Genomic DNA, 131872 nt, shown 5'->3' with positions numbered 1-131872 from the left:
AAAAACTGGCAAAATCGCCTAATTTCTATTGCGTTGCTAATAAAATGTTCCTAAACCCCTCTAAAGTGCGGTCGAAGCTACTGGAGTAATTCCCTAGATCGTTATGGATGCTACTATGGAAAAATCTAAGAAAATTCAACCCGGACCCCTGGCACCTAAAAATCTGTGGGCTAACACACACGAAAAAGTGGATAAATCGACTAATTCATATTTCATTGCCAATAAAATGCTCCTAGACCCCTCTAAAGCGCCTCTGCGGATACTAGAGTCGTTCCCCAGGTTGTTAAGGACGCTACTATGGAAGAATCCAAGAAAATTCGACCTAGACCCCCGGCACCTAAAAAATATGTGGGATAACACACACGAAAAACTGGCAAAATCACCTAATTCCTATTATGTAGCCAATAAAATGCTCCTAAACCGCTCTAAGGCGCCGTCGGGGCTACTGAAGTCGTTCCCTAGGTCGTTACGGATGCTACAATGGAAGAATCCAAGAAAATTCAAACCGGACCCCCGACACCTAAAAAATCTGTGGGCTAACACACACGAAAAACTGGCAAAATCACCTAATTTCTATTGTGTTGCCAATAAAATGTTCCTAAACCCCTCTAAAGTGCGGTCGGAGATACTGGAGTCATTCCCTAGGTCGTTACGAATGCTACTATGGAAAAATCCAAGAAAATTCAACCCGGACCCTTGGCACCTAAAAACTTTGTGGGCTAACACACACAAACAATTGGCAAAATCGACTAATTCATATTTCATTGTCAATAAAATGCTCCTAGACCCCTCTAAAGCGCCTCCAGGGCTACTAGAGTCATTCCCCAGGTTGTTACGGACACTACTATGGAAGAATCCAAGAAAATTCGACCCGTACCGTGACACCTAAAAAATCTATGAGCTAACACATACAAAAAATTGGCAAAATTGCCTAATTCCTATTGCATCACCAATAAAATGCTCCTAAACCCCTCTAAAGCGCCACCGGGGCTACTAAAGTCATTTCCTAGGTCTTTACGGATATTACTATGGAATAATCTAAGAAAATACGACCTGCACACTCGGCACCTAAAAAATCTGTGGGTTAACACACACGAAAAAGTGGCAAAATCAGCTAATTCCTATTACGTTGCCAATAAAATGCTCCTAAACCCCTCTAAAGCACCGTCAAGGCTACTGGAGTGGTTCCCTAGTTCATTACAGACGCTACTATGGAAGAATTCAAGAAACTTTGACCCGGACCCCCGGCTCCTAAAAAATCTGTAGGCTAACACACATAAAAAACTGGCAAAATCACATAATTTCTATTCCGTCGCCAATAAAATGTTCCTAATCTATTCTAAAGCGCTGCTGGGGCTACTGGAGTCGTTCCCTAGATCGTTACGGATGCTACTATGGCAGATTGCAAGAAAATTCAACCCGGACCCTTGACATCTAAAAATTTTGTGCGCTAACACTCACGAAAAAGTGGCAAAATTACCTAATTCCTATTGCATCGCCAATAAAATGCTTTTAAACCCCTCTAAAGCACCGCCGGAGCTACTGAAGTCGTTTCTAGGTCGTTATAGATGCTACTATTAAAGAATCCAAGAAAATTTAACACGGACCCCCGACACCTAAAATATTTGTGGGTTAACACACACGAAAAACTGGAGAAATCGCCTAATTTCTATTGCGTCGCCAATAAAATTCTCCTTAACCGCTCTAAGGCGCCGCCAGGGCTACTAGAGTCGTTCCCTAGGTCGTTACGGATGCTAAAATGGAAGAATCCAAGAAAATTAAACTCGAACCCCTGGCACCTAAAAAATCTGTGGGCTAACACACACAAAAAATTGGCAAAATCGCCTAATTCCTATTGCGTTGCCAATAAAAGGCTCCTAAACCCCTCTAAAGCGCCTCCGGGGCTACAAGAGTCGTTCCCCAGATCGTTACGGACGCTTCTATTGAAGAATCTAAGAAAATTTGACCCAGACCCCGGCACCTAAAAAATCTGTGGGCTAACACACACGAAAAAGTGGTAAAATCGCCTAATTCCGTAGGTCGTTATTGATGCTACTATAGAAGAATCCAAGAAAATTCAACCCGGACCCCCGGCTCCTAAAAAATCTGTGGGCTAACACACATGAAAAATTGGCAAAATCGCCTAATTTCTATTTCGTTGCCAATAAAATGCTTCTAAACCCCTCTAAAGCACCTCCAGGGCTACTAGAGCCATCCCTAGGTCATTACGGATGCTACTATGGAAGAATCCAAAAATATTCGCCCGGGACCTCCGGCACCTATAAAATTTGTGAGCTAACACACATGAAAAACTAAAAAATCGCCTAATTCCTGTTGTATCGCCAATAAAATGCTCCTAAACCATTCTAAAGCGCCGTCGGGGCTACTGAGGTCGTTCCCTAGGTCGTTACAGACGCTACTATGGAAGAATCCAAGAAAATTCGACCCTTACCCCTGGCACCTAAAACATCTATGGGCTAACACACATGAAAAATTGGCAAAATTACCTAATTCCTATTGTGTTCCCAATAAAATGCTCCTAAACCCTTCTAAAGCATCGCCGGGCTACTAGAGTCATTCCCTAGGTCGTTACGGATCATACTACAGAAGAATCAAAGAAAATTCGACCCAGACCCCAGCACCTAAAAAATCTGTGGGCTAACACACATGAAAAACGGGCAAAATTATCCAATTCCTATTGCATCGATAATAAAATGCTCCTAAATCCCTCTAAAGCGCCGCTAGGCTACTAAAGTCATTCCCTAGGTCTATATGGACGTTACTATGAAATAATCTAAGAAAATACGACCTGGACCCCCGGAACCTAAAAAATCTGTGGGCTAACACACACGAAAAACTCACAAAATCGCCTAATTCCTATTACATTGCCAATAAAATGCTCCTAAACCCCTCTAAAGCGTCATCGGGGCTACTGCAGTGGTTCCCTAGGTCATTACGGATGCTACTATGGAAGAATTCAAGAAAATTTGACCCGGACCCACGGCACCTAAAAAATCTGTAGACTAACACACATGAAAAAATGGCAAAATTGTCTAATTCCTATTTTGTTGCCAATAAAATGCTCCTAAACCCCTCTAAAGCACCTCCGGGGCTACTAGAATCAGTCCCATGTCATTATGGATGCTACTATTGAAGAATCCCAGAAAATTTGACCCGGACCTCCGGCACCTATAAAATTTGTAGGCTAACACACACCAAAAACTAAAAAATCGCCTAATTCCTATTGTATCGCCAATAAAATGTTCCTAAACCCTTCTAAAGCGCCGTTGGGGCTACTGAGGACGTTCCCTATGTCCTTACAGATGCTACTATGGAAGAATTCAAGAAAATTCGACTCATACCCCCGGCACCTAAAAAGTCTGTGGGCTAAAACACACGAAAAACTGGCAAAATTGCCTAATTCCTATTGCGTCGCCAATAAAATGCTCATAATCTATTCTAAAGCGCTGCTGGGGATATTGGAGTCGTTACCTAGGTCATTACGGATGCTACTATATAAAAATCCAAGAAAATTCGACCCGGACCCCCGGTATCTAAAAAATCTGTGGGCTAACACACACAAAAAAGTGGCAAAATTGCCTAATTCCTATTGCGTCGCCAATAAATTGCTCTTATACCCCTCTAAAGCACCGCCGAGGATACTGAAGTCATTCCTAGGTCGTTATGGATGCTACAATTAAAGAATCCAAGAAACTTTGACACGGACCCTCGGCACCTAAAAAATTCGTGGGCTAACACACAAAAAATTGGCAAAATCGCCTAATTCCTATTACGTAGCCAATAAAATGCTCCTAAACCGCTCTAAGGCGCCGCCGGGGCTACTGAAGTCGTTCCCTAGATCGTTATGGATGCTACAATGGAAGAATCCAAGAAAATTCAACCCGTACCCCCGGCACCTAAAAAATCTGTGGGCAACACACATTAAAAATTGACAAAATCGTCTAATTTCTATTGCGTTGCCAATAAAATATTCCTAAACCCCTCTAAAGTGTCTTCGGAGCTACTGGAGTCATTTCCTAGGTCTTTACGGATGCTACTATATAAAAATCTAAGAAAATTCAACCCGAACCCCTGGCACCTAAAAAATTCGTGGGCTAACACAAACAAAAAACTGGCAAAATCGACTAACTCATATTTCATTGCCAATAAAATGCTCCTAGCCCCTCTAAAGCTCCTCCGGGGCTACTAGAGTTGTTCCCCAGGTTGTTACAGATGCTACTATTGAAGAATCCAAGAAAATTCAACCCGTACCCCTGGCACCTAAAAAATCTATGGGCTAACACACACGAAAAAGTGGCAAAATTGCCTAATTTCTATTGTGTTGCCAATAAAATGCTCCTAAACCCTTCTAAAGCGTCGCCGGGTTACTGGAGTCATTCCCTAGGTCGTTATGGATGCTAATATCGAAGAATCAAAGAAAATTCGATCCAGACCCCCAGCACCTAAAATATCTGTGCGCTAACACACACGAAAAACTGACAAAATTACCCAATTCCTATTGCGTCGCCAATAAAATGCTCTTAAACCCCTCTAAAGCATTGTCGGGACTACTAAAGTCATTCCCTAGGTCTTTATGGACGTTACTATGGAATTATCTAAGAAAATACGACCTGGACCCCCGGCACCTAAAAAATCTATAGGCTAACACACATGAAAAACAGACAAAATCGCCTAATTCCTATTACGTTGCCAATAAAATGCTCTTAAACCCCTCTAAAGCACTGTCGGGGCTATTGGAGTGGTTCCCAAGGTCGTTACGGACGCTACTATGGAAGAATTCAAGAAAATTTGACCCGAACCCACGACACCTAAAAAATCTGTGGGCTAACACAAACAAAAAACTGGCAAAATCACATAATTTCAATTGCGTCCTCAATAAAATATTCCTAATCCATTCTAAAGCGTTGTTGGGGTTACTGGAGTCGTTCCCTAGGTCGTTACTGATGCTACTATGGAATACTGCAAGAAAATTCAACCCGTACCCCCGACATCTAAAAAATCTGTGGGCTAACACACACGAAAAAGTGGCAAAATTGCCTAATTCCTATTGCATCGCCAATAAAATGCTCTTAAACCCCTCTAAAGCAGTGTCGGGGCTACTGAAGTCGTTTCTCGGCCGTTATGGACGCTACTATTAAAGAATCCAAGAAAATTTGACACGGACCCCCGGCATCTAAAAAATAACACACACGCAAAAACTGGCAAAATCGCCTAATTTCTATTGCGTCGCCAATAAAATGCTCCTAAACCACTCAAAGGCGTCGTCGGGGCTACTGGAGTCATTCCCTAGGTCGTTATGGATTCTAAAATGGAAGAATCCAAGAAAATTCAACCCATACCCCTAGCACCTAAAAAATCTGTGGGCTAACACACACGAAAAACTGGTAAAATCGCCTAATTCCTATTGTGTTGTCAATAAAATGTTCCTAATCACTTCTAACGCGTCGTCGGGCTACTGCAGTCGTTCCCTAGGTCGTTACGAATGCTACTATTGAAGAATCGAAGAAAATTTGACCCAGACCCCCAGCACCTAAAAAATCTGTGGTCTAACACACATGAAAAACTGGCAAATTTACCCAATTCCTATTGCGTCACCAATAAAATGCTCCTAAACCCCTCTAAAGCGCCGCCAGGTCTACTAAAGTCATTCCCTAGGTCTTTATGACGTTACTATGGAATAATCTAAGAAAATACGACCTGGACCCTCGGCACCTAAAAAATCTGTGGGTTAACACACAAAAAAAACTGGCAAAATCGCCTAATTCCTATTACGTTGCCAATAAAATGCTACTAAACCCCTCTAAACCACCGACGGAGCTACTGGAGTGGTTCTGTAGGTCGTTACGGATGCTACTATAGAAGAAGCCAAGAAAATTCAACCCGGACCCCTGGCTCCTAAAAAATCTGTGCGCTAACACACACGAAAAATTGGCAAAATCGCCTAATTCCTATTTTATTGCCAATAAAATGCTCCTAAACCCCTCTAAAGCGCCTCTAGGGCTAGTAGAGTCATTCCCAGGTCATTACGGATGCTACTATAGAAGAATCCAAGAAAATTCGCCCCGGACCTCCAGCACCTATAAAATTTGTGGGCTAACACACACGAAAAACTAAAAAATTGCCTAATTCCTATTGTATCGCCAATAAAATGCTCCTAAACCATTCTAAAGTGCCGTCGGGGCTACTGAGGTCGTTCCCTAGGTTGTTACAGATGTTACTATGGAAGAATTCAAGAAAATTCGACACGGACCCCCGACACCTAAAAAGTCTGTGGGCTAACACACATGAAAAACTGGCAAAATTGCCTAATTCCTATTGCGTCATCAATAAAATGCTCCTAAGCCATTCTAAAGCGCTATTAGGGCTATTGGAGTCGTTCCCTAGGTCATTACGGATGCTACTATAGAAAAATCCAAGAAAATTCAACTTGTACCTCGGCATCTAAAAAATCTGTGGGCTAACATACACGAAAAAGTGGCAAAATTGTCTAATTCTTATTGCATCGCTAATAAAATACTCTTATAAACCTCTAAACCACCGCCGGGGCAACTAAAGTTATTCCGAGGTCATTACGGACGCTACTATTAAAGAATCCAAGAAAATTTGACACGGACCCACGGCACCTAAAAAATCTGTGGGTTAACGCATACGAAAAACTGGCAAAATCGCCTAATTCCTATTACGTAGAAAATAAAATGCTCCTAAACCGCTCTAAGGCGCCGCCGGGGCTACTGGAGTCGTTACGTAGGTCGTTACGGATGCTACAATGGAAGAATCCAAGAAAATTCAGCCCGTACCTCCGGCACCTAAAAAATATGTGGGCTAACACACACGAAAAACTGGCAAAATCGCCTAATTTCTATTGCGTTGCCAATAAAATATTCCTAAACCCCTCTAAAGTGCCGTCGGAGATACTAGAGTCATTCCCTAGGTCGTTACGGATGCTACTATGGCAAAATACAAGAAAATTCAACCCAGACCCCTTGCTCCTAAAAAATCTGTGGCTAACACACACGAAAAATTGGCAAAATCGACTAATTCATATTTTATTGCCAATAAAATACTCCTAGACTCCTCTAAAGCGCCTCCAAGGCTACTAGAGTCGTTACCCAGGTTGTTGCGGACGCTATTATGGAAGAAACCAAGAAAATTCAGCCCGTACCCCTGGCACCTAAAAAATCTGAGGGCTAACACACACGAAAAACTGGCAAAATTGCCTAATTCCTATTTTGTTGCCAATAAAATGCTCCTAAACCCCTCTAAAGCGCCTTCGAGGCTACTAGAGTCAGTCCCAGTTCATTACGGATGCTACTATAGAAGAATCCAAGAAAATTCGACCCGGACCTCCGGCACCTATAAAATTTGTGGGCTAACACACACGAAAAACTAAAAAATCGCCTAATTCCTATTGTATCGCCAATAAAATGCTCCTAAACCATTCGAAAGCGCCACCGGGGCTACTAAGGTCGTTCCCTAGGTCTTTACAGATGCTACTATGGAGGAATTCAAGAAAATGCGACCCGGACCCCCGGCACCTAAAAAGTCTGTGGGCTAACACACACGAAAAACTGGCAAAATTGCCTAATTCCTATTGCGTCACTAATAAAATGCTCCTAAACCGCTCTAAGGCATCGCCGGGGCTACAAGAGTCGCTACCCAGGTCGTTACGGATGCTACTATGGAAAAATCCAAAAAACATTCGACCTAGACCCGCACCACCTAAAAAATCTGTGGGCTAACACACACGAAAGCAAAATCGCCTAATTTCTATTGCGTTGCCAATAAAATGTTCCTAAACCCCTCTAAAGTGTCCTCGGAGCTATTGGAGTCATTCCCTAGGTCGTTACGGATGCTACTATGGAAAAATCCAAGAAAATTCAACCCGGACCCCTGGCACCTAAAAATCTGTGGGCTAACACACACGAAAAATTGGCAAAATCGACTAATTTATATTTCATTGCCAATAAAATCCTCCTAGACCCCTCTAAAGCGCCTCCGGGGCTACTAGAGTCGTTCCCCAGGTTGTTACGGACGCTACTATTGAAGAATCCAAGAAAATTCGACCCGTACCCCTGGCACCTAAAAAATTTGTGGGCTAACACACATGAAAAAGTGGCAAAATTGCCTAATTCCTATTGTGTTGCCAATAAAATGCTCCTAAACCCTTCTAAAGCGTCACTGGGCTACTAGAGTCGTTTCCTAGGTCGTTACGGATGCTACTATGGAAGAATCGAAGAAAATTCGACCCAGACCCCAGCACCTAAAAAATCCATGGTCTAACACACGAAAAACTGGCAAAATTACCCAACTCCTATTGCGTCGCCAATAAAATGCTCTTAAATCCCTCTAAAGCGCCGCTGGGGCTACTAAAGTCATTCCCTAGGTCTTTACGGATGTTACTATAGAATAATCTAAGAAACTACGACCTGAAGCCCTGGCACCTAAAAAATCTGTGGGTTAACACACACGAAAAACTGGCAAAATCACCTAATTCCTATTACATTGCCAATAAAATGCTCCAAAACCCCTCTAAAGCGCCGTCGGGGCTACTAGAGTGGATGCTACTATAGAAGAATTCAAAAAAATTCAACTCGAACTCCTGACTCGTAAAATATTTGTGGGCTAACACACACGAAAAATTGGCAAAATCGCCTAATTCATATTTTGTTGCCAATAAAATGCTCCTAAACCCCTCTAAAGCGCCTCTGCGGCTACTAGAGTCATTCCTAGGTCATTACGGATGCTACAATGGAAGAATCCAAGAAAATTCGACCCGAACCTCGGGCACCTATAAAATTTGTGGGCTAACACACACCAAAAATTAGTAAAATCTGCTAATTCTTGTTACGTCGCCGATAAAATATTTCTAAAGCCCTCTAAAGCACTGCCAGGGCTACTGGAGTTGTTCCTCAAGTCGTTACAGACTCTACTATGTAAAAATTCAAGAAAATTTGACCCGAACCCCTGGCACCAAAAAATTATATGGGCTAACACACGAAAAACTAGAAAAATCAAATAATTCTCGTTACGTCGCTAATAAAATGCTCTTAAATCCCTCTAAAGTGTCGTTCGGGCTTCTAGAGTTATTACCCAAGTCGTTACGGATGTTACTATGGAAGAATTCAAGAACATTTGACCTGGACCCCCGGCACCTAAAAAATCCAAGTGCTAACACACAAAAAACTTGTAAAATCGCCTAATTCTTGTTGCGTCGCCAATAAAATACTCCTAAAGACCTCTAAAGCACAGTTGGGCTATTGGAGAAGTTTCCCAAGTCGTTACGTACAATATAATCGAAGAATCTAAGAAAATTCGCCCCAGACCCCCAACACCTAAAATGTCTATAGGCGTTAACACATGAAAATCTAGCAAAATCGCATAATTCCTATTACGTTGTAAATAAAATGCTCCTAAACCCCTTTAACGCACTGTCGGGACTACTGGAGTCATTCTCAGTTAGTTACGGAGCCTACTATGCAAGAATCTAAAAAATTCAACCCAGACCCCCCAGTACCTAAAAAATCTGTAGGCTAACATACGAAAAATTGGGTAAATCGCCTAATTTTTGTTGCGTCGCCAATAAAATGCTCCTAAACTCCTCTAAGGCATAGTCGATGCAACAGAGTCATTACCCAGGTCGTGACAGATGCTACTATGAAAGAATCCAAGAAAATTCAACTTGGACCCTGGCACCTAAAAAATCTATGGGTTAACACATATGAAAAACTGGCAAAATCGCCTAATTCGTGTTGTGTCACCAATAAAATGCTCCTAAACACCTCTAAAGCGACGTCAGGGCTACTGGAGTCATTCCCCAGTTCATTACGGATGCTACTATAGAAGAATTCAAGAAACGTTTACCCGAACACCGGGCTTCTAAAAAATCTGTGGGATAACATACACAAAAAACTAGCAAAATCGCCTAATTCCTATTATGTAATTAATAAAATACTCCTAAACCCCTCTAAAGCACCATCGGGGCTACAGGCCAGCTCCTTACGGATGATACTAACAAAAAATCTAAGAAGATTTGTCCCAGACCCCCGGCACCTAAAAAATTGTGGCTAACACACACGAAAAACAGGAAAAATAGCCTAATTACTATTGCATCTCCAGTAAAATGCTCCTTAAATCTTTTAAAGCACTGTTGGGCTACTGGAGTCGTTCCCAGGTCGTTACGAATGCTACTATATAAAAATCTAAGAAAATTAGACCCGGACCTCCGACACCTAAAAAATTCATGTGCTAACACACACGAAAATGGGCAAAATCACCTAATTACTATTGCGTCGCCAATAAAATGCTCCTAAACCCCTCTAAAGCACTATTAGCCTACTGGATCATTTCTAAGGTCGTTACGGATGTTACTATTAAAGAATCCAAGAAAATTTGATTCAAACACCATGCACCTAAAAAATCTGTGGGCTAACACACACGAAAAACTGGCAAAATTGCCTAATTTCTGTTGTGTCGCTAATAAAATGCTCATAAAGTCCTCTAAAGCACCGCCGGGGCTACAGCAGTCTTTCCCTAGGTCGTTACAGATGCTACTATGGAAGAATCCAAGAAATTTTGACCCAGACCTCCGGCACCTAAAAATTCTGTGGTCTAACACACACGAAAAACTGACAAAATCGCCTAATTCCTGTTGCATCGCAAATAAAATACTCTTAAACCCCTCTAAAGTGTTGTCAGGGCTACTGGAGTCATTTCCCATATCGTTATAGACGCTTTATGGAAGAATTTAAGAAAAATTCAACCCGTACACCGGCATCTAAAAATTTCATGGGCTAACACACAAAAAACTAAAAAAATCGCCTAATTCTTGTTGCATCGCCAACAAAATGCTACTAAACCCCTCTAAAGTGCCACCAGAGCTACTAGTGTCATTCCCCAGGTAGTTATAGATGCTATTATTGAATAATCAAAGAAAATTTGACTCAGACCCCGGCACTAAAAAGATCTGTGAGCTAACACACACAAAAAATTAGAATAATCGGTCAATTACTGTTGCGTCGCCGCTAAAATACCCTAAACCCCTCTATAGTGTCGTCGGGGCTACTGGAGTCGTTTCCCAGGTCTTTACGGACGCTACTATTGAATAATCCAACAAAATTCGACCCGGACTCCAGCACCTAAAAATCTGTGGGATAAGACACACAAAAAACTGGCAAAAATCATTTAATTCTTGTTGCTTTGCCAATAAAATGCTTCTAAACCCCTCTAAAGCGCCTTCGGAGCTACTAGAGTCGTTCCCCAGGTCGTTACGGATACTACTATGAAAGAATCCAAAAAGATACAATCGGATCCCCCGGCACCTAAAACATTTGTGGGCTAACACACACGAAAAACTGGCAAACTTGCCTAATTCATATTGTGTCGCCAATAAAATGCTCCTAAACCCCTCTAAAGTGTCACCAAGAATACTGGAGTCGTTTCCAGGTCATTAAAGATGCTACTATGGAAGAATCCAAGAAAATTCGACCGGACTCCCGGCACTGAAAAAATTCGTGGGCTAACACGCACAAAAAACTGGCAAAATTGCATAATTCTTGTTGCATCGCCAAAAAAATGCTCCTAAACCCCTCTAAAGTGACGCCGAAGCTACTGCAGTCATTCTCCAGGTCGTTACGGATGCTACAATGGAAGAATTCAAGAGAATTCGACTCGTACTCCCAGCACCTAAAAAATCTGTGCGTTAAGACAAACGAAAAACTGGCAAAATCTCCTAATTCCTGTTGCATCGCCAATAAAATGCTCCTAAACCCCTGTAAAGCGTCGTCGGGGCGATTGGAGTCGTTCCCCGGATCGTTACAAATACTACTATGGAAAAATCCAAAAATATTTGATCCGGACCCCGTGCACCTAAAAAATCTATGCGCTAACATACACGAAAAACTAGCAAACTTGTCTAATTCCTATTGTATTGCCAATAAAATGCTCCTAAACCTTATTTAAGCACCACCAAGAATTCTGGAGTCGTTTCCCAGGTCGTTAAGGATGCTACTATGGAAGAATCCAAAAAATTCGACACGGACTCCCGGCACCTAAAAAATCTGTGGGTTAACACATATGAAAAACTAGCAAAATCACTTAATTCATATTCCGTCGCCAATAAAATGCTCTTAAACCCCTCTAAAGAGGCTCTGAGACTACTATAGTCGTTCTCTAGGTCGTTACGGATGCTACAGTGGAGGAATTCAAGAGAATTCGACCGGCACTCCCGACACCTAAAAAAATCTGTGGACTAACGCACACGAAAAACTAGCAAAATTGGTTAATTCAAGTTGCATCGCCAATAAAATGCTCCTAAACCCCTCTAAACTATCGTCGAGGCTACTGGAGTCGTTCCCCAAGTAGTTATAGATGCTACTATGGAAGATTCCAAAAATATTCGACCCAGACCCCTGGCACCTAAAAATTTTGTGGGCTAACATACACAAAAAACTGGCAAACTTGCCTAATTTCTATTGTGTTGCTAATAAAATGCTCCTAAACCCCTCTAAAGCGCCACCAAGAATATTGGAGTCCTTCCCTAGGTCGTTAAGGATGCTACTATAGACGAATCCAACAAAATTTGACTCGAACCCTCAGCACCTAAAAAATTTGTGGCTAGCACACACGAAAAACTGACAAAATTGCCTAATTCCTGTTGCGTCGCCAATAAAATGCTCTTAAACCCTTCTAAAGCACCATCGGAGCTACTAGAGTCATTTCCTAGGTCATTATGGATGCTACTATTGAAGAATCCAAAAAAATTCAACCCCAACCCAAGGCACCTAAAAAAACTCGTGGATTAATACACAGAAAATTGGCAAAATCGCCTGATTCATGTTGCGTTTCCAATAAAATGCTCATAATCCCCTCTAAAACGTCATCGGGGCTACTGGAGTCGTTTCCAAAGTCGTTACTGACGCCACTATAGAAGAATCCTAAAAAATTCAACCTGCACTGCCGGCACCTAAAAATATCTGTGGGCTAACACACACGAAAAACTAGCAAAATCGCCTAATTTCTGTTGTGTCACGAATAAAATGCTCCTTAACCCCTCTAATGCGCCGTCGGGGCTACTGGAGTCGTTACAGATGCTACTATGAGAGAATCCAAGAAACTTTGACCTGGACCCCCTGCACCTAAACAATATGTGGCTAACACAAACTAAAAACTAGCAAAATCGTCTAATTCTTGTTATGTAGCAAATAACATGCTCCTTAACCCCACTAAAGCACCACCGGGCCTACTGGAGTCGTTTCTCAGATCGTTATGGATGCTACTATCAAAAAATCAAAAAATATTTAACTCGGACCACCAGCACCTAAAAAGTCTGAGGGCTAACACACACGATAAACTGACAAAATCATCGAATTCCTGTTGCGTCGCCAATAAAATGCTCTTAAACCCCTCTAAAGCACCGCTGAGGATACTGCAGTCGCTCCCCGGGTCATTACGGACGCTACTACAAAAGAATCTAAGAATATTCGACTCGAACCCCCAGCACCAAAAAATCTGTGGGCTAACACACATGAAAAACAAGCAAAATCACCTAATTTCTATTGCGTCGCCAATAAAATTCTCCTAAACCCTTTTAAAGCACTGTTGGAGCTGCTGGATTCATTCCCCAAGTCGTTACAGATGCTACGATTAAAGAATCCAAGAAAATTTGCTCCGGACCCCCGGCACCTAAAAATTCCATGGGCAAACACACAAAAAAAATTGGCAAAATCGCTTAATTTCTGTTGCGTTGCCTATAAAATGCTTCTAAACCCATTTAAAGCACCGCTGGGCTACTGGAGTCGTTCCCCAAGTCGTTTTGGACGCTACTATTAAAGTATCCAAGAGAACTAAATTCGGCCCCCGACAGTAAAATATCTGTGAGCTAACACACATGAAAAACTGGCAAAATCGCCTAATTCTTGTTGCCGCCGGGCTACTAGAGTCGTTCCCCAAGTCGTTTTGGACGCTACTATTAAAGTATCCAAAAGAACTAAATTCGACCCCCGGTAACTAAAATATACATTGGCTAACACACACGAAAAACTGGCAAAATCGCCTAATTATGTTCCTTTGCTTATAAAATGCTCATAAACCCCTCTAAAGCACCGTTGGAGCTACTGGAGTCGTTTCCAAGTTGTTGCGTATGCTACTATTAAAGTATCCAAGAAAGTTCAACTCGAACCCTTGATACTCAAAATATTTGTGGGCTAACACACACGAAAATCCAACAAAATCGACTAATTCCTGTTGCATCACCAATAAAATACTCTTAAACCCCTCTAATGCACCGTCGGAGCTACCGGAGTCGTTCCCAAGTCATTACGGACGTTAATATGTAGGATTCAAAAAAATTCAACCCGGACCCCTGGCACCTAAAAAACTTATGGATTAATACACACGAAAAACTGATAAAATCATCTAATTCCTGTAGCGTCTCCAATAAAATGCTCATAGGCCCCTCTAAGGTGTCGTTTGGGCTACTGGAGTCATTTCCCAGGTCGTTACGGACGCTACTATTGAAGAATCCAAGAAAATTTGACCCGGACTCCCTGTACTTAAAAAGTTTGTGAGCTAATACACATGAAAAACATGCAAAAATTGCCTAATACCTTTTGCGTCGCCAATAAAATGCTCTTAAACCCCTCTAAAGAGTCGTCGGAGCTATTAGAGTCGTTCCCAGGTCATTACGAACACTACTGTGGAAGAATCCAAGAAAATTCAACCCAGACCCCAGGAACCAAAGAAATTCGTGAACTAACACACAAAACAAATTGACAATATCGCCTAATTACTATTACATCGCTAATAAAATGCTCAAAAACTCTTCTGAAAATAGTCGGAGCTACTGGAGGCATTCCTTAGGTCGTTATGGACGCCACTGTAGAATAATCCACAAAAATTCAACCCGCACTCCCGACACCTAAAAATATTTGTGGACTAATGCACATTAAAAACTGGCAAAATCGAATAATTCCTGTTGCGTCGCCAATAAAATGCTCCTAAACCCTTCTAAACTATCGTCGAGGCTACTGGAGTCATTTCCCAAGTCGTTATAGATGCTACTATGGAAGATTCCAAAAATATTTGACCCGGACCCCCGGCACCTAAACAATCTGTGGGCTAACATACACGAAAAACTGGCAAACTTGCCTAATTTCTATTATGCTGCTAATAAAATGCTCCTAAACCCCTCTAAAGCGCCACCAAGAATACTGGAGTCGTTCCCTAGGTCGTTAAGAATGCTACTATAGACGAATCCAACAAAATTTGACTCGAAACCCCAGCACCTAAAAAATTCGTGGCTAGCACACACGAAAAACTGGCAAAATTGCTTAATTCCTGTTGCGTCGCCAATAAAATGCTCTTAAACCCTTCTAAAGCGCAATCGGAGCTACTAGAGTCGTTTCTTAGGTCATTATGGATGCTACTATTGAATAATCCAAAAATATTCAACCCCAACCCAAGGCACCTAAAAAACTCGTGGATTAATACACACAAAATTGGCAAAATCGCCTGATTCATGTTGCGTTTCTAATAAAATGCTCATAATCCCCTCTAAAACGTCGCCGGGGCTACTGGAGTCGTTCCCAAGATCGTTACTAATGCCACTATAGACGAATCCTAGAAAATTCAACCCGCACTCCCGGCAGCTAAAAATATCTGTGGGCTAACACACACGAAAAACTAGTAAAATCGCTTAATTTCTGTTGTGTCACGAATAAAATGCTCCTTAACCCCTCTAATGCGCCGTCGGGGCTACTGGAGTCGTTACAGATGCTACTATGGGAGAATCCAAGAAACTTTGACTTGAATCCCCTGCACCTAAACAATATGTGGCTAACACAAACTAAAAACTGGCAAAATCGTCTAATTCTTGTTATGTAGCAAATAACATGCTCTTTAACCCCACTAAAGCACCGTCAGGCCTACTAGAGTCGTTTCTCAGATCGTTATGGATGCTACTACTAAAAAATCAAAAAATATTTAACTCGGACCACCATCACCTAAAAAGTCTGAGGGCTAACACACACGATAAATTGGCAAAATCACCAAATTCCTGTTGCGTCGCCAATAAAATGCTCTTAAACCCCTCTAAAGCACCGCTGAGGATACTGCAGTCACTCCCCGGGTCATTACGGACGCTACTACAAAAGAACCTAAGAATATTCGACTCGAACCCCCAGCACCAAAAAATCTGTGGGCTAACACACATGAAAAATAAGCAAAATCACCTAATTTCTATTGCGTCGCCAATAAAATTCTCCTAAACCCTTTTAAATCACTGTTGGAGCTGCTGGATTCATTCCCCAAGTCGTTACAGATGCTACAATTAAAGAATCCAAGAAAATTTGCTCCGAACCCCCGGCACCTAAAAATTTCATGGGCAAACACACACAAAAAATTGGCAAAATCGCTTAATTTCTGTTGCGTTGCCTATAAAATGCTTCTAAACCCATTTAAAGCACCGCTGGGCTACTAGAGTCGTTCCCCAAGTCGTTTTGGACGCTACTATTAAAGTATCCAAGAGAACTAAATTCGGCCCCCGACAGTAAAATATCTGTGAGCTAACACACATGAAAAAATGGCAAAATCGCCTAATTCTTGTTGCCGCTGGGCTACTGGAGTCGTTCCCCAAGTCGTTTTGGACGCTACTATTAAAGTATCCAAAAGAACTAAATTCGACCCCCGGTAACTAAAATATCCATGGGCTAACACGCACGAAAAACTGGCAAAATTGCCTAATTATGTTCCTTCGCTTATAAAATGCTCATAAACCCCTCTAAAGCACCGTTGGAGCTACTGAAGTCGTTTCCAAGTTGTTGCATATGCTACTATTGAAGTATCCAAGAAATTTCAACTGAACCCTTGATACCCAAAATATTTGTGGGCTAACACACACGAAAACCCGGCAAAATCAACTAATTCATGTTGCATCACTAATAAAATGCTTTTAAACCCCTCTAATGCACCGTCGGAGCTACCGGAGTCGTTCCCAAGTCATTACGGACGTTAATATGTAGGATTCAAAAAAATTCAACCCAGACCCCTAGCACCTAAAAAACTTATGGATTAATACACACGAAAAACTGATAAAATCGTCTAATTCCTGTAGCGTCTCCAATAAAATGCTCATAGGCCCCTCTAAAGTGCTGTCGGGGCTACTGGAGTCATTTCTCAGGTCGTTACGGACGCTATTATTGAAGAATCCAAGAAAATTTGACTCGGACCCCCTGTACTTAAAAATTTCGTGAGCTAATACATACGAAAAACTGACAAAAATTGCCTAATACCTTTTGCGTCGCCAATAAAATGCTCTTAAACCCCTCTAAAGAGTCATCGGAGCTACTAGAGTCGTTCCCAGGTCATTACGTACACTACTATGGAAGAATCCAAGAAAATTCAACCCAGACCCCAGGAACCAAAGAAATTCATGAACTAACACACATAAAAAACTGACAATATCGCCTAATTACTATTATGTCGCCAATAAAATGCTCCAAAACTCTTCTGAAAACAGTCGAAGCTACTGGAGGCATTCCTTAAGTTGTTACGGACGCCACTATGAAAGAATCCACAAAAATTCGACTTGCACTCCCGACACCTAAAAAAATTTGTGGACTAATGCACATAAAAAACTGGCAAAATTGAATAATTCCTGTTCCGTCGCCAATAAAATGCTCCTAAACCCCTCTAAACTGTCGTCGAGGCTACTGGAGTCGTTCCCCAAGTCGTTATAGATGCTACTATGGAAGATTCCAAAAATATTCGACCCGGACCCCCGGCACCTAAAAAATCTGTGGGCTAACATACACGAAAAACTAGCAAACTTGCCTAATTTCTATTGTGTTGCTAATAAAATGCTCCTAAACCCCTCTAAAGCACTGTCAGATCTACTAGAGTCATTCATCAAGTTGTTACAGACGCCACTATGGAAGAATCTAAGAAAATTCGACTCATACCCTCGGCACCTAAAAAAATCTGTGTGCTAAGACAAAGGAAATAACTAGCAAAATCGCCTAATTTCTGTTATGTCGCTAATAAAATGATCCTAAACCCAACTAAAGAACCGTCGGGGCTACTGAAGTTGTTTCCCAAGTCATTTAGGATGCCACTATGAAAGAATCTAAGAAAATGCAACCTGCACCCCCGGCACCTAACATAATCTGTGGGCTAACACACGTAAAACTGGCAAAATCGCCTAATTTCCCAAGAAAATTTGACCCAGACCTCCAGCACCAAAAAGGTTTGTGTGCTAACACAAACAAAAAACTTGCAAAATTGTTTAATTCCTGTTGCGTCGCCAATAAAATACTCTTAAACCCCTTTAATGCGCTATCGGGGCTACTGGAGTCGTTCCCTAGGTCGTTACGGAAGTTACTATGAAAGAATCAAAGAAAATTCAACTCGGACCCCCGGCACCTAAAAAACCTATGGGCTAACATATATGAAAAACTAGAAAAATCATTTAATTCCAGTTGGTCGCTATTAAAGTGCTCATAAACCCTTCTAATGCATCATCGGGCTACTAGAGTCGTTCCCTAGGTCGTTATGGATGCTACTATGGAAAAATAAAAGAAAATTAGACCCGGACCCCCGACACCTAAAAATTCTGTGGCTAACACACATGAAAATCTGTCAAAATCACTTAGTTCCTATTGCGTTGCCAATAAAATGCTTCTAAACCCCTCTAAAGCACCGTCGAGGCTACTGAAGTCGTTCTCAGGTCATTACAGACGCTACTATGAAATAATCCATGAAAAATCGATTCAAACTCCCTGCACCTAATAATCCGTGGGTTAACACACACGAAAAACTGGCAAAATTGTCTACTTCCTCTTGCGTGTCCAATAAATTGCTCCTAAACTCCTCTAAATAATCGTCAGGCTACTGCAGTCGTTTACTAGGTCGTTACAAATGCTACAATGAAAGAATTCAAGAAAATTCAACCCAGACCCCCAGCCCCTAAAAAAACTGTGGGCTAACATACAGAAAAAACTGGCAAAATCTCATAATTCCTGTTAAGTCGCCGATAAAATTCCCCTAAACCTCTCTAAAACATCTCCAAGGCTATTGGAGTCATTTACCATGTCGTTACGGATGCTACTATGGAAGAATCCAAGAAAAATCGACTGGAACCCCGACACATAAAAATCCATTGGCTAACACCCACGAAAAACTGGCAAAATCGCCTAATTCCTGTTGAGTCGCCAATAAAATGCTCATAAGCCCCTCTAAATCACTGACGTGGCTACATGAGTCGTTCCCCAGGTCGTTACGGATGCTACTATTGAAGAATCCAAGAAAATTCAACCCGAACCCCTGGCACCTAAAAAATCCATGGGTTAACACACACGAAAAACTGGTAAAATCGCTTAATTCTTGTTGCATCTCCAAGAAAATGCTCCTAAATCCTTCTAAAGCACCGCCAGGGCTACTGGAGTCGTTCCCCAGATCGTTACGGACACTACTATAGAAGAATCCAACAAAATTCAACACGGACACTAGGCACCTAAAAAATCCATGGACTAACACACATGAAAAATTGCCAAAAAACCTTAATTCATGTTGCATCACAAATAAATTGTCCCTAAACCCCTCTAAAGCGTCTCCATGGCTACTGGAATCATTTTCCAAGTCGTTACGGACACTAACATGGAAAAATCAAAGAAATTTTAACCCGAACCCTCGATACCTAAAAAATTCATGGGCTAACACACACGAAAAACAGGCAAAATTACCTAATTACTCTTGCATCTACAATAAAATACTCCTAAACCCCTCTAAAGCGCTGCCGGGCTACTAGAATTATTCCCCATGTCGTTACAGACGTTACTATAGAAGAATCCAAGAAAATATGACCTGAACCCCTGGTACCTAAAAAATATGTAGGCTAACAAACACAAAAAACTGCAAAATCGCCTAATTCCTGTTGTGTCGCCAATAAAATATTCCTATACCCCTCTAAAGCGCCGCCCAAGCTGCTAGAGTTCTTTACCAGGTCGTTACGGATGCTACTATGGAAGAATCCAAGAAAATTCAACCGGAACCCCGACACATAAAAATCCATTGGCTAACACCCAAGAAAAACTAGCAAAATCGCCTAATTCCTGTTGAGTCGCCAATAAAATACCCCTAGACCCCTCTAAAGCATAGCCAGGGCTACTGGAGTCGTTTCCCAGGTCGTTATGGAGGCTAATATGGAAGAATCAAAGAAAATTTCACCCAAACCCCTAGCACCTAAAAAGTCTGTGAGCTAACACACACAAAAACCGATAAAATTGCCTAATTTCTCTTGCGTTTACAATAAAATGCTCTTAAACTCCTCTAATGCGCCGCTGGGCTACTGGAGCTGTTACCCAAGTTGTTACCGATGCTACTACGGAAGAATCTAAGAATATATGACCTGGACCCCCGGTACCTAAAAAATCTGTAGGCTAACACACACAAAAAACTGGCAAAATCGCCTAATTCCTATTGTGTTGCCTATAAAATGATCCTAAACTCCTCTTAAGCGCCGCCGGGGCTACTAAAATCATTCCCCAGGTCGTTACAGACGCTACTATGGAAGAATCCAAGAAAATTCAATCCAGACTCCCGGCACCTAAATAGTTAGTGAGCTAACACATCCGAAAAACTGACAAAATCGCTTAATTCCTATTGTTTCGACAATAAATGCTCCTAAACCCCTCTAAAGCGCCGCTGGGGCTACTGGAGTCATTTCCCAAGTCATTACGGATGCTACTATGGATGAATCCAAGAAAATTTGACACAAACCTTCGGCACCTAAAAAATCTGTGGGCTAACACACATAAAAAAACTAGCAAAATCGCATAATTCATGTTGCGTCACCAATAAAATTCTCTTAAATCCCTCTAAAGCGCCACCGGGCCTACTAGAGTCGTTCTCCAAGTCGTTGCGGACGCTATTATGAAAGAATCCAAGAAAAATTGACCCAGACCAGGCATCTAAAAAATTGGTGGACTAACACACACGAAAAACTCATAAAATCGCTTAATTCTTGTTGCGTCGGCAATAAAATACCCCTAAATCCCTCTAAAGCACTGTCGGGGCTATTGAAGTCGTTTCCCAGGTCGTTACGGATGCTACTATGAAAGAATCAAAGAAAATTCGACCTAGAACCCCGGCACCTAAAAAATCTGTGGGCTAACACACACGAAAAACTGGCAAAATTGCTTAATTCCTATTGCGTCTCCAATAAAATGCTCCTAAACCCCTCTAAAGCGCCACCGGGCTACTGAAGTCGTTTCTCAGGTCGTTACGAACGCTACTATGAAATAATTCAAGAAAATATGACCCGAACCCCCGATACCTAAAAAATCTGTGGCTAACACACACGAAAAATTGGTAAAATCGCCTAATTCCTTATGCGTCGCAAATAAATATTCTTAAACCCCTCTAAAGCGTTGCCGGGGCTAATGGAGTCGTTCTCCAGATCATTACGAATGCTACTATGGAAGAATCCAAGAAAATTCGACCTGGCACCCAAAAAATTCGTGGGCTAACACACAAAAAAAACTGGCAAAATCGCCTAATTTCTGTTGCGTCACCAATAAAATGCTCCTAAAACCCTCTAAAACACCGCCGGGGCTACTTGATTTGTTCCCCAGATCGTTACGAACGCTATTATGGATGAATTCAAGACAATATGACCCGGACCCCCGATACCTAAAAAATCTGTGGGCTAACATTCTCCTGATGCAAATTCTCAAAAATGTAAGTAGAGCAAATTCCTGTCTTCATTATTTCTTTGAGCATATTTTTCTCCGCTATTAGCATTTTCTTTTTCAACATAGGCTTTTCATGTTCTTTTTTGGCCTCAAGAATTCTAAGGATCGTAAAAATTTCACAAGACTATAGATAAATAACAATTTATATGTTACATACACAAAAAAGAAATTATTCTAATTCTATTAATTGACGGATAATCAAAAAGTCCTTGTTAGCTAAGATCTTTTTACTGAAAGATTGACGATGAATTTCAGATCTAATTTCTACTTTTTTGTTGTGTGAGGAAATAAAAGAAATGAAAAAAAAAAAACTCACCCATTAAGGATTTGATCCAAAGAAGCCATTGACAAAGACATTTGGAGCATAATAAGGATAAAGAAGCTTGATTTATTTTAATTTTCTATATCACTTGTTTCTCATCTCAAGAGGGGAAAACCCCTTTGAATAGATCGTTCTCATAATGTTGTTACCAAGTGTAATATATTTACTGTCCATATTATTATAATCATATGTTAGAAAATGATAAAAAAATAATTGATTTTATTGCTAAATTTCATGAGGTAATAAGTGAGGGTTTTTTTGGTAAATAAACAGCGGTAAATATAGCACATAAAAAAAATAAGTCCATATTATTATAATCATATATATGTTAGAAAATGGTAAAATAATAATTTCGTTACTAAATTTCATGAGGTAAGTGAGTGTTTTTTTCTTTTTTGATAAATAAACAGTGGTATACATTATAGCACATAAAAAAGAGAAGATAAGAGATTATTTGGATTGGCTTTTACTTTTTGATATATAAATCATATTTTTGATTTATTTTTATCATTTTAACTTAAAAATAAATACTTATAAAACTATTTTAATTTTCTAAATGCTCCAAAATTATTTAAAAAATTATTTAAACTTTAAAACACTTCAAATAAATAAATTCAAACTAATCTTAAACCAACACCACACCCAACTTTAACAAGCAACAACAACAATAGTTAACATTGAGATTGCCTCTTTGACAACCCCTTTTATTCCGTTCTTTGTTCGTAGTGCACTGAACACGCTTAGCCTATCCTTATCTCTTCGACATGATTATTCAAACTATTCTTAAACCAACACCACACCCAACGTTAACAAGCAACAACAACAATAGTTAACATTGAGATTGCCTCTTTGATAACCCCTTCTATTCCGTTCTTTGTTCGTAGTGCACTGAACACGCTTAGCCTATCCTTATCTCTTCGACATGATTATTCAAACTAATCTTAAACCAACACCACACCCAACTTTAACAAGCAACAACAACAATATTTAACATTGAGATTGCCTCTTTGACAAACTTCTTTCTATATAGCCTGTACAGTGCTACTACACTGCATCACTAATTAGTTAAAATCGAGAAGTAAGATAATCCATGTTAATTTTATTTGTCATGTTTTGTTTTTTTACAGTAAAATTATATGAATTTTAATTAAAATTTAAAAAACAATACGAGAAAATTTGGATTTTTTCATCACATTTTGTAATATTGTTTGTACAATTTTAAATATTTAAATATTAAATTAATCTAATTTAAATTAACTTCAGAAATTAGCAGTCATAATGACTCTTGAAAAGCAAAAACGTGACAAGTAAAAGCGAATAATGAAACGCTAAATACCATACACAAAGAGCACCCAAGAAGAAGCCATCAACATAAGTAGACAAGCAAAACTTGAATTATTATTATTTTTCGCGAGTTTCACACCTAATTGTGAGATGTCCCATTTTTTTACATGAATTATTACCATATATGCATGGATAGAGCCACCTTAGGGAAGGTTGATCCGGTGAATACTTTGTAGTGTATATTAAAACACACATACTTGAGTAGATTAAAAGGTGATAGTTCAAATAGAAAAATTTAAAAAGTAAACAACCGTTAATTGATCTTATCAACTTCGAGGTGTATTTCAATACATCTATGAAAATAATTCAAAAAAAAATACAATAACTAATCATTAGAGTATGAAACTCGCGAAATGATAAGGGAAAAGAACACTTATATTCCAAAAAGAGAAATTATTTACCCTTAAATGCCCACTACTTTCATACCTCCATTTTATTTTAAAATAACATAAATTTATTTTAAAATTCGCGCGCTAACGTCATGTTGATATCATCGCTCACTCTATATGATACTGATAGGATATCGATATACTGACGGAGTATCATAGAAGATTAAACTCAGTCTTATATGATACCAATATGGTATCAATATACCGACAAAGTATCACAAAAAATATATTTTCTCTAATTTAGAGTTTAATAAATAAGATTGTAACTTTAATAATTTTCTCTTAATTATTTCATTTTTATTTTTTTTAAAAAGAACTCAATCCTATATGATACCGATTGGTTATCAATACAACGACGGAGTATCACAGAAAATTAAACTGAGTCCTATATGATACCAATATGATATCAACATACCGATGTAGTATTACAGAGGATTAATTCATAATAGTGATGCTGATGTCATGTGTGAAATAAGAAAAGAGAAAATGGAGTAAGAAGTTAAATAATTTGGATCATAAATCCATTAAAGATAAATAATTTGAATTGGAATCAATTTGACTAAATAGTTTCATAATTGGTGAATTTTGCCTAGTTTTCCCAACTAATATTAGTACAATTAAAAACTTAAGAGTCCAATAAAATATTATTTTGGAGAGTGGAGTGTTCACTATTTACTATTTAGCACTTTGTGGCGGGAGGTGAGCAGATCGTCGGTTGACAGAAGCGGCGGCCAGCTACATCGGAAATGGGTTGTTTGGGGCAGCTTCCGATTTGGGCATCGAAGCCTTGTATCATGGGTATTGACGAAGCTGGTCGCGGTCCTGTTTTAGGTACCATTTTTCCCTCCCCTTTCTTGCTATTCAATTCGTTGAGGGGGATTCAGGATTTTAGTTTGTGTTCAATCTTATAAGGTTTTGTTGTTAAAAGTTCATTTCTACTATTTATTGTAATTTTAGTGGATTTTTACACATTATTCTATACTCTTTCAATCCCAATTTAAGCTAGGAATAACTATGAAGATGTTCTTCATGCCTAGCTTGGATACCAAATAGGTATGCTGCCCCACACCAAGACTTTTGCTAAGGATATCAGCCTGTTTTTCAGTAGTAGAGATGTGCATCAATTTCACCAAGCTAAGTTGCACCTTTTCTCTGATGAAATGACAATCTATGTCAATTTGTTTCATACGTTCATGGAAGACTGGGTTAGTGGCAATCTGAATGGAAGACTTTCTGTCACAAAACATAGAAGCAGGACGAGTAAGCAAGCAAACCTAACCACCAAATAACTTCTGCTACTCTAGAAGCAAGGCTTCTAGACTCAGCCTCAGCTGAGCTTCTAGGGATAGTTGGTTGCTTCTTTGACCTCCAGGAGATAATAGAATCTCCAAGCTTGAGTAAAAAACCAGTGACTGATCGTCTTGTATTAACACAACATGCCCAGTCAGCATCACAATATGCTGTAAGACAAGGAGATGCAGAGGCTGACATAAACACACCAAGACCAGGTGACTGTTTGACATATTTGATCACTCTGGCTGCTGCAACCATATGGGGAACTTTAAGAGAGTGCATAAACTGAATGAGACATTGGACTGCAAATGCAATGTCAGGTCGAGTAATGGTCAAGTACAAGAGTCTCCCTATCAACCTCTGATATTCACCTGGATCACTTAATAGCTGATCAGTGTGATCCTGCATATGTTGATCAAATTCAAGTGAAGTGAGTTTTTTATTTACCTTCATGGTGCTTGAAAAGGCTTAGCACTAGTGTGTCCCAAGTCAGAAATAAGTTCAACAACATATTTCCTCTGATGCATCAGAATGCCCTATTTACTTCTAGCAAACTCAATCCCAAGGAAATATTTCAAATCCCTCAAATCCTTGATCTAGAAACAAAGCTGCAAATTATCTTTGGTTTCCTGGATCAATGCAGCATCATTGCCAGTGATCAAGAGATCAACTACATAGACTAAAACCACAACAAGTTTCTGACCATCTTTCTTAGTGAACAAAGAATAGTCCAGATGACTTTGAATAAATCCTGAACTCAACAGGGCAGTGGTAAGTTTGATATTCCACTATCTAGATGTCTGTTTAAGGCCATATAGGATTTTGACAGCTTGCACACTTGATGTCCCTTGATTCCAGCAAAACCTAGTGGTAATCCATATAAACTTCCTCATGTAAATCCCCTTGTAAAAATGCATTATATACATCCATTTGATGTATGTCCCATCTTTGCATAGCTGCTATGGACACAACTGTTCTTACTGTTCCCATTTTCACCACTGGTGAAAAAGTCTCTTGGTAATCAAGCCCTTCCTTCTGGTTGTATCCTTTGGCAACCAATTTGGCTTTGAACCTTTCCACCTCTCCTTTAGCTTTGTATTTGATCTTGTAGACCCATTTACACCCAATAGCCTTCTTGCTGATGGCAGATCAACAATAGACCAAGTAGAATTGTCCTCCCATGCCTTAATTTCTGATTGCATGGTCTCTATCCACCTAGGATCTTTGACAGCCTCCTTGAAGTTCCTAGGTCCACATGCAGTGGAAAGTTGAGCAATTAGGCTTGATATTTAGGACTCAAGTTGTTGTATCCCAGCACATCTGATAGAGGATAAACACAAACATGTTTCCCTGATGGTTTGCTCACATAATCCTGTAACCATGTAGGAGGTTTAGGAGTTCTGGTGGATTTCCTTGTTGGTCCTGGAGGAGGTGGTGGCAAAACAGTTTCTTCAACCTCTCCTCTGATCACTGAGTGCTCAGCCTCAAGTCCAGCTACATCATCATCAACCTCATTGTTAGATTCAACCTGCTGATCTGCAAGAGGTAAGGTAGATGCTCCTGTTGGAGTGATGTTGTTAGGAATGAACTGACAGTTAGTAGTGTGATCAATAACAGCTGGAGGAGTAGGATCATCAATATGAAAAGGGCTGAGTGGTGAAGAAGCAGTATTAGGTAGGGGAACAGGAGGGGAGAAATCAAAAACAGAAAGATCAATAACTGGAGATTTCTGTTTAAATGGAAAACCGTCCTCATAGAACACCACATCTCTACTAATGAAACAAGACTTTGTATCCAAGTTATATAGCTTATATCCCTTTTGATGAACACCATAACCTAACAGTACGGATTTGATGGCCCTTGGAGCAAACTTGTCTTTTTTAGACAATGTGGTGGCATAGCAAAGACATCCTATCACCCTCATGTGAGCTAAGGGAGGAACATGACCATACAACATCTCAAAAGATGATTTGTTCTTCAAAACTGAGGAGAGAATCCTATTTATGATATAGACTGCTGCCTCAACACAATGACCCCAAAAACTGAGTGGCAAGCAACCTTGAAATCTAATGGCTCTAGCAGTCTCTAGGACGTGTTCATGCTTTTTCTCTACTACTCGATTCTGCTGAGGAGTATAGGGACATGAGCTTTGATGTATGATCCCATGTTGCTGAAACAGGATAGCACAAGATCTATTAAAAAACTCTGAACCATTATCTGATCTAAAAGTCTTGATCCTTTTCCCAAACTGAGTAAATACCATGGTTATGAAATTTTTAAGTATGTCAGTCACATCAGACTTCAATCTTAGCAAGGACAAACTTAAATGCTGTAATTGAAATACATTGTTGTTATTGAAAACGGAAATTCTTCTAAGAATGCCATAGGGACATGACCTAGCCTTTTATGCCATAGTTCAGGATGAGGTGGTCCATATACTGCCATAGACTTCTCCTCATTTATTAAATTGCCATTGTGGTGTGTATTCAGTATGTATAATCCTCCTTGTTCTCTAGCAGTCACCTTCACTTTCCCAGTGCAAAGATCCTGGAATACACAGTGTTCAGGATAGAACTTAGCACAATAGTTCATATCTTTTGTCACCTTTGAAGCTGACAAAAGACTGAACTTAAAGGTTGGCACACATAGTACATTCCTAAGTAAATCACCTCGTGATAGTGGATAGTTCCCAATGTAACTGATCTGAGCAGAATTTCCAGTAGGCAATTGAACATTCCCTGCACTACCTACTTTGCCATCATGTAATAATAAATTCTTATTCCCAGTCATATGGTTAGTTGCTCCAGAGCCCTTTATCCAACTAATGTGAGTATTTGATTCTGTGAAACACTTTCCTGCCATATTTGCACTAGCCTCAGAGAGTGAAGCTTCGTCCCTCATCTGGTTCCATATGATATACTCCTTGTATTGATCCTCAGGAACTGTCAGTATGCCTTCCTGCTGAGTGTGATTAGTCTGTGGATCAACAAAGTTAGCTTGAGCATTCTTCCCTTTAAACTTGAAATCTTCTGGGTATCCTATCAGTTGGTAAAATTTTCCAATCAAGTGCCCTGTCTTCCCACAATGATCACATTCTCAGCAATTTGTAGCAGTCTTCCCTCACTTGCCCTTTCACATGACAGAAGTCACTTACAGAATTCCAAGTCTTCCTCTTATATCCTGTATTCTTTGCAGTGAAGAAAACAGCAGATCCTCCTTCATGATTTGTGTAGTTGCTATCTGCTGCTAATTTTTGACTTTCATCTTGCACGATCAAGGCATATGCTTGATTAACACTTAACATCTTTGACTTCATGAGAATTTGACTTCGAGCTTGGCTATAGCTATCGTGCAGCCCATCATAAATTGCAACACCCTCTGGTATTGAAGTTGAGCAAGATACTCCTTCGATTTCTCACAATTACACGAAGGAGGAGGCATCATCGAGTCATATTCATCCGTCATATTCATCCCATAAGTCCTTGAGTTTTGAATAGAATACAGATACTGGATTTGTCCCCTGTGTCAACGTGAAGATCTCCTTATGCAACACATACAACCTTGAACCATTCAGTTTGTGGAATCTCTCCTCAAGTTCCTTCCAAACCAGATGCGCATCTGAACGAAATAGAAGTCCAGTCAATAAGCCTCGACTGACATTCCCTGTCAACCACGAAACAACTATTGCATTGCAGCGATCCCAGAGGTGTCCTAACGCAGATCCATACGTTTCTCTAGTGATCGAGCCATCCAAAAATCCTAATTTGTTTCTCCCTAAGAGTGCGATCCTCATTGCACAACTCCACAACATGTAGTTCTCCATCCCTACAAGTTGAATTCCTACCGGCAATGATCCTGGTCCATCAGATGCATTCAAGTATAAAGGATGATTGTAATAGAGTACAGTCGCAGATCCCTCCTAGCTGCTGGAGCTGCTGAGTTAAATTCACCCGCCATTGATGAATACAATTTCCAGAATCGAAGCTATGTTGGCGTTCTCTCTCGTTCTCCCCCAAATCAAAAGCAAATTCCTAGATCACATCAACAAAAATAGCTCTGATACCATGTTAAAATGTGATTAATTGGAGAAGAAAGCTACCAAGTAGAGAATATATTTGTGAAAGCTTTTCTCCATATTCATGTTATTCCTCAGAACTGTACAAGGCACTGATTATATCGAGCTAATGTGCTAAGAGCCAGCTCATTCTAACTAACTAACTGAACTGCATTCTAACTAACTGCTTAATTAGTAAATTGCGTGGGCTGAAGTGTAACAGAGAACTTCAGGGGACTGCTGTGCAATTAGCCAGCTCCTGAACAGACTGGACATGAAATTTAACAAATAAAAGGAGACTTTTGAATGTTGTGGTTTAAAATTGAAAATGTGTGTAGTCCTTTAAATCTTGTGGTATTAAACTTGTCTAGTTGGGTGTTGTAATTGGAAAACTTACTAAATATAGAAAGATACGGTCTTTTTGGGACAAACCAAAATGTAAAGTGGGACATTTAAATTGGGGCGGAGGGAGTGTTCCACATGGAAAGTAGTGGGTACTGGTTCAAATCCCAGCTAAGACAAAAACAAAGTGATTTTGTTTCAAATGTCCCAGCCTTGGTGGATGGATTTACTTAGTATTTGTTGCTAGTGAGAGTAACAGATATCCCGTGTAATTAGTTAAGGTGTGCCCAAACTGGCCGGACACCATGGTTATCAAAAGAAAAAATAAGTAGTTCATCTGCATTCACTTTGCATCTGTTTTAACTCTCTGTATGCATGTTTTCATATGATTTACAGGGCCAATGGTCTATGGATGCCTGTATTGTGCACGCTCATACCAGAAGACTCTTTCCACTTTACAGTTTGCAGGTAATTAATTCAAGACTTGTACTTCTTTTGAATTATTTTAGTTTTATTTTGTTATCTTAGCTCACACTATCAGTCCGACTACCCAACTAAAGGAGGATAGATAATTGTGCTAGATTGGAAGCAGAGTAAAATTAGTCAATGTATGATGAATCCTCTCATGTTGAATATGTTGTGTCAGGATGTACTCTCCTAGGCATGCTCTATTATCGGTGCCGGGATTTGATGTTAGATAGGAAAGGATTCAAGTCCAAATAGTGCAGATTGGATATTTAAGATTTTCATAGTCTACGTCAATTACTTTGGATTGAGGTGTAATTGTTGTTGTTGTTGTTGTGTTTGTTCCGCCTTCACTCTTTGATTTTCGTTGGATTTGGATTCGAGTATCTTCTCTAAGGATGCATTCAAAGTTTTAGTTGTTTATATTTGTTTTTTTGGCATGTTGGAGTTGCCTACTATCATTCTTGGTGATGGAGGGTCTGATTTTCTAATCTTTTCTATAATATGGAAAGTAGTCAACTTATGATCTGCTTGGGGATTGGCTTGTGCGGGAAAAAAAAAGAAATGTTAAAGAATGGAAGTGAATAGTAGTCAGCCAACTAAATTCATTGTTTCATTTCGATGACCAATGAAGATCATTTCTAAAATGCTGTCTCTTTCTTTCTGAATTACCTAATTCGCATCTCTTCATTCCCATATTTTGTGCCTGTTTTACATAAGCAACTCAACCTTTCTCATTGCTTCTTGAGACTTCTGAGGTTTGTTTAACTTTCTCTTGACTTTAGAGAAAGTGAGAAACTGAAACCACATGTTGCATGAAGAATTATGTGACTGCCTTTCCTTGAAATGTAAAGTTGATTATTGTAGTTTTTACGGAAAATCCTCAGCTGGGTGAATTTAACAAAAAGAAGCTATGTATCCTGATTAAAATATGTTAGAAAAAAATATTGTAGGACTGGCATAAGCTATCATGTTGTTTTCTCTACATATAACAAATAACTATTTTACCTGCAAATCTCTTTTCATTCATGCATACTCAATTTTTTTTAATGATAAATAATACAGACTCGAAGACTTTGAAAGAAGAGAAGAGGGAAGAACTATTCGAGGAATTAAAGACAAATGAATCCATCGGATGGGCTGTTGATGTGATAGATCCTAGAGATCTCTCAGCCAAAATGTTAAAGAAGTTTGTATAAAACTCTCTTTGGTTTACCATACTCCAATATTATCAATTCCTCTCACATGAGTACTCTTTTCTACTTTTTGACAGAAACAAAATAAATCTTAATGAAATATCACATAATTCTGCCATTGGCCTCGTGAGGAAGACACTGGATCTTGGTGTTCTTTTAACTGAGGTAAGACTATCTTATTTTGAGTTCAATAGACTTGCTTCCCTTCAAGATGGGTGTGCTGCACTGGCATATGTTTTCTTTTAGCAAAAGAGGAAACTTAATATGTTTTCGTGGAATATGTGTACGTCTAACTTAGTTTGTCCCAGTTTTTACCGAAAATGTGTATGTGGCTACTACTACTCCCTACCCCACCCAGTAGGGGAACAAAATAAGGAAGGAAGAAGAGAAGAATGAGTAAATCTGATTTCTGGTTCTTGTTCCTTGTTCTCTAGTTGGCATACATCGGGCTTTCTCTTGTATCACAGGATAGACCCCTTTCTGTGACTATTAAGAGAAGAATCACTGAAATAAATCAGCTACAGGAACTATACTTCAATCATCCTTGCTATTTTAACCAAAATATCAATCAATCAGCTAGATGAACAATCCCAAACTAGTGGAGTTCGGCTGTAGCATAGCCTATTTAGAGGATTCATCATAATTGGACTATTTTTATGTTGTTCATTATCTGGGTTCAAGACTGACTATACTATGCATAGCTCACATTGGCGAAGTTATTCTAACCAAAATATGTATTACATAAATCTGCCTCCTTCAACTCCAGATATCTACAGTATCTTTTTCTTAATTGACGAACGAACATGCCAACTTCTGAAATTCAACCTTTAGTCAGTTTGCTGTACCTGATAGATGAGGCTCTGATGTACATAACATACCGCTGCAATGGAACTCTTTTGGGTCAAATTTAAGACCAGACCAAAGTTTTTGCAGCTTACCTAGCTCTCAGCAGCTCCAAGCTTAACCTAGAGTCCTATATCTTTTGTCCAGGTATACTTGTCAGACCTCAATTTCTAAATATACTATTCAGAACTCAACATTCTCCTCTATAGGTATGTGCTTGTCGTGTCCTCTCTTCCACAGACCACTACTTTGATTTTGGTTATCACATTTCTAGGAAAAGAATAGACTTGATGGCTTAAAATACTGAACCTGATAACATTCACTCCCTCCGTCCCAATTCAAGTGTCTTAGTTTGACTGGCATGGAGTTTAAGAAACGAAATGAGACTTTTGAATCTTGTGATCTTAAATTAAATATGTGTCTAGTTCTTTAAATCTTGTAGTCCTAAACTTGTCATGTAGATTGCTGGAATTGGAAAACTTATTAAGTATTGAAAGAAGCACTCCTTTTGGGACAAACCAAAAAGGAAAGTAAGACACTTAAGTTGGGATGAAGGGAGTACAAGTCAATTATATATTTTATTCCACAAGTTATTTAGACATTGTCAGAAGCAATGCACTAATGAGGGCATAGAGAATGATGTGCAGAAGATTAAGCTAAATTTTATCGTACTGCTTTGTTTTTGGTGTAATCAGTTCTGTTCTAATGACACTATTTCTATCATTGATGTCCTTGATTTATTATAGATAAAAAAAGGAGCATTCTGGAGTTCCAATTGTAAATATGGTTTCAGTACTACCTAAGTAGGGGTGGGCATGGTATGGTATATACCGAATTACCATACCATACCGAAATTTTTCATACCGTGGTTTTGGTATTATGGTATACTTTTTAATTTTTTTTGGTATTTGGTACGGTATTTGGTATTAGAATTAATATACCGAATACCAGACCGAAGTATATAGTTATATAAATACATATATATATATATATATATATATATATATATATTATTAAAATACTAACAAATATGCAACCTCATATTAATATAAACTATATGTTTAAAAGTTGAAACTTTGATTACTCTATTTTGTTGAAATGTATATTAAATGTAATTGATTAAGAAAATGAGTTGTTTGTACTTTCTTTTGAATATATATATTTCTACATGTCTAATGTGTTAGTATGATGCAATTGAATTTTTTTTTTTGAATTGTCGAACTCTTAATACTCTATTATACGAGTATATATTAGTCAAAGTTGAACTAACTATGGTTATCGATTTACCATACTGCAAAATGCCGAAATCGAACTTCAAAATACCGAACCATACCGAATTAAATTGGTATGGTAATGGTATAATAGTTTTAAAAATCGAATACCGAAATTAACGTACCGAAGTTTCAAATACCATACTGAACCATACCCACCCTTATACCTAAGTATTGTTTTGTATATAATACATTACTATTCTCGAAAAAAAAATGCACTAATGAATCCCTTTCAGGTTTATGTGGATACTGTTGGTGATCCTGAAAAGTATAGAGTGAAGCTATCAGAATTATTTCCAGCAATCAAATTTGTTGTTGCAAAAAAAGCTGACAGTCTTTACCCTGTCGTAAGTGGAGCCAGTATTGTTGCAAAGGTGACTTGGCATCTGCCACTTTGTTTCGCACTATTATCTCCCTTTGTAAGATTAGATTCTGAATTCATAATTCTTGATGTCATTTTGAACCATCTTTCAGGTTACTAGGGACCGAGCCTTGCGGGATTGGGTACTTGATGAAACTGCTGAGAACATGCAAAGGAACTTCGGATCTGGATATCCTGGAGGTAGTGTTTAACTTCCATTCAGTTAAAGTTTGGGATGATATGTTGCTAGATTCTAATATCTTACTCAAAATGGGCGGGGCAATTTGACATCCATTGTTGCCCGTAGATCCTGAGACAAAAGCTTGGCTGGATCATCACAAACACACAGTTTTTGGGTTCCCAACCTTGGTCCGTTTCAGCTGGGGAACGTGTAATGCATACTTCAAGGATAGTGTCGAAGTAGTATGGTGAGTCCATTACTAACCTCCATTAAACATTTGACTGTACTAAATTTTGCTGGATCCTTGTATTCAAAATCTTGTTGTTTTACTTTCACCTCAAATCACTTTGGTTGGCGTGTTTTAATAGAGAGTTGGAACATGGAAGTGAGTGAGAGCTTAATAAATTTTTTCCAACCGCAACAGAAGCAAGTTCAAAACTTCAATCATATTGCTATTAATGTTTAATATGGATCTTTTTTATGTGATTTCCATAGGGAATCTGATGCCAATGACGAAGATGAATCCAACGGAAGAGCAAGTAAGCGGCAGGTGAAGCTAACTAGTATTGGTTTCACAGGTGTAAAGAGGAAAAGTGAAGATATTGAGTCAAATGGGAAAGGCCGTTGCAAATTCTTCCAAGCTCGTAAACTTGAGCTTCTCTCACAGTTCTGAAGGAACCAATCCACATTTACTGATAGAATGAGAAATGTTGCTTCAAAACGAATTCATGACATTAGCTAGAATAGTGGAATTGGTTCCCTTAGACCATCCTTTCAGGATGGTGATTAGATTAGTTAGTTATATACCTGCTAGCTGATTGAAAAAATGTTTACCAGATTTGTAATGCGATTAATGTGATCTTTTAAGGTTTATCCATACATGTTCTCCCTGGCTCCCACAGTTTTTGTACTTGTAGCAACTGGATAAAAGGGACTAGGGACGTCTCGTTTTCATGCAATCAATTAAATTATGAGTTATTTCATGTGTGCCAATTATCGGTGTCTAATGCATCTTCCTACATTGCCTTTAGATTAATAGCTCCTCATATGCAGAAGATAGTTCCACCTCATTGAAGAATTCTGCACTCTGCTTAAGTTTATGTTGTGCATTTAAATTGAAGTTTTGAGTAGATGTGGAGAAATGTATAGATATCTCTTCTGGCTGCAAGAAGAAAGGAAAGTAAAAAGGGGTTACGTTGGAAAGCACTTGTGACACCTGGCTTTTGCAACAAAACTTAACTTATCGTGGTTAAGTAATAACATGAGGTAAGAGTGCGTTCTAATTAAACTATAGTTACGTGATAAACGTATATGCGTAGACAAACACATATTGTGCATTTATTGGATCATGTCACGAGCATCCTGGATGAGCGGTAGAACCAATATGTGCAGCACAGATGCATGACAAGCAAGTTAAAGCGCCAAAAACATGCATCTGAGGCTACCAATGTGTGCAGCACAGAGGCATGGCAAGGAAGTTAAACGCGCCAGAAACATGCATGTGAGGCTCGTCAACAGCCGGTCCAGTTTCTCTATTCTGAATTTGATTTCGCGCGCGAAGTCTCCTGCATACTCCAGGTTATATTTAAAACCCAAGAAATGCATTCTCAAGGTAACACACCACTTTGGAGGCAAGAATACCCTAGGAGCAAGAGGGAAGATTGACGACAAATTTTTCCCTTATTCTTTCTATTTTTCATGGTAGGTTATGAATTTTAATATTGGAATTCCTCATTGCAACTTGGCTAATTTTCTGTCAAATGGGGCTCGAACCCCTCAATCCTATCTCGCATACATTGGCCATTTCTTACACTCTCTCCATAATCTTCGCTGTCCAAAAAGATTTACAAAATACGGACAACTCTCTTGTTTATTCAAAAACTCAAAAACAAAAGAGAGAAGTATTGAAACACTCCTAAATTTGGCGCAAATTATTAGTTTCGTCCATGAATTATTGGCCGACTTAAAAACACCCCTCAAGTTGACTAACTAAACTTAGATGCACACCTGATCTACGACATGACATAGCAGATGGTCTCAAACTCTTGTAGAAGAGAATTTATGTATTAGCCAATTAAATGAGTGTTTTTAACTCTTATTGTTTTTAATAATGTTTTCAATACTTCTGTCGGCCCAAAAACTTTCTAGGGATTACATTAAAAAAAAAAGTGAAATTAAACTTTTCAATATCTATGAGATCCAGGTAGATCTATTTATTTGAGGAAGATTACATAATACAAATATAAACACCAAGAACAATAAGAGAAGTACCAAAAAGAGCAAGACGAACACGAGTTTCTTCACCAAGAATCAATCCAAAAACAGCAGTAGCAGCAAAAGTTGTGGCATTCGTAACAGGAACAGCTAAAGAAATTGGTGTATCACTTAGAATCGCAAAGAAAGTAGCTGATGCTGACAGATTTATAAGAAATGGCAATGAATATTGCCAAATCAATAGAAGTTTGAGCCAATTTCGTAGATTGGTTATTACTGGATGTTGTGGTGTGTTTGGTTGAGGTAAAGATTTGATGGTTTCGTCCCATTTGATTGCTCCTTTTCGCATTAGAGCATTTGTTGCTCCCCAAACAAGGCCTACTGTTACCATCTTCTCCACTTCTCCGATCATCTTTTCCCCTTTTGGATTTTGGTTCTGAAAGTATTTGGGAGTAGCCTTTTGTCTATCGGGACAGCTCTTTTTTAATTTTGGGCTCAATTTCTATCGGAGGCCCATTATAATTATTTTGGGCTTCTTACGTAAATGTATAGTCGGTCAAAACTCTTTTCAGTTAAAAATGATCGTATGTATATCTAATGTATTGATATTGTATAAATAGTATACCTATATATATATATATATTAATATGATTATAGTTATATATTAGCTATGTATATATATTGTTATACATACAATATTTATATATACATTGCAAAAGTTCATCTTCCTCAATGAGCTGAATATTTTTCAACTCAAATTCTAGATACAAGTTCTTTTTGATGTTTTGAATCTTTTGATATATTATTTAATTAAAACAATTTATGTTTACGATAGGTCGAATTTCAAAATTTGAACTTTGAAGCTCTTCGATGTCTCGATTCCTTTAATGTATTATTCCTCTTGAACTCCTATCAATATCTCGATTCCTTTAGTGTATTATTCACTCAAAACGATCCACCTTTGAAAATTGGTCGAATTTTAAAATTTGAGTTTTAAAGCTCTTCAACACCAATTAAAAGCGCCCAACAAAATGAAAAGAGTCGAAGGGCTAATTAAGGTAATAAATGATAATTGAGTTATTTTGAGAAGGGAATTATGACTGAATCATCAATTTGTTTAATTATCCCAATTATTTCTGACCCCTTTATTCTGTTTCTGCCTAGTACTTAAAGTAACAAGGCTTAAATCATCGACAATCTCATTAAAGCTATCCACAAAATTAATTTGACACCTTTACTTAGTCTCATACCCGTTGAACACTTGACAATTTCTCCATTGTCCAACTACCATACCTATTTATTTATTTTTAGTATGAAATTTATCCCTCAACTTTTAAGTATGATTTGAAATTTCCCTAGTTTGGAGCTCCATTAGGGGTTAAGAGTAAAACAAGATTTGTTATTACATCAAAAAGTCAAATGAAATACTATAAAGCTACTCAAATTTTGAACAGTACAAAAGTAAATTTGACCCTTTTCCCTCTAGAAACATATCAAATGCTGATGAAGTTGCCCACTTAACTTTAAAGGTTCCTAGGAGAAATGATTGGAAAATCTCTACCCTTTCTAATGAAATTCATGATTTAATCTCTCTTCTCGCACATTTGATGTGACAAATCTATATTACTATAACATCAATAGAGACAAGTTACCCCCTTGTGTGTTAAATTTTCTTATATTCTTTATTTTGAAAATTTAACCTCATAAGGGCATCTCCAACCCAAACATCAAATTTAACACAAAATTTAGTATAAATCAACTCCAACCCACTACACCAAATTTTACATCAAAAACGAAGTTTTTTCACTCTCTTCATTATTATATTATTATTTCTTATTTCATTTATATTTTCTTATTTCATAAAAACAAAATTCTTTCTAAAACATTCACTATATATAATTTTCATGTTTCAAATTAAAGTCGTTTAATATAAAATAATTTTATATCATAATTTTTTAAATAATATAAATTGCTAGCAAAGATTACATATTATACATAATAATGGATAACACAAATAAAAGTGAAATCATTAACGAAATATAATTAAATAAACATTACACAATTGAAAATTTTATTTTAATTTCTATATGAATATTCAACTTTCAAAATCACTACGGTACTCCCATAAATTCTAAAGTACATTGTATTATTTGTCCACCAATTTAATTTTTTGCATATTTATTTTTTGTGAAGGTTAATTGTACTTATATCTAATTCAAATTCTTAGTAGAATTAACATAAATTTAATTTTAAAAAAATTCAAGTAAAGGAAAACATACAATTTATATAATATTTAATTAAACGTATTTATAATAAAATATTGAAAGTTGTAGTGGTGTAAAAGTTGTAGTGGGTTGGAGATGGTCTTAGTATAAAACTCAAAACACAAACTTAAAAAATTTGTTTCCAAGTGAAGTTGAAAAAATCCAACAAACAAGAGCCACCTTAAGATCATCCAAATAAATCCCGATTCTCAAAATCTTCATTAAGTATTTAACCAAAATGTGCATTGGAACACCAGTCAACCAGTGCCCTCACAAAATTGAATGCAAGTGCATTCTGCTACACGCGAGCAGCAATCTTTGCACATAATGGAGCATAAGGTAAAAGATAGGAAGTGAGTTCGCTCCAGTATGAATCCTTCTAAATCCAGCACTCTTACGTCTACGCCAACACTGAATGTATTAAGTCTTCATGCATCAGTCTGATACTTGGCTCAGTAATCTAAAATCAGAAAAGCTTGCAAAAATTGCATTGATAAAGGGAACTTACAGCACCATCTCCGTTGAATCCGATGAATGTAAGAATCCTCTTTAGTCAGTCAAAAGACATTTGGAGTTACACCAGAGTTACACTAATAATCAAGAAGCCCTCTTAGGAGGTGCCATATTTTTAATAAGAGAAACGGTTGTACCAATTACAAATAATTGTACCACAAATCCTGCAGAACAAAAGCACAGTCAATACATCAACTGTATACAGCATATGATGAGAACAGGCTTTGCAACAGGAAGCTTACCTAGTAGGACAGCTGCAATCTTTAGAGTCTCCAAACTCGTAAAATTTTGGAAAGCCTACACAATAACAGTAGATTATTTTTAGTCGTGCCAAAATGATATCGAGAAATCAAAGAAAGAAGCAAATACACAATAACGCCATTAGATTGCTTCTAATCAAGCCCGAATGATAGCAAGAAATCAAAGAAAGAAGCAAATACACAATAACGTCATTAGATTGCTTTTAATCAAGCCCGAATGATAGCAAGAAATCAAAGAAAGAAGAAAATTCACAAAAAATCAAAAGAAAGACCAACTTCTCGCAACTGAGGAAGGAAGACCCCAGATGGTTGACTGGTTGTGAAGGAAGGAAAAAGTGGATACACTGTAAAGATAGTGCTTTGTGTACTCCAATTAAGTATCATACTTACTACTTGCTTGCGTTCGTTTATTTCCATCTTAATCAATCAAGCCTTTTGAAACCTATTTGGAACTGTCAAAGACACTTTCCAACCAAATGGACAATAGATAGAACTATCAAGTGGTCACACTTTGATGCTTAAAAGAGGGACCGAAGAGACAGGTGAACATAAAGCAGGGGATCTTCGACAAAGGAGGGAATACCAGGTGGTGAGGGTGATAGCAAGAAGGGACAAATAGTGATATAAGGGAGAGGAAGAGACAAGTGGAACCTTTTTTCTATTTCCTTTTTTTGGGCATTAATAGAGAAAAGTTGAACCATAACAAGATATTTTCCTTCAAACAAGAATCGTCACCAACCAGGATATATGGATGTTGGGAGATTTCGGTCTCTCTGTGCATCAATGAGTTGGGGTATACTCTCCTTTTATCCTTTCTTGGAAAAGGGTTGCGGAGGAAGAACTAGTGATATCAACTTATCTATTTTAGACTGCAAATTAATGAGCAACTTCCAGAAAAACCATACTAGAGCAGTAAAATTATCCACGATGTAAATGGAGAAATTAATTCTGCCAATCAGAACATTACTTACAAAGTTAAGAAATATAAGTACTGCTTCTTTAGATTCTAAAAACTATTTGAAGTCGAGATTGGAAAAAGTTGGTGGAACTTGAGAAGTTGTGAGCAGTGAGCGCAAGTTGAAGATTTGAAAATTTTCACTTCAAATACACCTTGAAACCACAATTTAAAATCTTGAAATTGAAGATTGCTACTCGGTTATCATATTATTTTGTTGTTGCTAGTGCTCTCTTCAACATTATTTCAAACATGAATTACTTAATTACTGTATTTCCTTTCCATACTTGTTTTTGATACATTTTACTTGAGTCGAGGGTCAATCGGAAAAAGACTCTCTACCTCCACGAGGCAGGGGTAAGGCTGCCCACATAAACACCCTCCGCAGACCCCACTTGTGGGGTACATTAGATATATTGTTATTGTTGAACTTGGAGATTGTTTTCCCTAAGTTTTGCATTCAATTATTTGTCCAAGTGAAGTTAAAGAATTACACACAAGTGCCACCTAAAGATCATCCAAGTAAATCAAGTTTCTCTTAACTCAATCATGCCAAAGAATTGAGAGGTCCTTATTCAGCATACTTAAAAATAAAGCAACAAGGTTGTAGGTACATTTCTGTCTATTAAAATAGCTAAGGATCATTTTTCTCCTCGGAATGAATAACCACATAACCATACCTCCAATTGGAGATTGCTCATAGCAAGATATGCCACAGACAGCATGATTGCCATTGATGACCCAAAGACATAAAACTTCAGAAAGTTGGATCGGCTTTTCTTTCGACCTAATTATAACAAGAGAGAATGTCCCATTAAAAGGTGAACAATTAAATTGATTAAATCACAAATGAGATCCAGTAGAAAACCTAATTCTCCTGCCACAATAGACACGAAGCCAATCACAAGGGAAGAAACCGAAACTCTATCAGGAGACTCGTTCTTTGATAATGAAACAAATACATTAGCTGCTATCATCAATTGAGTTACAACCTGAAGTGCACGATGCAAATTTATCAACAGATAGATCTCACACTGCTACGTTTACAAGTTATTATTCCAAAACATGTTGCTCATAATACTGGAAATGAGATAACTAGTTAAGCCTCCATTCGTCTTTCTTTCCTTTAGCTTTAATAAACAACATTCCAGTAAGAATGAAATGATGCAGTTACCAACAAATCTAAAATAGGGGACTCAAGAGCATACTATCCTATTGGACCCTAAACAAAAATGTCAATTAGTTAATGGAAGTACAATTCAAGTTCAGATGCCTTAGTTGTATATTAAAAAAAAACAACTTCATGAATTTTTGATGACAAGGCAAGCCTCCTGCAATAAGCTCAACCGAGAAACAACTAACCACATAACTTGTTTAAGCCCTACCACAAAATCTGGAAAATATCCGTAAAATAACCAATTCTGATTAAACCAGAGATTACGTAATAATAAAAATTTCAGTAGCTCATTGACTACGTGAAATTTCACTTGTTCGTGAGGGTTCTATTCCCCACCTTGTAATTCCCTCCCCCATTTCCGGTTCTCCTCCCCCAAATTAACTTAAATCAATCTACAAACCTGAGCGAAGATCAATTTGGCCAGAAGAGACTTTGCTTTTGCAACTTTCGTGTATCCTGCCGAACAAAAATTGAAAAAAGAAAGGTTAAGGATATTAAAGCAATTGGAGGGAAAATGAAAGTGAGAGATTGGGGAAAATGGAAACGGAGAAACAGTACTGGAATCAACGACCATGCGGTAGGAGAAATCAGAGCCATCAGTTCCGGACGGCCTCCCTCTAATGGCTGCCCGCTGATTCATCTTTCTCAGTTTAATTTTCTTTCAACACTCAGATTGACGACTTCCTTGAACTACTAGGTCTCTGTTGAACAATGGCACTAAGCATGTTAAACGGGTCGGGTCGACCCGAACCGAAATGAAAAATATTTGAACCGGCCCAGCCAGAAGAAATGGGCTGGATCGATCCGCACGGCTTAAATTTGGAAAAATTACACTTAACATTACTAATGTATTATTTCATATAGCTATAATTTCACATAATTATGAATCGTAGCTACAGTTTAATAAAATCTGTTATATATAAATCTGAAGGCTCATATACAAATTTGGAAGCGTTTAGAGGCTCATATATAAATTTCTAAATTAAATTTATATTTTTTTTGATATTTGTATATTTCGGGGCTCATATAAACATCTCTAAAGATTTGTATTATACAAAACGAAGAAAAATAAAATTTGAAATAAGAATTGAGTTGGTTCGGCTGTGACCTATCTTGGCCAACCCAAATTAATAACTGAACATGTTAATAACCCGACCATTTATTTATTTAACACATTTTGACTTATACATTTTCAACTCAATCCGCATATTTCACACTTATAATCTTCCATATCAATTTATTTATTTAACACATTTTGACTTATACATTTTCAACTCAATCTGCATATTTCACACTTATAATCTTCCATATCATACATTTGTGTGTGGGGGGTGGGGGTGGGGGGGTTACTTTGAACAATGAAAGCCATTACCTTTGACTGCTGAGCAAGAAAAGATAGAGACTGCTGCATATGCAACTACTAGAAGAAAAGAATCTTAATTTACATGCATTTTCTTGATGAATTATAATAATTAAGTACACATCTTTAAGCTTCTCATTATTTCATACACAAATCTGTGGCTTGGAAACACAGATACCATTTATTACCTTTATTCCTTTCACTATATAATATTCACCCCAAGGAAATTATAAATTAAAGTTCACTACTTTTAATAAAAGGAAAAGGGATGAGATAGTTGCTTTTAGAACAAACTAGTTAGCATCGTAGCGGAGCAAAAATTTTCACTAAGGCGATTTAGAATATGAAAAAGTTAAGGAGATCCAACATCTATAATATGTACATAAAAATTAATTCAAATCTTGTATATATAACGTAATTTTTAATTAACAAAAGGAGGTTCGGATGAACTCCTTGTACCCTGGCTCCACCCATGGCGCGTAAGGGCGAAAATAGCATGTTGGTTCGTCAAAACTCAATAGTTTTAGCGTAGATCCAATATTTATGTTTAAAAATTCATTTGGTATGTATATTTATCAATAATTCAATAACTATTCTTCTAGAATCTAAAATATATAAACTTAAAATTCTAGCTCCATTTTAATGTGACACGTCTATATATATATATATATTAGGAAAATACATGCACTTGACTATGAGTTAGGTTTAATACTTTAAAGAGAAAAGTTAGTTTACATAGAAAATGCCTTAGAATACAAAACAGGATAATAAGAAAGGTTGGAAAAGGTATAATCTGATGTGTATTTTCTTATAAACAATTTATGAAAGCAATGGACTATATATATGTTAAAGATTAAAGATTATGTAATAGTTTGGTGAAAAGCATTCAACTGGGGCTTCTTGATTTTAACCTATGGTATGGGTTTCTATTATACTCTTGAAATGTAGCAAATGCTTGATGGGGCTGTCCACTTGACTATAACTTTAAAGATTCCTAGGATATAAAGTGCTTGGGAAATATTTGTCCTTTGTGGTAAAATTCAAGATATCCAGAATTTTTATTCCCTTTTTACTTCGTGGGAGGGCAACGTAGAGTCCATTGGCTGATGTCAGAGAGGCGGAGCTAGAGGCGCAAAGAGTTTACTCGAATTTTTCTTTGTTAAAAAAATTATATTTCATATAAAAACAGTCTGGTGTAGAATGCATTCTTGCTCACACAATGTTTGGGGAAGAATTAAATCTTGGGGATGTAATGTAGATAGCATATCCTAATACAAGTATTTGCTTTCATTAATTACAATTTAGGAAAAAGGGCCCAAATATACTTATGAACTATTCAAAATGGGACAGTTTTACTCTTCATTAGGTTTTTGGTTCAAAATATCCCAACCGTTACCTTTTTGCTCAAAAATACCTTGGTACTATCAAAATAGGTCAAAAATACTCCTAAAAAGGGGAGGGGGAGCCACATGGCGAATGAGAGACGTGTTTACAACTTACAAGTTCAAAATCTCATGGGAGGTTTGTGTAATTCTTGCACAATTGTTTGGTTAATATGCCATGAACAATTTTTCAGATCATTGTATATAACGACAAATTCGGTATAATTCCACGGTTTGAGTTATATTTGTATGTTTAGTTTTTTATATATTGAATTTCTTTAATGAAAAATATAGCTCCGCCATTGATATCCATTTAACTAGCTTTCACAAAGTTATTCTATTTTTCCATTTTGATCAGTGTGATTTTCTGATTATTTCAGTCCAGATGTATATGAAGAGGCACAGAGAAAAAAGAAAAAAAGAAAAACAATAGATGAAAGACAAGATAAACTTATGAATACTGAACTAAAAAACTTATCAAATCAACTTCTTATACAGGGGAATTTAAGGAGGAAAAAAAAGAGGGAAATCAAACAGACATAATATACATTCTAATAATGCATCTCCACAGCCTAATCAAAGTCTAACAAAAAACAAAGTACACAGATCAACATAACTTTCAACCTTTTTCATGTACAACAAAAACACAATTGTAACCTAAGTAGATCAAAAGACAAGGGATGATGCTCAATGTCAAAATGAGACGAGTCAGGGATCCAGAATGACAACCTAATTGTACTGTTTAAGTACAAAGGTACGCGAAGAACATTGTAGCGAATAAGTCTAGATATCCATTATGATTTTTGTGGCTGCTTGCAGCACCACGATGGCGATCATGGTGAGCATTTGCAGCGTAAATTGGTATGAAATTCGATGATCCTGGATTCGAAGGAGATCGAGATCCATCACCATTTACTTCCCCTGCACTTCCTCTGCCACCACCAACATGAACCTCTGCAGCATGACCATATTTGCTGTTAGTTGCTACTGCATCTTTCTGATCTGCAATGGAAGGTTTATGACATTCAGAGACTATGCAATACACAAGCAAATATCAGTGGATCAGGCGAAATCAAAATTTAAACTTGATCAATTCCAATCTTTATGTTCTCACCACTAAGCTCGATGCAATTTTGAGTTCAAAATTCCACCCCTATATAGAAAAATTAACCTAAATAACGGCTTACACGTATATATATTTATGGTTCGCGTAGAAAGTAAGTTACACGGTGCATCAAATCCCCAAATGTTATCATATTGAGCAAAAACTTAAAACTTATGACGACAAAGAAACTAAGGCACCTCAATATAAGAAACAAAAAGAAAAAGCCCCTTTCTCTGAGTAAGTTAGGCTCGATTATACGAATCTTCAACGACTATATCACTCTATTTAAGCTCATCTTAAATTAGTATCATACAAGATAAAATTAAAATAAAAGGTACTAAAAGTTCACTATATACAAATTATTTGGAAAATAATTTTTGCATCATATTGATAAATTTTAACACATTTGGGCAGTCTTTGAAGTAATTTTAAACACTAAAATGGTGTCCGGATCAGCTTGTATACCTCAACTTATTTTACAAGATATCTGATACCTTCCATCAGCAGAGATAATCCGATAATTAACTATGCCCACCAAATATTGGACGGATGGGAAAAATTTAACTCAAAGAGTAAAGTAGACAAAGGGATAATTAAGGGATGAAGAAAATAAAATTACCAGAGGGAAAAATCTTGGCTTGATAAAAACCACATGAAAAGTAGAAGGCCAAAAATAATAGTAGTATTATTTTCTTGGTTCCCATTTTTGTTGTCTAATTCAACTCCCATGCAAAGAACTTTAATTTGATCTTATTCTAGATATTTCCCACTTTTTATAGCCTTTGTTTGTTGTTCTTGAATTGATCTTTTCACTAAAAAAGGAAAACTGATAGGTATTGGATGTTTTTCAAGTGGGCTCCACTTGTAAGTGGGCAACTTGTCCACTGGTACTTAATCAATATATTGTGGCTTGGACAGTGGAAAGAAAGAAAAATATAAAAAATCAATATATATCCGGCAATAAGTTTTTCTCTGCTCTGTTTCTTCTTTGTTCTTCATTATCTCTCCGTTCCATTTTGTTAAATTGAGTTTATTTTCATAACAAAAACACTTTATTAAAGTTAAAAAAGATAATAATTTATTTGCCTGTTTTAAGTTATCTTATCAAAGATATATTAAAAAGAATTGATAAGTGGGGGCTGAATATAAGTGATATGAATCTTAGGACACGCTTTCTTGTCTCTATAATTATTGAATTGCCCAAACCTACGACGCGTAACCAAGCGATATCCGTCGTTTTGATCTAGAAATTAGATAAATTATCTACATCATCTTTTAAGTGCGATTCTTATTTAGAATTTGTTAATATGAAATATTTTGTGCACAAAGTTGTTTGGTTTTACTTCTTAACCCTTATTCATATTTATTTTGGTTTTTCTCTGTTTTAATTTATATGTTATATATTTTTAAATTTATAAGAAAAGAATATTCAATTTTTTTGTGTGTGTATTAACTTGATTTCTCAAATCATCACTTAACTAGTTATTCGAAAATTTATTTTTCTTATTATTTTCTTTAGGATAACATAGATGAAAATTGAAGAACCCTTTTCTTTAAAAACAGAGAAAAGACTATCAGTTTACGAATATATACTGTTTGGCTAGTATAAATTTAGCTAATTAATTATTTATTAAACTAAATATAATATTTGGGAAAGTTATAAATATATATCGTTCAGTCAATTAGTTTATCAACTTAGGCGAATATGCACAATATATACATTATTAATGTATATGTTGTGTGTATAGATATGCGTGTATATATATATATTTGGTATAAAATATACATGATCTATACACTTTGTACATATTTTATAAATTAGATGGTCGAATGATTCAAACGCATAGTTATCCATATAGTATAGGGAAACTTACATAAATATACAATATTAAGAAAATATTTACCATCTATAGCAATAAAAAAAAATTCACTGAACACTTATAATACATTTATAATACAGTTTTAATACATATTGCAGAGAACTATTTATAAAACATATATAATACAAGTTTTATAGATGGATAATACATTTTTCACATACTTTAATAAACTTATAATACATTATGTCAGTTTCTTACTACACAAACATAATATATATTTTAAAACACTTATAATACATTTATATTATATGCATAATTCACTTTTAATACAAATGTATATTTATCATAATATTGCTATGTATTGCTATAAATTATAATAAATAAAAAATATCGCTAAAATCAATAATTAATTTTTAAAAAGCACTTAGGCTAGGCTAGTGGGCCAAAATCTTACAATGACTCTTTTCCTTTTTCACTTCGGTTTTTTTGTTTCATTTTAGCCAAACCTAAGTAATCTAAAGTTATCACTTTCTATAAAAGTTGAACACCATTTATCCAATCTTGGTCCCTTTGTGTTGGAGTTGGATCATTTTTATATCAGCTAATTGTAGGGAGGGGGGAGGGGGGCGAGTGGAGCTTGATGGAAGGGAATTTATTCAACCTTTTTCCGTTGAAAAATTACATTATTTTATAAAGTTAAAATTATTATTTTATATATATTATACCACAAAGTTCTCATATGTGTGGTAAAAACATTTGTTTCTAGTAAGTAGTAAATACACACAACATATGTATGCACTATTAGTTTGTGTATTTGTTGTGTATTGCGTATAGGTATGTATAGTATATGTATAACATGTATATTTAGTATAAGTATGTATTTCAAATTTTCTCCGGTAAACTAGTTATTGGCCAAAGTATTTAGGATCAAAATTTTTCCTACTTTTTTCGTATATATTGGATCTATCCAAAATGAATTAAGAGTTGGACTGTAGGTCGTCATAGATTTGAATTATGGAAATAATTCCTTACGGAAATACATGATATGAGACTGCGTACAATAGATTTTTATAATCTATCCAACTCTTTTCATAAATTTACACATAATGAGAAATTAGTGTATCGAGATGTCTTTTTGTATGTTTTGTTATATCTTGCGGGAATAATGACAAATTTTATACTTTGTTATATGGAAGGCACATCACGTGTGTTCCCCTTTCATTTTGTTTTGTTTTAAAATACCCATAAAGTTTGTTATATATTCTGATAGACAAAATTTAAACCATTTTATAATGTTTGGATTGCTTAGATGCCAGAAATTTGATGCACAAGGAACCATATATGACAAATTTCTGTCCAAAATACAAGCTTATAACACCTTAACTATTGGATTTATTGCATTTTTAAAATTATGAGTTACATATTTAATATTTATTGAAGTTTAGTAGAGTAATTTCCTACATAGATATCAATACTTTGTTTCATAAATGCTAATTTCAGTTGAACTTAGTAGGGGATCCACCTTGCTCAATTAGGGGAAGAGGATCGATTGACATTTCTTTGCTGAAAAATTATACAGTATAGATAAATAGCTTTTAGCAGTAATAAATATACACATTAATAAAGAGTGCTAAAACATTTATTGATGTTAGTTGATTGTCATTGGATCCGATGTCGCTATAAGCTTTAGGGACATTTACAAAGTGTGTTAATTGCCACTAAAAAAATTATTTAGCATTAATTAAGCTATTGTCATTAATTAATTAGCGATAAAGATTATTTTTGGTGTAGTGATATGTATGCGTGTGTGTGTATATATACTCCTCAACTTTGCGATTAAGAGCTGATATACCCCTCATTATAAAAATGGTTCAACATATCCTTTCGTTGCACAAATGACTCAGTTATACTCTTACTGTTATATATGACTCAAATATATCCTTTTGTCTAATGAAAGTGGAGAAAAATAATTATTATTATTTTTATAAAAACTCTATATAGAGGTATATTAGATCTTTTTAGTAAAGTTCAGGAGTATATTTGATCATTCTCATATATGAATTTTTTTGGCTTTTTTGATTCAACAATTAATTTGAGTTTTAAAAATCTCCCTTGTGGATCTATTTGCATTATCATTATTTGAGCTTCTTAATATTATTTTATTTTTTTGGTGTGGAAATATGAAAAATAAAAAGAAAGAAGTGTGAATGAAAAAAAAAGGTAAGAAAAATTTAAGACTGATTTTTTTGTGATTATATTATAATTTATTTCTTATATTTGCAAATAAAAAAAATTAGAGCATTTATGATTAATTTTATGAGAAGATGAGTGAAAAAATAAGTTGATCATCAAGATAAGAAATCCAAGTTAGTCGTTGAATTAAAGAACGCCAAAAAATATACTTAGTGAGAAGAATATATCCTTTTAACTTTGCGAAATGATCAAATATTTACAAGTGGATTCTATTTCCTATTCTTGCATTTGTGGTCATATGTCCTTCATAAATCATATGCACTACACCTAACAGTCATTATTTATCATGATTTTCTTCTCTTCATAATTAAGAAGACATGAATTAAAAGAGTGATTTAACTAAATGTAATGATCTGCTCTTGTCGTTATGGATAAGTCAATGGAAAAGAAAATTGGATCAAAAAATTTATGAGTAATAACTTGAAAAATTTGAGCCTCAGCCAGGCTTGAATGAAATTTAAGTAAAGTGAGATCTGGATAATACAATAATAGATGGGTGATGATTGTGTCAGTGTGATAGTTAAATTAATAGCGAAGACATTAAGGAGTTTGTATGGCTTTAAGAAATCGAATTCGGGCTAGTAGAAGTGTGGAACACCCATAATTGATCTTGACATGAAGGGTTAATTTCAAGACGTCATGTTTTGAGGGCACGTTGCAAAGTGGGGGCTTGGGTGTCACGACCCCAACCCCGTCGTGACTGCACCCACTCTAACTCTCTAGTGGGAGAACCATTCTAACAGACCAACAATAAAAATAAAAATATGTACACAAGCTTAGATATGCGGAAGCAGGATATAAACTAGAATAATAACTGAGTCCCCATAAACTAAGCAAAAAAAAGATCAAATATCAAGAAGTGCGGAAACACCCTAGGAAACTGAAAGTCGTCCGTACCAAAACTCTAACAATGTCTAAAAAGAAAAGGAAAACACTCCCACAAGAAAACATAATAATAAAACAGTGATTAAAATTTTAGTCCTGGAAAAGGGACTAGAACATGGAAGAGTCCATGGCAGCTTGAAACAAACAGCTCACCCTTGAACTCGAACAAGCTTAATCTTCTAACCGAGGTCTCTCCGCAGTCGGCTGAATATACCTTATACATAATAAAAAGGCAGAGCAAGAGCAGTATCAGTACACAAATACAATGGTGTACTGGTAGGATCACGCAGTTAGCCAATAAGCGGATCATAGACAAGTAAATTCAACATAATAGACATATACATATACAGAATAAGTCAACAACATCTCAATATCACAACTCAATGTCTTCCGCGTGCTATAATTTCACACAAGGGTCCTCTCAAGGGACCTACAAACAATCAACCTTGTGTCGAAACGTGACACCCGATCCAAGTATGTGTCAGAACGTGACACCTGATCCAAATACGTGTCAGAACGTGACACCCGATCCATTAATATCATGTGGGAACATGACACCTGATCCCAAGATATCACAATCACAAGAACATTCAATGTTTACAATATTTATACCACCAAGAACAGGTTCATCACAATAACAGGCCAGCAAGTGATCATTTCACACATACTCTAGCATGTTTCGCTATTCATAAACACGCATGCATATCATGAAGCAATTTAACAAGTATATGAAACACATACGGGAAACTACACCATCAGTTACCTCAAATTCAAGCTTTCACAACCTTACAATGCAAGAGCCTTCCCTTTCCGAGTTCGTTCTTCTCGTTCTTGGTCTAGAAAATATTAAATACATATCAAGAATCAATACAATAGCCTAACTATCAGGAAATATAACACAATTTCACTCCCTAGACCAAACCCATGATCCTAACCTTACCCTAGGGTTATTTTCCATCATAGATTTTTAGTTCAAACCCTCCCCCAATGATTATCACCCATACTTCTAGTTTCTAAGAATCAAAGTATGAATATAGAGAGAAAAACCTTACCTTAAGCGTGGAAATCAATGGAAATTGCCCTAGGTCGCCTCTTAGGATTTTAGAAACTGATTGTTGCAGAAAAGACCATTTCTGATCTTTTTCACGACTTAAGTCGCAACTGTCCCGCTCTGGCGAGATATATCCCGCTCTGGCGGGATATGCAGAAATAGTGAGCTCGGAAATTATGTTTCAAGCCCATATTTCTCAACACGCCCCTTCCAAAGATGTATTAAAATTATACCCTTCATGCCAAATTTGATTTAGAGAGTTTTACTCGCCCGAATGCGATTTCGCAAAGCCGTAAATGCTCTGTATCGTCTTGTCTATTAGCCTATCCAATAAAATTATATATTTGACCTTCCACATTCACGTGATAACCCTAAAATTCACCTGACTCAAAATTAGTCCAAATCTGGCCTAAACTCAAATTTTTTGAAGTTACTACCCAAAGTTTTCTAGCCCGAAATCTTTTCCTATTGGCCTATCCCTAACGACGAGAACAAGTCGTTACATTGGAGCACAACTTTCGATCTTTTATTTTTTTGCAATCCTCCACGACGGGATTATTCCAGGTATGGCGGGGTAGATATTTTCTGTACTTTTTCATTTTTAGAGAGCAAAGGAACAAACTAGGGTTATTTCTTTTAGTTTTTCATCCCTTGTTGCACCAAAGGTAAGTTAAATACTCCCCTACTTCGTAAATTGATTTCTGGAAACTAGGTTTCATGGTAAATATCTTATGCCAGGGTTCTTGGCCTGAATTTAAGGGTGAAAATTAGCCCTAGATGGGTGATAGCATCATGAAATTGGCCAATAGTTAGGATTTTGATGTAACCTGGATATTAAAGGCCAATAACTCATTGATTTGTGTAATTTTTAGACCAAGAACAAGTCGAAAGACTTCTAAAGGGAAAGCTTCAGCTGTTTAGAGTTTTCAAGGCTTGATTTCGAGGTAGGTGATGGTTTTTACATTCTTGTCTATGTTACATGTACTTCTTACTGTAATTAATAGTATTGTCTGCATGTGTGAGACTACGAAAGATGTAACAAACTTTATAAAACGAATTTACTTGACTGTGAAAGCACGTGAAATATTCATTATGGTTTTGTGAATGTGATTATGGTTGTGGTTCATATAAATATGTACCTAGGGATCGGGTGTCACGTTCCAACACATATACATATAGGGATCGGGTGTAATGTTTCGATGCATATACATATACTTGTAAGGATCGAATGTGATATTTCGACTCATATACATGTACTTATAGGGATCGGGTGTCACATTCTGATACCTATACATATATATAGGGATTGGGAGCAACATTCAAACACAACTATTGTTTGGGTATGAGTCCAATGAGAGGACTACTGTTGGTTGTTGTTGAGAATGACATTGTGAACTGAATCATGCTTATGAACTTGCTAATTGGTAATGTATTTCATACATGCCTGTTTTTACTACTTTATAGTTTCTTGCATATGTTTCATTGACTGGATTGGCCGCGTGATCCTTGCAGTACACCGTTGATAATGTGTACTCATACTACACTTGTTCTTTACTTGTTGAGTACAGGACATCTTCAGGCGGCTGCTGACAGACTTCAGTTAGGAGACCACTGACTGCATCAGAATTCAGGGGTGAGCCGGCTTTTTCAGGATACCATGGGTTCTTCTAGGATCGCAGTTCATTCTTTTCGTACTTGGACCTTTAGGACTTAACTTTGCATTATTGTTTTGGGGTTGCATCCTTGTACTCTTAGACTTGTTCTTTAGAAGCATTTTGGTATAATGACTTTCAGGTTTTGGGAGGTTGACTTCCGCATGATTCGTTCACTATTATGCTTGTGTTGAATTAAATTTTTGAGTCTATGGGGACTCGGCTTAAAATTTATATAAAAGTTGTTGCCACATCTTTCATGCTTACTTTTGTGTTAGGATACTAGTTTGGGGTGTAATTTTGATTCTGTCACCGGAGAGTTAGTGCAGATGCCACTCACGACCTGTTTTGGATCGTGACACTAAATTATTTTTATATATTTTCTTATGCCAATTTAATATTACTGTCATTTTCATCATGTTAATCTCTCTTCATATTTTGTGAAATAAATTAAAGGTGAAAATTAATAATAATTAATTATATTTTAATTTTTTAAATTAAAATAATAAATTAAAAACTATTGTGAATCATCTATTTTTAATAAGTATGATGGACAACTATAATAATATATATCGACCACTGCTAATGATGCAACTTTGGTCTCAGATTAGTGGATCTTTAGTACGAAAAGCCATCAAGGATATTTTCTTGTTTCCCCTTGATATTCCGTGGTATTTGTATTAAAGCTTGATTAATTCATATTTGCTTTAGGTAAAATTCATTTGAGAATAACGCTATTTATTAAGATTTTTTTTTTCATATTTAAAGTTTGAAATCAAAAATTTTAATTAAGTGAACAATAACTTTGTCTACTAGCTCATTTACTGTATCATATCCTTTAATAATGCAAACATGGATTTGATAGGTAGAGTTCTACTAAAGTTTTTTCAAGTGAATTTTTTTTTCTATAAAACCTCAATCATTTTTTTAGTAAATTATATGTCTAAATATAACTTTACTTCTAAATACTATTTTTTTAATTTTAATTTTAATTTCAAATATTTTCTTCAAATATCACTCAAGTTAGGTTCAAACTCCTACTAACAGCAACAAAAAGTTTAGCCTGCAGCAAATTCCCTATGTCTTTTGCATTAAACCGGTAAATTCATAAATTATATACTTACTCGGTTTCGATTTACGTATCTTATATTTTTTGTAACATATTTCTAAAAGAACATTAAATTCTATATTTAGTAACTCTATAATGCATATATTTCACATAGCTTATTTAAGACCACAATTTTGAATGACACTTTGATATAATATATCTATCTTTTAATTTAAGATCACAAACATTCAAAAGTCTTCATTATTTTTTTAACCGGTCAAATTATGACATAAATTAAACTGAAAAAGTAATATGTATTTGCACATAATTTTTTATCATTTAATTCTAATTAATTAGTATCTCCCCCCCCCCCTCTATTTTAACTTAAACTATAATATATAATTAGTATGATTTGATGAAAATATCGAGTATGGAAATTTGCTGATGACAGACTGTTGAGATGAAAAAAGAAGTTAGAAGTATTAGTTAGAATCAAGGGTAGTGTGGTCATTTTACCTACTATATGGTTAGAAATAACTAACCAAATTAGTTAGTCAGTTAGACAACTAATTTGGTATATGTAAACATTAGTTAAGGCATTTTGCGGATGCTGAAAAATGTGAACTCTCTTTCTCTCTCTATTCTAATCTTCTCTTCCTTCTCTCTAGTTTCTTCTTCCTTTCTTCTTCCTTCTCAGATTCAAGAAGGAAGTGAGCTCAAACAAGCTCATGGTATCAGAGCAGTGATCACTGCAACAAAGGCTCGAACAGCTGATTCAAAGACTCAAAGCTCAGAGTCAAAGAGTCAGTCAAGTGTCGATCTTGTGTTTACAGATCTAAGCTTCGTCGAAGCACAAACTGTAATCAACACTAATTTCCGCAACAAAAAGCTCAAAACTTGAAGAAATGACAGGCGAAGCTACTGGTTCAACTCAACGAGTGGGCATACCAAGTTCAGCAAGCTCAGCAGGGAACAATGGACAAGGTATTGACTATAATCATCCCTTATTCCTTAGCCCTACGGATGTGAGTGGTATTAGCATCATATCGTTCCAGTTGCAAGGTATTGAAAACTATACTCTGTGGAATCGGTCAATCAAATTAGCCCTACTAGGTCGAAATAAATTAGGGCTTGTGGATGGAACGTGCAGAAAAGAAATGTATGGTGAAGAACTATGGGGCCAGTGGGAAAGAGTAAATGCAATTGTGCTGTCATGGCTTATGAATTCAGTTTCGAAGAGTTTGCTGAGTGGAATTGCATTTGCTTCAAATGCATCGAGTGTGTGGACTGACCTGCAAGAGAGATTTGACAGAGTTGATGGGTCAAGAACTTATAGTCTACATAAGGAGATAGCCACTTTGCAACAAGGAACAGTTTCTGTATCAACATATTATACTAAGCTGAAAGCATTGTGGGATGAGTTTGAAGTGTTGGTGCCCTCACCGTGTTGCAATTGTGAGAAATCCAGAGGTTTTGTAGCTCACATGAACAGACAAAAGCTATATCAGTTTCTAATGGGACTGAATGACACATATCATCAAGCTAGGAGTCAAATTCTCATGATAGATCCTTTGCCTAATATCAATCAAGCATATGCTATGATAGTAGGAGATGAGAGTCAAAAGGCTGTGGTTACAGGCATCAATAATTTGGGACTATATGCATCAAATTCAGAGTCAGTAGCTATGTACTCCAGAGCTGGAAATAGTTCAGGCATTGGCAATAGGTTCAAGAAGAATACCTCCTTAATCTGTGATTTCTGTAAATGTAGAGGCCACACAAAAGAGTCCTGCTACAAGGTGGTGGGATATCCCCCAGATTTCAAGTCAAAAAGGAGAGTTCAGAATGCAAACATGGTTCATACTGATACTAATAGTCTCACTAGTCAATCTCAGCAGTCAGGTCAGGCTAACTTTTCTTATGGTCTAAACACAAATGTGGCTGATGAACCACTGTGGGGCAGAAGTAGTACAGTACAACACACTGCAGACAAACTAACAACAACTACTCCCAACAAGACAGCTGAGAGAGAGGTCAAACAACTACTTCAAGGGTGTACATTCACAAAGGATCAGTATGAGCAAATTCTTATGATGATGAACCAACAATCTTGTCCAAGAGCCAATGCACCTGAGTGCAATAAGGCAAATAATGCAGGTAAGGCCTTATTTGTGACTGAAAATAGTGATGTGTGGATTGTGGATACAGGTGCCACAAATCATATGGTGTCTAAGCTGGAGATGCTGCTAAAGAAGTCTGTACATAAGCTTGACACTCCTAAGGATGTGTGTTTACCAAATGGTGGTACCACTCAAGTAACTCATGTTGGTTCTTGTAGTTTACCATCTAAAAGTCTGATCACAAATGTGTTTCATATTCCAGAGTTCAAGTATAACTTAATGTCTGTTAGCCAAATAACCAAGGAATTAGGCTGTTCAGTCTCCTTCTTCCCTGATTTCTGTGTTTTCCAGGAGCTTTACACTGGGAAGGTGAAGGAAGTTGGTAGAGAAGAGGGAGGCTTGTATTTGCTATGGAGTCAATTAACTCAAGGTGATACCAGTCAGACTACGAATTCTGCACACTATGTTGATGCTGCTCATCCAACAGACAAGGAGTTAGATATGGAGCTATGGCATAAAAGGCTAGGACATGCATCTTCAATTGTACTGTCAAAGATGTTTACTATGAATAAAGTTAGTAAGTGTAAGGTGTCAGACTGCTTGGTGTGTCCCTTTGCAAAACAAACTAGACCTGTATTTCCTTCTAGCATCATCAAAAGTAGTAGCTGTTTTGAGTTGATACATGTTGACCTTTGGGGACCTTATAATACTGCTACCTTTGATGGAAACAAGTACTTTCTTACAATTGTTGATGATTTTTCACGAATGACTTGGCTATTTTTACTCAAACACAAATCAGATGTATGTGTGTCTCTTAAATTGTTCCTGCAGTATACAAAAAATCAGTTTGGCAAGGTGGTCAAAGTCCTAAGGTCTGATAATGGTACTGAGTTTGTTAACTCAGTATGTGATGGTATGTTCAAAGCATTGGGTATTATACATCAAAGATCTTGTCCATACACACCTCAACAAAATGGTGTGGCTGAGAGGAAACATAGACACCTACTAGAAGTCACCAGAGCCCTCAGATTTCAAGCAAAAATACCTATCAGGTATTGGGGTCACTGTGTGCTAGCTGTTGCCTACCTCATTAACAGACTTCCTAGTAGTGTCCTTAACTTTCACACTCCTTATGAAAGATTGTATGGCAGCAAACCAGACATATCTCATTTGAGAACAATTGGCTGTTTAGCTCTTGCAAAGAACCTCACTGAACATGACAAACTCAACCCCAGATCAAGATCAACTGTGCACATGGGTTACTCAGAAGTGCAGAAAGGCTATATTCTGTTTGACCTGCATAATAGCACATTCTTTGTTAGCAGGGATGTTTCCTTTAGAGAAAATATATTTCCTTTTACCAAGGCTGATGATTGTGCAACTCAGCAGCTGTTTGTGGATAACCTGCAAGACATAGGTGAGACAGCTACACAGCTTTCTCTGTCTCCCTTCATACTCTCAGGTGCTTCTCCTTCTGTATTATCAGAAGAGGCTTCATGTGTGCATCCAGGTGGTGATAAGCAAAGCTATGTGCCTATACAAACACTTACAGATGTGATTGAGACTGATATGCCTGATCCTCCTCTCACTAGAAAATCTGCCAGGTCTAAACATCCTCCCACATGGATGAAGGATTTTGTCTCCTTGAATGTTAATCAGGATGTCCAATATCCTCTGTCCAACTATGTAAGCTACTCTCACCTCTCACCTTCTCATCAACATTTTATTGCAGCAGCTTCCTCTGTGATAGAACCTTCCAGCTATGCTGAAGCTATCAAAGATCCCAAATGGATTGAAGCCATGAAGGCAGAGATTCAAGCATTGGAATGCAACAATACCTGGGTAATTACTTCCTTACCTGCAGGGAAGAAGCCCATTGGTTGCAGATGGATCTACAAAGTTAAATACAAATCAACAGGTGAAATTGAGAGGTACAAAGCAAGACTAGTAGCTAAAGGATACAGTCAACAAGAGGGAATTGATTACAAAGAAACCTTTTCCCCTGTTGTGAAGATGGTGACTGTCAGGGCCATTCTTTCCACTGCAGCATCCAAAAATTGGCCCATTCATCAATTAGATGTCTTCAATGCATTCCTACATGGAGACCTAGAGGATGAAATATATATGCAGCTACCCCAGGGATTTGTCAGTCAAGGGGAGAAGGTATGTAGACTAACAAAGTCCCTTTATGGGCTCAAACAAGCTCCAAGGCAGTGGAACCACAAACTTACTGAAGCTCTTACATCCCTCAAGTTCAAACAAAGCCAATATGATTACTCCTTGTTCATCAACAAGTCAGCAGAAGGTATTGTAATTGTGCTTGTGTATGTAGATGACATGTTGGTCACAGGTAGCAGCCTAAAGTTGATAGAAGAGACAAAGAAAGCTCTACAAAGTGCATTCAAGATGAAGGACTTAGGGGAGCTCAAATACTTCTTGGGGATTGAATTTTCAAGATCCAAAGCAGGAATACTTATGCATCAGAGGAAGTATACACTTGATCTGATAGCAGAAGTAGGGATGACTGCAGCCAAGCCAGCAGGAACACCTATAGATGCCAACATTAAGCTTACATCAAAGCTTTATGATGAGCATGTAAACCAAAAGCAGGAAGAGTCACAAGATCCTCTAATAGAACAGGCAGCCTATCAAAAACTTATAGGTAAACTTCTATACCTCAACATGACAAGGCCAGATATAGCCTTCAGCACCCAAACATTAAGTCAGTTCCTAAATCAGCCAAAGAAATCTCACATGGATGCAGCTCTAAGAGTAGTTAAGTATCTGAAAAGACAACCTGGACAAGGTATACTACTGTCAAGTAAATCAAATAATCAAATCACAGCATTCTGTGATGCAGACTGGGCAGCCTATGCACTCACCAGGAAATCAGTCACAGGCTACTTAATCAAGATGGGAAAATCTCTTATTTCATGGAAAGCCAAGAAACAAACCACAGTGTCCAGAAGTTCAGCTGAAGCTGAATATAGAAGTATGGCCTCTACTGTTTCAGAACTTGTGTGGCTGCTGGGAATGTTGAAAGAAGTTGATGCTGAAATGAAGGTACCAGTGCAGATATATAGTGACAGCAAAGCAGCTATCCAAATTGCTGCCAATCCTGTGTATCACGAAAGAACAAAACATATCGAGATAGATTGCCACTTCATTAGAGAGAGGTTGCAGCAAGGCATGATCAAAATCGACTACCTGTCAACCCAAGAACAACCAGCTGATCTGTTGACAAAGGGACTGCCCAGGGCTCAACATGAGTACCTTTTATCCAAGCTAGGAGTTTTAAACATTTTTGCACCTCCTAGCTTGAAGGGGAGTGTTGAGATGAAAAAAGAAGTTAGAAGTATTAGTTAGAATCAAGGGTAGTGTAGTCATTTTACCTACTATATGGTTAGAAATAACTAACCAAATTAGTTAGTCAGTTAGACAACTAATTTGGTATATGTAAACATTAGTTAAGGCATTTTGCAGATGCTGAAAAATGTGAACTCTCTTTCTCTCTCTATTCTAATCTTCTCTTCCTTCTCTCTAGTTTCTTCTTCCTTTCTTCTTCCTTCTCAGATTCAAGAAGGAAGTGAGCTCAAACAAGCTCACAGACCTTTGAATTTAGCAACTTTTTATGTTTACATTTTGGGAAAAGGACATACCGCTCACTACGATCATCGAATATACGACAAGCTGTTCTTCCTATACTTATATTTAGTTCACAATCTTTGATTTCTTTAAATTTTAATGCCTCTATATATATTTCATCAAGAGACGAAATCAAAATTTAAAACTTATGATTTCTGAATTCCAATTATTTGAATTTAAGATATATAAAGTCTTAATTTAATAATTTATACATATACAACAGATTTTTAAGATATATATAAAATTTGGACTAAATCTACTGCGTTCGACTGAATTTAGTTTTATCTTTTGTAAAAATAAGTAGCCAACTTACATATTCACGTATAACTACTATATGCATGGTAACAAATATGTCACTTTCGACAAAAAAAAAATAATATTAAAAAGATTAATTACGGGAGGGAAAATATTTACAAGTGCTGCCAAAATACAATTTGGTCTTGCAACGTGATTCGTTTGTCATTTACAAAACAATTGTTTCAATTATTGACACTATATATCATGTGGGAAAACATGACCCATATGCCCTTGATCTTCTTCTCTTTTAACACATTCACATTTTTCTTCTTTTTATTCTTCTTCTCTGACTATATTCATCAAATTCAAATTGAAATTTGAAACAAACTATGTCTCAACAATCTCATCTAGATGAGGTCCGTGCAGGTATTGATCATCAAATCCTATTTCCCGACAATGAACATGTTAGAAAATCTCCGGAGACCTTCCTAGATCTACCTCCGGAGTCTTTTTGGATCCCTAAGGACTCGGAACAAGATTGGTTCGATGAAAATGCAACCATACAACGTAAGAGATCGATGAAGCTAGGTTTTTTTGGAAAGTCAAATGATCATCATTCGAAATCATTCACTCATCGTCCTTTCGCCTCGACGTTAAACCATCATCATAAAAATCATAAATCTTCTTCTCTTTTTGCTCTTCCTAAGTCTCATAAAACTAGCTTGGCCGATGGAAATCTCCGGCAGAATAAGGTACCGACACGTTTATTCCGAAGCCGGTCTGAACCGGGTAGAAAGGGAGCAACAAATGTGAGTGAGCCGGGTTCACCTAAAGTTTCTTGTACTGGAAGAGTTAGGTCAAAGAAAGACAGAGGTGTTAGAACCGGGTTTTGGAAAAAGTTAAGGGCTATTTTTAAGATCCGGCCGAGAGCAAAAAGTGTGGCCAATGTAAATGTTGAACCGGACGGTTCGGTTGGCGTGAAGCGGTTGGAGACTAGTAGCCGGTCAAAGTCATAGAGCGGCAACTTATTGGGCTTTACACGTAAGCTTAGTGGGCTCAATTTGTTGTCTCGTTAGGCCGTGATTTGAGGCCTATAAAGCCCAATAGGTCCACTACAAATACTAGAAAAAAGTTATACGGGTCCCACCATTTTGATATTTTCTCAATTCTTTAAATTTTATGAAATATATATATATATATATATTCAATTTACAGTCGTTTTGCATATTGAATTTTAGGGTTAATTTGGACATCCAATATGAAATTATGATTTAAAATTAAAATAATATGAAATTGAAGTGTTTTTTGAACATGTAATTTGAATTTTTAAGTTGTATTTTTTTCATAAACATAAAAACCCCACCCACAAGTAGTGGCGGAGCCACCTTATGGTCAAGGTTCATTCGAACCTCTTTAGGTAGAAAATTATACTATTTACATATGGTTAAAATAATATTTATGTATATATAGTATGTGTCAAACCCCTTTCAATTAGTTCATGTGTCTACTTCTTCAAATTTAAAACCCTTTTAAAATCAAAATACTGCTGCGCCATTGCCCATAAGTTATGAAAACTATCAAACTTTCTCCAATACAATTTTAGCATTTTACCAAATGAGCAAATCATATAGTAGTTCATAAACAAGATATCAGAGTATCATAAGTTGCCGCATTGATAAATCACATATTTTCATAATTCATTTTATAAATAAATGTTTGTGATTACAAACATTTAAATACACATAATTTTATAAAATTTACTAGTCAATAATAGTAGTAACTAGTTAATTATTCCATAATATAATCTTTTTACATGGTACATGCAATCTCTTCACGCCGAGTACAAGCTTTTTTCTTTCAAAATTTAAAATAATATTATTTATAAAATATAAATTTATGGGTCAAATTTTATAGTTTCAAAAATGGGAAAATTATGCAAATTGGCAAACATTACTAGTATATTATTTAATATAGCTATAAGATTAAAAAAATTATGCAAATTGACTACAGTTTAATAAAATTTACTATTATACAAATCTGGAGGTGAATATACAAATCTCTAAAGTAGATTTATATTTTCTTTGGTATTTATATATTTTGGAGCTCATATAAAAATCTATGGAGGCACATATACTAATCTCTTAAGGTTTAATACATACAAAGCGAATTTAGGGGCTCATATACTAATCTTTAAAACAAATTTGTATTTGTATATACAATTTTTCTAAAAATCCAATTTGTATAATGCAGCGAGATATACCAATAGAAATGTGCATAACAACTAAAACTATAGTATAATATGTAATTAAGCAAACTATAGCTAAGAAACTTAATTACCTTTCAAATTTTTGATATTTTTAAAGGTCCTCTTAAAAAATTTAAAGTAATGCTTGGTATTCATTAGATTGAGAAAGAGGATAATCCACTTGTTTATACTAATTATTCGATACATGAATTTTCTACAATTTAATAAATTTAATATTAAAAAAACAGTATTATATATGTCTAGGTGGTTGATAAGAAAGATGAAATATACCCCTATTTAGTTACAGTCGTATCAGTGAGATCAAATTATTTTTCAATAGTGGAAAATAATCGGTGGCATGTCCCTATCTTATTTTTCATTTTTTTATTACATATTATTTCATATGTCTTGATTATCGTATTATTTACGATTGCTAATAAATTCTTTTCATTATTTTTGGCATGATTTTTAATTTTACTTTGTATTTTTTTCACATTATTTTTGATTTATATTACTTGAGCCGAAGGTCCTACTAAATTAATTTATTACATACGTATCAATTTCTTTAAATTTTAATTGTGGGATTATATTGTTATCGCCGTCGTAAGTGGCATAGATACATAAAAGATGACAACGAGGCCTCTTATGATCAGATAGATAAACAAAAGCCATGTATATATAAGACACATTGTAAATTCAAGCTATTTTGAATTTTGTGAATAATATATTTCAAATTCAAGCTGTTTGAATTTTGAATTTTAAATTTAGAATTTAGAATTTACTATTCATCATTTTGAGATAGAGGATAATCCACTTCTTTAATACGAATTGTTTTATAATGACTTTTCCACTTCCCGCCCTCTTAATATTAAAAACAATATTATATTTGTATAGGTTGTTAGTGCAAAAATAGCCAATGTTGAATATGAGAAACGATAATAATGTTAGGTTTGACTATAATTAAAATAGTATGATTGTAAAACTAAACGTGTAAATATAAATGATTGTAAAAATAAACCTGGAAAGCTTCTAGAAAAATAGAAATGATCCTACAAGAATAACAGAAGTTGCTTGTACTCATTAATCATTCTGCTCCCTCGATTTCATATCATTTGTCATATTTCATTTTCAAAAATTAATTTGAACTAATTTTTATTAAATTAAATTAAAATCAATCTAATATTATATATATCTCACCATAAATTTTTGAAAAGAAGAAAAAAAAAATTAAAATTTTGTGTTACTATTTATCCTTCAAAATCATCATTGAAAAATCAATTCCTAAACATTTTGGAAAACAAGTTACCAATATTATTAAAAGAAGCACATCTCAATTTCATCATTCAACTACAATTTGAATGCATATTGACTAAGCCACCCTTTGATTAGAGAATTTTTCAGTTTTTTGACAACCAAAAAGGGATTAGAATTTGGACTTTTCCCATGTCAAAATAAATTTATGAAGTTTAAAACCTCAAAATATCATTGACCAATCCCATGTCACCTTAAAAGCAAGGACCAAAATTTTAATATTATCACCAGAAATCAAGCTCAAAATCCTTACTTTTCTTCTTTTCCTTCCAGCTTGCTTTTTTATAGAAAAAAAAAATGATGGGCCACATAGAGCCCAAAATTTCTTTGGTTTCAACTCATAAGTAAAAAAGAACAACTTTTCCTATATCAAATATGCACAATTCTCTCTATCTGCTGCCAACGGTCTTTCTTCGGAATTATCTGAACGAGATATATCCCGTAAATTTGTATATATCAATTTCACCTGATGTATCCATTATCAGTTTCATATATCCATCGTAAAAATGAATTGATGTATACAGTGTATTCGTGCACAGGTACATATTGGTTCCAAGCGGGTACTGATGTATATATCTAGTGTATTTGTGCATAAATACATCTATCTGGTATGAAATTTGTGGTGTATTCAGTGTATTTATGCATAGATACATGCTTAAAAAAGACGTAAATAAATATATTATTTTCCGGATTCATGTATTTGTGCATAGATACATATGTCTAGTGTAATTATGCTTTAACTAGTTGTCCTTCAATGACTATTTGATATCATTACATAACAGAAAGAGGAGAGAGTTTGAGAGGGAAAGGGAGAGAGTGAGAGAAAGAGGGAGAGAGGGAGAGAGCGAGTGAGAAAAAGGGGAGGAGAAAGAAAAAGAAATTATGTAATTATTTTAAAGTATTGTCGAATTTAGTAGATATAATAGGGATGTTTGTCTAATTAAATATTTTTTTCATGAAAACATGACCAATATATCTTCAGTTCTTGAAGTTCATTTCACATTATAACATATGAAATTTTTGGTAACATTGAATAGAATTTGTGCATTCTTTTCAACCTCTATTTTGACAAGTTATCAGGAAAATCTTTTAAGTTAAAATATCCATATTCATTCTTGGTCTGGATGCTGATCTAGCGAGCCTTCCTAGCCTCCTAGAGTGCAGCCTCCCTGTCGAAGACCATAACGTTTTGAAAAGGTTCCAATCAATCAAGGGGAGCTTACCAAAAAATTTCGCGTCAAGAACTAAAAAATATTATAAAAAATGCAGTATTTCATTCAAATATAGTGAATATTACAATTTTTATAATTTATTTGATTCTTTTATTAGAAATGCACTAGTTTACGTACCCGCGCGTTGCACGGATATTTTAAAATGTAATAATTTATTAATTTAAAAATATCTAATATGAATTATTATTGAGTAATAGAAATGCATGTGTAAAATCATATATAATATTTTAATTTTATATAAACACTTGATGTTAATAAAAGTTTGCCCTAATCTATGTGCAACAGGATATGTTCTTCTAAGACACCAAATATTATTCAATAAATTTCTTTTTCTCCGTATAATGAACATTAATAGCATATGTGGCGAATGCTAGATTGATATTTGTTCTAATTAATTAAATTTTAAATTCATAGACCAAATTTGAACCTACTATTAAAAATAATGACTCTACTTTGAACTAAAATGCAAACATAATTTGCAAAGCATATTGCAACCTCTTTATCTGTTGTTCAATCCTGAAAAATAAGACGATATTCATTTAATCAAATATAATTTGATAAAATAAAAATGCATAAAAATAAATTTCAATGACCAATTTTAAAAAAAAAACATAATTATATTAATATATACCACATAAAGATAAACTATTTTTAGTGCAGGAAAAAGTATGAAAGATGAAAAAAAAGTTCATCTTCTATTCTTTTGATTTACTATAAGTCTCTTCTTTTATTTTATGAATTTTTTTTGTTCGATTAGCCCTTTTTAACAATATGTTGTTGATTTTATTCTTTTGTAATTTGTATAACTTAACAATGGTAGATAATATTAGGATTTAGTTTTAAAAATATTAAATTAATTTTATATAAATAATTAATACATTAATTCTAACATTGATAGAATAACATTGAAAAGTTATAAGCATCATCAGCATGCTATTATGAGTGAAACATAAAAATATAAATGACAAATTCATTTCAAGTAAATTCTACTCAAATTTTTTAAAGTAATAATATCAATTATTATCTTAGATTTAAATACACGTGGATAGATTTTATATGGTCAAATAAGTTTGTTCTTCGTTCTTGAGCTTGAAATTAGATGTTTGATCTTGAACGTGAATTTAATTATTTTAGTGCTTGAATATTTATAGCTTATATAAAATTTAATGTTGTTTGAGCCACGAGCTCGCTTTCGCTTCTTGTAATGAATTTTGGTCTCCTTTTTAAGTTATAAAGACCTTATTTTGGTCTCCTTTTCAAGTTATAAAGACTTTTATTCATGTCATGAGAGCAAAAAATTGTGAGGAGAACAAACTCTTCCTTTTTAAAAAAAAAATAAAAAAATTGATTAGTTGACTTGAATTATCAACTAATCGTATTAAAGCAATAACAGTATCATATTTGATTGGTCAAAACATGTCAAACACTTACAATACATTTTCTTTGGCCTTTAGTTTTAAAAAGTATGTCACGTCATGGTTCCCATTGGGTTTACCTTGTTCACAGGTCGACCCATGGCAGCAAGAAAAGGCGATATTGTGCTATACTCCGGTGATATCTTTCCTACTGAGACACGCAAACTCCCCTCGTATCTCAGATCACATTCCATAAATCGAAAGAGGAAGTCTACTCGTCTGATCCTGTTGCCTTCTTTATTTGACGTAGCCTTGTCACATAGCACAAATTTGAATCTCTAGGATAAAATAATATTCAATGAATCTTAGGCTTATAAAACGAGTTCATCATTTGAAGCTCAATCGAATGGACAAGCATGATTAAATTGAACTCTTTAGTAAATCTATATTTACTGAACTTAAATAATTTGAAATATCATCCAAATTATTTTATGAATTTGAATTCATTAAAGTAATGACACATTTTCAAGAAAGCAATACTAGTGGACAGTACAGAACAACTCTGTTTCTTATTTTCCTATTTCCCTTTTCTGGGACAAGTTTTTCTAACACTCTTCAATTGCCTTAAAAAACAACACAGAATGAGTTAACACATTAAACAAAAACTCAATGAACTTCTTCCTCCTTGTGTGTGTAAATCACAGAGTCTGATTTCGGGTACGAAATGCAGGTCAGTAAGTAACCTTTCTGCATCTGATCATCGTCAAGGAATGCACCTTCAGATTGATCAACTGAACCAGAAACTAACTGTCCTGCACAAGTGCAACACGAACCAGCCCTGCACGAGTAAGGCAGCTCCAAACCAGCTTCCTCTGCTGCATCGAGGATGTATTGATCATCGGACACTTCAATTTCGTTCTCTTTACCATCAGGGCCTATTAGTTTCACCTTGTATGCTGCCATTGCACTGACTTTGAACGAGGACGAAGACTTTAAGCCAAATGCTTTCGAAATTCCCTTAATAGAACACAATGAGGATCGCGGTTTGGTAAAGGCGGATGATCTTATTGATGGTGCAACCTTGATCAAGGAAGACGAAGAGATACTTATACTCGACATGTTTATACCTGAGAGATACATAACACGATCAATCAAAACCTAATTCGCGCTAAAACAAACATGAGATGTTCCCATCTTTCTTCTCAGAAGACATTGATTTGACCCTATAAGCGGAACCAAACATGTTGCTACCAGAAGCAAAACCCTGTATTTTTTTCCAGAGAGACTCCTAATTGTTACAGAGCAACTTAAAAGCAGATTCTTTAACCAGAAAGAATACAGTTCAAATGTAGGATACCTATACAAAAATTTTCACAACTCAATCATAATGATGGAATTTGTCATTAGCTAGAAATTGCTCCTTTGTTGCGTCTTATTCTATTACTTCAGGATTCATAAACTTCAAATTTTCGCATCAACATGTGCATCGGAAATATATAAGTAAATCCACCTTTTGCATTCTTTGGAAGTACTTAGATCAATATGCTACTAAATTTGCTCTACTCTCATGCATACTCAAAGTGACACACATATACAAAGCATTCCATTATGCCATTATTCTTTCTCTAGGAATCTTCATTTGGACTCTTGTTTTTATCAAAAAACAACAACGACATAGTGCTCCAGTGACTATGTATTACTCGGACTCATCAAAAATGTTGTCCCACTATGACTAATCGTTGAAAAATATAGTATTTTTGAAGAATTCAAATTTGACACATATTTTTAAGAGTTCGAGCCAGACTCACCAACGAACTCATTTTGCACCGAGTATAACGTTCTTTGTACTGAAAATGTAAGTATGTTCAAAGAACAATACTGAAAATATAAGTATGTTCAAAGAACAAACCTTTGCTAGTAGGAATCTGACCAATTTCAATTTAATGACTATTCTACTTTTCACCAACAACAATCACTATGTCTCAGTACTAAATAAGTTGGAATCAACTACATAAATCTTAGAGCCCATTTGGATGGGCTTAAAAAAAGTAAATTTTATATATGAAATACTTTTAGAACTTTGAAGTGCTGAAAGTTATTTTTATAAATAAGCAGTTGAGTGTTTGGATAAAAGTGCTTATGTTGAAAATAAGTGTTTGCATTTTAGGGTTAAAAGAATAAAAAAGACAGTTTGAGAATTTAGTTAAAATATAAGGGATATAAAAGTAATTTCCATGGTCAAACAAAATAGCTTTAAGCACTTAGAGAAAAAAAGTTAGAAATTCTAACTTTTCATTTTTGATTGACTTTAAGAATTTTATGACTTAAAGTTAGCATTAAACAAACACGTTTAAAAGCTAAAAAGGGGCTGACCAACTTAAAGCCAATCCAAATGGGCTCTTAATCTGATCAATCTAAACATTCAATCAAACCAATAATTTCTTTTGAGAAACAAATAACTCCAAGTAATAAAAATAAACAGTACTATAAATATATATATATATATATATATGGAGAAGGTTGTAACTTACTGAAGTAGAAGATCTGAATTCTGAACTTGTAAAAAATGGTAGAACTTAATTAATATCAGACCAAATAAATAGTGCTATACACTGTGCTCACAAAATATTTGTCATAGTATGGTGCTTTATATAGAAAATTAATCAGAGGGGAAAAGCAATTAGGATACATACATGCCCTTGGCATGACTCTATTTCCTTGTCCTTTCAACCCTCTATAAGGACATATTTAGGTTCTGTCTATTAATTCAGCTTTTCATATAACTTAAATACTCAGTTCATTGAGTAGCTGATTAGAATTATGTAAATATTAATAATATAAAGATTTGTTGTATTATTTTATGTACAATTTAGTTATTTATAAACTAATTATTCTATCTTTTATATCGTATAAAATAATATATAAATTTCTTCATAACTTATACATATACTAATTATAAATTTGGGAGAAATAATTAATGGAGAATCAAAAAGTTACTAACTAAATAGTACTATTAATTCAGCTTCTCATATATGAATTTTATGTTTTTATTATAAAAATGTAATTTATAGTACCTCTACAAACACTTAAAATGAAGTATTTAAAACTTGTTAGTATATTCTTTTGTGATGGGGAAATATATACTATTGTAGACAATGAAGCAGAAATTATACATAAAACTATATACTATATAAAATTGTGGAATATAATATAGTAATAATAAAATAATTAAAAGAGGTGGACGCAGCCAAGTTGGTAAGTAAGGTTCATGAGTCAACTAGAACAAGATACATTGTATGCAGACAAAGACAGGAGATGTTGTGGAAGGATATGTAGTTTCTACACTCTTCATTCTATTGTACATCTAATCAATGCATCAAGAATTTTCTATTGTACATTTAAGCAATCCATTTAAGAACAGAGCCTTTAGCCTGGGCCGAATAAGTCTGCTAGCCCATAGAGCTTGAGCAATGTGGATTGAATTGACCCATGAGCCAAATTAAAAATAATTAACAAATAAATTTAAGATAAAATACTTAAAATAAGTAAATAACAGAAAGAATCCAAACTCAAAATCTATTTAAATCATTATATATAAATATTACAAGTTAGTGTTCATATTTAGCTAGTTATATTGTTACTCATTAACCGTTTAGTTTATTTATTAATATCTTTATTAACATTTTTGTAGATATTTATGTTAACATATTTAAATTTAAAAAAATCAAAATGTGTGCTGGTCCGAAGCAGCCCACAGTCCATATAATAGTGGATTGGACTTGACATTTTTTGGCCCACCAAAATAATGGGTCATGCGACCTAATCTGTTAAAGTTCAAAATCAGTATGAACTAGTTTGGATGGACTGAGATGATTCATATTGACAGTCACATCTCTATCTGTCCAAATTCAAAGATCAAACGGGCCTTAAAGCCCGTTTGATTTAGTATTTATTTGACTTAACTTATCGAAAACAGCTTATAAATTACTTTCAGTCTATAAGTTGTTTTAAATGAGTTAAGTCAAACATCTCTAATTATTTTTTTGGACTTATTTTAAGCATAAAATAGTTTTAATTTGGCCAGTCAAACACAATTTTTTTTTTAAAAAACAGCTGAACTTATAACCCAATCCAAACGAGCTCTTAGCTTACCTAAAACATCTTATAAGGTAAAAGTAGTTTATAAACTGTTTTAGATAAGCTAAGTCAAACAGACCCAAATATTTTTTTAGTTTTATTTTAAGCACAAAATGACTTTAAGTTGATCAGTCAAACACTTAAAAAAGTTGAATAGTTTTCAACAATTTATAAAGCCAATCCAAAAGGGCTCGTAATATCTCATGTATTTTCAAGTGATTTTTTTGAGATAATTAAGTAAAGTTGAGTATGTATTTTTTGTTATAAATGAATAGTTTAATGATTCCCGTATATTATGATAGTAATGTAAAATTGAACAACTTTTTATTATAAAAATAGTAAATAACTTCATTGTAATAAATTAAAAAAAATTAAGTAACCATTCATGTAATTAATGTGTTACTCCATACGAATTTATGTTTTAATCCGACACAATTAAAAAAATAATTATTGTATTAGGTGTAATACATAAATGTGCTCTAATATTTGACTTCAATTGTTATTTATGCGCTCTAACTTTGAGTGTACACAATTAAGTACTTAAATTTATATAAAGATAAATAAATAGACACGCACATCATATGTGATATAATACATAGAGGACGCTATATAGGATGCGAATTGCCAAAATATTAAATAACTTGCAAACACTGGATAAAATTTAAATAGCAGTCCTAAAAAGTGGCTATTTGTGAATACTATCCTATAATCAAGGCCCAGAAGATCCATTTCATAACAACCCATGAACTCCCAATCGGGTCAAGTCCAAAATCCATTTACAGTATCCAGCAAAATGAAGCCACCTTTTCTTCTTCTTCTTCTTCTTCATCATCATCTGATTACTGTAAGCCGGTAAAGCTGAGAAATTTTCAGAAATGAGAAAGCAAGTGTTAACGTTGACGGAAGCTGCGGCTTCAAGAGTACGGCAGCTGTTGGAGCAGCGTCAGCGTTCTTTCCTCAAGCTTGGTGTCAAATCTCGCGGCTGTAATGGCTTGTCTTATACCCTCAATTATTCAGGTTTCCCCCTTTTTCATTATGTTTTTTTTCTCCTGATTTTCCTTATTTTCTGTGTTAGTTTGAAGTTCATGATTGATCTTAAACGCGGATTTTGGATGATACTTGTAATAGATTACTACTACCTTAGAAATAAATTAATTATAATGATCCACGATGATTCAATAAAAAAAAAACCTAACCTAAATAAAATCAAGGATTCCCTGAGTAAGAATCCTCGGATCATCACTTATTCCCTGAATAATATAGAATGACTAAAAATTCAAATAAAGGTTTTGCTTTTGCTCAAAATATAAATAGGGGTTGAAAGCGAGCCCGCATGGCCCAATGATCTTTTATATATTTTTCCAGTAGTAATTCTAGGTACTATTGCATGTAATGTAGGCTTAGCCGTTTTAGAACCATCAATGATTGGTGAACCGGCGGATCCATTTGCAACCCCTTTGGAAATCTTACCTGAATGGTTAAAATAGAAAAATCGGTATCCAAGGGTGCGGCCTGGTGGTCGATGAAGTGAGAGGAGAACACTGAGGTCTCAAGTTCAAATTCCATCCTATACAAAAACACTAGGTGATTTGTTACTATCTGTTTAAGCCCTGTGTAACTAGTTGAGGTGTGCGCAAATTGGCCGAACACCAGGATTATCAATATATATATATATATATATATATATATGTTATCATAAAAGGATGCGAAGTAGATAATGTCATAGAAATAGCAAAAGAATTATACAAAGAAAATAAATATAGTGTGTGTTATAATAAAATTACTAGGTCCTCTTTTAAGTAAATATATATATATATATATATACCAAACCGAGAGAGGTTTTCCTTTCAGAAAACCCCCGAAGAACTTGTAAAAACTTTATATATTAAAAATTATTTTGCCCCCAAAAATATGTGTTTATACTTCCACATGTATAACATTCAAGAATTAGTGAAAAGGCTTATCAATTAGGATAATTTGGGTTATGCAAAATCAACCTTTGTTTCAAAGATATAAAAGAGTATCTAGTTGGCTACAAGAGGAATTAAGACATCACTCAGAAATTAAGCAGTCAGAAAAAGAACTAAGATTAGTCATAGATCAATACTTTTCATATCACCCAGACCATCATACAACATATCTGCAAACTCAATTAAACAATCTAGAAACACAAATAAAGGGAGTACTGAGTAGGATTTTACAACTATCATTTACAAATCTTGAATTTGGTATCAATTAATCTACTACTTTAGGATAAACAAAATAGATCCCCTAAAACACTTAGAATATTTAGATCTTAGAATACATCCAGAAAAGAAATACAGAATTATACATAAAACTAATACCATTAGGTGTAATTTCTCGCAAGGAGAACATATATTTTAAAGCCATAATTAAGCATACTCTAGAACAATTCTTCAAAGATCAGGGATGTGATAAGCATGTTATTAGTAAAGACAGTTCAGATCCAGAAAATGGAAGAGTTCAATCAGACGAAGACACAAATACAAGCCCGATAAGAACACCCAGCTAATTAAATCGATGTTTTAATAAGGTAATATTTCGATATGATAGTCTATGTTATCAATTAATTGATACCAAATTCAAGATTTGTAAATGATAGTTATAAAATCCTACTCAGTACTCCCTCTCTCAACTTGTCTTTGTCATATTTTTCTCTTAGTTTTACCATAATTTCCCATCTTTTTTTTAAACTGAAGTACGTGGTGTTGCTACACCAGATCTACGAGTCTCTCGAAGGACTCTTTCGGTTGATAGTTCTGGTTTCCAGCCTTTCATCTCTTCTTCTTAACTTATTTTTAACAACTTCATCTTTAACCCCACCCCGGATATATCTGGCCACAATTATGTCCTTTGTTTAAATGGACTGTCAAGGCCAATTCAAATTCCTAGGAATTTACAGGTTAATCCATAGTCGTTAAAAATTAAGAAGCTAACCATATACTAAGGGTATCAAAATTAAATATGTACAAACATTTACATGGTAAAGCATAAACATAAGCATAGACATAAACACATATTTTTGGGGAAAAATTAATTTGTAAAACTTAATAAGACTTACATGACTTTGACTGAGAGAGGTTTCCCTTTCGGGAACCCCGAAGGTCTCTGAGATAGAACTTAAAGCACAACCACACACTTCTTATTATATAAACTGCTTTAGTACAAATTATACAAAGGTTTTTGGGAAAGGGATTTGGTGTTTTTACAAGAGAAGGGGGATATGTTGGAGGGTTTTTCTCACACTTAAACTTGGAGCGTCTCTCTCTAGAATTCTGTCTTTCTAATTCACACAACTATCTCTTATATAGAGGTAGAGATAGCAAAATGAAAGGATTAAAACATCACTACGTGGCCTCTTTTTTGGATGGCCGACACTTGTTGATAAGGTTTAATAATGCGCGTCGGGTGCTCATTGAGCCCCATCGTCACATGCATTATTAATTTATCTTTTTTGACTGACAATCTACAGACGCGTGCTTTTGTCAACAGTTTTTCCCTCTTTTGGAGGGTAGTAATAAAGTGACAACACTCATAATACCCGTGGGCATACCCACATAGCACACCTATTCACTTATCTTTATGTCCTTGTCTTTTCTCTTTATGTCTTTGTCTCCTCTTCGTCTTTATCTTCTTGGATGCTTTTGCTTCTAAGTATCAAGATTATGAAGGGCAATAGAGTCAAAACTCATGCCTGAGTCGTTGTCTTCATACGGGTCTTGGGCGTCTTGGTAATTATTATTTCCATAGCCTTCTTCTGAGCTGGGTGTTCTTATCGAGCTTGTATTTGTGTCTTCGTCTGATTGAACTCTTCCATTTTCTGGATCTGGACTGTCTTTACTAATAACATGCTTATTACATCCCTGATCTTTGAAGAATTGTTCTAGAGTCTGCTTAATTATGGCTTCAATTTTATTATTTTTTTTCTTTTTTATGGCCATATTTCTTTTAGAACTGTCTTGGTAAAAAGTTTTAGGTAATCTTCTTCGTGAGGAAGAAGATTCCTCTTCTTCACTTTTTGGCAAAGTGACAGCCGTTAACGGATTTGATTTGTCTTTACCGGCTACCGTTTGCACCGGACTAGCTATACCTTGATCCGATATAGTAGATTTCTGAGCATTTAGAGGGGAATGCACACCCTTCTCATCCATTTTTGGTTGAGATGGAGAACTCAAGTCTTCTGTCTGAATACCTGTACTAGATTTAGCAACAAACTTACCTTGGAAAGTCTCCAGTTGTTTCAGACGTTTCATATTCTCTTGAATGAGAGCCTCATTTTTTGCATTTAGTCTTTTGAAGGCTTCGGTGGTCATGGTAGAACAATGGTCACAGAATATGATTTTGTCTGTGTCTTTCTGGATGTTGTATTGGGGTATTTGGGCTTGGTTTTGTCTGAGGGCTGGAGAAATGTAATAGTTTGGGCCTAGAATACCTCTGGCATAGTCTAATGCTTCTGTAAAATTATTAAAACCTTTGAAAAGCGAATTTTTTATCCCATTTATAGAGTCTACTACTTCCAACCAAGTCTGAAAAACTCCATTTGTTTTTCCATGTATGACTACATAGAATTTAAATTTATTTTCTCTATTCTTGTCTGAAAAATATTGACATAAAGCGTTGTTGGCTGCAATAAAATGTTTAGTATCTTGCTTGTTATATGCTATCCATAAGTTGTCTACTAAACATTTTTGAGTCTTATCTATATTAGATTCTGGGAGTATTCTAAAAGATAGGTTGCATTGAGGATAGGAGATTAAATTAAATTTACCGAAGTAAATTCGCTTCATCATCTCAATGGTTCCCTGAGGTCTAAAATTAATCTTACCAAGCAATGTCTGGGTGTATGAGTCTGCTGGGGCTATTCCCTTGCCTTTGTCTGCTGGCTGTTGGCCAGTTGGTCTCATGCTGAAACACAGTTATTTAATTAGTCTTTAGTTGCAACCTACTTAACTGATCAGCTAAATCATTATCTTTTCCCTTTACATATTCAAATACTATATTATTGTATATAGATATAACATCCATAAAATTTAGCCATCTTCTTGCTTCGCAATCCGTTCTTACTAACACTTCTAGTTTATTTAAGATGTATAATTTAAAACTGTTTAATCCATATATTATTGCTAAAACTTCTGCGTCTATACTACTCATATTTCCTTTTTCTTTATATTTACCGCTTTGATACGCACATATTTTTTCTTTATTTTTACTACTATATTTATTTGGTCTAGTTTTTAAAACAGCTCCCCATCCTAGCTGACTTCCATCAGTTTGTACTATTAAATAGTCTGTTTCGAGGGGGATTTGTAAATCTGGTATATTTTTAACCTTTTCTTTTATTTGCTAAATAAGTTTAATATCTTCTATATTAAAATATTTTTGTCCTTTGCTACATATTTTAGCATATAGCGGTCCTGCTATTTTTCCTAAATCTTTAATAAAATTTCTAGCATAATTTACTAATCCTAAAAACTTTTGAAGTTCTTTGGTTGTATCTAGTCTATCTGGCATGTCTAGTACCTTTTTGGCTATATGTGGTTGTAACTTGATTTTACCTTCTCCTATTGTTACTCCTAAAAAATTAATATGAGTCTTACATAGTTCCATTTTCTTTTTACTAATTATGATTCCATTTTTAACAAATAAACGAAACACTGTTTGTAAGTGTCCTAGGTGTTCTTGTATGTCTTTACTAAATACTAATACATCATCTACGTAAACTAGTACAAAGTTTTTATATTCTCCGAATATAGTACCCATTTTTCTCTGAAAAATAGGTTTAACCCGAAAGGCATAGCTAGCCATTCAAAATGTCCTTCTGGACATGTGAATGCTGTCCATTCTATACTTTCTGGGTGCATTTTTACCTGCCAATATCCTGATTTACAATCAAATTTGCTAAAAAACTTTTTACCTTGTATTCTATTTATTAATTCGTTTTTGTCTGGTAACTTGTATGCATCTGTTTTAGTGTTATCATTTAATCTTTTATAATTAATTACCATTCTTGCTGGTATCAGAGCTTCTCTTTAAACACAACACAATGACCGGCGTTGGAAACACCAAGGATAGAGTTGCTGCTGTTGAAGCGCTCTTGGGAATGGCTGAGTTTGCTGAGGACGAGACGACTGTGCTGCGTCGTCTTGACAGCTTGACTACAGAACTTGCTCGGTTTCGGGAGGTCATGAATGTAAGACTTGCGGAAAGTGATGATTTTCGCGAGGCGACCTTGGCTCAGATCGAGGATCTGAAGAGGGAAAACGAAACCTTAAACCTGGAGGTGGTGATACTCCGTAGGGCGATGGCGGCTGCTCCCCAAGCAGGCCATGATACGGACCGCTCAAAGGTGAAAATCCCTGAACCTAAGCCTTTCACTGGTTCAAGATCGGCAAAGGAACTGGAAAATTTTCTTTGGGACATGGAGCAGTACTTTACAACTGCTCGCGTTTCTGAGGCAGACAAGTTGGCCATCGCGACTATGTACTTGTCAGGCGATGCCAAGCTGTGGTGGCGGACCAGAGACGCGGACGACCTAAGTGCTGGAAGGCCAAGGATTGATTCCTGGGCCAAACTGAAGAAAGAGATGAGGGACCAGTTCCTTCCTAGCAATGCTTCCTGGATTGCTAGGGACCGATTGAAAAGGCTGAAGCAGACGGGATCAGTCAGGGACTACATCAAAGATTTCACGTCTTTGATGTTGGATATACAAAACATGTCGGATGAAGATAAGCTACACAACTTCATCTCAGGGATGAAGGCATGGACCCAAAACGAACTAAGGAGGCAGAATGTGAAGGACCTCCCTAGTGCGATTGCTGCTGCCGATTCGTTGGTAGATTTTCGCTCAACTCATGTGCCTTCTGAAAATCCAACTTCTTCGAAGTCAAAGAAGAAGAATGACAAAAAGGATTAGAAGAAGGAGGAGCGGAAAGGCGGGGCTGACAAGGGCAAGGCTGTTGCGGATGCTGGAAATATGAAAAAGAATATTTCAGCAGGGGACATGGGCTGCTGGACTTGTGGCGGTGCTCACTTGGCCAGAAACTGTCCCAATCGTGAGAGGGTGAATGCCATGCTTGCTGGAGGTGCAAACAGGGATGAAGATGGCGGGATTGTTGCTGCACTGGTGAACCCATTGGGTTTACTCACTAATATGACGATGGTAAACACTTTGGATGAGTCATCAGTGAACCCGCATTCTTTGCTGCTGCACGTTGAGATGCTGGTTGAAGGGAAGGTGGTGGTGGCAATGGTGGATACCGGAGCTACCCACACCTTCATTGATGTGAAGCTTGCTAGGAAATTTGGGCTGAGATTGACAAAGAGCCCAAATTTCATGAAAACTGTGAATCAAGTTGCCCAAAAGATAGAAGGCATGGCATATGATGTCAAAATCAGTGCTGGACCTTGGGTGGGAAGACACAGTTTGATGGTGATTCCACTGGGGGATTTCGACATGATCCTTGGAATCGATTTTCTGCGAAAGAACTGCTTCGTCCCAATGGCACATTTGGACGGAGTAATGGTTATGCAGGAACGGATGGATGGGTTTATCAAGGCTGTACATCCGCATGCTGTGGCGGAGAAAATTTGCAAGAACAAGGAACCCGTGGTATCTGCTATGACTGTTGAGAAGGGACTCAAGCGAGGTGAACTGACTTACCTTGTTGCTGCGGTGGAGGCAAAGCCTGATGTGAAGCTGATTGTGCCGGACTGTGTGGCAGCAGTTTTGGGGGATTTCAAAGATGTGATGCCCCCAGAATTGCCAAAAATGTTGCCACCCAGAAGGGATATTGATCACAAAATCGAATTGCTGCCAGGATCAATTGCCCCTGCACAGGCACCCTATCGTATGGCTCCAAAGGAGCTTGCTGAATTGAGGAAGCAATTGAATGAGCTGCTGGATGCTGGGCTGATTCAACCTTCAAAAGCTCCTTATGGTGCTCCTGTTTTGTTTCAGAAAAAACAGGATGGAACGATGAGGATGTGTGTTGACTACAGGGCATTGAACAAGGTAACTGTGAAGAACAAGTACCCTGTTCCGTTGGTGCAGGATTTGATCGACAGGCTGAGCAAGGCAAAATGGTTCACCAAGCTGGATTTGAGGTCTGGCTACTGGCAGGTTAGGATAGCAGAGGGGGATGAGTCAAAAACTACATGTGTAACTAGATATGGCTCATATGAATTTCTTGTTATGCCGTTTGGGCTGACTAACGCCCCGGCTACGTTTTGCAATTTAATGAATAATGTCTTATTTGAGTACCTTGATGACTTTGTGGTAGTGTACTTAGATGACATTGTGATTTACAGTCGCTCATTAGATGAACATGTTAGCCATCTAAAAACAGTATTGTCTAGGCTGAGGCAATATAAACTCTATGTGAAGATGGAGAAATGTGAATTTGCACAGCAAGAAATCAAGTTTCTTGGTCACTTGGTGAGCCAGAATCAAGTGAGGATGGATCCAAAGAAGGTGCAGGCAATTGTGGATTGGCAGGCACCTCAGAATGTGAAAGATTTGAGGTCTTTCCTTGGGCTGTCCAATTATTACCGCAAATTCATTGCAGGTTATTCAAAGAAAGTTGCTGTCTTGACTGATTTGCTGAAGAAGGAGGCAATATGGGCATGGTCTGATAAATGTGCTGGGGCGTTCAAGTTGTTGAAGGCAGCCATTGCTTCAGAACCCATATTGAAGCTACCTGACTTTGAATTACCGTTTGAGGTGCATACTAATGCCTCAGACAAGGCTATAGGCGGTGTGCTTGTGCAGGAAGGCCGCCCTGTGGCCTTTGAAAGCAGAAAATTGAATGATGCTGAGCAGAGGTACTCTACTCATGAGAAGGAGATGGTTGTTGTGGTGCACTGCTTGCAAACGTGGCGTGTGTATCTGCTAGGAACTAAGTTTGTTGTCAGGACGGACAATGTTGCTAATACTTATTTCAATACGCAACCCAAACTTAGTCCCAAGCAGGCTCGTTGGCAGGAGTTCTTGGCAGAATATGACTTCGTGTGGGAGCATAAGCCAGGAAAGTTCAACCAAGTTGCTGATGCTCTAAGTAGGAAGCAGGTATTGGCTGCTATGTATTCAATTTCCAGGTTGGAGTCTGATTTTGTTGATAAAATTAGACTGTGTGCGGCAAATGATTCATTATATGCTAAGTTAATGAGTCAAGTGAAAGACGGGACAGTGCGGAGGTACTGGATCGAGGACAATCTGCTCCACTTCAAAGGGGGGAGAATCGTCGTACCTCAAGGCGGTGGATTGCACAAGAACTGCTGAAAGAGGCGCATGACACAATGTGGGCAGGACATCCGGGTGTTGAGCGGATGTTAGCACTACTGTCGCGTGGGTACTTTTGGCCAAAGATGGAAGATGACATAGAGGCGTATGTCAAAACTTGTTTGGTTTGTCAGCTGGACAAAACTGAACGTAAAAAGGAAGCAGGTTTGCTGCAGCCTCTTCCTATTCCTGAAAGGCCATGGTTGTCAGTTTCTATGGACTTTATCAGCGGATTCCCAAAGGTGAATGGCATGGCATCGGTGATGGTTATGGTAGACAGGTTCTCAAAATATGCTATCTTTGTTGCTGCTCCGGTTATATGTTCGTCAGATGTTGCTGCAGATTTGTTCTTCAAAAATGTGGTTAAGTTCTTTGGTGTGCCAGCTGATATCATTAGTGACAGGGATACACGGTTCACAGGTCGGTTCTGGACAGCTTTGTTCAATATGATGGGGACTGATCTGAAGTTTTCAACTGCGAATCACCCTCAGACTGATGGGCAGACGGAAAGAATTAATCACTTGTTGGAAGAATACTTGAGGCACTTTGTGACGGCCAGTCAGAGGAACTGGGTAGACTTGCTGGACAGTGCACAATTCTGTTATAATTTGCACAGGTCGTCAGCTACAGAGATGAGCCCGTTTGAGTTGGTCTTAGGCAGACAACCTATGACACCGCTAGATGTTGCCAGGCAGAGAGGGCAAGGAAAGTGTCCTGCTGCTTACAGATATGCCAGGGATAAGCAGGAAGTGCTTGCTGAGGCGCAAGACAGTTTGCGCAAAGCCCAGAAACGAATGAAGAAGTTTGCTGATCAGCACAGGAGGTCGCTGGAATTCAGTGTTGGTGACAAGGTGTTGCTGAAACTTACCCCTCAAATCTGGAAGCAGATTACAAGTAAGTTTAGGCACCGTGGGTTGATTCCGAAGTATGATGGACCCTTTGAGGTGGTCCAAAAGGTTGGTGAAGTTGCTTATAGGTTGATGCTGCCTGAAAGGTTGAAATTGCATCCAACCTTCCATGTGAGTTTTCTGAAGCCATTTTATGAGGATGCTGATCCGGATAGGAGCCAGTCAAAGCGGGCGCCGGCTGTGGTGTGCACACAGTTTGATGCCCAAATTGAGAAGATACTGGATCATCGGGTGTTGGGCGTCAAGAAGAATAGGCGGACAGAATTTCTTATTCAGTGGAAGGGTAAGCAGGAGGCCGACGCTACTTGGGAGAAAACCAAGTCACTTTGGCAGTTCGACAAGCAGTTGGAGGACTACCTAAAAACAACCTCAACGAGGACGTCGAGTTCAACGGGTGGGGGTGGTTTGTAAGACCCTCAGGTTCGGGCTAGGCGTATGGGGCTAAGGCAGTGGCAAGGGCTTGTGCATTGGCCCTTGTCACTGGCCGAAGCGGGCAGACAAGCAATGCGCGGCAGGCATGCCTATGGCATGGCAGGCAAGCAAAGGCCAAGGGCCTTGAGTGTTGGCAAGGCTTGGCAAGGTCAGTTGGCTATGAAGGCACATGGCACCAGGCGGGCATGTGCGCGAGCAGTGGGGTTGGCGTTGGCCGACATGCGTGTTGGCATGGGCGGGCCAAGGCCAAAGGCTGAGGCAAAGGCAAGACAAGGCAAGTCAGTGGCAGGAGCGTGGGCTGCGGATGCGCGCGGGCGCGTGTAGCAGACAGACACCTGACAGACGTGCAGACAGGCGTGCTGGCAAAGCACATGGGCTGGCATGGGCACGGCATGGGCTCAGAACCGACCTGTGAACCGTGTATCCCTGTCACTAATGATATCAGCTGGCACACCAAAGAACTTAACCACATTTTTGAAGAACAAATCTGCAGCAACATCTGACGAACATATAACCGGAGCAGCAACAAAGATAGCATATTTTGAGAACCTGTCTACCATAACCATCACCGATGCCATGCCATTCACCTTTGGGAATCCGCTGATAAAGTCCATAGAAACTGACAACCATGGCCTTTCAGGAATAGGAAGAGGCTGCAGCAAACCTGCTTCCTTTTTACGTTCAGTTTTGTCCAGCTGACAAACCAAACAAGTTTTGACATACGCCTCTATGTCATCTTCCATCTTTGGCCAAAAGTACCCACGCGACAGTAGTGCTAACATCCGCTCAACACCCGGATGTCCTGCCCACATTGTGTCATGCGCCTCTTTCAGCAGTTCCTTGTGCAATCCACCGCCTTGAGGTACGACGATTCTCCCCCCTTTGAAGTGGAGCAGATTGTCCTCGATCCAGTACCTCCGCACTGTCCCGTCTTTCACTTGACTCATTAACTTAGCATATAATGAATCATTTGCCGCACACAGTCTAATTTTATCAACAAAATCAGACTCCAACCTGGAAATTGAATACATAGCAGCCAATACCTGCTTCCTACTTAGAGCATCAGCAACTTGGTTGAACTTTCCTGGCTTATGCTCCCACACGAAGTCATATTCTGCCAAGAACTCCTGCCAACGAGCCTGCTTGGGACTAAGTTTGGGTTGCGTATTGAAATAAGTATTAGCAACATTGTCCGTCCTGACAACAAACTTAGTTCCTAGCAGATACACACGCCACGTTTGCAAGCAGTGCACCACAACAACCATCTCCTTCTCATGAGTAGAGTACCTCTGCTCAGCATCATTCAATTTTCTGCTTTCAAAGGCCACAGGGCGGCCTTCCTGCACAAGCACACCGCCTATAGCCTTGTCTGAGGCATTAGTATGCACCTCAAACGGTAATTCAAAGTCAGGTAGCTTCAATATGGGTTCTGAAGCAATGGCTGCCTTCAACAACTTGAACGCCCCAGCACATTTATCAGACCATGCCCATATTGCCTCCTTCTTCAGCAAATCAGTCAAGACAGCAACTTTCTTTGAATAACCTGCAATGAATTTGCGGTAATAATTGGACAGCCCAAGGAAAGACCTCAAATCTTTCACATTCTGAGGTGCCTGCCAATCCACAATTGCCTGCACCTTCTTTGGATCCATCCTCACTTGATTCTGGCTCACCAAGTGACCAAGAAACTTGATTTCTTGCTGTGCAAATTCACATTTCTCCATCTTCACATAGAGTTTATATTGCCTCAGCCTAGACAATACTGTTTTTAGATGGCTAACATGTTCATCTAATGAGCGACTGTAAATCACAATGTCATCTAAGTACACTACCACAAAGTCATCAAGGTACTCAAATAAGACATTATTCATTAAATTGCAAAACGTAGCCGGGGCGTTAGTCAGCCCAAACGGCATAACAAGAAATTCATATGAGCCATATCTAGTTACACATGTAGTTTTTGACTCATCCCCCTCTGCTATCCTAACCTGCCAGTAGCCAGACCTCAAATCCAGCTTGGTGAACCATTTTGCCTTGCTCAGCCTGTCGATCAAATCCTGCACCAACGGAACAGGGTACTTGTTCTTCACAGTTACCTTGTTCAATGCCCTGTAGTCAACACACATCCTCATCGTTCCATCCTGTTTTTTCTGAAACAAAACAGGAGCACCATAAGGAGCTTTTGAAGGTTGAATCAGCCCAGCATCCAGCAGCTCATTCAATTGCTTCCTCAATTCAGCAAGCTCCTTTGGAGCCATACGATAGGGTGCCTGTGCAGGGGCAATTGATCCTGGCAGCAATTCGATTTTGTGATCAATATCCCTTCTGGGTGGCAACATTTTTGGCAATTCTGGGGGCATCACATCTTTGAAATCCCCCAAAACTGCTGCCACACAGTCCGGCACAATCAGCTTCACATCAGGCTTTGCCTCCACCGCAGCAACAAGGTAAGTCAGTTCACCTCGCTTGAGTCCCTTCTCAACAGTCATAGCAGATACCACGGGTTCCTTGTTCTTGCAAATTTTCTCCGCCACAGCATGCGGATGTACAGCCTTGATAAACCCATCCATCCGTTCCTGCATAACCATTACTCCGTCCAAATGTGCCATTGGGACGAAGCAGTTCTTTCGCAGAAAATCGATTCCAAGGATCATGTCGAAATCCCCCAGTGGAATCACCATCAAACTGTGTCTTCCCACCCAAGGTCCAGCACTGATTTTGACATCATATGCCATGCCTTCTATCTTTTGGGCAACTTGATTCACAGTTTTCATGAAATTTGGGCTCTTTGTCAATCTCAGCCCAAATTTCCTAGCAAGCTTCACATCAATGAAGGTGTGGGTAGCTCCGGTATCCACCATTGCCACCACCACCTTCCCTTCAACCAGCATCTCAACGTGCAGCAGCAAAGAATGCGGGTTCACTGATGACTCATCCAAAGTGTTTACCATCGTCATATTAGTGAGTAAACCCAATGGGTTCACCAGTGCAGCAACAATCCCGCCATCTTCATCCCTGTTTGCACCTCCAGCAAGCATGGCATTCACCCTCTCACGATTGGGACAGTTTCTGGCCAAGTGAGCACCGCCACAAGTCCAGCAGCCCATGTCCCCTGCTGAAATATTCTTTTTCATATTTCCAGCATCCGCAACAGCCTTGCCCTTGTCAGCCCCGCCTTTCCGCTCCTCCTTCTTCTAATCCTTTTTGTCATTCTTCTTCTTTGACTTCGAAGAAGTTGGATTTTCAGAAGGCACATGAGTTGAGCGAAAATCTACCAACGAATCGGCAGCAGCAATCGCACTAGGGAGGTCCTTCACATTCTGCCTCCTTAGTTCGTTTTGGGTCCATGCCTTCATCCCTGAGATGAAGTTGTGTAGCTTATCTTCATCCGACATGTTTTGTATATCCAACATCAAAGACGTGAAATCTTTGATGTAGTCCCTGACTGATCCCGTCTGCTTCAGCCTTTTCAATCGGTCCCTAGCAATCCAGGAAGCATTGCTAGGAAGGAACTGGTCCCTCATCTCTTTCTTCAGTTTGGCCCAGGAATCAATCCTTGGCCTTCCAGCACTTAGGTCGTCCGCGTCTCTGGTCCGCCACCACAGCTTGGCATCGCCTGACAAGTACATAGTCGCGATGGCCAACTTGTCTGCCTCAGAAACGCGAGCAGTTGTAAAGTACTGCTCCATGTCCCAAAGAAAATTTTCCAGTTCCTTTGCCGATCTTGAACCAGTGAAAGGCTTAGGTTCAGGGATTTTCACCTTTGAGCGGTCCGTATCATGGCCTGCTTGGGGAGCAGCCGCCATCGCCCTACGGAGTATCACCACCTCCAGGTTTAAGGTTTCGTTTTCCCTCTTCAGATCCTCGATCTGAGCCAAGGTCGCCTCGCGAAAATCATCACTTTCCGCAAGTCTTACATTCATGACCTCCCGAAACCGAGCAAGTTCTGTAGTCAAGCTGTCAAGACGACGCAGCACAGTCGTCTCGTCCTCAGCAAACTCAGCCATTCCCAAGAGCGCTTCAACAGCAGCAACTCTATCCTTGGTGTTTCCAACGCCGGTCATTGTGTTGTGTTTAAAGAGAAGCTCTGATACCAGCAAGAATGGTAATTAATTATAAAAGATTAAATGATAACACTAAAACAGATGCATACAAGTTACCAGACAAAAACGAATTAATAAATAGAATACAAGGTAAAAAGTTTTTTAGCAAATTTGATTGTAAATCAGGATATTGGCAGGTAAAAATGCACCCAGAAAGTATAGAATGGACAGCATTCACATGTCCAGAAGGACATTTTGAATGGCTAGCTATGCCTTTCGGGTTAAACCTATTTTTCAGAGAAAAATGGGTACTATATTCGGAGAATATAAAAACTTTGTACTAGTTTACGTAGATGATGTATTAGTATTTAGTAAAGACATACAAGAACACCTAGGACACTTACAAACAGTGTTTCGTTTATTTGTTAAAAATGGAATCATAATTAGTAAAAAGAAAATGGAACTATGTAAGACTCATATTAATTTTTTAGGAGTAACAATAGGAGAAGGTAAAATCAAGTTACAACCACATATAGCCAAAAAGGTACTAGACATGCCAGATAGACTAGATACAACCAAAGAACTTCAAAAGTTTTTAGGATTAGTAAATTATGCTAGAAATTTTATTAAAGATTTAGGAAAAATAGCAGGACCGCTATATGCTAAAATATGTAGCAAAGGACAAAAATATTTTAATATAGAAGATATTAAACTTATTTAGCAAATAAAAGAAAAGGTTAAAAATATACCAGATTTACAAATCCCCCTCGAAACAGACTATTTAATAGTACAAACTGATGGAAGTCAGCTAGGATGGGGAGCTGTTTTAAAAACTAGACCAAATAAATATAGTAGTAAAAATAAAGAAAAAATATGTGCGTATCAAAGCGGTAAATATAAAGAAAAAGGAAATATGAGTAGTATAGACGCAGAAGTTTTAGCAATAATATATGGATTAAACAGTTTTAAATTATACATCTTAAATAAACTAGAAGTGTTAGTAAGAACGGATTGCGAAGCAAGAAGATGGCTAAATTTTATGGATGTTATATCTATATACAATAATATAGTATTTGAATATGTAAAGGGAAAAGATAATGATTTAGCTGATCAGTTAAGTAGGTTGCAACTAAAGACTAATTAAATAACTGTGTTTCAGCATGAGACCAACTGGCCAACAGCCAGCAGACAAAGGCAAGGGAATAGCCCCAGCAGACTCATACACCCAGACATTGCTTGGTAAGATTAATTTTAGACCTCAGGGAACCATTGAGATGATGAAGCGAATTTACTTCGGTAAATTTAATTTAATCTCCTATCCTCAATGCAACCTATCTTTTAGAATACTCCCAGAATCTAATATAGATAAGACTCAAAAATGTTTAGTAGACAACTTATGGATAGCATATAACAAGCAAGATACTAAACATTTTATTGCAGCCAACAACGCTTTATGTCAATATTTTTCAGACAAGAATAGAGAAAATAAATTTAAATTCTATGTAGTCATACATGGAAAAACAAATGGAGTTTTTCAGACTTGGTTGGAAGTAGTAGACTCTATAAATGGGATAAAAAATTCGCTTTTCAAAGGTTTTAATAATTTTACAGAAGCATTAGACTATGCCAGAGGTATTCTAGGCCCAAACTATTACATTTCTCCAGCCCTCAGACAAAACCAAGCCCAAATACCCCAATACAACATCCAGAAAGACACAGACAAAATCATATTCTGTGACCATTGTTCTACCATGACCACCGAAGCCTTCAAAAGACTAAATGCAAAAAATGAGGCTCTCATTCAAGAGAATATGAAACGTCTGAAACAACTGGAGACTTTCCAAGGTAAGTTTGTTGCTAAATCTAGTACAGGTATTCAGACAGAAGACTTGAGTTCTCCATCTCAACCAAAAATGGATGAGAAGGGTGTGCATTCCCCTCTAAATGCTCAGAAATCTACTATATCGGATCAAGGTATAGCTAGTCCGGTGCAAACGGTAGCCGGTAAAGACAAATCAAATCCGTTAACGGCTGTCACTTTGCCAAAAAGTGAAGAAGAGGAATCTTCTTCCTCACGAAGAAGATTACCTAAAACTTTTTACCAAGACAGTTCTAAAAGAAATATGGCCATAAAAAAGAAAAAAAATAATAAAATTGAAGCCATAATTAAGCAGACTCTAGAACAATTCTTCAAAGATCAGGGATGTAATAAGCATGTTATTAGTAAAGACAGTCCAGATCCAGAAAATGGAAGAGTTCAATCAGACGAAGACACAAATACAAGCTCGATAAGAACACCCAGCTCAGAAGAAGGCTATGGAAATAATAATTACCAAGACGCCCAAGACCCGTATGAAGACAACGACTCAGGCATGAGTTTTGACTCTATTGCCCTTCATAATCTTGATACTTAGAAGCAAAAGCATCCAAGAAGATAAAGACGAAGAGGAGACAAAGACATAAAGAGAAAAGACAAGGACATAAAGATAAGTGAATAGGTGTGCTATGTGGGTATGCCCACGGGTATTATGAGTGTTGTCACTTTATTACTACCCTCCAAAAGAGGGAAAAACTGTTGACAAAAGCACGCGTCTGTAGATTGTCAGTCAAAAAAGATAAATTAATAATGCATGTGACGATGGGGCTCAATGAGCACCCGACGCGCATTATTAAACCTTATCAACAAGTGTCGGCCATCCAAAAAAGAGGCCACGTAGTGATGTTTTAATCCTTTCATTTTGCTATCTCTACCTCTATATAAGAGATAGTTGTGTGAATTAGAAAGACAGAATTCTAGAGAGAGACGCTCCAAGTTTAAGTGTGAGAAAAACCCTCCAACATATCCCCCTTCTCTTGTAAAAACACCAAATCCCTTTCCCAAAAACCTTTGTATAATTTGTACTAAAGCAGTTTATATAATAAGAAGTGTGTGGTTGTGCTTTAAGTTCTATCTCAGAGACCTTCGGGGTTCCCGAAAGGGAAACCTCTCTCAGTCAAAGTCATGTAAGTCTTATTAAGTTTTACAAATTAATTTTTCCCCAAAAATATGTGTTTATGTCTATGCTTATGTTTATGCTTTACCATGTAAATGTTTGTACATATTTAATTTTGATACCCTTAGTATATGGTTAGCTTCTTAATTTTTAACGACTATGGATTAACCTGTAAATTCCTAGGAATTTGAATTGGCCTTGACAGTCCATTTAAACAAAGGACATAATTGTGGCCAGATATATCCGGGGTGGGGTTAAAGATGAAGTTGTTAAAAATAAGTTAAGAAGAAGAGATGAAAGGCTGGAAACCAGAACTATCAACCGAAAGAGTCCTTCGAGAGACTCGTAGATCTGGTGTAACAACACCACGTACTTCAGTTTAAAAAAAAGATGGGAAATTATGGTAAAACTAAGAGAAAAATATGACAAAGACAAGTTGAGAGAGGGAGTACTGAGTAGGATTTTATAACTATCATTTACAAATCTTGAATTTGGTATCAATTAATTGATAACATAGACTATCATATCGAAATATTACCTTATTAAAACATCGATTTAATTAGCTGGGTGTTCTTATCGGGCTTGTATTTGTGTCTTCGTCTGATTGAACTCTTCCATTTTCTGGATCTGAACTGTCTTTACTAATAACATGCTTATCACATCCCTGATCTTTGAAGAATTGTTCTAGAGTATGCTTAATTATGGCTTTAAAATATATGTTCTCCTTGCGAGAAATTACACCTAATGGTATTAGTTTTATGTATAATTCTGTATTTCTTTTCTGGATGTATTCTAAGATCTAAATATTCTAAGTGTTTTAGGGGATCTATTTTGTTTATCCTAAAGTAGTAGATTAATTGATACCAAATTCAAGATTTGTAAATGATAGTTGTAAAATCCTACTCAGTACTCCCTTTATTTGTGTTTCTAGATTGTTTAATTGAGTTTGCAGATATGTTGTATGATGGTCTGGGTGATATGAAAAGTATTGATCTATGACTAATCTTAGTTCTTTTTCTGACTGCTTAATTTCTGAGTGATGTCTTAATTCCTCTTGTAGCCAACTAGATACTCTTTTATATCTTTGAAACAAAGGTTGATATATATATATATATATATATAGATAGATAGATAGATAGATAGATAGATAGATAGATAGATAGATTATACCACTTATAGTGATGCGTAGGTGCAGCTAAGATTTTGAGTTTGAGAGTTCTAAAATTTAATAAAAGGATAGTTTACTGGATTCGGGATAAATTATATGTACAGTTGTGGCAATAGGGATGTGATTTGGTAGTATGCCAATTTGACCAGTATTAGTAGATAAAATGATTTCTTTCACTTTGTAAATCCCAAACGATTTGAGTAATATTTAAGGGGTTATAGTTGATGGGAAGTCATTATTTTTAAGGTCTCTAATTTCAAAAAACGAACATGAAACTTTGGTTTCATTTGGCTCCTACAAATCTGAGATGTTATACATATGAAGTAGATTTTTAAACACAAATACAGATGCGGGGCCAAAGCTATTGGGTTTTTCCGAGCTTGTAGACAGGCTTGTAGTCCTCTCATCCTCCGATGGTAGGGTAGGGCGTGGGGGGTGTAGAAAGAGGCTGGGAAAGGTGAATCTGTTTAGGAATGATTTATGTACTGTTAATCTATGTTGGAAAAATTATGTACATTGTTACCAATGTTTGGGGTATGGTTTTTCTCTTTGCACTGTTGGTAATTCGTAACCGCCTTTGGGTGGAAACAAAAGAAAGAGAAATAGGTTATAGATAAAGAGCATGAGAGATGAGATGGAAAAAATGGTATTGGGATAGAGGGAAAATTTTAAGCTTTTGTGTGTTTGAAATACTGTTTTCTTATTTGTTCACATTTTGTTTTAAGGTCATTTGAAGTTGCTTGCGAATACGAAAACAATACTTCAATGTAACCATTCTCAAAAGAAAAAAAAAATGAAAATGATATTGCCATTGTAGCTCAAGTATCTTTAACTTTACAACATTGGTTTCACATGATTTTCTTTCACATCTATTAGAAACTAATATCTTGACAACAAATATATTACATAAAATCTACCTCTCTGCCCCAATTTATATAACACTATCTCCATTTTGGGAGGTCCCGAAATGCTTGAACCATTCCACAAATAATATATTATTTATACAACTTGCACTAACTTTCAAGAATTCAAATTCATATAACCATGTATCTTTTTTAGCTTTAACGTGATATTCTCCATTTCAAACTCAATAATACCGATTATTTCATTTATAACCATGGTGTCTGGGCCATCTTGTACGTGCCTCGACTAATTTCACGGGGTACCTGTAGGTAGGCCTACTATTTATAAATACATAAGTCAAATTAACATCTTAAATACCGTTCCTTAATAAATGGTGTCAAAAACAAGTGGGAGGGAGGGAGTATTTACCTTGTTATATTAAACCATACAAATATCAGCAAGAATGATGAACCATATCCTTTTTGCTTGCTCATTTGTGATTTGCCTAATCTAAGACTTCTGCACCAGTGTTACCAAACATTATGGAGTGATGAATTTGGTTTAGTAAAATGAGTATTGATCCAAAAAGAATTGTTTGGAAAATGAAACCATATTCCAAACACTTCTGCCATCCTCCAAGATTTTCTTTTACCCTGTGCTAACTGCATCTGTTGTATAAGAAATGTCTTGCCCCAGGGCATTGATCTAGTGGTAAGAGTGTAACACGCATGCTGTGTGAGTTAGTTGCACGTTACGGGTTTGAATCATAACATAGACAAAAGCTTGCTATTTAAGTGGAGAATGGGGGAGGAGTGGCTATTATCCATCGAATTTTGAACCTTGTGCCATTAGCTTAGGGATTTCTTGGTTATCAAAAAAGAAGTGTCTTGCATCCGTCTCTGTCATAATTTGAGACACACTTAATATATAATTGGTCTACTGATTATTTTAAGTTTTTTCACACCGAGTGAAATCAGTAGAGTGTATCACTCATCAAATGTGTGTGTGCAGGCGTGTAGAAGGTGTAATGAAGTTTATAATAATAGTCTACATTTATTTTGTGCTCAAAGTTTCAATACCCTGCTATCAACATCTGCATAGAGCTAGTTCTACCTATTCTGCTGATTAATCATAATTAATTACCTTTAGAACTTGCCTATTCTATAGCTTAATAACTGGTATACCCTTCGTCAAATGTCTTAAAGAAAAGTAAACCATTTTTGAAATTTCGAAATTTATCAAAGAAAAAGTAAACCATAGGTGAAATTTATTCTCTCATATGCCATTGATTTCCAAAATGACCTTGCTTGTACAGACGATAAAGGAAAATTTGACGAGGTGATTGAGGACAAGGGAGTGAAGATACTGATAGATCCAAAGGCACTTATGCATGTCATAGGTACTGAGATGGATTTTGTTGATGATAAACTCAGGTATAAGATGGTATTTCTGCCTTATATTTTACTACTATAGTCATAGACTCATAGTATGTCTTTTATTTATGGTGCTACTGTTGCATTTGTAATATTTTTCTTATGATCACTCTTATATGCTTATTCTTAGAGCTGTCAAATCACAAGATTAAGTATCACTATAAGTATAAGCTAAGATTAAAGCAAGTTTAACTTTCCAGTTTTTCCAGTACGACTCATGTCCCGACATTAAGTATCTCTGTGAGCTAATATTAAAGCAAGTTAATTTTTTAGCTTCTCCATATGATTATGACATAACTTTGATCTTTAATAGGCTGAGGTGAGCTGCAGTCTTTTATTTTTCCCTGCAGAGACGAGCTATTTTTTGTTATTTTGCTGAAGCTTTCAGTTGATTTATGTAATTGAAGTTGACTTAGATTTAGTATTCTGCCGACTTTTGTTGTTACATTCTCTATACTAGCCTATCATGTCCTTTTAAGACTCCACTTCAAGGAAAATTAAGGCATAACAGAATAGCAATTACATTTTCTGATTCTCTTTTGCGTGTCGTGTCTAGCTCTAGTGCAGTCTCTTCTATGCAATTTGAAGTCTCATTCTCTTAATACAAATATACAATGTACCTTCTTTACTTTCTCTCGTCTCAGTGTCTGTGATTCCTATGGATATAAGAAAATATTCTTTCAAATTATACAGACTTTACCCATGATTCATGTCTTTCCTTTTTTCTGTGAATTACCACCCTGGTTTCCCCCAAATAAACTTTTCTGATGGTTGCTAGAACAGTTGATTGATAGTGGATGGCCTCTTTGTGTCTCCCATTTTGATACCCTACCCTAGCAACATATGCTTTCTCTTTTATTTTCGTGGCAGAGTAAACCCCCCCGATCCCATTGCTTTGTTTCCCTGCTTCTAATCTTATTCTGCGTTTTGCCAGTGATAGACTTGTTAACCTGGAGCTCGACTTTGAAATAGAGTTGCTCTTTGTTGGCTACTGTTCTGTTGTGATGGTCATTTCATATGTTGGTGATAGGTTTCAGTCTCTAGTTTGGTAGTATTTTGGTTAATAGTGAAGGTGGTTTTTCATATGTTGGTCACAGGATTCAGTCTCTAGTTTGGTAGTATTTCGGTTAATGATGAAGGTGGTTTGGATGAGTGACAACTTTTATGGGCAGGGTATTCTGTCTTTTACAGGTTTTCGGTCTCCCTATGTAACTCAATATCCAAGTTCTATTCTAAAGTAAATCAATTTTCTTGTTCCCGTTCGATTCATTGTCATCTTTGTCCTCATAAAACCGATCCACCTTTACTTAACTGCGTAAATTCTAGTGGCACTAACTTGCACCACCTGTTTGCATTCCAAGATATTACTGTTCATTTACCTCTGGTTTATCGTTATTCGTGTCTCATAAACATCAAAACTGACACCTTTGATTTCATGAACAGATCCGAGTTCATATTTATCAATCCAAATGCAACTGGACAATGTGGTTGCGGAGAATCTTTCATGACAACAACCAGCTCAGAAGCTGCTAAGTTGCGCGGCAAATCAAGCCGATAGCTTATTTTATACTCGTATTATGTACGTTATATATACACTTAGAAGTGTGAGTATATAGTCAATCTGTAGTAACAAATCAACAATGTTAATGATCAGAAACAGAAGGTTTTGTTATTTTTTCTTCCCTTTTTTATCCAAATCTTATGTACATTAGCTGTTGTAAAGAATAAGATTTCTTTCGCCATGGAAAGGTGAAAGTAGAACAATGAAAATCGAACTCACACTAATTACGTTGAAGATTCTCACTGATACCATTAGACTATAAGTTTTGATATTTGATTAGTGACTAGTTCATAATAACATGAAATTTCAATTTTTGACTATGGATAAAAGATACATTACACCATAATAAACCATGAAACCGATACAAATGAACAATATATATATATACACCTTATTACCCGTTTAATTTTTATTCAGATGAGATAGAACTAGATTTTTCCGACCGAACTGGATTTTGCACGTGAGATTTTTTGGACTCAAATTTTAGTATCACTCTTTGCATGGCTGCTTTGAATCTTTTCACCTTCTGCTTGTCATGATCATCTGCTAACTCATGATTCTTCTGAGCAGTGCTGCCACTTGACAATTCATCTTCTTGGCTTCCATGGAATTTGTAAAGCTTCACATACTTCATGATGTTATACACAAAGTTCTTGAAAGTTGAATGAACTTATAATCAAAAAAAGTGAAGTTATTTATAGTCTGTGAAGACTCAAATATTGGACCTATAAAACCAAAAAGAAATGACAATTTTTTTCTGCTAATTAAATGAGAAAATATATATATTTATTTATATAAGAGAAAAGAACAAAGGATTTTGTTGGTGGTTGGTTGTCTTTCATGACTATGGATAGATTTATCCAAAAAAAAGATGACATTTTGCCGTGATGGAAAAAATGTTGGTTTGTTCAACTATGTAAAAAGGTAAAGACAAATTATTATCATTTTAAAAAATAATTTGGTTCAGGCGAGGAAATTACAAGGTGGGTAATCGAACGAGAGAGAATTACAAGGTGGGAAATCGAACAAAAAGGGATAAAAAGGTGCGGAATCAAATGAGAAAGAATAACAAGGTGGGAAATCGAATTTTCACTAGCAAAATGAAAGTTCAGGTAGTCAACTTATTGAGCTACTAAAATTCTCCAAAGTCATGACAGATAGTTAGCTAGTACTTGTATATTTAGGGTTGTGCACGGATCGGGCTGAATCGAATTTTGGAATTGTTGATTTTATATTTTTGATTTTTGGTTCTCGCAAAATGTAATTCAAATTCGATCCAAACTTTCAAGTTCAATTTTGAATTAATCGATTTGAATTATTTTAAATTTTCTATATTTGAACTAATAAGTTAAGTTGCTTTTTCTTGTTACAAGAATGTTGTTGCTTCTGCTCATCCGTTTTGGCCACCTAATTCAAGACTGCCATAGCCAAAGAATTGGCAGGCAAATTAATTTTAGATTATGTGAAAGTGACCCTCACACAATTTAATTAGTCAATTAACAAGGTTTTGCTTTCGTAATTTCTTTTTTAAAGTTAAAATGTTATTCGTTGAATAAAAAAAAGTAAAAATTTGACACTAACTAAAAAGGAAAAAAATCACATTAATTAAGACAAAAATATACTATGTCACATCAAATAATGGAAGGAATATTTCGTTCTTTTGTTAAAGAGAAAAGATAATGAAAATCATTCATATGAGATACACTTAAATTGATTTGTATTATGTTATGTAAAATCATATTATGTCATGTAGGATAAGTGTGTTTATTTATGGACAAACTAAGTTCAGCTCCAAAAAAGCAAAATAATTATAAATAAATACCCCTTTACAATTTATACCTTCAAAGCATGAGAATCGCGACCAAGATACCATCGCAGTATCAATATACTGACATGGTATCATTAAGGTTTGTTTCTTCACGATCCGACTTAGGGTCTAGTCGTAACACGGCGATCGAAACCCCAAAGGGCTCCAACCAAGCCTCTTGACATGTCATAAAGCAACATAAGGTAAAATAAAGTGGAACATAGCATAAGAAAGAGTCTAACATAGAACGTAAAGGGGATATAATCCGGCCACATAAGACTCTACATATTTTGTCCAACACATGCCTCTACTAATAAAAAACGGGTAGGGGTTAAGACATGTCTCTAACTCACCCTTAAAATGAAACATAATGAAAAGTCCTTGAAAGCAATAACCAACTCAATATCTAGTCCTCGATAAATAAGGACTCACCAAAAGTTTGTCGGAATGGAAGCTCACTAGTCACGTGTACGAGTGTGATCCTCAATTTCAATCCTTACATTATGAGACAATGTAGGCAACAAATATGCGTTAGTACATTTGAATGTACTAAGTATGTGGGCATGACATGCAATATATATCATATGACGCAATGATCAATTTACATACGTAATAAGAGAGAATAGGTAGAGTCATGAGAAACCATGATGATCAAAGCATTTAAAAGACTTGGTTAGGAATCGTAAAGTAACATAATAAGCGTATACATATGTGGGATAGGAACCATAACCGATAATAAGACCATGCGAGCTATAACATGGAATCCCATTGTCTCCCCATACAACGGAGAAAAGGGGAATCTACTTGCCAAGGTAGACTCTACTCCACTAAGTGGGTCATGTAGTGGATTCACTAGCTAAGCCATGAAGGCAACCTACGGTGTGGCATGTAGTTTAAGGGACAAAAGGCTACTACTAAGGCTTTTGGTAGGGCCCCCACCTCAAGTCGGCTCGGTGCTAAGTCAAATCCTACGAAATACGTACATAGCATAGAAATCATAATGAACATATATCATAGATATGATCATAAGTTTGAAAATCATAGAGTAGCTCATTTCATAACGTAATTGCAATGTCAGAATTGACCTTTCATCATTACAAATCATACTTGCATAATACATATCATGAGGTTCCTAGGTCACCACGTAGGGTCCTAAGTTACATTTCTTCATAACTTATATGAATATCATAATCTAATTATAATTGAAATCTGTAGTCATGATTCATACTTAAATTTAGAAGAAAACTTGAATACATAATTAATTTGATTGAAAATCATAGAATACTTTTAAATCATTGAACTTTCCAATCATAATTCATGTAATTTCATCATAGAAAATAGCTTTATGCATGGACATTCACAATTCAACTTGAAATGAGGTAATTTATGTAGAAACATACTTATAATGATCATACCTAATGATTAAAAATGTAATTGAAACACCCTAATACAGTTCATCAAAATTGAAGTTTAAAAATAATGAGATTTCATGGGATTTTTAAAATAAACCTTGGACACCATGAGTGGAAGGGATCCATGGATCAATCCACACATATCTTGATTGAAATTGGACTTGAATTTGAGGAAGAAGGCTTGATTTTGAAGAAACCCTAACCAAAGTTTGATGAACTCTTGAGGAACCTTGGGAGAAAAGTCTAGAATTTGTTTGGAAATTAATGAGGGAATGAACGAGTTTAGGAGTATTTAGGACATAATACTTAATGAATCTATTCCTTAAAAACGTCCACATACATTGGTAGAATATAGGGAAAACTCTAAACTACCCCTCATTAATCTGAGTCAGAAGGGTCTATGAGTGGCACTCTACGATTCGTATAGGCAGTGATAAGTCATAGGAATGACTCGTCCTGCCGTCCCTGCAAAAGACCTAAAAATCGAGTCTTTAAACATCTTATACGAGTCGTGTCTACGACTCGTTCTCAGGTCTACGAGTCGTAGACTTCATTCGTCCTGCAGGTACTCGAAAACCCTGAAAAAAATAAGTTTTTGAAGTTTGCATACAACTCACCTTTAGAAGTCATAGTCCTCTCTACGACTCGTCTTGTCGAGTCATAGAAGAGGTCAGAGGGTTGTATAGTTGCAGGATTTCAGACCTGCACTACGACTCATTTTTATGAGTTGTAGACTCATTCACGAGTCGTCAAATGACTCGTAGACTCTCACTTTGCCTTAGCCAAATTTTTAATTCTTTACTTCACCTCCACGAGTCGAGTTTACGACCCGTAATAACTTAAACGAGTCGTAGGCTTACACATAGGCCTGGGTCAGTTCAAATTCTTTTGAAATTTTCCTTTCATTCGATTTTTCATCTTACTGGGTCTTACAGCTTCAGTCCTTAATGATACCACCATATTATATCTATATACTGTTATGGTATAATTGATATCTAGTTCAATCCTCAATCGACATCCCTATGATACCATCATATACTGACATGGTATCATTAATGATTGTTTCATATAATTAGTAACACTCCTCAAATCATGTATGATACTATCGTGGTGTGTGAATATCAATAATGTCATCACATAATATCATATATATATATATATATATATATATATATAATAGCATGATATCATTCACCAATGAGCATTCCTTTAAGTATATATCATAAACTGACATGATACCATCACAAATGTTGAATGATACCATCACAATATTTATATATATTGTGATGGTATCATAAAGATTTTTCTAAGTCATTCGATATTACATGAATGATACTATCACAGTATATTCATATATTATCATGATATTGAAAATCCTTAATGAGGCACTTTTAAAATCCTCAATGATAACATAACAATATATTGTATATGTTATGGTATCATTAAGGAATCAAACATTTAGGGAAAATTGCACAAATACTGAATGATATCATCATTGTGTATATATACTGTGATGGTATTATAAACACGAATTGAGCCTAGATTAAAGGGGTACAAGGGGTAATTAGTTTGGCCCGAACAAGTACAGAAAGGAATTATTTAGGGTGGGATATGGGGTGATAAATAGTTTGTTTAAAGAGTTCATTTTATGTATTTCTTCCTGTAAAATTCAGCATTATACACATTTAAATATTTATTTATGCACATTCAAAATTTGAGGACATAAATATCAGCTAAAATAAAATTAAAACACATATTTATGTATTATGACACTCAGTAAAGATATACATCAAATTCATTATCATAACTTGTGAACAATTGAAGTTACCTATACAACTTATTTTTTAGAAGGCACTTATTTTTGTCTCACATATAAAAAATAAATTTATTTTCATAACTTATTGCCAATGAACATCAAAAGATTTATTAATTAAAGTTACGGTGGATTGATGAGTATTCCTTCATTTTAATCAAATTTTGAGTTTGAGTCCTCGTATTACAGTATCATGTTTGTTAACAGTATCATGTTTGTTAAAGAGCCTTTTATACGCCAATATAGAGAGTTTTCCAGTGAATCTGAATTTAATCGTGCTATGTGGGTAAAAAAACAAAGGTCATTCTTGTAAAATCGCCAGCTATTTCCTGACAATGAACCCAAAACAAGTGAATTGGAACTGGCCAGCAACAATTTAGGAAGAGAAGTTGAAAATCAACAGTTTTTTTTTTCTTCTCTGAAACTGAAAGTTTTTGAAATGGAACTGGAGAAGGGTGTCCATAGATGGATAGTTGACATTTCTGAATGGAACCCATCTCCCCATTACTTCTCTTTTGCTATGTCCTTTCTTCCCCAACATGAACACTCCTCCATTACCAGGTTTCTTGAATCTTCCTCCTCTGTCCTTTTACCTTTTTAATGTAAAGTTTTCATCTTTAACTCTATTATACACTTCTTTCTTTCTTGATTGCATAAAGTGTCCATGGATTTTTGAATGAAATACTAAAAATTTATGTATATGATGTAAAGTTTTCATCTTTAACTCTATTATACACTTCTTTCTTTCTTGATTGCATAAAGTGTCCATGGATTTTTGTATGAAATACTAAAAATTTATGTATATGATGTAAAGTTTTCATCTTTTAAGTTTATTCTATAGTATTACACTGATTCTTTATTGCATAAAGTGTCCATGGATTTTATATGAAATGCTAAAGGTTTGTGTATGTCATGTAAAGCTTTAATCTTTAAGTTTATTCTATACTACTTTGGTTCTTGATTGCATAAAGTGTCTCATACATTTTATATGAGATGCTAGAAATTTATGTTTATCATATAAAGCTTTAATCTTTAAGTTTATTCTCTACTACTTTGGTTCTTGATTGCATAAAGTGTCCATGGATTTTAAATGAAATGCTAAAAATTTATGTATATCATGTAAAGCTTTCATCCTTTAAGTTTATTCTATACTACTTGGTTCTGAAAGTTTCCAAGGGATATTTGTTTTATTTGAAGTGCTAAATTGATGTATTTCAAGTAAAGTTATTTTTCATTTTATTTGTAATTTTTCCTTTTTGAGCACTCCACTGACTACTAACCTTCTATCCTAAGTATTTCAAGTAAAGTTTTCATCTTAGGTTTATTCTAGAATTCTTTAATTCTCTACTGCTAAAAAGTGTCAACCAAAGCAATATTTTGAATGTGCACTTTGTTTTACTTGCTTAAATTATATATGGGTGTCTAAAGAAGCTTGTTGAGGAATTTTGTTATCAAGATTATCTTTGTAAAAAGTTGAGCGGATTTGTCACTCGTTGATTAGGTTCTTTAAAATGGAAGATCAAAAACGGGCCCTTGTGAGCAGATTGTTGCAGTATGCACTGATACATCAAGTCTTGGGGATCCCATATAATGAAATTGTCATCAGGCGCACTGCTGAGGGGAAACCATACCTGGTATATTTATAATGTAGTCGGGTACAGTGCTGAAAATGCACTTGCTTTTTTGGTTCTCATTTGTTGTTGTAATTATGTTTTTGATGTTCGCTTATTAAGGCATCTTAATAGTGTGTGTTTTATCATTAACTAACTGGATTCTCGCATTCTTCGTAGTGTTCCTGTAGAGTCGGAGACTAGAGGTGGAAAAATGACTCGTCCTTGGCTGGAATTTCGCTATGAAGATAGGAATTATTTGCAATAGCCTTATACTAGAAATGTGTTCTATAAAGGTTTATTATCCACTAGACAATTTGCACAAGACAAATACTTGGAATTTGACATGGAAAACTTGATGTTAAACCCTTTTTCCGGGTGGTATATACGAAATTTCCTGCTTCTCAATTGATGAATTAGTATCTCACCAGTGTCAAACATATACTTTCCATAATACCCTTCAAATCGTTCTCTCTCTTCTTTTTGGCCCCCCGATTTAGTAGCCATGAAGAAAGTTGTCTCTTGGCCAAGTCCTGTCCTTCTCTCCTAGTTGAACACCACTTATATCAGTGAGGAAGTGTTCAAGTGATGAATTTTGGTCACAAGAATTTAATATATAATGCTTTGTTCTTGTAGATCTTTTCCCCCATGTATTAGCGGATGCAGCTGTCCTTTCCCCTATCCAAATAAACCAACTTATCTAAAGTAGTCTCCGTAAAATCCACGAAAGTGAGACGATTGCAACTTTCAAGAACTTACATCTGTGGTTTTGATTATATCACATATGGTTTACCATCATTTACGTAACTCGTCTTCGGAAAATTCCCCAATTACTGGTGCTTTCTCATATTTTTTATGATTAAATCATCGATAAAGATTCAGAATCACATACTCTGATTCAGCTGAAAAGATTTGTCATTGTATATGTTTGATATTACATTCTTGATGCCACATTAACAGTGATTGTTTAATTTGAGTATGTTCTTCATGCTACCTGCTATGCTGCTGCTTGCAGTCGATATCTTCACACTTGCAATATCATTAATCCTATCTTTTTCTAGGAATGTGACAAACTGAACTTGGAGTTCCCAAATTTTAACTTCAATGCATCACATCACGGTAATTTTGTGGCTATTGCTTCTGAACCAATATGCCTTGTGGGATTGGATGTTGTTTCTCAAACCGTTCCTGAGAAAGAATCAGTGGAAGATTTCATTCAGAGCTTCTCATCATACTTCTCAAGACTGGAATGGTTTAACATAATCAATGCTGGCTCTTCTCATCAGATTTTGAGTGAGTTCTATAGGTATCTATCTATTTGTATGCCTTAATGCAACTGCCACCACTGAAAATATTTTATTCTTGCTTAACCTCAAACACACAATTATTTGCATTTCAAAGCTTTCTTCCATGTTTGAGTTAGAGATCGCAGAGAGTTTGGTTTGGTAAAAATGTCAAAGCTAAACCCCAAGAAAAAGTAACATGTATGAATCCATACACTTGTTTTTTCTTCCATTACTCACTAGAGTTTAGTGTCTCGATTTTGGATATGCCTTAGCTGACTGTGCAGGACATTTATTTTTCGAGAAGTTACAGAACATAGATATTTTATGTTAAATCCTTATTGCCAAGATACATAAAGAAAACTCCTCTAAATAATCTGTTCTTTTATCCAAGAACTTAGTCTCTTTTGTTGGAAAAAGTTACCTCAGATCAAATTGAGCTGAAATGGTTAATGAATACGTTAACGGAACTTCCTACCTCCTTTAGGGAAAGATACCAACGTTTATACTGCTGGGAACAACCATATATACAGGTCATTCGAACTGCTCAACAATCATTTTCCTTGTGAGCATGTGACAAATTGGTTTCTACCAATTTACAATAGGTCGCATAATGCAGTAATATCTTCTGCTGTGACCAACTCGTTCCCTGCTTATTTTACTTGTTAAATATGGTTTGCCGGAAAAGCAGGGTGAAGAAATGCAACTCACTCAATACTTCCTTCAACAACTCCATGAGAACGATCTCTTTCTAGCAAGTAGTAACTTCCATAGCATCTCCATCACATATTTGTAAGTCGTAACAGTTATACTGAGATTTGGCCTAACTACTAGCAACAATTGCCTTGACCAATGCCTTTTCTTTACTGTGATAGTGTTACAATTTGTTCTATGTTCATAATATCAAATTAGGTGTTACAATTTCTACTTCTAGCCTTGCCAAATTAATCTCTACTTTCCTGAAATGAGTATCTCACGTTTTCAACTTCTTGGGGTTTCGCTTTTACCCTTCCAGCATCGACATGAATCAAAGAGTAATCTATCACATCACTTGTCAGAAAAAAGTCCATACTTCACACAACCAACTCAACAAACTACTCCTTCTGTTTCAAAAAGAATGTTTCTTTCCTTTTTTGACAACTCTTTAGTTTCAACTTTCCACATGGCATGTTTAAGACCACAAGATTGAAGGATATTTTGGTATATTCAACATATCTTTAGTTTAAGGCCACTAGATTCAAAAGTCGTGTTTACTTTCTTAAACTCCGTCCAAGTCAAAAGCAGACTAACAAATTGAAATGGAGAGATTAGTAGAGTTGTTTTTGATGAGAGGGAGTAAAGAATAAGATATTAGGAACATCTTCTTCTTCTTTGTTGTGATAAGTTGAATGACAGGTCGTCACCCCGAGAAATAAGATGCACACTAAATGATAGAGAGATTACACTAACAGATCTGACAACTTATTCAGATATTGGAGTGTGAAGGAAGCATTTGTCAAAGCTATTGGTGATGGCATTGGCTACAAATTGGACATCATCGAATTTCATCACAAAAACTGGGAAAACATAGTTGTCAAGGTTGATGGAAAAGAACTAAAAGATTGGAGATTTTGGCTTCTTGAATTGGGGAAAGATCACGTGGTTAGTTCTTCGGTAGTGCTAATTCCTGTCTAGTTTCCGTTTTAACTGTTTGTAATGCTTGTTCCAAGAGGATTTTAAAATAAAGAATCATACAAGTACACGTTTTGAATCTCTGATGCTAGATCAACTAGAAGCTTTCTTATAATCAACAGCCGCTCCTTACAAGGTAGGGGTAAGGTTTGCGTACACTCTACCTTCCTCAGATTTCACCTTGTGGGATTATACTGGGTATGCCGTTGTTGTTGTTGTTCATGGCAACATATATTCCTCGTCTCTCTTGGAACCTAACTTTTAATTACCTGAAAATTTTGACAGAACTTCATGAGTTAGGCTTTGAGCTGAAAAGAGCCTATCTTCCAAAAAATATATAATGTTGAAACTGAAATGCAACTTGTAAGAGTTCATACTAAGTGTCAGCAAACTTGTGGTACAAAGCACAATCTCCTTCTTTGACGCTTGCTGACGATATGGAACTAAAACTCTACATTGTTGAATATTTAAGTTTCATGTTAATCTAGCAAGCTGTCTGAATTACAATAGTTTGCAAACAGATTAGTAGAACCATTTTTCAATTGCATGATCAGTTTTGCATTAAGACTAACTTTTCTGTAATGTTGCAGGCATCAATTGCTAGGGGTCACCCTATGTATGCCACTAGCAGTTACAAGACAACGTTGAATCGGACACAGTTCAATGACAAGGAATACAGTTTAGGACTTCATCTTCCAAATGCAAGCTTCATTTTTCGGAAGGTAGAAGACCTGTTGCCCTCCAATGAAACAGGTAGTGTACCACCATGTATATCGCAAAATTGTGCCATGTTGAAGGATTAAGAAGAGTTCAATTTGGTGTTTCTGGTGATTTTGGACTAGAGTTTCATCCTGTAGTCAAAACAATTTGAGGGCGTGTTTGGTAAGAAGGAAGTTATTTTCAGGAAAATGTTTTCCAATGTTTGTTTGGAGAGCGGAAAACATTTTCCTGAAAAAGAGAATATTTATTAAAGATTGATAATACTATTAGCTACTGGGGATAGTGTTCTCATGAAATTTCTGAGTTATTAATGATTGATAATGATGTTTTAAGTGTTTGTTGAAGTGATGATATGAAGTAGAGTTGATATAATTGTAAAGAAAATTCTTATTTTCTAGAAAATATTTTCCGTCATACCAGACACACCCTTAATGTTTTTTTCTTTGTCACATTTGATTTATTCATAAATTAGAGATGAAGTCCTTTGAGATTATATATATCACAATCATAAATTTGATTGTGTTAAATAAGTTTAGAAGTTTGTCTCTTATTAAATTTGTGTGTTTGGTTTAGGTGTTTCGTCTCGTAGTAGAGTGATATTCCTTCCGTCTTAATTTAAAGAAATGATTTGTAGTCAAAGGGTAAACAAATGATTTGTAGTCACCTTATTGCCAAGAAAAATTTTTAGACTACAAACTTTAAAAGTATTCACTTTTTTCTTAAACTTTCAGCAAATCAAATGGTGTCACATAAATTGAGATAAAAGGAGTATAATATTTGGTACTTTTTCTGTCCATAAAAGATTTTCTTGATACAAAATATGAGGGTCAAACTAATTAATGTTCAGTGTGAATTCAGACATAGAAACTTCAATTTTTTGAAATAAAATTTATTTATTTAGAAAATATATAACAAAAATTATAAGTCACAAGTATTTTGAAAATATTATGATTACAAAAAATATTTATAACTACTCCCTCTGTCTCAATTTATATGCTCACTTTCTTTTTTAATCAATATTCCCGCCATTCTTTTTTAGTTGTCATTTGCATTTTTTGAGAGTCAATTTGACCAACTTTTAAAAACTAAATTAGATTATATTGATTCGATATTTTAAAATAAAAATTTAGTTATTCAAAAATTATACAAATAGTATTATAAATTGTAATTTTTTCATATTATAATGAAAAAATACATCTTAAAATGTAATTCAAAGTTCATATCGTTTGATTCTCAAAAAAGAAACTACGGAGAAGGATCTAAAATGTCTCTCAACTATTTGAATTGATACAAAACTACCCTCCATCCACCTTTCACCCCCAAATACCCCTGACGTCAACCTTTTGGCTCAAAAATATCATCGATATTAACCCTTTGGCTCATATTTGCCCTTATTTTTAACAACTCCCCTAACGTGAAATCATTAAATATTTATTTATTATGTTGCCTAATCTGATTGGTCCAAACTTAAACCATTCTCAAATAAATAACAAAAATCACATATAATTCATATTTCGACCTGATACACTTGAAAATAATATTCAAAAAATATATTAATTTCATGATATATTTCTATTGGCCTATTTTAGATTATAACCCAACTCATAACTGGGGATTCATCTAAAATTCGCGCATGAATGCCCGTTTAAAAAATATTATTATTTTTTAGTAACATAAAATTTTCTATTAATTATTCAATTGTCTTATTCATTCCCTCTTTTTATTCTTTTTTAATCTCTTATTATTAATTAGTATATCAAAGACTCAAACTTAAAATGAACCTAGATGTTCATATTCTTTTAATTTATATTATTATCATGGTGGGGTAAGGGCGGGGACAGGAAAAAAGATTATTTTTTATTCGTTTATTTTGAATTTTGGGTACACACAAAAGAAAAGATGCAATTAAATTATCTTCTATCAAACTAATTATTTCTACGAAAAAGGGTCTAAAATGTCCTCGAACTATTGGATATGGTACAAAAATGCCCCTCATCCATCTATTGGCCTAAAATGCCCTTGATATCCACCTTTAAGTCCAAAAATGACTTTTTCTTTAATGGAAGAGGGCATGAGGGCATTTTTGTACCGCTTTCAATAGTTCGAGGGCATTTTAGGCCCTTTTCCCTAATTAAAATTCTATTAAATAAAATTTGATTTATAATTAATTTTGAATAATTAAATTGTAACCAATAGATGACCGCCACATGTTTAAAAAAATTCAAATTAATTAATTAAAATTCTGTTAAAGAATTTTTGATTTATAATTAATTTTAATTAATTAAGTTGTAACCAATAGATGACCGACACATGTTTAAAAAATTATTCAAAGTATTTAATTAAAATTATGTTTAAAAAATGTCATTTTTGGACCTAAAGGTGGATGAAAAGGACATTAATTTTTAGAATGTTATATGATAATCATCCATCTTTAGTTCCAAAAATGACTTTTTCTTTAACATAATTTAATTAAATAATTTGAATAATTTTTTTAAACACGTGGCGTCCATCTATTGGTTATAATTTAATTATTTAAAATTAATTATAAATCAAAATTTCTATAACATAAATTTTATTAAATAATTTGAATAATTTTTTAAACATGTGGCGTCCATCTATTTGTTATAATTTAATTATTTAAAATTAATTATAAATCAAAATTTCTTTAACATAAATTTAATTAAATAATTTGAATAATTTTTTTAAACACGTGGAGGTCATCTATTGTTTACAATTTAATTATTTAAAATTAATTATAAATAAAAATTTCTATAACATAATTTTAATTAAATAATTTGAATAATTTTTTAAAAACACATGGCGGTCATCTATTGGTTACAATTTAATTATTTAAAATTAATTATAAATTAAAATTTATTTAACATAATTTTAATTACGGAAAAGGGTAATATAAGTTTAATTAGGGAAAAGGGCCTAAAATGCCCTCGAACTATTGAAAATGATACAAACATGTCTCTCATGCCCTTTTCCGTTAAAGAAAAGGTCATTTTTGGACCTAAAGGTGGATGTCAAGGGTAATTTTAGGCTCAATAGATGGATGAACGACATTTTTGTATCATTTCCAATAGTTCGAGGGCATTATAGGCCCTTTTCCGTTATTTATATATGAATGTCCTCATTATTTTCTTCTTTTTTCCTCCCTTATTTTGTCATAAGTTTAAAAAAAATAAAATTTAAAATTGTGAACAAGATTCCAATAAGAAAAAAGTGGAAGAGAGAGGAAAGGAGAGAGTGGGAAGGTGATTTACTATTTAACGGATAAAGTATCCTTAAACTATGAGATTTGATACAATATTGTCTCCCATCCACCTAATGAGTATGGACTGTTAAAAATAAAGGCATTTTTAATTCAAAAGGTTGACGTCAAGGGTATTTGGGGGACAAAAGATGGACGGAGGATAATTTTGTACCAATTCAAATAATTGATGGGCATTTTAGGCCCTTCTCCGAAGAAACTATAACAACTAAAAAGGAACAATGACATGTTTCTATTTTTAGTAACAATTTAACTTTAAAATACTTATTTTATCTTAAATTGAAATGATTTATAATCATACAAATATAAAATATCCATAATTTATTTAAACTACAAATTTTAAAAAAAAGAAATTATTTTTTTCTCAAATTTCGTACCTAGTGCGTGTTTGACTTAGCTTATTTAAAATAATTTTTAAGTTGAAAATAACTTATAAGTCAAAAAAAAGGGGTAGTTCAACTTATTGTTTTGGCCTATAAGCTGTTTTAGATAAGTTAGGCAAATAAATTCAATTATTTTTTAAAATTTATTTTAACCACAAAATAATTTTAAGTTAGCCAACCAAATAATTAAAAAAAATTAAAAACAACTTATAAGTCAATTCAAATTGGCTCTTAATCAAATTACGTCAAATAAACGAGGAGTGGTTATAATTTATCGCGCTTTTGGTAGTCATTTTCAAATATAGTCTCAGAAGGTCCACCGCCTTTCCTCGTCCTTTGCAGTTTGCATCCAAACCAAAATCTATTTTTGTGCAGAATGCTTACTCCAATTTCTTTGGAATTTCAATCTGTTTCTCCTGGAATTCATTTATTAGTAGAAATCTCAATAGCAGGCCTTCTGAAAGTGGGTTTTTTTATCTTGGTTTCTTTGGGGCATTTTCACAAACACACAGTTGATGTTAAGAAATCCTACTCATTCTAAACTCAGCTACAAAAGTACATATTTTATTGTCAACAAAATGTTTTCCTAATCCCCGCATTACTAATTCCGGCATTACAATTCTTGCATAAAGAAGCAATGTGGAGTCATCATCACCATCTACTTTACTTCTGTGGCTATGTCTTTGATTAGAAAATGCTTAATAACTCCTGCTAAACCATCATCCATTACGCTTCTAAATTTGTTGAGAGCGAGCAGATCGATAAAACACCTTGAACAAGTTCACACCCACATAATCCAAAAGGGTTATGAACAAGATCATTTCATCATCAACCAGTTTATTTCCCTCTGTAATGTGTTTTCGTCCGATGTCTCTTATGCTACTATTGTGTTTGAGCATGTTATTCAGCCCAATGTTTATGTATGGAATACATTGATTAAAGGGTACAGCAAAAAATCATCTCTTGTTGATTGCTTTGTAATCTTGAAACAAATGAAAAGAAGTATGAATGTGATTCCTGATGAATTTACTTTTCCTTCGCTGGTCAAATCTTGTACTAATGTGTTGGCGTTGAGGGAAGGTCAGATAATTCATGGATTAATAGTGAGATATGGAACTGATAGTAATGTGTTTGTAGGATCTAGCTTGATTGATCTTTATGGGAAGTGCAAAGAGATTGAATACGCACGGAAAATCTTTGATGAAATTCCTATAAAGAATGAGGTTATGTGGACTGCGATGATCATTGGCTATGTATATGTTGATGATTTATTAGAAGCAAGGAAGTTATTCGATGAAATGCCACAGAGAAATGTAGCTTCGTGGAATGTAATGATTAGGGCATTTGTGAAGTTTGGTGATTTGTGTGGAGCGAAGAAATTGTTTGATAGTATGCCTGACAAGGATGTGGTGTCTTTTACTACTATGATTGATGGTTATGCTAAGGCTGGTGACATGGCATCAGCGAGGTTCCTGTTTGATCGGTCTTCTGATAAGGACATAATTTCGTGGTCTGCTTTGATGTCTGGGTATGCTCAGAACGGGCAGCCCAATGAAGCTATCAAAACTTTCCACGAAATGTTGTCGATGAATGTTAGGCCAGATGAGTTTATAATGGTAAGTTTGATGTGTGCGTGTTCCCAGTTAGGTCGTTTGGACCTGGCAAATTGGGTAGAACATTATATGAGCCAAAATTCATTTGATCCTAATCGAGTACATATAGCTGCAGCCCTTGTGGACATGAATGCTAAGTGTGGGAATATGGAAAGGGCAAAAATGTTGTTTGAGGGGATGCCTAAGCGTGATCTAGTATCATATTGTTCAATGATACAAGGCCTGTCTATTCATGGTTGCGGTTCTCAGGCTGTAGATTTCTTCGATAGGATGCTGAATGAAGGGCTTGTGCCTGATGATGTTTCCCTAAAGATAATTCTCACAGCTTGTAGTCGTTCAGAACTTGTAAAGGAAGGTTTCCGGATCTTTAATCTAATGACAAACAAGTATTCTGTCAAGCTATCTCCGGATCATTATGCATGCGTAGTAGACCTTCTTGGAAGATCAGGAAAACTTAAAGATGCGTATGAACTTATAAAGTCGATGCCTGTTGAACCTCATGCTGGTGCCTGGGGTGCCCTTCTTGGGGCTTGTAAGCTACACTGTGACATTGAGTTAGGGGAGGAGATATCCAATAGACTTTTTGAACTTGAGCCTCAAAATACTGGTAATTATGTGCTTTTGTCAGACATCTATGCTGCAGCAAATCAGTGGTTAGATGTTGCTCTGTTGCGTCAAAAAATGAGTGAGAAGGGTCTTAGGAAGATACCTGGTTGCAGTTGGGTATGGAACAATCCTTAAAACTTTTTCCTATTACTGTTCATATCTTCATGTCCCATCATCATTTTGGTTTTAACGGGTTTTCCCCTTCAATGAAAAATTAATCTTATTGCTTTATGGAAGTGTTTCGTAAGAAGGAAATCACCCATAATCTAAATTACTATTCCGTTAGCAGCACAACCATTGTTGAACAAACGATACTTCATCAACAAAGACTTAGACGTAGAAGTTGGCACTGCATGTCATTTGTTCAACAATGGTTCTGCTGTCAAGAGAACTTTCTGCCTTGACATTTCTCTTGCTTATTGTTCCAACTTGTAAAGAAGAGAGGTCTTTGCTAACAATAAGACTTTCTGCACAAGACAAATGGTTAAAAATGTTCTCCTTAAGTAGGTGAAGAATGATAAGTTTGAGTAACATTCTTATAAGAATATGCATTTTGAAAAATTGGGAATCAACTGATTACTATGCAGAAGGAAAGGTACTTCCTATAAGCTTAAACCTTTGCTGCATAATTTACTTTCTCCTCCCGGGGTTGAGTGGAAAATTCCAAAAAAGCAGAGGACCTATACTAGCAGGACTGCAGGCAAAATTCAGGAATTTAAGCAATCTTTATAGTTTTGCTGGATGGTATCTTATTGACATGTTTAATCATTGTTTGACGGAAATATGTAGACCTTATTGTTTGAGATTTCATTCTCTGTGAATGACGGGTCGGATAAAGAAAAGGTTTCTTCATTGTGATTCTGAAGGAAGTATAAGGTCTATATATTAGGAGGGGCCGAGCAGGTCCAGTCTAGTGTACCTTTTGATCCACAAAGAGATCAAAGGACCTAGTCTAACCTTTCGATCCACAAAGATTAGAGGATCAAATGAATGTGCATTCTCTTTCGCGAAGATGTACTAGTCTACCTTTCGATCCCCAGAAATTAGAGAATCAAATGAAGATTCCCTTTCGAGAAGATATACTAGTCTACCTTTTGATCCACGAGGATCAAATGGATATGCATTCTCTTTCGCGAATATGTACTAGTCTACCTTTCGATCCCCAGAGATTAGAGAATCAAATGAAGGTTCTCTTTCGAGAAGATATACTAGTCTACCTTTTGATCCAACAAAGATCAGATGATCAAATGAATATGCATTCTCTTTCGCGAAGATGTATTAGTCTACCTTTCAATCCACAGAGATCGGAGAATCAAATGAAGATTCTCTTTCGAGAATACATACTAGTCTACCTTTCGATCCACAAAGATTACAGGATCAAATGAATGTGCATTCTCTTTCGCGAAGATGTACTAGTCTACCTTTTGATCTACAAAGATTATAGAATCAAATGAAGGTGCATTTTTTTTCGAGAAGATGTACTAGTCTACCTTTTGATCCACAAAGATCAGAGGATCAAAATGAACGTGGATGTACTAATCTACCTAAGATCAGGAAGATAATCTTTTGCAAAGATATACTAGTCTACCTATCGATCCACGACAATCCTTCACTCCGGAAGGGTAGGTTCCATACCGACAAGACCTCCTATCCCAGAATCCCAGGTATAGTTGTTAGGATGAAGCGAATTCGAAAAGTTCTCACGGACGAGCCACAGGGAAACTTGCACATCACAGATTGATGTTGTCCTCGATAGTAACCTAACCATTCCTCCTAAATGTTGGAGGAAAAAAGGATCAAAGGAAGATATACCAATTGAATGTGCATTCACGAGGATATACTTTGTCTATTAACAATATATCATACACTTTAATGATACAAAATAAGGATATAAAATAAGAATTATCCAATTCCTTATTCTTGTAGTATATGCCAATTTGATATTGTTTCAAATTTTGGCTCAGCTTTATAACAACTAGTCAAAGGAAAAGAAAATAAAAGACAACTGAAGTAGGCCATATTAAACAGAAGAAAAAATTTTAACTAAGATTTGATGGGGATTTCCCTAAAAGAGAAAACCCTCCAAAAATTGGCGTATGCCACTATTTGCAACGCACACACGGTATTCTTTAGTAAAAGGCGAAAGAATAATTCGCTATGTGTTCATTGCGTGGCTGCGTAATTTTAACTGCCTGCTGAAGACAACTATAAATATGAGGAGAAACTGTTCACTTCCACTGCTTGTTTCCGATGTGGGATAAATTCTGCTAACAATTGTACAACTGTTTGGAGTGGGGAAAACATTTTCCTGGAAAAAATAAATATTTACTAAAGATTGATAATACTATTAATGATAGTGTTCTCATGAAATTTTCGAATTTTTAAAAATTGATAACAATATTGTTGGTGTCTATGTGTGTTTTAATATTAAAGCACATGATATATTAGTGTACATAAAGTGAAAAAAGAGTTGTCATTATTTTATTAATTCTGTTATCTCTTACTTGATATATTCTCATCGTTATCTTTTACTAATTACTCCACTACACCTTCTCTGTTCTCTTCATTATCTCTTGCTACTAATTATCCATTATACCTCAAATTACTATTCACTTTCTTGATATTAAAAAATCCTACACCTATATAAACGATGTTTTTTTTCTCTTGTATTGAGTAGAGGAGAAGAATGAAAAGTATTGTGTTGTAGATCCATTTATATATGACAATAAACTAAAGATAGCCAATTAATATAATGACCGCGGCATTATTATTATTATTAGAAAAGAGGAAATTACAAGATGAGAAATTGAACAAGTTCAAATAGTACTAAACTACTCTGATGACTTTAGCATAGCTTAGTGCAGAAACACCTTCGGCGCCAGCCAATGCAGTCTCCGCCAGAGAAGCCTTCGTTGCGGCAAATGATAGCACAGTTGTGGTCACGGATGCATGGACCGCGGTACTGGTGGCTTTGTGAGATGCACACTCTTCCCTCCACTTGTGGGATTCCCATTTCTACATATGCACAAAATACAAAAGTCTAAAATTAAAGTCTTTTAGATGTTGATGTACATAAGTTAAATCTTAAAACTATTATTGCATTTTAAATCTTTAAATAACAAATTATAACAATATATTCAGTGTAGTCACACAAATGAGATCTGAAGATGGTAGAATGTATACATAAACCTTATTTCTACCTTTTGATAGAACCTAAGTTCTTATAACAAGAAAAATATTAGCAAGATTCAAAACAAATAAAACAGCTAGTATCTCAATAAAAATATAAGCAATTACTATTATTACCATCTAATAGGAGAATTACAATGATTAGCCTCTATTACTATGCTCGACTATCTACTAACCATCTTAAATCTTTAAATCAAAAAGGAAATACAAGTATCAAATTCATAGTTACACACACATTTTCGACAGTGTATATCCAAAAAATTTAGAAAGCATATATTATTAACATAGATTATTCACAAAATAATGGGAAAAAGAGTTACGTGAGGCAAACACTATGAGAAGCAGGAAGAAAAGCCCAAAAGTCTTTCTCTCCATCTTTGATAATCCTTTTTTCGACAATATAATACTTTCTAATATCTTTGATTGAAGCTATCAAATGAGAAAACCCCTATAATATAGATAGAGGGGTGTGAATAGTGTGACCATTTTACCCTTCAGAACTTAACCACCTCTTTAAATTTTATTGAAGATTGATGTCTAATTTTACTTGTTTAATTTGAAAAATTAAGAAATGATTTATTATTTTATAAGTAAAATTTATTTTCTAATATTTAAATAATTTATAATAATTAAAAATAATTTTAATAAAATTATTATTTTATTTATTATTTTTTTTAAAATGTGTCAAATCAAACATAAATAAGTAAATAGTATACTACCTCGATAAGATAAGTGTGCATGTATTATTTCATCATTTCATGATTTTATTTAGTAAAAGTAACTCTAATAAGACCTCAACAAGAGTCATCCGACACTAACATGAATTATGGTGCAATGATAAAATTGTTTTCATTCTTAATTAGAAAGCTTAAGATATGCAAAAATAATTAGAGAGCTTAAGATATGCAGAAAAATTTGTTAGGAACACCCCTCCCAATGAGTCTTCTAATACGTTATTCAAATTTAGTCAAGGTACACTGATGAAAAAAAAACAAAGGGTCATCTGACACAGACTGACTCAGCTTGTAAACTCTAGCGAGGCTGGAGTCTCACGTGAATGTCCCAGAAATTAATCTATGGCCCCCAAGTTTGAGTGGTCAAGCATAGACGGCCTCAAAAAACGGAAATTTTAAGGCTTCATACATAATCATGATGTCGAAATATATTTTTTAAGACAAATTAAATCATGTTTTTAATTAAATATTTTAATTTTTAATAAAGCATTCAGATGTTTTTAATTTCAAATTTCAAAAGAAAATATGTATGTCATCACTCTCTGTTAAAAAGTAAATCACATAAAATATATCTTCTTTAATTATACACATTAATTTCAAATATTAAATGTATACTAAAAGAGATGACATATTTTACATAAAACATTTAACTTACTAATAAACGAATTAGAAGACAAAATTAAAACACTATATTAGGAATTAAAATGTTCAAGAACTTAGTTCTAAACTACAGCCATATATAATTATGTTCAAGCAATAAGACTGAAGTGACATAAAAATAACTGAATTTCAACCAAATGTATCTAAACTTCAACTATATAAAAAACTTTATATACAATGTCTAAAGGTAAACTTTGTAAAAACAAATTTTCAAACATCACAAGTCTAAAGTTATCTCAAAATAGATACATATGGAAGGGAAAAAAAAGCGAACACAAATTAAATGGTGACGTCAACATCATGTATGTGTGCACTTCGCCCTTTTACAAGTATCATAATGCTAATAAGGGACTACAAAGGATTAGATCATAACACCCCTACTCCCCAAAAAAAAGAAACACAGAAAAATAAAAGCTCCTCATACTTGTATAGAGGACACGAATGCATAATAGATTGTCAATGATCGAACTTAAAAGATATGAACTGAGTGTCATGAGGAGTAAATGAGAACAAATAAAAGGGACAAAAAGAATGAAGTAATAAAAAAGGAAGTCATTGCTATTATTATCATATAAAAAGTGGCGAAGCATTGCAATTCGGAATAGAGGAAAAGTTTCAATAACTGGAAAGCCTATCAAATCACATAGATAAGCCTCTACCTGTCAGCGCACGGATGGGTAGGGCAGGCAAAGCGCAAAGGAGATGGGTGTCTGAGCGATGCTGCAATACTAGTGTGTTCAAGCAAGTGTACAACAAGCATTGCAGAAAAAAAAAAAAAGAGCAGCTGGATTCAATGAAATGTAACAGGCAGCCAGAGGAGGACCAATCCTTGAAGCTACAGGTTGATAAAATCCAGTAGCTTTGGCTCAAACCTGTATCCAAAACACAATAATTGAAAAAAGATTGTGATTCAAAATCCATAAACTAAAAATTTTGAACCGCCTCAAGGCAAGATCCAAATCTTAGTACAGTTTCCTGGAGCACCAAATTTGGTGCTGTTACATAAAGAAGTTACTTACAGATGAGCAAATAAATAAATGAACACAAAGTTTGTCCAAGAGGTAGTTCCCTGAGTATTTCCAAAATACGGCTTCTTATATATAATTGATCCAATCAATCCTATATTTTTAAACGACATGTCAGAGGAACTGCACAAGATACATTGTCACATGTCCAAGTAATCTGATAATTAATCAACCAGAGAACCCAGTGTGACGTGAAAAGTAATACATCAGTTGCAAAGTATGCTTCCAGCAAAACAAAGATACATCTCTTTTTCCACGACGCAAAAGTACGGAGAGTAAAATGAAATAAGAACTTCAACATATTGCGGCAAATCATGTAAGCCAATCATGCAGTATCCACGAGTAAGCAGCAACATACTATCATAGAGATAATTTCTTTAGCCTTATTAATAAGAGGCATTTGAAGGAAGATCTTCAGATGACAAAGAGGAGGTGAACGAAAGAACCTAAGTATATGAAGATGATCTCTCTTTCTTTCTGTTTTTCTTTTAGTAAGGTACACGAAGATGGTAGTTTCTATTCATGAAACAGTAACCAAGTTTGTATGCTTCAGTGAAATAGGGGCGCTAACGCGACCTTCCTTCAGCTGGCTTCATCGGGGGGTTCTATCAAAGAAAAACCAGTACATAAGGAACTACGCAAGTAATTGAGAGAACAAGATCACTCCACTCAATAAAAAAGGACAGAACACTAACATAAAAGATATTTTATCCATATGATTCCCTTGACTAATATGGTCGTTAAGCACCAAAATCTATATGAACTAAAGATGTCTTCACCTTCAACTACAACAAACTATGATTGGAATAAAGTTGACACGATCATAGGAAAGAACTATCCAGAAAGTTACTAAATATTCTTTTTTTATAAGGTAAAAGTTTTATTAAAAGGGTACCAAGAAGGTACTAAAAGGTTACATAAACAACAAAAAAACTCCAGAAAGAAAAACAGGCTACTAGACTTTCCTTCCTAACAAATCTAGGAAATCCATCAATTGGTTCAAACTACCTATTGAACTATTTCTACACCAGAAGAACAGATTCTGCAAATAACGTTTGCCCTAGAAATAGGAGATCTATGTACTTCAAAACAGGTCTTGTTCCTTTCCATCCATATTGTCCAAAAAATTCACAGAGGAATAGTCCTCCATATCTGGCTTGTTCTCTTTGTGAATAACCTACCCGTTGTTGCCAACTTTGTAATAAACCCTTCACATTCTGAGGCATCACCCATGCAATACCACAGATACTTAGATATAATTCCAGCATTGTTGGAAACTCTGCAATGGATAAACAGGTGCTCCACTGTATCTTGATCTTCTTGACACAAGTAGCATACAACAACAACAACATAACCAATGTAATCCCATAAAGCAGGGTCTGAAAAGTGTAAAGTATACGCAAACTTTACCTCTACCTTGAAGGTAGAGAGGTTGTCTCCGATAGACCCGAAGCTCAAGGATTAAACAGTCTAAAGCAGTATGGGGAAAGAAATAAAGGGAACAAAGATTCATGGCAAAATACTATAGATAAACTGACAAATCATCCTAAACAATAGTCATAACAAGATAACACGATAATCGAAATACAAAAAACAACAGATAATAACCAAACACAAAGGACAAAAAACTACAAGAGTAATACTACAACTAAAAGTACGGCTAATAGTACAGAAGAATAAGCGAGACAAAGCTTAACAATTCTATCCTAATTTGTGTCCTCCATAACCTTCTATCTAAGATCATGTCCTCAATAAGCTGAAGTTGCGTTATGTCCTATCTAATCACCTCTTCCCAATATTTCTTCGGCCTATCTCTACCTCTCTTGAATCCATCCAAAGCCAACATCTCACACCTCCGCACTAGGGCATCCGTGCATCTCCTTTGCACATGCCTGAACCATCTCAGTCTCTTTTTCCGCATCTTGTCCATTATCAAGGTCACTGCTACCTTGTCCTGAATATCTTCATTCTTAATCTCATTTCCTCCTAATATGCCCGCACATTCATCTCAACATTCTCATCTACACAATTTTCATCTTCTGAACAGAGTTCTTGACTGGTCAACATTTCGCTTCATTTAATATAATCGGTCTAACAACCGCTTTGAAGAACTTGCCTTCAAGTTTTGATGGTACCTCCTTATCACACAGGACTCCTAATGCGAACCTCCATTTCATCCACCATACACCTATACGATGTGTGATATTATCATCAATCTCCCCATTTCCTTGGAGAATAGAAAAAGATACTTGAAACTTCCTCTCTGCTGAATGACCTGTGTATCAAGCCTCACTTCCATGCCAGCCTCAAGCATTATGTCACTAAACTTGCAAATCCAAGTATTTTATCTTAGTTCTACTCAACCTAAACCCTTTAAACTCCAAGTCTGCCTCCAAACCTCAAGCTTAGCATTAACTCCGCGTCGGGTCTCGTCAATCAATCTTGACACAAGTAGCATCTATTACATAAATATGAAACCCCTTTTTTGCAGATTATTGTGCTAAACATTCCCCATATGCTGCAACCCACCCATGTTGACCTGGCTGCTTTGTTAACAGGCTGTAGCAATTCCTAAATGAGAAATTTTTTGTCCTTGCTTGCTAGCCAGATTATGGAATCCACTTTACAATGATCAATATGAACTGATTCTATTTGTTGAAGCAACTCCAACAATTCTCTACCTCCCAATCATTTATTCCTTCTAACTCTAGCTACCAACCAGAATTTGAGTGAAAATCTGCCATATTACCGTTCCTTTTTGTTGAGCAATTGAATAAAGTAGGGAATTTGTCCTTCAGGCATATATCTCCAACCCATAGATCTGTCCAGAACTTACTGCTCCATGCCCACCTCCAGTCTGGTGAAAAGCTTGAAATCTTCCCAAAACTTACATGTGTCCTTCCATAATTTACCATTCACATTTCTCCGTCCATTCTTCTTTCCATGGATTGCATTTATCAGATCTTTCCAAACATCATTACCTTCCATGCAGTACCTCCACAACCATTTGAAGCAGACTTCTGTTGTGAAGCTTAAATTCCTCACCCCCAGCCCACCATCCCCCTTATCTTTCATAACCATCTGCCATTTGACTAAATGAAGCTTTCTCTTTCCTGCATTACCATCCCACAGAAACTTATTTCTAATTGAGTACATATTTTTCTAGACTGCAGCTGGTACTAAAAACATAGACATTAGGTAAGGATACATGTCATCCAATACACTACCGATGAGAGTCAACCTGCCCTGAAAGGATAAATATTGTTTTTTCCATGGAGTGAGTTTGTTAGTAAACCTATCCAGCATGCCTTGCAAGTACTAGGATCATTTCTTTTTTTCCCAAAGTGGAAGCCCTAGGTACAGAGTGGGAAATGTTTCTACCTTACAGGCGAGTATGCCAGAAAATTCCTCTATTCATTCATCCACATTAATACTGAAAACACTGTTTTTTTGTCAGATTTATCTTTAGCCTGGTGACGGCTTCAAAGGCTAGTAGAATCGCTCTGAGCTACAACAAATGCTTTCTATGTGCTTCACACAACAGCAGGGTATCATCAGCATATAGAATATGGGAAATAGTCACACTATCACCACCAGTTCTTCCAAAGCTCATTCCTTTTATCCAGCCAAAATTTTCTGCCCACCTTATCATCATGCTAAGAACTTCCATCACCAAAGTAAATAAATAAGGAGATAACAGATCTCCTGGTCCCAATCCTCTTTGAGCTTTAAAGAAACCATGTGGGCTCCCTCTGATCATAATGGAAAATCCAACAGTGGATATACAATACCTGATCCATCCAATCCATTTATCACAAAAATTCATCTGTTTAAAAATATTTTGCAGACACGACCAATTAACATGGTCATAAGCCTTTTCTTGATCAAGCTTACAAGCTATCCCTTTCTTTTTTGACTTCAGTAGTTGATCAAGAAATTCATTGGCCACTATAGCTGTATCAGTTCTCTTCCTCCCTTCAATAAAAGCATGCTGATTGGCTGAAATGAGCTTATCAATCACAAGCTTGATCCTTTCTGCCAATGTTTATCAATTATCTTGTAAATACTTCCTAATAGACTGATGGGCCTGAAGTCTTTCACCTCAACTGCCGCCTCCATTTTTTGGAATTAGAGCAACATAGGTGGCATTTAAGCTTTTAACAAAAGATCCTTTCTGATAGAATGTTTCCACTGTTCTCCAGATGTGATCCTTCACTGTATTCCAGCATCTTTGAAGACAATGAAGATTAAAACTATCTGGGCATGGAGCTGTCTCCTTTGAAGGTTTTAATAACAGCTTCTAACTCCTATATAATAAAAGTTCGCTGCAGCCATTCCATCTCATCTTCAGGGAGCCTATTTAAGTTCTCATCTTCCCAACTCGGTCTCCATTCTTCTGCTTCCCAGAATAATTTGTCATAAAAGCCTTGGATGTGATCCTTTATGACCTCATCGTCCACCAGTTCCTCATCGATTACTATTCTGTCAATACAATCATATCTCTTGTGTGCATTAACCTGTTTGTGAAAAAACTTTGTATTTCTTTCACCATGTTTGATCCATCGACACCTAGATTTTTGTCTCCATGAAATATCTTCCGCTTTTGCAGCCTCCTCTAACTCCCTTTTGATTGAATTCCTTTCTGCTTCAGTCTGTTCCTCATTCTTATTGCCCCTTGCACCATGATCAATATTTTCCAATCTTGGCAAGGCTTTATTTTTCTTTTTCCTCTAAGTTCCCAAAATATATACACACAAATAACACCATATTACAGAAAATGGTAAAAGTGTACCTCCTAGATCAATGGAAGTCGTGCACCAAATAGCAACACAATCAAGCAAGTTCTTACCAAAGCTTTGGTACATAGTCATCAAAGATGTCACTGGGCATATATAATAGAAGTACAGCAATTCAGTCTTGAAAGCAAAAATCTGTTTTTAAAGATAAAGTAAGCAACACAGAACACATGATGAAAATGTAATCTATCTGCATAGTTTGGCAATTAATCATCAAAGAAGGATGATACACAACAAAAAAAAGATATTCAGCAGTTCAATAATTTAATTATCAAAACAATCTTAATCAATTGTGCATGTCCAGAAACCATAGAAATGGTCTAGAATCTACTGGATGGATAAAGGAGTATGTTTAAAAGTATATCTAAATGTATAATGCGAGGGAGAATCAAAATTGAGAAATGTTTAAGTTAAAGCTGTGACTCACTTTATCAAAGTTGATTAAGGTAAAGGATGAGTTACCTGTCGGCTTCCTAACCAAACATTTCTCAGGCTGACAAGTACTTGGCTGGTGATGATACTCTTAGCACCTGTTAAGAAAGAAACGACTGTTTTGACAGGTGACTATGCTCACAGTACTTACCGGCATTCATCTGCAGCTAAACCATGATAATCAAGAAGTTAAAAAATTACATATAAGATTACGGAGTAGTCCCGGACTGGTGAGCTGCAGACGGTTAATGAAGGATTAGAAAAAATCAAAAGACTGGATGGCCGCGTGTCAGATCCTTATGCTCATATACAAGCTTTAAGAAAGAGAAATAATAACCAGGTAAAAAAGTCATAACTGCAATATATTGGGAAAAGGATCTGGAAATATTACAAAAGATGATCAAACAAAATTTCCCTTGCAATCTTTGCTAATTTGTTTACAAGGAAACGTTGCCTGAATTTAAACAATTGAGGATTTTCTAGCATTCCCTTCAAATAAGTATACAAAAATGGCCATAATTACAAGTGCCAATTGGCCAGTGATCTCTTAACCTATCACTTCTTGAACAAGCAAAAGATCATTCTCTACTGAACAGTTAAATAGTCCATAAGAATGTACAATGAGCAGTCACAGTCAAAACATATTTAACTCAGAAAGGTCGTCCATTGGTATTTCAAGTCCCACAGAATCGTGATCTTGCAAACCATCAACATCAAAGTTGAACCAAGAATTGAAATCTTGAGGCGCCCCTAGCTCAGATTCTACGCCTAGCTCTTCTATCGCATCAATATCATTCAGTGGCAAATTCATGCCGTCAGCGGATTCTTTCTTCTCCCTCGATGAATTAACATCACCCTCTCTTTTTCTGTTACCACTAGTATTGACCAATTCTCCAGAACCATTAGCAGAAGGGTAAACTGGATGTGTCACGATCCCCGTGAATTTGTTAAAAGATCCACTTACGGATGTAGAAAGCTGAGCTATCTTCTGCTTGGGCTTTGTTTTTGTTTTGCGCTCACCCTTGGAGTTCCCCAGTGAGCGCCCAGCTTTTGCATTTGCATTTCTCGCTAAAGTATCCCTATCTCTTTCGCTTCTCTTTCCTTTTGCACCACCTAGAAGAGCTCCACCAAGAGTAGAAGTGGCTCTGAAAGCAGCACCAGTACCAACATCATCAAGCAGTACTTCTTTTTTCCTCCCTCTATTTGATATCGGCCCATTTTTAGCAAAAGAATGATTAGATTGATGGTTGAACCTTTCATATGGATCAACCAGAACACCGTCAGCTCTAACAGGGCACGAGCCTGTGTAACAGGAGAAATGTCAGCTATTACAGCACATCTGATAAGAGCAAAAACTAGCAAAACACATATACAAAACTAAACTTACTTAAGCATGTGTAGATGAAGAAACAATTTGTATTTAAAAATGAGCTTTTGTCAGAAACGATGACAGTAATTACTACCCAGCTGAGAAGAACAAAGTGCGCATGACATAAAGTAAAGATACTAAAGCATAAGAAGATCAAATTATAACTTTATAGGAAAAAAAACCTCTTGTTAGAACAAGAACCAATAGATTCGTTTGACCCAGAGCTAAAGGAAATAGAAAATATTGTAACTAGCTCAAAGTTGTCAAAGCATAGTCAGCACAGTGTCATTCCCATATACATGATAATTTAACTCAATAGTAAAAAGCTTTGTTAGCAACTGCTTACCAGTCAAAAGATCTGCCTCATTAATACGAGGAGGAGCGGCAAAAATAATGTCATGGAGCACAGGCTCGCTAAAGCAACTAGTTCTACTGTCCTCAAACTTCCGACACCTGGAAAGTGTTCTCTTTGCAAAAGACAATGCAACCTGTTTTGACACCTTAGGAATCCCATTTTTGGAAGCTAGAGTTCCTCGAGTCGCCTGTCAAATTAATCCAAAGATATGCAGTCATTAATCTGAATCACAAAAATTGGGTCACGTCCATATGCTGTAGTAAGTTAATTATGAAATCTCCAGTAACTAATATGCTGCACAGCATAGGGATAAATAAAGTCAGATTCCCCAAAATCAGGTTACCATTAACAGGTAAAGGGTCAAAACATTACATGATTGATTCACTTCAGCCATGTTTATGTATGAATTCTCTAGGATTTGTGAGTAGCAATGTCAGTATGCTAGCTAGTGTATTATAGTTAAGTACTGCAACATATATGTAAGTTGCCAACACATTTGCCGGAGATAAAGCTATTACACATATTACAGAGTCAGTAACTTTGAGCAAGCTTCTAGAGTTTTAGTTTCCTCCCAAATCTACGATTGCTCTGGTCAACATTGTATACTCCTTATAGTCTAAAATGATCATATATAGTAGTTATATAGAAATATCAGTCACAACACTAACGAAAAGCAGTGTTCTTCAGAGTAAATTTAATGCCACAAAAGCCTTCTAATAGGACTTTAGAAGAGAACAGCTGCAGTAACAGGAGAAGACATAAAAATGGACGGGAAGAACACAAAATAAAGTTTGGAGAGAATAGCAGGCGCTACAACATTAAGCACAGTACAAGAAACCATGATGAACATACAGATGAAGGAATGCAACCCTTACCAAGAGCTTTTTGTAAGCCAGCTCAACAAGTTTATTCATTGCAATCTGCTCAGGGTCCCTGGAAAATTTAGTTGGATTTATAAGGCACACATGAATCCAAAATGCAGAAACGTAAAGCAAACCTGATGACATGTAATATCTTACCAGCCTTCCACATCCTTGCCTTCTTGAATTGCTTTAAACATTTTCTCCATAAATGTTTTCTTTTTACCAATCTACAGGAAATAGAACAAATGAACTACTTTAGTGGAATACAGCATGAGAAGAAAGATGTCCATATAGACCTGAAGAGATGGTCTTTGTCCCAACCATCTATTCTCAATGTTCTTGAGAACATTAGATTTGCTGGCATATTTGGCAACAACTAAAACAAGGAAAAAGACGGAGAATGGGTAAATTATTAGGACACTAAGAGCGACGGAAGACAACCTCTTGACAGAGTTCCCTCTCCAGCTGCATAATTTCTTGGTTGATAACTTCATCATCTTTATCATCTAAGCCAGGCTGTAACAATGATGCGAAAAGGTAAGGCAATAGATCATATAATCTTAGGTACAAATGTTAAAATAAAGCATATGATTTTGTTCCAACTAGTGAATAATACTACTCTTACGCCACCCAAAGTAAAATATGCAAATTAATAAGCATTGAGGAGGAAGGAAAATGATAAGGAGAACTCTCAAAATCAGAGGCCAAATGAAAGGCTAGAAATATCCTTCTTTTAAAATAACCACTTGGAGAAAGCATACCACAGGTTCAATATAAAGGCCAATGCTCTGCAATTCTAGCAAGAGTTTATCATCAAAAGCCATCTGCGCATATTGACATTCAAACGAAGAAATACCGAAACTATTAATCTGCAACCTTTGTGGTACATCCGGATCACATTCAGAAAGGCCTACAAACAGCCCAACCTCTGAATGCAAATATCCATTATCTCCTCGTGACATCTCATCACTGTATTGAGGTCCTCGGACATCAGGGTTTCGATGATATACACCATATCCATTGCAGGAAACAAACTCATTACCTGTCCCATTTTTCTTTACCTGAGAACTAAAAACTGTATCGTACTCAACTTCTGTCCTATTCATTTTTCTACTCTGAGAATCAATGACACCATGCAATAAAGTTTCTGGACCATTCTGTGGTGACATAAATTTGTCAAACACATTTTCTTCACATTCTTCGACGTCATCCTCTACAATTAAAGCTGACAGTACTCTTTGGTAAAGTGGAGTGACTTTGTCAAATATTCTATCTGAGTCAACTTTCGCACTTAGAATAGAATCATGAAATTGATCGACCAGTTCTGTATCAGATGATACTTTCGAGCCATTTTGATTCTTGATGCATCTGTTCTTCTCAACAGATGGACAATCAGAAACAGAAGTTCCATCATGAGCATGACCATCCTGGGAAAGCAAGTATCAAGAGATGTATTTAGCTAAAGCAGAGTTGCCAACAACATATGATATATTGTTAAAATGATATCTTAGTTTCCGATAGGCAACAGTAAAATATGAGAATTGGTAAGACCTGTCGAATATTTTAATTAATATAGATAATCTAGGCAATCCGTTCATGCACTTCATGGTAAGCATAAAAGGGATAAAACAGTCTTGTACTGGGAGGTAACAGTTAGAAAGCTCCAGCTAGACAGTGACTGAAGCATGTCATGTGATACAAATCAATACAACTAGAAGTAAGGATATAAAGGAGCGCATTCTCTAAATATAATATTGCTATAGAACATCTGCTGTGTTGTTTGTTTCTCTCTTGAAATTAGCAGGGATGAAATTTTTTAAAAAAGTGCAAAGACCATTAGGAGATTTAACAAACACCCAAACTATGGTGAAGGACTTAGAGGGGGGTAAGCTTTCAGATTTCTGTCTATACATAGCTTTAAAGGAGATATTATAATATGGATCTGATTTAAGTGACAACGACCAGGAATTACTAACAATACACTTAAATACAATACAAAGCTTTTATACAGTAGTGTGTTTCAAGCAACAAAATGAAACAGCTGGTAGAAACCCCCAACAAAACAAAAAACCCACTAGAAAAAGAATTTCAGGAGGTGGCACAGGGATTGAGGCTAACATATAAACGAAATTGAAACCCGAAAAATTATGAGGAGAATTTATGACAAAGGTGCAAAGGAGGAAAAGAATTTAGTGAAGGGATCTAAGCACCAACAAGGCCCTAGCTGGCCCACCAGAAGCCAGTTTTAATCCCCCAAAACAAATGAAACACAGAGAAATGTTTTATCCTCCCACTTTTCGCATAAACTATCTACCAACCAAATCACTGCTAAAAATGAAGTTATGATGCAAGATAAAGATAATTAGGTATCAGTAGGTACCAGAACATCATTGGTACGGTTTTGAGTTTGAGACATATTAGCATGAGATTCCTCTGCTGATTTCAGCTGATAAAAACATCAATGAACAAGACTTAATAAACATCTTATACCAGACAAGCAGACAGCTGTGTGGTACAATCAAAATCATCATTAGTTGTCACCTGTTCCAGAAGGTGGGATTTCTCCTCTGCACTGACAGAAGCAAAAAGTCTATCCACTGTCTTCCAGAATGGACTTGAACATGCATGAACTACAACAGCAACCAAAATAAATTAAGTGCCTAATTGTTTATATTTTTTTCCCAACAGAAAGACGGATACAAAAGAGTGAAAGGAGAACTTTGATGTCAGACACATACTACTTGCATTATATGCCGAGCTTGCAGCAGCTCGGAGCTCCTCGCGGTCATCATCTGATTCCCCTGAAATATGGAAAAAGTGATAGCAATATTATTTGTTTGAAGCACTAGGGGCAGAACCCAAACTATAACCTAAATATCAAACAGTGGAACTCATCAACCACTGGAAATTGGTCACACAAGTTCAGTAGTATCAAAGATACAAGTTTTAGCCATTGCCTGTTCTTTTACTTCACCCCCTTCCTTTCTATGTCCACAATCACTCCCAGCTCATTCTAACCAACTGATAATATACTGAAAACTGACTTCACATTTCAGTGAACAGAAGGAAATACAAAAACAAATCAGTTATTCTCTTCTCCACTGAATCACATCATAACCACCTCCATCTTCTTCACCACATAAGGAGGTGGGCACACACAGAGACTGCTAGAAACTAAAAGTACAAATCATGCATTAAGGCAATTGAGTTCATTAAAAAACAATTAGGGACTGCTAGAAACTGGAAAAAAATATCCTGGAAAAGGGCAAACTAGTTCACTAAAAATTTAAGGAACATACTCCACATTAGTGAAGAAAAACTTTACAGTGAAATACTTAATTTAAGCAAGCAAATGAGGGATTTACCAGTGAAATCAGGAGAACCACTGCTTAAAGGATTCCCAAGACGAGAAAACCCTTTGCGTTCCAAGTGTTTTTTCAAAGGACGGCCTGACTTGCTGCCACAATCATATATAATTTAAGTTAATGGAGAAGATAAACATTGAAAGGTCAAAAATTTCTTCAGTAAAAAGACGAGCACCTTCCGTGCTTTTCTGAAGCCGGCCTCGAGTTACGAAGTGGCTTCGCTGTGACTTGATTTTCAAACTTCTCCCTTGTAGGAGAAATGCTACTCCTAGAAAATGCCGATCCTCTTCCACTTCGGCCTTGTCTTCGCACGCCATCACCTGTTTCTCCTTTGACAAGAAATTTGTTCTTCTTCATATGCGAGGCAGACATCCCATTACTCTGAACAGTATTTACAGTTTTTTCTTCACCTTCGCAAGTAACACCACCCTTTTCTTTTAATCTGCTTTCACCAGCACCAGATTCTTCACTTTCAGAGAGTCTGGCAGGGGATAAAACACTATCGGCTTTAACTTTAATGTTTTGCGTAAGATTGCTGGCAGCCTTTGAAAGAATAGAACCACTTGTTAAACCAGGAGTTAACCTGGCTCCAAAATCAGAAGGTGAACATGCCTCTGAAGGCACCTCCACCTCGTCCTGGTTTGAAACTGGTGAGATAAGATTAGCCCTCCTTGTACGAGAAATTTTTTGAGGCCTCTGACCACCCCATTGTGTTATGGGTGGAGATGAGGATCTTGTAGGCAATGGACGCTTGCGATTATTAGCCCCACCTACAGCAAGATTTTTATTGACATTTGGGGGCTGTTCCCAGCTTTCCAAGGTTCCAGGTAAACGGGGAATGTTAGAGGGTGAATTAGCAGCAGCAAGGGAGCCACTCCGCGGTGCCCTTGAGGCCTTCCCTTTTGCTGTTGGACTGGGACAGACAGCATGGTTCTCCTCATGACTATTCAACCTAGAGGAAGAAAACCACATAGTAAGAATTCAGCCTGAGAACACCCATTAGTTAGGAGATAAAGACAAATGTATCGCAAAACAAGACATACTTAATGCTGCCTTTTGCCAGCACCCGCTCTTTATTTAGACCAGCAGTTGGATCCCTAGAAAGAGCAGACTTTTCCTGTTCATTTTTAAGCATTGTACGAGCATTAGACCCAGTAAGTGATGAGCCATCTGACTTATTAATGCTACCAGCACCGCTTGATATTCCCGACCTGAGCAAAAGAGTTGGTGAGTACAACATAGATAGTCATTATTCTTAAGCCAGTGCTAGGTAACAAAGTCAGTGCAAAAATGAAAAATAACAAAAAGGCATTATTGAAGAGAGAATGTGCATTATTGAAGAGAGAATGTTCTAAGATCACAGCAGTCAAACATGTATGATAAAGCATCAAATTATGTATCCAATTTCGTTTTAGTTCCTTAGCTCAACCTACAAAAATAAAGGCCAAATATGATTCCTTTTGAAAGCTTCTCATTTTGACAACAACTATTGTTATAAGGGGCGTGAAAAACAGCTATTCACACGAAAAAGCAGCAAAAAAAAGAATGAATAAGAAATTAATGGCACAGAAAACGAATGATTCCGTTTGACCGAGTTCTAGCTAGAATCATGTCAATTAAACACTAGAGGCTGGTAGAAGAAAATCCTCCTTTAAGTAGGCTTACTCGCAAAGAAATAGTACTTGATCTGACGGGCGCAGTCTAGAAGGCAATGAACCAAAGAGGACACTCAACTTAATATAATATATGGTAGGCCATTTGCTCTTCACTGGTTATTCTCCCAAGTGATTCTTCACATTCCAACTAAAACAAAATGCTTAATGCTTAAGCTGCTGCCTTAGAAAAGTACAGCATTTCGATGAAGTAAAGAACTTACCCGCTATAGCTTACAACAAGATGTAAAGTAATTCCCTACTTTCTTAAACCTATCTAGAATTGGACAATATTGAATAGAACTGTCCTTACACTTCCTCGAAATGAAAGTTGCAATGCTGTACTAAAACCATCATCTACAAACATCTCCAGTCTTGTACAACTGAGAGCAAGAGGCATCATCAATTGGTTCAAACTTAAATTAATGTGTTAACTCAACAAAGCCAGAGAACCTAAACCAGACTTATCCTTCATCTTAGACGGCAAATAATTCAACCAAATATTCTTATATAAAGATGAATGAAATCAACATGGAAGTGATGTTATTGGGGATAATTCCAGAATAGCATTTACCTGAAACCAAGGGAATCAGGTGACAAGCCAGGTTCACTGGCAAGTCTATGATGCAGCATTCGTTTAGGCTCTCCATCGTTCTCCAAGGGCCTTGAAATGACAGCACCAACTGATCGTTTCCTTTTCATCTTCTTGTCCCAACCTTCACCTCCAGCTGGCAATCTGCGAATCTTTTCTTCAGACATATCAGAATCGGCATTATTATCTTTTAACATGTCTCGATCTTTCACTATCATAGGCTGCCTGGATAGAGCACTATTCCGGTACTCCGCCTGATATATATAGAAAAGGAAAAGGTCACTAGGCGTTTTGATACAAGAAGAAGCAGATGAAGCTTACTATACTCAGCAAGTAATATGCAACAGTATTCATTCAACAGAAAACAAAATTTTCATTAACCATGCAATGCTACATGATGAGCAAAAGAGGAAAGAATTCTTCCATTGCAACACAAAAGAAGAAAGGAAACAGCCAAATGAAAACTTATACTAGTGGAATATCTAGAGGTTCCTATAAGGGTGCAGAGAGGAAACAAAGCAAGTGGTATCCTGCACCACCCACTAGAAATGAAGGTTCCACAGATGGCACTTAATCTTGTCCTGCTACAATTCTCTGTCATTTGAAGAGTAACCAGAGGAAGATCCTCCTGGCACAGAGCATCCACTTTTGCAAGATCTAATGTTCAATTAGAGGTAATCAAGATTTTGAGAAACACCAGCCTCTCAATGCATGTAAATGGAACTCACAACAAAGTGAGTTCCTCCTACTTACAGTTAATTAATTAATTGGGAATCATGAGATATAAGGAGCTTTCCGTCCTTCATATTAATTATTTTTTACACAAAAAAAACTAATATTCCATGTTAGGGGACAATCTCCCTTCCTCTTACTGCCCTGGCATCATTCCCAACCTTTTTCTAACCTACAAGTATATGTAATGCACACCTCTACTTTCTTTACCCCATGTAAATAGATTTTCATTATTCCATGAGCACTGTGGAAAAATAATTTCTCCCATATATCCCTTTTTCTATGAAAGCAATGTTTTATTGATGTTCTCTTTTCTACAAGAAATAATTTCTTGATGTTGTGGAGAAAAACCACATACACGAGGTATACCAAATTGTAGATAGCCAACACAAAGATACATCGTTCTCCGATATATCTTTTATAGTCTACACCATTGTTCTAAAGTTATTTAGTAAAATCCTATGAGCAGTTTTTCATCATCCTATGTGTTATTACTCATCGAAAAAATATATATACCATGTGGGTTATGCAGAAGAACATATAAGGGGAAAAATAATTATTTTGGGAACACTAAGCGGACTTATCAACATGACAAACACCTCCTTTGCTTGGATAGAGAATACAATTGTTACGAAAAGTAGCTGCTCTAAGGTCAACAAATTTAAATAACATGATATCAATTACAAACCCGAGTTTCTGCCACTGATGTGCGTACACGCTTGTTAAGAGTACTATTCTTCGGCCGCTCCTCTGTCTTCTGTGTTACAAGATCTGAAGGGCCTCGATGTATCTGCGTTCTTGAACCACCTAATCTCTCATTTGTTAACTGCTCATTCCTCTGTTGCTTCTTAGAAGGTATGCCTTCAGAATACTTTGTCAGCTTATGCAAGTATTCGTCAAACTTTTTAGCTCTACCACTAGTCAAAACAAAAAACAGCATACTCAGCAATGCAACTTGACTTTAAAGTAGGATACTTACAATCAAAGTTTATCCAATACTCAAGAAAGAATGCCACCAAGATGCTTAATTAGTACACACACAGGAAAGAGAAGGAGAGTGCTGATCAGTGCAAGTAAATATACAAAACCATGAGGAAGGATGCAACAGAACTGATTAGACCAAATAAAAACTAGTTGATTGATTAAGATGACAAAAATACCTAGCTTTGTTGCACGTCTCTGCAACACTATCTCTGAACTTCTTTAATTCATCATCAGACAAATGAAGTGAAGACTTCAAATGAGCAGCACCAAAAGAATTTTCTGAAGTACTCCCAACAGTAAAGCCCAAAATTCTCCTTAACTCGCCTGAACGAGTATATTTTTGGTCACTCATTACAATTGGCTCCAGCATCAGGCATTGTGATAGGGAAGGCAGATCACCCACGACTGCACCAGTTCCCCGGGATGCACCCTTCCCAGAACCAAATATACGGGTGTCTGAACTCTCTCTGAAGCTCCCAGACCTGTCCATACTGGGACCCGTATAGCTCCCCTTAGGCCCATTGGTGTAGTTTCCAACAAAACCCGAGTCACTGCTAGCTGGAGTTAAGTTAAATCTCCCATTTCCAGCCATTTACAAACTCAGAACTAGAGCATCATATCTCCAAAAATCTTCCCGTTTACAATTGGGTCCAGAAAAAAGATCAGCTTGTAGTAAAGTTATAACCTTTAAAGAAAAAAGATAAGAGGCAATCAAATGCCAGCTTTGCGAAAGATTCTCAGTACTAAAAATCCAGTGAAACATCATCCTCTAAAGGGCAAGCTCGCCAAAATTCAGGACAAGGATCTAGCCAATGCCCTTGAGAAACTATTTGATTGTCTTTTTCACTTAACACACCCTTCGGAAGCCATGGATCATTACCTCACAAATAATCTCTTCACAGCAAGAACATAACACATTACAACTAAAAACATAGCAACAATCTCTTCACTGCAAAATCTTAACACATAATAACTACAAAAATAGCAAGACGCTTATTATTTTTTGTTGTTTAGGAAAATCCATTACTATTGCAGCCAAGAGTAGATTTTGGCAAAAGAAATTTTTGGAACATTTTATGGTTTTAATCGGGTTTCCAACAAAATTGTCCATTTATTTGGGTAAACAAAACTCCATTTCATCAATGAACTATTAATTTTTCTAATTTTCAATACTGAACAATAAAGTTCAATAAAAATTAAAACAAAGAATAAAAAACATAAACTCCTATGACATAGCGTCTACACAAGTTGAAATCTATCTTAAGCCATAAGTCATACTAAATCCCATAATCCAAGTTTGAAGTCCAGTAAAAACATTAAAAAAACGGAACTTTTGACTAAATTTAAGGCATAAGATAAAGAAATCCTCAGTCCAACTAAACAATAATAATAGAAGCGGAGTACTCCAAGAGTCTAACCAGTGTGAAGAACAATTGGAAAAAAAAACACTGAATTCAAGCAAAAACTCAAAAACAAAAAATTCAGCTGAAATTCGTTGAGCTGAGTGAACAAAACTCAAATTAAAATGTAGAATCACACAAAATCAACAATCACAACACTTCAACTGACCGTCAAACCCTACTTCCAACAAAGCTAAAAATCTAGGGTTTATCAACCCTTCCCCCAACCCCTACCCCCCTATCCCCAACCCGTTAAAGACTAAAAACTAACAAAATTCACACAAAATGCGTCAATTAACAAGCATAGAGATATCGAAAATTCGAAAACATACCCAGCATTCACTGATCGGAAGCGATCGAAGAGAGAGAAAATACAGCGAAAAGATGAAACGAAGAGAGAGAAAGTAATAAAGAGAAAAAAAAAGAGTTAAGAGAGAGAAACAAAAAAAAAACTTACGAGTATAATGGTGGGCTTGATTTTTTGTTTTTTCTTCTTCTTTTCGTTTTCGGCTAAATTTGGTTGACGCGGTTTGATTAGCCCGCTAAAATTTTAGGGGTAAAAAGGATTTTTCAAGTCATTAGCAAAAAGTGTCTCTAAAAACAGGTACTTTATGCAAATGACCAAAGTAGGAAATGTACTTGTCTTATGATTTTTTTTGGTTTTTCTTTGGGGAATATTTTCTTCTATATGAAAAGGATTGAGAGGTTAGTGAAGGTTTGAGTGTATGGATGTCAAAAAGTGGTGTAGGTTTGGAATTTAATCTGAAAAAATTTTGGTGACTGGTTAGGGATTGACAAGTTAGG

The 131872-nt window shown here is 36.1% G+C and overlaps 12 protein-coding genes, 1 long non-coding RNA gene and 1 other non-coding gene across 16 annotated transcripts; 5 read left to right on the top strand and 9 right to left on the bottom strand.

The window, feature by feature from the left end:
• Nucleotides 1–24455: 24455 nt before the first annotated feature.
• Nucleotides 24456–34818, top strand: LOC129900097 (ribonuclease H2 subunit A). The gene is made up of 8 exons (XM_055975059.1): nt 24456–24650; nt 29905–29976; nt 31039–31162; nt 31247–31334; nt 33520–33657; nt 33758–33845; nt 33952–34072; nt 34321–34818. Exons 1-8 carry the CDS (start codon nt 24566–24568, stop codon nt 34496–34498), a joined length of 894 nt encoding a protein of 297 aa, XP_055831034.1. The 5' UTR covers nt 24456–24565; the 3' UTR covers nt 34499–34818.
• Nucleotides 34819–36018: 1200 nt separating this feature from the next.
• LOC129886619 (uncharacterized) lies at nt 36019–36569 on the bottom strand. The gene has a single exon (XM_055961387.1). The coding sequence runs from the start codon at nt 36449–36451 to the stop codon at nt 36053–36055; it is 399 nt and encodes a 132-aa protein (XP_055817362.1). The 5' UTR covers nt 36452–36569; the 3' UTR covers nt 36019–36052.
• Nucleotides 36570–38466: 1897 nt separating this feature from the next.
• On the bottom strand, nt 38467–41923 carry LOC129900084 (uncharacterized). 2 transcript variants are annotated; one of them, XR_008769582.1, is made up of 7 exons: nt 41767–41923; nt 41609–41664; nt 40900–41023; nt 40712–40818; nt 39059–39113; nt 38812–38980; nt 38467–38714 (listed from the first exon to the last, which is right to left on the bottom strand). XR_008769582.1 is itself a non-coding variant. In XM_055975051.1 (6 exons), the coding sequence occupies exons 1-6, from the start codon at nt 41846–41848 to the stop codon at nt 38901–38903; spliced, it is 504 nt and encodes a 167-aa protein (XP_055831026.1). In that variant the 5' UTR covers nt 41849–41923; the 3' UTR covers nt 38467–38900. The 2 variants fall into 2 exon arrangements, 1 of the variants encoding a protein (XP_055831026.1); XM_055975051.1 differs by having other exon boundaries at nt 38467–38980.
• A 2473-nt stretch (nt 41924–44396) lies between these two features.
• On the bottom strand, nt 44397–45928 carry LOC129886609 (uncharacterized). Its single transcript, XM_055961375.1, has 2 exons — nt 45675–45928; nt 44397–44952 (listed from the first exon to the last, which is right to left on the bottom strand). Exons 1-2 carry the CDS (start codon nt 45757–45759, stop codon nt 44693–44695), a joined length of 345 nt encoding a protein of 114 aa, XP_055817350.1. The 5' UTR covers nt 45760–45928; the 3' UTR covers nt 44397–44692.
• An 11534-nt stretch (nt 45929–57462) lies between these two features.
• On the bottom strand, nt 57463–58663 carry LOC129886603 (uncharacterized). Its single transcript, XR_008766229.1, has 5 exons — nt 58561–58663; nt 58116–58432; nt 57879–57978; nt 57743–57776; nt 57463–57655 (listed from the first exon to the last, which is right to left on the bottom strand). It is a non-coding gene; the product is annotated as an uncharacterized LOC129886603 (long non-coding RNA).
• Nucleotides 58664–60041: 1378 nt separating this feature from the next.
• Nucleotides 60042–60977, top strand: LOC129886595 (uncharacterized). The gene has a single exon (XM_055961357.1). It carries the CDS (start codon nt 60156–60158, stop codon nt 60780–60782), a length of 627 nt encoding a protein of 208 aa, XP_055817332.1. The 5' UTR covers nt 60042–60155; the 3' UTR covers nt 60783–60977.
• Nucleotides 60978–66366: 5389 nt separating this feature from the next.
• LOC129886587 (ferredoxin, root R-B2-like) lies at nt 66367–68566 on the bottom strand. Its single transcript, XM_055961346.1, has 2 exons — nt 68441–68566; nt 66367–67036 (listed from the first exon to the last, which is right to left on the bottom strand). Exon 2 carries the CDS (start codon nt 67026–67028, stop codon nt 66576–66578), a length of 453 nt encoding a protein of 150 aa, XP_055817321.1. The 5' UTR covers nt 67029–67036; nt 68441–68566; the 3' UTR covers nt 66367–66575.
• A 2250-nt stretch (nt 68567–70816) lies between these two features.
• On the top strand, nt 70817–92919 carry LOC129900077 (iron-sulfur assembly protein IscA-like 3, mitochondrial). Its single transcript, XM_055975046.1, has 3 exons — nt 70817–71063; nt 91047–91164; nt 92608–92919. The coding sequence occupies exons 1-3, from the start codon at nt 70922–70924 to the stop codon at nt 92720–92722; spliced, it is 375 nt and encodes a 124-aa protein (XP_055831021.1). The 5' UTR covers nt 70817–70921; the 3' UTR covers nt 92723–92919.
• Nucleotides 92920–98032: 5113 nt separating this feature from the next.
• Nucleotides 98033–103385, top strand: LOC129900071 (uncharacterized). The gene is made up of 5 exons (XM_055975041.1): nt 98033–98318; nt 99259–99391; nt 100429–100673; nt 102120–102291; nt 102912–103385. Exons 1-5 carry the CDS (start codon nt 98197–98199, stop codon nt 103122–103124), a joined length of 885 nt encoding a protein of 294 aa, XP_055831016.1. The 5' UTR covers nt 98033–98196; the 3' UTR covers nt 103125–103385.
• Nucleotides 103386–106997: 3612 nt separating this feature from the next.
• On the top strand, nt 106998–109267 carry LOC129886580 (putative pentatricopeptide repeat-containing protein At5g37570). The gene has a single exon (XM_055961332.1). The coding sequence runs from the start codon at nt 107379–107381 to the stop codon at nt 109053–109055; it is 1677 nt and encodes a 558-aa protein (XP_055817307.1). The 5' UTR covers nt 106998–107378; the 3' UTR covers nt 109056–109267.
• Nucleotides 109268–110979: 1712 nt separating this feature from the next.
• Nucleotides 110980–111096, bottom strand: LOC129903821 (U5 spliceosomal RNA). The gene has a single exon (XR_008770297.1). It is a non-coding gene; the product is annotated as a U5 spliceosomal RNA (small nuclear RNA).
• Nucleotides 111097–111664: 568 nt separating this feature from the next.
• LOC129886573 (defensin-like protein 1) lies at nt 111665–112549 on the bottom strand. Its single transcript, XM_055961321.1, has 2 exons — nt 112430–112549; nt 111665–111935 (listed from the first exon to the last, which is right to left on the bottom strand). The coding sequence occupies exons 1-2, from the start codon at nt 112482–112484 to the stop codon at nt 111766–111768; spliced, it is 225 nt and encodes a 74-aa protein (XP_055817296.1). The 5' UTR covers nt 112485–112549; the 3' UTR covers nt 111665–111765.
• A 5487-nt stretch (nt 112550–118036) lies between these two features.
• Nucleotides 118037–118647, bottom strand: LOC129885438 (uncharacterized). Its single transcript, XM_055959717.1, has 2 exons — nt 118608–118647; nt 118037–118563 (listed from the first exon to the last, which is right to left on the bottom strand). Exons 1-2 carry the CDS (start codon nt 118645–118647, stop codon nt 118037–118039), a joined length of 567 nt encoding a protein of 188 aa, XP_055815692.1.
• Nucleotides 118648–120153: 1506 nt separating this feature from the next.
• On the bottom strand, nt 120154–131501 carry LOC129900061 (uncharacterized). Of its 2 annotated transcripts, none has more exons than XM_055975035.1 (16): nt 131401–131501; nt 129845–130353; nt 129373–129601; nt 127935–128206; nt 126752–126919; nt 125884–126660; nt 125709–125800; nt 125082–125144; nt 124885–124973; nt 124724–124789; nt 123105–123770; nt 122785–122859; nt 122500–122570; nt 122356–122413; nt 121472–121667; nt 120154–121058 (listed from the first exon to the last, which is right to left on the bottom strand). In XM_055975035.1, exons 2-16 carry the CDS (start codon nt 130258–130260, stop codon nt 120391–120393), a joined length of 3906 nt encoding a protein of 1301 aa, XP_055831010.1. In that variant the 5' UTR covers nt 130261–130353; nt 131401–131501; the 3' UTR covers nt 120154–120390. The 2 variants fall into 2 exon arrangements, with proteins under 2 accessions (XP_055831010.1, XP_055831013.1); XM_055975038.1 differs by having other exon boundaries at nt 129400–129601.
• Between the last annotated feature and the right edge of the window lie 371 nt (nt 131502–131872).

Source organism: Solanum dulcamara, chromosome 1 (genome assembly GCF_947179165.1).
Source record: "Solanum dulcamara chromosome 1, daSolDulc1.2, whole genome shotgun sequence".
Classification (NCBI taxonomy): domain Eukaryota; kingdom Viridiplantae; phylum Streptophyta; class Magnoliopsida; order Solanales; family Solanaceae; genus Solanum; species Solanum dulcamara.
Note: the sequence above shows the minus strand (reverse complement) of the source record. Positions and strands in the feature narration are given on the sequence as shown.

What these genes read in the sequence shown, in the direction of transcription:
- LOC129900097 (XM_055975059.1), top strand. Translation starts at nt 24,566, where the DNA reads ATGGGTTGTTTGGGGCAGCTTCCGATTTGGGCATCGAAGCCTTGTATC. An exon ending in TTCCACTTTACAGTTTGCAG is followed by an intron (nt 29,977 to 31,038) that starts GTAATTAATTCA and finishes TAAATAATACAG; the next exon opens with ACTCGAAGACTTTGAAAGAA. An exon ending in TCAGCCAAAATGTTAAAGAA is followed by an intron (nt 31,163 to 31,246) that starts GTTTGTATAAAA and finishes ACTTTTTGACAG; the next exon opens with AAACAAAATAAATCTTAATG.
- LOC129886619 (XM_055961387.1), bottom strand. Translation starts at nt 36,451, where the DNA reads ATGATCGGAGAAGTGGAGAAGATGGTAACAGTAGGCCTTGTTTGGGGA.
- LOC129900084 (XM_055975051.1), bottom strand. Translation starts at nt 41,848, where the DNA reads ATGAATCAGCGGGCAGCCATTAGAGGGAGGCCGTCCGGAACTGATGGC. An exon ending in CCAAATTGATCTTCGCTCAG is followed by an intron (nt 41,024 to 41,608) that starts GTTTGTAGATTG and finishes CGTGCACTTCAG; the next exon opens with GTTGTAACTCAATTGATGAT. An exon ending in GATTGCAGCTGTCCTACTAG is followed by an intron (nt 38,981 to 39,058) that starts GTAAGCTTCCTG and finishes TTTGTTCTGCAG; the next exon opens with GATTTGTGGTACAATTATTT.
- LOC129886609 (XM_055961375.1), bottom strand. Translation starts at nt 45,759, where the DNA reads ATGGGAACCAAGAAAATAATACTACTATTATTTTTGGCCTTCTACTTT. An exon ending in AGCCAAGATTTTTCCCTCTG is followed by an intron (nt 44,953 to 45,674) that starts GTAATTTTATTT and finishes CTTCCATTGCAG; the next exon opens with ATCAGAAAGATGCAGTAGCA.
- LOC129886595 (XM_055961357.1), top strand. Translation starts at nt 60,156, where the DNA reads ATGTCTCAACAATCTCATCTAGATGAGGTCCGTGCAGGTATTGATCAT.
- LOC129886587 (XM_055961346.1), bottom strand. Translation starts at nt 67,028, where the DNA reads ATGTCGAGTATAAGTATCTCTTCGTCTTCCTTGATCAAGGTTGCACCA.
- LOC129900077 (XM_055975046.1), top strand. Translation starts at nt 70,922, where the DNA reads ATGAGAAAGCAAGTGTTAACGTTGACGGAAGCTGCGGCTTCAAGAGTA. An exon ending in TTATACCCTCAATTATTCAG is followed by an intron (nt 71,064 to 91,046) that starts GTTTCCCCCTTT and finishes TTGCTTGTACAG; the next exon opens with ACGATAAAGGAAAATTTGAC. An exon ending in TTTGTTGATGATAAACTCAG is followed by an intron (nt 91,165 to 92,607) that starts GTATAAGATGGT and finishes TTTCATGAACAG; the next exon opens with ATCCGAGTTCATATTTATCA.
- LOC129900071 (XM_055975041.1), top strand. Translation starts at nt 98,197, where the DNA reads ATGGAACTGGAGAAGGGTGTCCATAGATGGATAGTTGACATTTCTGAA. An exon ending in GAACACTCCTCCATTACCAG is followed by an intron (nt 98,319 to 99,258) that starts GTTTCTTGAATC and finishes CTCGTTGATTAG; the next exon opens with GTTCTTTAAAATGGAAGATC. An exon ending in AATTGGGGAAAGATCACGTG is followed by an intron (nt 102,292 to 102,911) that starts GTTAGTTCTTCG and finishes GTAATGTTGCAG; the next exon opens with GCATCAATTGCTAGGGGTCA.
- LOC129886580 (XM_055961332.1), top strand. Translation starts at nt 107,379, where the DNA reads ATGTCTTTGATTAGAAAATGCTTAATAACTCCTGCTAAACCATCATCC.
- LOC129886573 (XM_055961321.1), bottom strand. Translation starts at nt 112,484, where the DNA reads ATGGAGAGAAAGACTTTTGGGCTTTTCTTCCTGCTTCTCATAGTGTTT. An exon ending in TCTCATAGTGTTTGCCTCAC is followed by an intron (nt 111,936 to 112,429) that starts GTAACTCTTTTT and finishes GTGCATATGTAG; the next exon opens with AAATGGGAATCCCACAAGTG.
- LOC129885438 (XM_055959717.1), bottom strand. Translation starts at nt 118,647, where the DNA reads ATGGAGGCGGCAGTTGAGGTGAAAGACTTCAGGCCCATCA. An exon ending in GAAAGACTTCAGGCCCATCA is followed by an intron (nt 118,564 to 118,607) that starts GTCTATTAGGAA and finishes AAACATTGGCAG; the next exon opens with AAAGGATCAAGCTTGTGATT.
- LOC129900061 (XM_055975035.1), bottom strand. Translation starts at nt 130,260, where the DNA reads ATGGCTGGAAATGGGAGATTTAACTTAACTCCAGCTAGCAGTGACTCG. An exon ending in CTGGCAAAAGGCAGCATTAA is followed by an intron (nt 126,661 to 126,751) that starts GTATGTCTTGTT and finishes TTCTTCCTCTAG; the next exon opens with GTTGAATAGTCATGAGGAGA. An exon ending in AATCCCACCTTCTGGAACAG is followed by an intron (nt 124,790 to 124,884) that starts GTGACAACTAAT and finishes TGTTTTTATCAG; the next exon opens with CTGAAATCAGCAGAGGAATC.